Source organism: Notamacropus eugenii, chromosome 2 (assembly GCF_028372415.1).
Source record: "Notamacropus eugenii isolate mMacEug1 chromosome 2, mMacEug1.pri_v2, whole genome shotgun sequence".
NCBI lineage: Eukaryota > Metazoa > Chordata > Mammalia > Diprotodontia > Macropodidae > Notamacropus > Notamacropus eugenii.
The window spans coordinates 14,650,338-14,791,885 of NC_092873.1; the positions used below are offsets into that span (position 1 = coordinate 14,650,338).

Here is a 141,548-nt window from a genome sequence, read left to right on the forward strand (position 1 = left end):
GGGGAGGGAGGGGGGTGGTGAGGAATAGGTGGGGATTTAAAAATCTAATTTTTTTGTAGTGAATATAGAACATGAAAAAATTAATTAATTAATTGAATTTTTTAAAAAAGGAGAAAATGCTCTAAATCACTTTCGACTAGAGAGAAGCAAACGAAAATAACTCTGAGGTACCACATCACATCTCTCAGATTGGCAAACATGACAGAACAAGGAGACGATAAATGTTGGAGAGGATGTGGGAGAGTTGGAACACCAGTGTAATGAAATATTATTGTGCTATAAGAAATGATGAACAGGAAGACTTCAGAGAGACCTTGAAAGACTTATGTGATCTGATGCTGAGTGAAAGGAGCAGAACCAGGAGAACTTTATGCACACCAAAGACCACAGTGGGAGAGAGATTTTTCTGGTACACTTGCAACTTCGTAGCAATGCGAGGACTTAAAAAAAAATCCCCGATGATCTTCTAAGGCAAAATGCCTTCCATATCAGAGAAAGAACTGGGGAATTCAATAGTAGAATATAGCAGATCATTTTTTTTCTGTGTATTACGTTTTGGTTTGTTCTATGGTTTCTCCCATTCGTTATAATTCTTCTACACAGCACGACTATAATGAAAATGTGTTTAAGAGGATTGTATGTATACATCCTATATAAAATTGTTTGCCATCTGAGGGAGGGAGGATGGAGGTAGAGGAGAGGTAGGAGAAAGAAATCTAAGTTATATAGTAGTGAATAAAAAATAAATAAAATTAGTATAAAAAGAAAAATAAAGATGTGTCATTTGTTCTTGGATTTTGCCAAATTCTCCTTCCTTCCTCCTCTCCCTGAACGTGCTCATACCAGCACTGAATATTGAATCAACATTGGATCCCTAATCTCTGGCTGCTGGGATCCCTGTTTTTTGTGGAATGACTGGAGTAACAAGGATGTAAGAATTTGTGCTAACTCAATTCTCAAAGAAAGGGCTGAACCACAGTCACATATTTCTGTCTCTTTTTAGGAAAAATAGAAGACTACTAAAAAAGGTGTTGCCTCCTAGAAGCTTGCTGGAACCAAATGCACATCTTGTCAACCAAGGGCCCACTGTGCTGTATCTGAGATGAGGGGGTGGGACGTAATGGAATCAAAAAAGCCCAAGTCGGTGAAAGGCTACAATTGTTGGAATAACGTTTATAGCATGCCACTTGATTGTTCTCTAAGGCCTGGAGGCTCGAAACAATGAGTTTTCATGATGGAGTGTGTGGTGGGTAGAAGTCACTTTAGCTGTCTGTGCCTCAGGTTTCTAATTGTAAAACCAGGGGAATATTCTGGCACTCACATCTATATTTCCTGGACTTCTTCCTCCAAGGGTCCAACTGAATCACCAGACAAATTCCTAGGTTTGGGGATGAGACGGAAATCCATAAAAGATCCATTTTCTTTCAATGACGATTGGTCCAACTACATGTATGGGCAGGCCACAGTCTTGTGCTTTGAGGAAGATAGAAAATCTAGTAAAGAACTGGCTCCAGCATTCATAGAAATATCAATTTATTAAATGCAAAAGACAATAGCATAGCTGACTATCATTCAAATGCTCACACGACAAGTATTTTAGAGCTACTAAGTCTAATAGAAGCGTAGACCATCTTTTTAAAAATGCCAAATTGAGTACAGGGGGCCATGAAGGATTTGTGGCATGTGAAGCTATGTGTAAGCGTGGGATAATCAAAAAATTATCATTTATTAAGCACCTTCTGTTTATCAGGCACTGTACTAAGTTGTGAGGTCACAAAAAGTGCAAAAGACTTAAGGAGGGAAGAGGAAGGAAAAGACTGAAGAATCATAAGGAAAAAAGACACGACTATTGGACCATGGATACAGGGGAGAATGGAAACAACTCACAAGAGTAGTTTTAGGAACAACTCAAGATATATTTTGTTCCAAGATTATGGCAAGGCAAAGATAATAAGGCAACAAGTATTTATTAAGTGCTGACTGTATATCAGGCACTCTAAGTACTGAGGTACAAAGGAAAGAAAAGAGTCCTTGTAAGGAGAATGAATGAATGAATGAATGAATAACATTTATTAAGCTCTTACTAGGTACAAAGTACTGTGCCAAGTAGTCCCTGATCTCAAGGAACTCCTATTCTGAATGGAGAGAGTAATGTATAGGTTTCAACTGTCAGTCAGATGAAACATTGCCAGCATTGTTAGGGTGCAGAAGGAAAACATAAGGTAACCAGCATCCCTTAATGTAATTCCTTCGGGCAATTCTTATGTTTCCAATTTGGAAGCATTTGGCATATTGAAGCAAGAACTTTGGTGGCAAGAAAGTTGTTTTCGGGGTATTTTATAAATTGAATGCCTGAGGAGGTTGGGGCTCTAGCACCTTCAGGAGGAGTTATCCTTTCCCTTTGCTTTACAGATGAGGAAAATGAGGCACAGGGATGGGGAAACGATTTCCCTGAGGCACATTTGTCGTAAAATGGCCAAAGGAGCCAGATTGAATGCCTCAGTTGACATCCCTCTAGACGTCAGTGCCCCACCCATCCCCTCCCCCACTGGTCCTTCTCTCCCTAACTGCCATGGAATTCTGCAACCCCAACAGTCTGCGTTACTCCACAAGGGACAGTTGCTGTGGAAGTTTGCTTGGTGACTCCGGTCGTGAAGAAATGGGCCAAACCTGGGGCGCAGGTGTCCAAAGGGTGACTCGCTGGTGTGGCGGCAGACCCCTAGGTAAGCAGGAGTGGGGGTGAGGGGAAACATCAGTCTGACTTGGGGTTCATCTCGTAGGGGAGGCAAGGCTGGGACTGTGGATTCTTGGCTGCTTTTCTTTTCTTCTGATCAAAAGCCTCCCATAGAAGGCACTTGGACAACCCCTTTGTCCCAGGGACCTCTCAGTTGGATAAGACATCCCAAAGTCTGAGACGACTCTCTGTCCCCCAAATCTCCCTGACTGGCCTGGCTCCTTGCACTGTCGTGCGGGTTACACTGCTGTGTGTGTCTGTCTCAGAGCTCCCCTGGTGGACCATGAGCTGTGTTCTGGTGAAGGCAATGGTCAGGTTGGCTCTTTCATCTTTGTACCTTGAGGGCTTTGAATACCTGACGCTGCCTCAGCTTCGAACGCACTGGGGCAGCCAGCACCGCAAAGGCTTGACCTCTTTCCTCATCACCCGTCACGGTGTTTGTGGCCCTCCGTAGGGGAAGACTCTAGGTCCCATGTTGGTGCTTTCTCCTCTGGGGAGCCTGGTAGCATATTTCCTCAGCTGGTGGCTTAGTGGCTGGAACTCTGGACTTGGGCACTTACTGGCTGTGTGAGCCCGGGCTAATCACTGAACTTCTGTGTGCCTCAGTTTCCGCAACTGTCAAATGGGAACAGTCATAGCACCTGATTCCCAAGGTGGTGAGGATTAAGGGAAATAGTATAGGTAAGGCACTTTGCAGAAGTGAAGCACTTTTGAAAATGATTATTCCCATCCATAGCAATGGACCTGAGATCCCAAAGCCTCTTTGCCAGGCAGGGATTTTGTTCCCAGTGGAGCTTGGAGTGGGTGTATGGGCCTGGCTCTTCCTATCTGTACTCCCCAATTTCTGTCTGGCTGCCCTGTTCCTTTCTGGAATTCAGGGCTCACTTTGCTGAGGAGACCTGAAGACCTGCAGTTGGGGCTTGTGTTGATGTGAGTCATGAGGGACAGGTCTTGGTTGCCTTGCCTGCCTTCATCCTACTTTATCCCTTTCCTCTGGTTTCCTCCTTGGGATATGGATTCTTCCTGTGGGGAATGGATCTGCTGGGGATTTGCATCCCCTCTAGCTCCCAGGGTGTTGAATTGAAGGGAACTGATCAACATGAAGAGGGGTCATGTTGACATTGGTGAGCAGTGGGGTGCTGGCCCGAGGTTGCTTTGCGGAATGGTAAGCCATCAGAGGGAGGATGTTGGGTTCCTGGGGCTCCTGCGTCCTCAGGACAGCAGTATGAAATGAGCATGCGAGCTCCTTCTGATGCCCCATGGCCTCCCTGGGCTGGGTTGCCTAAGTACCCAACCAATTCCTTACTGCATTTGGGGTGTAAAGCATCTGAGGGAGAAGAATGCCAGGTAGTTGCTGGGCCAGCACTCCACCTTCGTTCCCTGTTTGCCCCTGCCTCCCGATCCTGGCTCAGTTTAAGGGGCACCAGCCTGTGATGTCTGACCCATGTCTGAGAGAGGTTTGACTTCTGGGCCTCTCTCTCCAAGTCAGTTCTCTCTTCCTTGCCTCACCCTGGGACCACAGATGTACACTCACTGGTCCCTGTGGCCCGCCAGCCAGTCGCCAAGGCTCCTATTAATCACTTTCTTCCTGCCCAGCGTGCTGCTAGGTGCTGACCTCCCAGCTTGCTGCCAAGACACAAAGATCAAATGGCACTTGTTGGATCTTCTAACAGCTTGAGAATATTCAGATGGCAATTAGGAAGGAAGGGAATGCTTTCTCTGTGCCTGGCCCTGGGCTTAGCGTGGCAGATACAAGCAAGCCAAGCTGGTGCCAGCCTTCATGGGGCATTTAGGTTCTTACATGGTAGATAACACAAGGAAGTGGTAACCAGTGTGGGGCATGGACTGAAACATAGTACCCAGAATGAGTACACTTGACTTTGAACTGTTGATTTGATTCCTTGCAACCATTTAGCCTTTCTGAGATCACTGCTGCCTTTCCAATGTCGTCGAAACACCTACGACCTCCAGAGAGATGGAGTGCAGAGACTGGAAAGGGAGCCAGTGAGATGCATCAGCATCAGAAAATACGAAGGTATCCAGATTGCTGCTGCAGTGAAGACATTCTTGGCATCTGAAGATGCTCCCAATGGCTAGTGCATTCAGGGTGGAGGGATGGGAGTGATCTTAGAGCCTGGACCTGGTCCCCTTCCCCTGAGCAACCCTGGAGCCTGCTTCAGATGATTTTTCTCAGCAGGTGACCTGGGAATTCTCATTTTGACCTTCCCTTCTGCTCTGAAATTGCAGATGGCACCATGGGGACCACCATAGGCTCTGGGAGAGTCCTGGAGGCCCACAGAAATGAGACGGTGTGGCTGCAGCAGATGCAGGAGGAAGAGGGTTTGAGCACTTTTTCCAGGTTAGCCTGGGGCCAAGGGACCCGCATGGGTGCAGCAGCCCAGGGCAAGGGGTATTGGGCAAAATTGAGTGACCTGAGGGATTGGGGACAGAAACCATTATTTAAAATAATTTAGGAACCGTATGGGGAATCTGGCCCCTGTTGCAAGGCAGAGTCACAGGAACTGAGAAAGCACAAACAAACAAGGACAAGCATGTGTCCCATTACACTCCTGCTCCAAGCTCTGCCATTTTGGCCTGCTTTCCTTCCTTCCTTCCCCTCCTCTTTCTTTTCTTCTTTTCCTTTCTTTCTCCTTCCATCCTTCTCTCCCTTCTTGCCTCCCTCTATGCCAGGCATTGTATGGAGCCCAGAGAATGAGACGTTCTCTTCTCTGTGGACTGGATCTTATGTTCTAAAGGGATGTGACCAGTCTTCTGGACTTGCCCTTCCTATGCTCCATCAGTATCTGGCTTCCCCAAGGCTAAGTGGGCAAGGCAGAACAATGGAGACAGGCCTGAGTTTGGTGTCAGCATCTATCTCCAGCCCTCCTAGTCTGTGCTAGCTCCCTAGGCCTCTGTAAATAGTGGGAGCTGGGCCAGAAGGCTTCCAAGGTCCCATCCATTCAAATGGTGGTCCAGTGATGATGGTAGTACTCTCAACACTGTGCTTGGTGCTGTGGGAAACATGGAGGGAAGTAGGAGATGTTGAGGGGAGAGGAGACCCAGGCAAGCAGCAAGGGCAGGGCAGGGGAGAGTTTGGTGCCGACGTGCAGGCCCTGCAGAGAGTCTAGGACCCAGATTGGAAACCAGAAGGGACCTTGGAGGTCCTGGAGTCCAAGACTCTCATTTTCACAGACGAAGAAACTGAGGTACGCAGGCAAAATGACTTGCCCATGGTCCCCTAGCTAGTCAGTGTCTGAGGCTGAATTTGAACTCAGGCCTTCCTGATTCCAGGCCAGTGCTCTATTCACTGTGAGTTCCTTAAGGGCAGGGAACATATTCGGGATTTTCTTTGTTTGCCAGGCATAGGTTTGTAGACTGAGAGGCAGAGCCTCCCAGATTGGCGATGCCTAGGGCCGTGGTGTCAAGACCCTATTTTCTGCTTCCTGCAGGGGGTCTGGCCCCAGGAGGCCCAAGAGCAGTCAGCACCGCCAGCAGCTACTTGCGGTCAAAGAGAGCTTGGAGAAGCTGGTCCCGGGGGTGGCTGAGAACGGCTCCGTCTCTTGTGGGACCCAAAGCCAATCAGCAGCGGTCCCCTCGCTGCCTGCCTCCCCTACGGAGTTCCCCAGAACGTCAGGGAACCTGCCATGCTCAGGTAAGCTCGTACCCGTCGTGGAGATTGGCGTCAGCGATCAGCAGAGTGCCGAGAAGTGCCTGGTGGTGAGCAAGGCTAGCACAGGTCCTCTCTTTGGGCCAGTTCTACTACTGTGGCTTGGTTCCCTCTGTGCCCTAAATCTGCAACAAGGATCTAACAAGATATCGGGGGTGAAAGGTTCAGAGGAAGGGTGGGTCTCCATTGTCTTCTTCTCTCCGTAGAGAGCACGATGGACCAAGGTGAGGCGCCCAGGAAGCTTCCTCAGAGCATCAGGTAGGAGGAGCCGCAGGTATCTGTGAGCACAAGTGGCAGGGAGAGACCACACAGGATGGTCCCAGAGCTGGCCAAGGGATCCACGAATTCAGTGCTGCTAAAGTGCCACTGTGTGCCTCAGTGAGCAAAACATCCCGGCACTGCGGGGAGGTCTGCCCTCTGGACACTTTGACTCAGCCTCTTTCAGAACCTCCAAGGCAAGCTAGGCTTTTGGGGAAAAGCCGCCATCCAGATGAGCTTGGGGTCCCCAAGGCATTCCAGAGATCCTTAATATGGTCCTTGCACAACTCATGCTGACACCCAGCTAAGGCGTCCAAAATAACTTCCTTCTCAGAATCAGCCTTTAAGAAGAGTCTGGTTAGTGGGGCAGGTGAAAGGAAAGGAGGAGGCCATTCCCTAAGTTCTCTGGATGATAAGACCTCAAACTTATTGGTGTGACTTTGGGCAGATGACGTTTCTGGGCCTCAGTTTCCTTCTCTGTCAAATGGGTGAATTGGAAGGCCTCTCAAGCTTTCTTGATGCTCAGTTGGTGACAAAGTGGTGGTGGATCCTGAGTAAACGCTCCTTGTGGCCTTGGTGGGTGGCTCCAGGAAGAATTTTGGCCTCCAGTGGAGAGGGAGGTGTCCTCTCTCCCTCCCTTCCCATATAATCTCGTCTACCATGTATAGGTGACCTACACACACACACATACACACACACCTCCCTGTGGACATTCCCAGTAGGATGTGAGCCTCTGAGAGCAGAACTTGTTCAATCTTTACTGCTGGAGCCTCAGAACCTAGAACAAGGCTTTTTGATGGAGGAGGTGCTTAGAAAAGTTGTGTTTGATTTAATCAGACACATATGATTCCGTAGCAGTGTGTGTGTGTGATTCTCATCCTGGCTGTTGGCATCTGGTGTTCCTGTAAGATTGTGCGTTCTCTGAGGGCAGGTGGGGACTTGACCTTTGTCCCTCCCCAGGCCAAGATAGAGCCCTCCAGGAGTGAGTGCCTAGGCCTGTGATTATTAAAGTGTGCCAGGTCTAGGATGTGGAGGGAGGAGGAAGGCTGAGACTCCACCTGTCAGGGCCTGGCTGCTTGGGCTGTGGCAGGGGGCTGCTGTCATCTGTCCCAGGGCACCCATGGGTGCTGATTCTGCCCCCACAGGCGGAGGTGGAGCTACAAGCAAGCTGTCAGTAAGGCGGCTGAGAAATGGCACCACATGGACGATGAGGCTCTCACTCCTCCTTGCACCAAGACAGCCTTACCCGTCTTCCCCGGCCGCAAGGTAAGGCAGGTGAGGCACACTCCCCATCCTGGCTGCTGCTAGGCTGGCGCCATGCCCACGCCTTCCTCCTTATCTCCCTGGGCAGGTGGTGCAGCCCGTACGAATGTTCCTACAGACAGTGAGAAAGAAGCAGATGCTCGTGACGCTGACCTCCGCCAGCCGCCCCAGTGTCATGAAGTCGTTCATCAAGCGCAACACTGTCCACCATCTGGATGCCGAGGTCAGCACCGGGGCCAGGGGTAGCCACCAGAGGAACTTCTCTGCTTGGCCTGTGCCTGGGACTTCCACGGGACAGCTGGGAGTGCAGTTTTGCGTTGGTGACCTTCTCAGAGAACTGGGGTCCAAATAGTCCAAGCAGTGCCTGTACGTGAGCCAGAGGTTTGGTTTGAGTGTAGAGAGGATGCAGGTTTAACCCTGGCACTCTAGGTCCTGACTAAGAGCTGAGGCTCAATTGAACGTTCCATGTGGGTTGTATACAGAATCGTCTTAGGAGATGAGTTTTCTTCAGTGGTGTGTCAGCCCCATAGTGTGCATGAGCATCAAGGGAAACTCAGATTACTCTGCTTAGCTTGCCCGAGGTTTTAGAGGAAATGGCTGGGTCAGAGGTTGGGGATGCAGGCAGCCCCCCTGCCCTGGAGCAGCCTGGAGGACTGGCTTCAAGGGCAGGGCTGCCCAAGGCCTCTGGCTGTGTGCCTGGCAGGGGTGTGTGAGGCAGCGAGAAGACTTAATGCCAGGTTTTCCTCCTTTTCTTCTTTCACAGGGCACTTTTGTCCTGAGTAATCCACCCACCTATCATATTAGTAGTATAGCCACCCATCCCCACCCTCCCTTCTGGACCACTACTTCCTGAAGTGCTAGAATGCCTTGTTTTACACGTGAACTTTGTGAGTGTGTCAGCAGAGTAACTCCCTGGGGAAGGGAGCCCCAGGAGGTCGAGTCGCTGGTTCAGGGTCGCCCAGCAAGTCCTTGCAGGGCTTGTCCCGGGTTGCTGGCCCAGCACAGATGGCCCAACACGGGCATTCCCTTTGCACTGTGGGCAGCCACGACCCAGCGCCTGACCCTCCTGGATCCTGAGGCCTCAGTCCTGGGCTCTTGCCAGCAAAGAAACAAATGGCCCCCTGGTCTACCTTGCCCCTGATTTTCCCCCATACCCTGGCTCGATGGTAGGCGATGATGCTCCCCTCTTTAGAATGCTAGTATTGACCTTTTCAGCTCCTGTTAGTGAGAAAAACTATGTTTTCAAAGTCTCATTCCTAATTCCCAGAGTCTCTGAGAGATCCTTCTTAAGGAGCTTGTACCTGTCCTTTGAGTTTGGTCTAAGGAGCACACCACTGTTGGGGCTGGTTCCTGCTCCCAGGGGCATTCCACAAACTTTCTGGTCAGTTGATTTTAAAGTTGTGGAAATGACTTGCCTTTTGGAATTGAAGTGGGGGTAGAGCCATGAGACAGACCTTGAGTGATGAAGGAGAGGGAACCTGAGTCTTGGACAGAGAAAGGCCCATCACCATCATCAGCCTGTGGGAATCAGGAAAGGAGCCTGGAGGAGCAGGGCAGCTGCGTCTGTAACTTTGTGCTGAGGACTGCACAGTCTCGCCTACTTCACTGTGCCCAGCTAGGGGTACTGCCCCCAGGATCCCCACATCCTAAGGGCAGGAGTTTTCTGTAAGGGGTCTGGGGGTTATTTGGGAGAGTTCTCCCACTTACCTAAATCTGGGTTCCTGGGATGAGATTCTTCCTGGCCTTCTTGGCTACTTCTTAAGAGTTCAGGGCCATGCCCAAGGTCCAGGCCAAGCAGCTGATTCTGTCTTGGAATATTCGCATGCTTCCTCCAAGGGGAGCAGCCTTTTCCATTTATGTTCTAGAGACCAGAAAGAGCCCAGCAGGTGATTAGTACTCAAGGAGACCATATTTTCCTCCTTCTGGGAATGAGGAGTTCCTTACCTTGAAGCCTTGGGGAACGGGGTAGCATTTCTGGCCAGAGTTGTGGTGTCCTGGCTCTCCTCTGAGGAGAGCTTTGTCCCACAATGACCTACTGAACTTGGGAGTCATGGCATTCCAGGGAAGGCAGTTCATCCCAAAGTCTCTGTTTAGGGAGGGATCAGAGTGTTGTTACCTTCAAGAGATTGTGGACTCCCAGGCAGGTCACGGGATCTGCAGTGCTCTGGGCCCTTGCTTTAGCTGGTGAAGAAATGTCGATAGAGAGTGGTGGAGGGAGGTACCAAGCTGGGAATTCTCACGAGACTTGGCTGCTCCCCAAAGCCCCCAAGTTTGTCAGTTAAACGTTCTTCAGGAGCTGCTGCTTAAAGGATTTCTGGGCCGAATCTTTTCAGAAAGGACTTTGGTTTCATCCATTTGAAGGACTTTTGTCTATTCGATTTGATGAACATTGGCTGACACCTGAATTTTTGAACCAAGCAAACGCAGTTGTATCAGTCATCCTGAAAATGCTGTCTCCCACTATTCTCTCCATTGTCATGCTTCCCACTCTCCCACTTCTTAGTCCACGCTGAGCCAGCTGCACGAATCGGGAGATTTTGCCTCTGGTTGACGGCAGAAAGGGCAGTGCGAGGAGGGAGCTGGAACTCAGTGGGGATTGATCCCTTGGGTAGCGTCTGTGTGGTGAGCTTCGGAAGTTATGTCAACCCTCGTTCTGTGAGAGGGAGGTGTACCGTCCACAGCATCCTGATGGGGTCATCTGTCTAGCCTTTACTGGAACACCTCAGAGCAGCAGGGAGCTCACTAGTTCACAAGGCATGGCCTGTGTCTATGGCTGCCAGCATGATGCTTGAGTGCAGTGGACCTCAAATCCCTGTACATTGGGTCGAGTTAGAAGGCTCCATTCTGCTGTCCCGTTGGTTTCCTGCAGATTTTGACCCCTTCTGGGTGTGCATTCTGAGGCTGGGCAGAGTAGAGCTAGTCACTGTCCTCCTCCGTTCTCCTTTTTCTTCAGTCCCCATGTGATGGATTTCTGAAGCCTGACTCAGTCTTTCCCCTGGAGGGGTATCTAGATCTGGCAGGCCAAGAAGGCCCTCGAGGTTCTCTCCCAGCACACAGGGTCCAAGGCTTCTTTCCGGACAGGTGGCCAAGGGGTGTGCGAGGTGTTCTTGTGGGGGCTGCACTCTCCTCGAGCTGGTGGGCTCAGGTATCCTGGGGTCCAATAGTGTCGATCATTTGGCTGCACCTCACAGTTTTTGATGGGTGTGAAGCCCAGCTCACAGTGTCTTGTACGTGAGGTCTTGGATCAGCCCCTTGCCTCTTTCGATCAGTGAGGCCCTGATGTTGACTATCAAGAGGAGCCAGGACAGCCTCCGAGCCTTGGTTTCTATACTGCCTCCATGGAAGGCAAGGACAATGAGCCCATTTGACAGATGATGAATTTTGGATCTCAGAGAGGGGAAGCAGTGGTGTACAGCCACCTGGCCAGTTAGTGGCTGACCAAGCCCTGGGAGGACACACTGGCAGGACACCAGCCACCCCCTATGCCCTCAGCTTCCCTTCCTTTGACTCATTGATGTCAAGAACAGTTGTTCGAGCATGTGGAGAGAAGAGCCAGCTGCCTTCAGAGCCTGGTTCAGGTCCTGTCTGTGACACAGCCCTTCTCATGCTCTCTGCATATCGAATGGGGGGAAGGTGGGCCTTCCAGGGAAAGGGGGTGGGGAGAAGAGAGTCTGGGCATTCTGACCTCTTCTGGCCCCTGGCGGTCTCCCCATCTGCCTCACAGCTGCGATGCCCTTCCTGTCCTCAGGAGAAGGAACTGCAGCAGCTGGAAAACCTGAAAAAGAAGGAGGAGGCTGAGCTCCTAAGAAAGCAGAAGGTGGAGGAGGACCAACACCAGCGCTTGGAGGAGATGAAGATGTGAGTGAGCACCTTCTGGAGACATGGGCGGGCGGTATGGTGGGGAGGACTGAGGGGGCTCGCCAAGCCCAAGAATGGGTCCATTGCTCCTTGTTCCCCCAGGAAACGGGAAGAGCACCTGTGGAAGGCCCTGAAGGCCCGCAAGCAGGCAGAACAGCTGGAGGTAGAGAAGAAGAAACGCACTGAGCAGAAGTTGGAGGTCAGAGGCAGCCCCAGAGCCTGGGCCCCTGGCAAGATGCTGGGTGGGACAGGGCAGGGTCTTGACCCCTGACCTCCTGGCTCGGGGTCTCTCAGGCAAAGCAGAAGCCGCTGGCTAAGAAGGCCAGCAAGAAAACTGGCAGGAAGCTGGAGGAGGCTGAGATGATGCTGAAGCAGGAGGAAGAAGCCTGGAGGCAGAAGAGACTCCAGCAGGTGAGTGCAGATGGGCCCCCATGGAGGAAGGAGTGGAGCTGGCCAGCCTCTGGTCCTTCGGCCCCACTTACTTGTGGGCAGCCAACTGTGTGCCCCTGTGTGCTGAGCCTCGAGGCAAGAGGACCTTAGTTCAGATCCAGCTGTGCCACCTTGGTTAGCTCCTTTAACTGTTGCCTGCCTCAGTTTCCTCTTCTGCAAAGTTATATTTGCCTAGTAGAAGTGTTGGTAAGGACCTGAGGAGATAAGCCAAGCCAAACACAACTGAAATGTGATCTTCATCATTCTTGTTGTCAGGGCCCAGCCCCACAACAGAGAGGAACCTAAGAGAGAAAGACTGGGGACAGTTGTTCACCGTCCATTCTGGGATACCTGATGCCCCTCACTGCCTGGTGTGTTATTGGGGCGAGGAGGAGGACTGTGCCAGGTGCAGAATATTCATTCTGCAGTCAGTCAGAAGCGTGGGCCCAATCTGGAGCCAGCATGGATGGTTCTTGTACAACCATTGATTTTAGAGCTGAGGGGGTCTTAAAGACTGTTGAGAGCAGCGGGGATACTGAGGGCGAGCTAGAGCAGCCTGATTCGTGTCCGCACCAGTCCTCCTCCTGCTCAGTGAGTTGTCTGTGCTCGGAAGCCCATGTGGCCCGTCCCTCCCCACCTCCCTGACGGGATCCCTCTCCTTTCCACCTGCAGCAGGAGGAGGAGCGGGAGCAGAAGCGGCAGAGGAAGGTGGCAGAAGCCCTAAGAAACGCGGTGCAGCAGAGGCAGCGGGAGAGGCAGCTGGCGCTGGAGAGGGAGATGCAGAGGAAGAGGGAGGAGGAGAGGCTGCAGGCTGAGTGGTGAGGGCCTGTCTGCCCCCTGAGCAGCTGTGCCTCCCCTGCCTCTCTGTTCATGTCTGTGTGTGTGTGCGCGTCTGTGGATGTTTCTGTGTGTGCGTGTGGGTGCAGAAGTGTGGCCGTGTGTGCGTGTGTGTGACTGTGTGCATGAGTGTGAGTTCCTGTGTGTGATTATATGGGTGCATGTGTGTGTACATGTGTTTGACTGTGTGTGCTTCTGTGCGACTCTATGTGTGACTGTATGTGTGCATGAATCTGTGCCTGTCTGTGCATGAATGTTTGCGTGTTTATGACTGGTCGTCTGAGATTTTGTGTGTGTGCATGTCACTGTGTGCCTGTGTGAATGTGTTTGGTTGTGTCTTCATATTTGTGTAACTGTGTGTTCTTGTGTGTGTGGCTGTTTCTGGGTGTGAGATTGTGTGTGCGTGTGAAAGAGGAGACTGTGTGTGATTGAAATGTGTGTGAAATTGTGTGAGTCTGTGAGAGATTGTGTGTGTGCGACTATGTGCGGCTGAGTGTGAGAGATTGTATTCGTGTGTGTGTGTGTGTGTGTGTGAGAGAGAGAGAGAGAGAGAGAGAGAGAGAGAGAGACAGAGACAGAGAGACAGAGAGAGACAGAGAGAGACAGAGAGAGAGAGAGAGGATGTGAATGTGAGTGAGCTCCCTGCAGATACCCGACATCTGTGAGAAGTCCTCTTGGGCAGGGAGGTGCGTGGGGTTACTCCAGGCCACATGCTGGCTCCATTATTTGCTTTCAACGGGGCATTGAGAATGTCCCTTGCCCTCTCCAAGACTCAGTTTCTTTTCCTAAAACGTGTGGGTGCTACATGGGCCCTGTCGGGAGACTCACAGGGTCGTGCTGAACTCTCCTCGTACTTCCTGACCACCTTGGGAGCCTGAGATCATGTTGGCCATGGAGAGGATGGATTTTCACATTGGAGAGCTTGGGATCATGGAGCATGATTCCCCAGACACATCCTGCTTTTCTTCTTTGTCCTTTGCCCTTCTGGGACTAGCTGTTCTCCTTCCTTTGGATGGGCCATGTCTCTTTAGTTCTTAGAACATGAGCAAGCTCTTTATCCCTCGCACTCAACCCAGAGCAGATGCTAAGTCAAGGTCTTTTTCCTTCCTTGGGGTGACTGTCCCGCTGTGTGGGACAATCCTCTTCACTTCTGTCCAATATCACAACAATTTTGAGAGGTGTGTATTTGCAGGGATCATCCCCATTTTGCAGATGAGGAAACTGAGACTTTGACGATTTGAGACACAAGTTGAATTTGTTGGAAGCAGATTTGAGCACGAGCAACGGTTTGTTTTTAATTCTGTATTTTAAAAATAGCTATTATTAATGTCTTTGACAGGCGTTGTCTGCTCTCCCCCAGTTTCCGTCCTGTGACACGGGAGGTGGGCTGCCCTGACCGCAGGTGGGCAGCACTGTGCCCTCCACCTCCCTACCGCAAATGGGCTGAGGTGCAGGAACAAGAGGGGCTGGGGCGGCTGTTCAGTCCATCTCCCCTTCCATATGATTCTTGGCTCACACTCTTCTGTCCTCATGCCTGCTCTTCTCCTTGGACTTTTCTCGGTACCAGAGCTTGATTTCTTGCTGCATACTAGTATTCTGTTACACCCATAGGCCAGTTTGATCAGCCCCTCCCCAGTTGGTGTGTTCCTTCTTTGGTAGAGATGCTTCCTCCACGCTGGTGGGGTTCCAGCTCTGCCCAGGTAGCTGTGGCTTCTCAGTGTGGCTGAGAGACCTTCTATATCCTCAGGTAGCATACCAGGGCCTGGGAATTTAAAGAATGACAAGCAACCCAGCTTACCAGAGAAATCGGCAGACCTTTTCTATGTTTTCATCTCTTTGCTGTCCTAGTTGCAGCCTTTGACGCTTTCAGGACAGTGCACTTACTTGGACACTCCAGCCCCATGCAATATCAGCTTGTTTTCCGGGGTGGTCTGAGGCAGCCCTGCTCGTATTTCACCTCTGTCCTGGTCCTTCGTGGAATTTTACGGATCACTCTGTATTTTTGTCTGCTGCCTTTCCACTTCCTGCGGGCATCAAGTGTTGACCTTTACAGTGAGACTTCTGTAGGACAATGATGGTCTGGCACTGAATCTTCTGTGTCCTTTGCACTTTTTCTGAGTTACTAGTCTACTTAAGTGAGAATTGCCCCAACTGTGTGCCATCTCTTCTCGTTCCAACTTTTGTGACTGGGCGCTAGTCTTGGCCTTCCCTGTAACAGTGGCGCTGCTGGCAGAGGCATCCCCAGGCCCGTCACACACCTCAGTAGACAACCACTTGTTTCTTGCCTTTCCCGCTTTCTCTTGACTCCCGTGTTGGAATTTCAAAGTTTTTCCTCAGCTCTGAGCTTTTCATCAGGGTGTTGGAAAGTGCTCTATTCTGCTCAAGACCCCTTTTGTTCCTCTGCAGCATAATTATACTCAGTTTTTGAGCGAATCTCTTGACCGATCCCTTGACTCACTAAGGAGGCCCTGTAGCATTCTGGGATCTGATGGCAGCTACAAATCCTTTTAACGTTTTGGACCATGACAGGTGGACATTTCATTTGAAACGTATGGCTCTGTCTCCACGGATGCAGCAGTTTCTGCATCAGGTTCCCTGCTGTGATGACATTACTGGTCCAGATATGAAATCACATCCTGATACTTACATGTATGGTTTTGCGTCTCCTATATTCATCATTCCATTTGTTTTCCAAGCACTTGACTCAGAGGCCTATGGTGGGTGTCTGTTTTAGTGGGAGGCAGTACTGATTCCCAGCTCCTGCATCAGTGTTTGGGAATGTTCTTGGATTAAAGTGGAACAGAAAAGAGAGTTCAATTGCTTGAGCATTTCTTGAGTGCCTACTATGTACAAGACACTGTGTCTCAGTTCTCTGGGGGTACAAAGACAGAAACAAAGCAGGCCCTGCCATCTGGGACCTTAGGCTTTCCTGACTTTCCTCCTGATACTCTTTCCCCTGTCCCATTGTCATGAGTAGGTGAAGAGTAGTTAAGACCTGGGCAAAGTGGCAGGAGGGGCCGCAGGGAGGGATTTGAGTCAGGACCAACCCTCTGGCCCCCTTCCTGCTGGTGACTGCTGAGGAAGGACTCTTGGTTTTCAGGGAGCGAGCTCTGCAGCTCCACAAGGAGAGATTACTGAAGGAACTGGAAGAGGAGCAGAAGAGGGTGAGGCACTGGGCAGGACCTGGGGTGGGCCTTGGTCTTAGCTACAGCCCCAGCCCTTACCTCCTCCTCCAATGGTGCCTTCAGAGGCTGCTGCCCCTGGGCTCTTTGGGTTTTCCTGGAACAGGGCAGGGATGAGGGGCAGCACCTTGGGCAGTTGTCTGGGCTGACGCAATGCTGTTGTGGCCCCAGGAGCAAGATCAGCGCCAAGAGCAGGAGCCAAAGAAGCTGCAGAAGGAGCAGGAGAAGAAGGCCAAGGAGGCCAAGGTGGTGGCAGCCGCTGCTGGAGCCCCTGACAGATGGTTGGATGTGACCACACACGTGCAGGTGAGGCCCCTTCTGCATCTCACTGCCCAGAAACGTAGAAAGGCAGGCTCCTAGGGGGCTGTTAGGCCACTAGCCAGGTCCACGCTCGGTCTTCTTCCAGTGCTCAGGATAAGAGGTCCCTTGGCCTCCGCTTCAAGATCTCTCAAGACCAGGGAGCCCATCAATTGATCAGCCAGCCCATTGCATTTTGGGAGAGTTCTGAATGTCAGGATGTGCCCAGGGGACCTCCCCACTTTGGCCCTGGTTCTATCCTCTGTTGTCTCAGCCAGGTGCCCACCACACGTGGACGTGAGGAGACAAATTAAGTCTCCTCTTGTCCTGGCTCAGCAGTCCCACGTCCTTTGGCATTGGATTGCCCTTTTCTGCAGACTGTCTGGTTTTCATTATTGTACGATGGGGTGTAGCCTGGGCCTCAGAGGGAGCAGAGGCTAGAGGCACCAGGGCCACCTCCTTGTTTTTGGAAGCCCTGCCCACCTGCCTCTCCCTGTCTTTCTGGGATGCTGTGTCACTGCTGACCTACCCTGAACTTCCTGTCCCCTGAACGTCCTGGGGTCTTTTCACATGACCTTATGACTCTCCACACTTCGCCCTTGCAAATTTGGATTGTCTGAAACCACATTTTGACATTGACACGAATGCCTATTTAATTCCATCTTCTCAACGCTGAACTACGGCTCAGTGGGCTGGCACCGCCAGCATTGTACAGCGTAGCCCAAGGCTGTATCTGAGAGCAGTGGGGGCTAAGGACCAAACAGGACACCACGTTGGGGTTCAGCCTGCAGCATGCACCATTTCCTGTGTGAACTCTTCACTTTCTAGCACCCAGAGTTCTCTTTTGCCACGTGGGGCAGTGAGATGACCTCAATGACCCCACAAGGTCCCACTTAGTTCAAACTCTGAACCTCCTCCACATTCTGTGACCTCTACAGAGGAGAAGGGAAAGAAAGCCTTGGGAGAACTCTCCAAGGGGAGCCCAGTGTGGGGACCCCTTGGCCGCCTGTCAGCCCAAAGCTTAACCAAACTCTGCAGGCTTGCCTCAGCTCTGTCTGCCAGCAGTTTCCTGATGTTTGGCATTTTTTCGGTCAGCAGAGGGTCAAGTCCAAGAGGGCCTGGCCCTCAGGAGTGTTATCTAGGGTTTAGCTACACACATCGAGATGAGGCCATCTCCATCGGCCTTCCCCATTGCTCTCAGTGATCAGGTCCTTGGTCTATAAGGAGTTGAAGATGCCCCACAAACCCTGTGGGGTCAGTGCACACCTTCCCAGAAAAGAAGTCTTTGGACCCTGCCAGACACAAGATTTCCTCCACAGAAACAGGGATTTCTTTCTGTGTTCACATCCTTTCCTCTGAGACTCCCAGCTGGAAGCTGAGTGTGACTTATCCACATTGGACACATCAAGAAACGGATCCACATAGAGGTGGAGACATAATGAGAGTGTTCTTCCTGGCCTGTGGCCACTCAGGACCGCAGTCTCTTCATCAGTCAGATGGGGTGGGGGTGGGTTTGCACTGAATCATCTCTCAGCTTCTTTCAGCTCTGGCAGCCCAAGGGGCCAGGAAGAGATAAAGAGGTCTCCTTTCATCTTCAGACTCCGGTTGGCAACTCTTCTGAAATGACCCCCCAGGACCCGAAGGGGAGCCTCAAGATCATCCCAGACAGTGATGGAATGGATCTGTGTAGTGATGACTCCACAGATGATGAGTTCCAGCCCGGCAGGCCCATTCCTGCTTGGGCCACTGGTAAGTGAAGACCGTCTCCCTGAATGACAAATGACACCCCTCATGAGATTGGAGTGAGGTGTACTAAGGGGAGCAATGTTTAAAAGGCTAGAAATGTAGGCTGATAGCAAGTTGTAAAGCTTGGCCTTTCAATGTCAGTGGAAACTTCCATTTGATCTGGACGCTAAGCAGGGGAGGGATGTGGTCCGTCCTGCTGGGCTTTGGAAAAATTCCCTTGTAGCCGTGTAGAGGATGGGTGGGGGAGATCCACAGGGAGGGCAGTGTGCAGGTGAAGTCACCCGGGGCTGGGTGAACTGCTGTGGTGGGCGAGGCAGCATCTATAACTGGGTCAGATTCAGTTCAGATAGTGTAAGGTTTGGTTGGCCCTCGATGGGCCATGTGCGAGGAAAAAGAGTGAGGAGTCTGGGGTAATGCTGAGATTGTGAGCCAGGTGGGCAGTGCTCTCCACGAAAAGGTGGAGGTGTCCGTTAGGGGAGAGAATTCTGCATGTCAGATATAGAGAACTGGAGGTGCCTGTGAGACATCCTTTTTGAAAGAGCCAGCTGGCAGTGGATGATTTGGGGCTGACACTCAGGAGAGAGCAGAAGGCTATATGGATGCATAGCTCTGGGAGTGATCCACTTCACCAGAGGAAACAGTAGAGAGAGAAAGCAGAATGGGGCCCAAGAAGGATCCTTGATCCAGAGGGCTGATGAGAAGTCAATTAGGAAAGAGGAGAAGCAGGCGAGGGGCAGGTGGCCCGGGATCCATCAGCTGCAGAGATAAGATTGCTCCCTTTGGCACTGAAGAGGTTATTGGGGACAGTTGTATGTGAAGGGGGTGCTGAACATCTGACATGTGAAAGGAGTTCAGTGGAGGGAGGGAAGGCCAGGAGGAGACATGCTGCAAGGTGGGCTCTTAGGAGGTTCCTTCAGGAAGAAGAGAGGAAGGGATGGGATTCAGGTGTCTGGAGAGAAAGGGAATTTACTGAGAGCCTGGGGCCTGAGGTCAGGGGAGGGAGGTTCTCAGATGCAAGGGCTGGCGTTACAAGGGGTGAGGAGAAGGGAATATATGGAACAACCTTGATGAGGAGAGTCATTAGGACTTGGGTGGCATCTGTTTGTGAGACCCCTGCTCTGATGTGACCCCTGACTCTCCTGCCCCAGGGTTCCAGCTCAGGCAGGCCACCATCTATCAGTACTACGTCCCTCCTGACATTGACCAGATCTTTGGCACCATCCTCAGTCCGGACCTCGAGGACATATTCCAAAAGAGTAAACCACGTTATCACACTCGCACCAGCTCTGCCCTCTGGGATTCCCCACCACTTGCCAGAGTCCCGGAGTTTGAGGGAACTGTCGTATGACCTGCAGACGCCTTGAGATGGGAGCAGGGAGGCCCCTCTTGGCCATCCTGTGCAGTCACAGCCGGACCTCACTGAGACTCCCAAAAGCTGTGGGTGAGCTCGAGGGACAATGGTGCTCACAGCGCCCACATGGTCAAGACAGCAGTCCCTCACCTGTACATAAGTGCTAGCTTGCTAGGTAGCTAGTTCGAAGCTGATGTCAGACTCCAGTGTTACAAGGTTAGGTTAAGAAAAGGTTAGATGATAAGGTTAGGTTAATAAATAAAAATTTTCTGGCATATGATGTGGCATTGTTCCTTTTAGGAAGGTCTTGGTACTTGATCAAGAAACTCTGCAGCATGACCTGGGCTGGGAGGAGTGGCAATGGTCGGTTTCAGGTGGCCGAGTTCAGCAGGGACCTGGGCTTGGCACTGGGGTGAAACAGCTGACCCTCAGCAGCAGTCAAGGAGCAAGAGAAGGTTCTGAGATGCCTTTGTGCCCTGACAGCCTGGCTTCCAAGGATCTGTCCAGCTCTGCCTTTTCCTGGCCCTCCTGTCCCAGTCATTGTCTCCTTCCTGGCTGGAACCTTCTACATCCTGGGTTCTCTGGTTCCTCCAGTGCTGATATTTGACCTCCTCTGCTGCCCTGCTCCTCAGCCTGGACATTTCATGTCCCATGCTGTCTGGTCTCCCCAGCCCGGACATTCCTGTACTGTGTTCTCTGGTGCCACCCTGCTGGTTGGGGCTGGATGTGTTGAAGAGACCTAGAATCGGGGCAGGTGTGCAGTCAGGGTGCAGTGGGAAATGTTCAGAAATTCTTTTCTCTTTAAGAGTGTGGCCCAAATGGGAGCCCATCTGGGGGTTGCAGCATCTTAACTCTGAAATGCACGCCTGCTCAGGGAGGATGATTAAGGCTCATACCACTAATAGTTATAACAATGACATGTCTCTCTAAGGCTGATAGAGCACCTTGCAAAGGTCATTTCATTCTATCCCTCACAACCCTGGTAACTCGGTGCTGTGATCCTCACTTTTCAGCTGGGGAAATCAAGGCAGGCAGCAGCTCCTTGACTCGCCCTGCACTCCATGCACCTGGTACATGTCTAAGGCAGGATTGGAAACTGGGGTCTTCCTGACTTCGAGCCCAGGCTCTCTTCATCTTGCTGCAGACATTCACTAGTAGAGTGACCCTGCGCAAGTCGCTTCGCCCAGCTTGCCTCTGTTTCCTCACCTGGAAAATAAGCTGGAGGAGGCTGTGGCAAATCTGCTCCCATATACGTGCAAGGAGAACCGCCAATGGGATTACAGAATTGGACAAGACTGAACGTACTTTAGGCTGATGATGAAGTGCTTTGTGGCTTACAGCAGGCTTCACCTGCATCCTTGACAAGAACCACAACTACTTAAGAATGAGAAAAATGAGGCCCAGACTCCCCTCCCTGCTTCAAGGAGCAGACTCGGTGCTGGTGCTTGGACCCAGCCTCTGACCTCACTGCTGGGTTTTCAGCACAATACCATGCTTACATCGCCTCTCATGTGGGCCCCAAACTCCCGTGGATGTGGCAGGGAAGGGAAGAGGCCAGACATACACCTGCAATTTTTGTCTCCCCTTTGATTTCTCCTGAGGGGGTTATTTTTTTTTTTCAAAATCAGAATCAATCTGAATGAAACTATTTATTTCCAAGTAGTGTTTAAAAGGTCTTGGGTGTTTCCCCAGTTAATCACCCTCCATTCCTCCCCAGAGCATACCTGCTCCCACCACATCAGTGTTTCAGAGGTAACCTGGACCAGAGCTGGTGGGGAACCCGAAGCTGAATTTCAATGTCTCCATGGGGATGAAACTGGCTGTGTGACCCTGTCAAGTCACTTAAGCTGAGCCTCAACTCTTGCATCTCTAAAATGGGCATCAGAATGTGTCATAAAGTGGTTGTGAGAATCCAATGAGCTCATGGTGGTAAAGTGTCAGACATATTGCTGCTTGGTCGTTGAACAATTCATTTCACTTCTTGGCCTCTGTTTCCCCATATGTAAAAGGAGGGGGCTCCATCAGACGACCTTTGAAGCCTCTTCTAGCTCTGCAACTGTGATCCCATATAAATTCTTTTAAAAGTAGTTATTAATGACTTACAATTTTCTTTTTCTGGAAATAGTAGTTTACCTTTTTCAACTGCATGTAAATATTCCTTTGTTGATAATAAGGTTTTGAATTCCACATTTGTTTATCAGTCACTTTATTCTCCCCTCCCCCCTCCACAAGAGGCCAAGCACTTTCCTATAAGTTATGCAGACTCCACGATGAAAACATGTCTGCATTAGTCATGTTATGAAAGAAGAAACATAAGAAAAGGGCAAAGTCATACTCCCAAAAAATAGCATGCTTTGATCTCCATTCTGACCCGCTAGTTCTTGCTCTGCACATGGGCACTATTTTCCATCTTGAGTCTCTTGCAACTGTCTTAGATCCTTGCCTTGCTGAGAAGAGCTATGTCTATCATAGTTGTTCATTGTACGCTGCAGCTGCTCTGTGTACAGAGTTCTGGTTCTGCGGACTTCACTCAGCCTCAGTTTCTGTAAGTTCAGCTTTTTCTGAAGTCTGCCTGCTCATCATTTCTTAGAAGATATATTTTTATAGCACAACTTATTCAGCCATTGCCCAAGAGATGGGCATCCCCTCAGTCTCCAGTTCTTGGCCACCACAAAAAGTGCTGCTCTACATATTCTTGTCCATGTGGGTCCTTTACTATTTTTTATGATTTCTATGATACAAACCTAGTAGTGGTATTGCTGGATCAAGAGGTATACACAGTTTCGTAGCCTTTGAACACAGTTCTAAATTGTTCTCCACCATGGTGGGATTGGTTCAAAATTCCACCAATAACGCATTACTCTTCTAATTTTCCCACACCTCTAACATCATTTTCCTTTTCTGTCATGTTACACATGACAATCTGATGGGTGTGAGATGGTACTTCAGACTTGTTTGCATTTGTATTTGTCTAATCAATAGTGATTTAGAGCACTTTGACATATGACTATAGATAGCTTTTAATGATTTAACCTGAAAATTACCTGTTGAATTGCTTTGACCATTTATTAATTGGGGAATAACTTCTATTCTTAGAAATTGGACTCACTTCTCTGCATATTTGAGAAATGAGGCCTTTAACAGAAACACTGGCTTTGAAAATTGTGTCCAGTCTTTCTGCTTTCCTTCTTCTACCCTTGGTTGCATTGGTTTTGTCTGAGCAAAAACCTTTTAATTTCATATACCCACAATGATTCATTTTGCATTTTATCATTCTCTCTTTCTCTTGATTGGTCACAAAGTCTTCCCTTCTTTGTAGATCTGACAGGTGAACTATTCCACGCTCTCTTCATTTGCTTATGGCATCAACCTTTATGTCTAAATCATGTACCCATTTTGAACTTCTCTTTGTAACTGGCCATTTAGTCATTTCTCAGGACACAATATTCCATCACACTAATACAGCACAATTTGTCCAGTCGCTCCCCAGTAGAAGAGTAGCCCCTTAGATTCCATCTTCAAGCTACCATGAAAAGAGATGCTTTAAGTATCTTGGGATATAGCAATCTTTATCCTCTTCCTTTAATCTCCTGACCTTGGGGTACGTCTTGAATACTGGTCCAGCTAATGGGAAGAATTTTAGAAACCAAAAGGTCAAACCTGGGATGGAGTAACCTTGTAATAGGGAAGATAGGATGTCAGAGCAGGACCTTAGCGGAAATGGTTTAAAGACTGTCAAGTTAGTGGACTAGTCAACAAGCTTGATTAAGCAGCTACTTAGTGCCAGACACTGTGCTGGGGATAGGAGGAGAGGCAAAAGACATTCCCTGCCCTCAAGGAGCTCCCCGTCTGGTGGGGACCATGACCAATGTCAACCCTCCACAACCATGCCAAGGTAATCAGTAATATCCACACACCTTGTTGGGCTCACCACTTACTGTAAGCTGGGTGACCTTGGGCAGGATACGACACACCAAAGTGGTTCAGAACATCGAATGTCAGAGCTGAGAAGGACTGTGAAGAAACTGAGACCTACAGAGATTTGGGCCAAAATTCCCCAGCTAAGACCTTGATTTCTGGCCTCGCTAATTCTGAGGCCAGAGTTTTTTCCACTTGGCCTGAGAAGCAGAGACGTCCTTCCTCCAAGAACCAGAAACCAAGACTCATGTTCTCTTTGATTATAGATGGAAGGGAATTCAAGAGAATTCAAATACAAATACAGCTAAGCCAAAGTGAGGAAAGCAATTCAATATGCTAAGATTCATAGGGTTCTGACACACACACACACACACACACACACATGCACACATGCACACACATGCTCACATGTGCATGCACACACATGAGTGTATACCTTGATTTAAGCCTCTCCCTATTAGTGAAAAACTGTGTTTTGGAACTTATTCCCAGCCTAGTGCTCATCTAGATGCCAACATTCGTTTTCAGAGTCACTCATTATTTCTCTTTTCCTTTGACAATCTATGTTTCTTTGGTCTTGAGGGGACCCTGATTCGATAGTGTTTCTATTAAATTTTCAATATTCATCTCAACAAAATCTTGACTACCATATTTTCTCCCCCTCTCTCCCCACCCCCCCACAACTCCAAGCATTCTGATTACCCCTACCACCAATCTACCCTCCCTTCTAACATCTCTCCACTTCCCTTAAATGTATCTTCTCTTTTGTCCTGTAGAGCAAGATAAATTTCTATACCCCATTACTGGTATTTCTTATTTCCCAGTTGTGTCCAAGAACAATATTCAACATTTTCTCCTTAAACTTTCGGTTCCAACTTCTCTTCCTTCCTCCCTCCCTACCCATCACCACTCAGAAGGCAAGGAATTGAATATACGCTATACATGTGTAGTTTGGGAAACGACCTCCATAATGTGATTGTGTGTGTGTGTGTCTGTGCGTGTGTGTGTGTATTCATCCTTCATTGCCAAAGAACCGCATGCCATCAGAGAAATGATGACATGACTTGCACTTGACTTTGTTTTGAGTGAGGGAGGGCTGCGCAGGTCACCAGCCTCACTTCTCCTCCAGAGCTATCTGAATGCAGGGACCAGATATTCATCAGGATACGTGGAGATGACCCAGCACGAGGCAATTGGGGTTACGTGACTTACCCAAGGTCACACAGCTAGTGAGTGTGATGCGTCTGAGGTGAAATTTGAACTCACTTCCTCCTGACTCCTTCACTGGTGCTCTATTCTCTAGCTGCCCCTCTTCCATAATAGTCATGTTATGGAACACTAACTCGATTTCCCTCCATCCTATCCTGCCTCCCATGTCTTCTATTCTCTCTTTTGACCTTGTTCCTCCCCAAGTGTTTACTTCTCATTACTCCCTCCACCCATTTCCCTTCCCTTCCATCATCCTCCCATCCTGCTTATCCCCTTCTCCCCTAATTTTCTATGTGGTAAAATAGGATTTTATACCAAATTGAGCATGCATTTATTCCTTCCTTGAGCCAAATGTGATGAGAGCAAGCTTCACTTTTCCCCTCTCACCTCCTCACTTTTCCCCTCCATTGAAAAGGCTTTTCTTGCCTCTTTTATGAGAGATAATTTGCCCCATTCCATTTCTCCCTTTCTCCTTCCTGTATATTTCTCTCCCACTCCTTAATTTTACTTTTTTTAGATATGACCTCTTCCTCTTGAACTCACCCTGAGTTCTGTGTGTGTGTGTGTGTGTGTGTGTGTGTCTGTGTAATCCATCCAAGTACCCAGATGCTGAGAAAAGTTTCAAGATTTACAAATATTGTCTTTCCATGTAGGAATGTGAAACGTTCAACTTTAGTAAGGCCCCTATGATTTCTCTTTCCTGTTTATCTTTTCATGCTTCCCCTGGTTCTTGTATTTGAAAGTCAAATTTTCTTTTCAGCAAGAGAAATTGAAAGTCCTCTACTTCACTGAAAGACCATTTCCCCCCTAAGGTATTATACTCAGCTTTGCTGGGTAGATGATTCTTGGGTTTAATCCTAGTTCCTTTGACTTCTGGAATATCCTTTCCACGCCCTTCACTCCCTTAACATAGAAAATGGTAGCTCGTGTTATGCTGATGATATTTCCACAGTACTTGAATTGTTTCTTTCTACTTGCCTGCAATATTTTCTCCTTGACCTGCAAACTCTGAATTTAGGCTACAGTGTTCCTAGGAGCTTCTCTTTATCGATCTCTTTCATGACGTGATCCTTAGATTCTTTCCATATGTATTTTGCCCTCTGCTTCTAGAGTGTCGGTTCAGTTTTCCTGGATAATGTCATGAAAAAAGATGTCTAGACTCTTTCTTTGACCATGGCTTTCAGGTAGTCCAATAATTTTTAAATTGCCTCTCCCCGATTTATGTTCCAGGTCACTTGTTTTTCCAATGAAATATTTCACATGGTCTTCTACATTTTCATTGTTTTGGTTTTGTTTTGCGATTTCTTGGCCTCACATAATGTCAAGAGCTTCCAACTCTTCCACTCTAATTTTCAAGAATTATTTTTTCAGTGAGCTTTTGAACGTTCTTTTCAATCTTTCTAATTCTGTGTTGTTGAAGCATTCTTCTCCTCATTGTGTTTCTGAAACTCCTTTGCCAATTGAGTTACCCCGTTTTAAAAGATGCTATTTTCTTTCAGTATTTTGTGTCTCTTTTAGCAAGCTGTTGACTCACTTCTCATGATTTTCTTGCATCTCTATCATTTCTCTTCCCATTTTTTTCTCCACCTCTCTTACTTGATTTTCAAAATCCTTTCTGAGCTCTTCTATGGCCTGAGACCATTGAATATTTATTCTGGATGTTTGGGATGCAGAAGCCTTGACTTTTATGTCTTTCCCTGCTGGTAGGCATTGTTATTCCTCATGCAAACAGATAGGAGAAGATATCTGTTCTCCAGGGATGTCACCTTATAAAAACCCATTTTTCTTCCCTTTGTGAGCCATTTTCCCAATCAGATACTTGACTTTTGGGTTCTTTGTCAAGAGTAGGGTGCACTCTGGGTCCCTGTAAGATCTCAGTTCCTCCAAGGTGGCACAAGCAAGCCTGAGCACTGGTCTGGGATCAAGCAGAAAACTTTTGTGTCCAGAATGTGTGAGTGGTAGAATTTCCTCTCCACAAACACCTCACCTGCAGTTCCACTATGCCAGCAGTGGGGGCTGAGTTTCAGATCAGATCCTCAATTCCCCCAAGGAGCTTGAGGTGGGGGCAGGATCCCACTCAGGCCTGAGGTTCAGATCAACTGCTCAGTACCCCCAGAGACTTTCCAATGCGTTGAGGGCCAGGGTGGAGTGTTGTTGACAAGATCAGGAAAGACCTTTGGGGAAACTGTTCTTTGAGACAGTGCTCATTATCATCTGGAATGGCTTTCCATGCCCCCCAGAAGTAGCTGTCTCCTTGAGACAAACATGGGAATCACAGAAAACAAGGGATATGTAAAATAGATGTCCTCTAGGCTAACAATCTTTAAAGACTGTTAGACTGGCCTAATCCCTGGCACTGGAGATGAGCAGAATGTCACGTAGGCTTGCCGTTTCTGTCTATAAATACCTTAACCCTCAGATCAATGAACGGAATTTGTCTATCTTTTCCCACCTCCTGTGTCTCTTTTCTTCACCACATCACCAAGCCGTGTAGGTATGTGGGTGGTCTGCTACAACGAGTTCTCCTGCAACGGATGCCAGCTGCTGCCTGCCGTGAGCGCCGCAGGCTGTGGGCCCTGCTGCCACAGCCTGGAGTCAGAGCTGTGAAGGGACCCTGCTCCATTCTCAGCCAGCTGAAAAAGCCCTCTCACTGACCTTTGGCACCTGGGGGTTGAGGGATTTGGGCTGTCCCTGGGGATTGTGCCTTCAAGGCCTGCTCCAGCCCTGGTCCAGTGGCCAAGACTGGGCTGTGCTCTGCTCTGATTCTGGTGAGACAGAACTTTCCCATAGGCCTTGCAGGTCACCCTGGGCTGGAAGTCTCCTCGACTCCATCGTTCTGTGGTTTCTGCTGCTCTAGAATTCGTTGAGTCATTCTTGACAGGTATTTTATGGGCTGTACAGGAAGAGCTAGAGTATGTGTGTTTTTCTATTCTGCCACCTTGCCTCCATCCCCCAACAGTGTTTTTTATCTTTTTTTTCCTTCTAACATGTTTGCCTGTCTAGACATATCATGAATGCCAGGGGTGTCAGTCAGTCAGTTGACCAACTTTTAATAAGCACATACTACATACCAAGTATTGTGATGAACCCTGATGTCAATAGGGTGGTAAAGAAAGATACAGGGTGGAGTGAAAGGAGAAATAGGTTTGGGGTAAGATGACCTGGATTTCACCAGCTGCATGACCTTCAGCAAGTCACTCATTTGCCTGGGGTCTCAGTTTTCTTGCCTATAAAATTCTGGGATTAGAGTGTTCCTCTTGTGTGACCTGGTGACTGCTTTTGACCAATCCTTGAGAGCGCAGCACCAGAAGTCATGAAGACCTGACTTCAAATGCTGTCTCAAGCAATCATTGATAGGTCAGAACCTCACCTTCCTCTTCTGTAAAACAGGGTTAATGAAAGCTCCTACCCCAAAGCCTGCATCTCAGGAGGATCACCGAGGGAAGATGTCATGCAAACCGTTCAGTGTCATGTCAATCTTGGCTGTAATTATAATGATAATTAATCCATCATCATTTCACAATCAATGGAAAACCACCAAGGATCTCGGATCCTTTTCAGAAAACCTGCTGTTTAATGAAAAGCTAACCTTTACATTCTACTTTAATATTTGTGCAAAACACTTTACAAATACTATCTCATACTTTCCTCATAGCCATTCACAAGTTGTGGGTTATTATTATTCCTGTTTTGAAGATGAGAAAAGTGACTTTTGATCCACAAAAATTTAATCAGATGTATCCTGTGCAGGAGGTTCCAGAGAGCACCATGCTGGTTCTTGAACAATCTTGATTCAATGTCCCCAAAGTACCTCTAGGATTATCTATTCAAGAATTGTCCCAGGAAACCAAAGTCACCTTCACTGACCTAGAGTTTCAAGATATACATTTGCTTCCCTTGATTTAAAAAATTTTTCGACATTGACTTTCCTCCATTCATAGAGGACATCTCTCCCATTCCTCATGGTCAATAAATGGATACATTGCTGAGTTTGTGACTCTCGGGGTCTGTTGGTACTAAGTCAGTCATACTCAAGAATGGCACTAATCCTTCCTGGATCCTAGTCCCTCTAAGGATAGAAGTCATGCATCTGGACCTAGAACACAGTGTCACTAGATTTAGAGCAAGGACAGCCAGGGTTGAAGTGTAGACTATATCATTTCCTGGCTCTATTTCCCTATGACTCAGTTTCCTCATCTGTGAAAGAGTCCATATGACCCTTCTAGTTGCAGGATTCTCTGTCCTGGGGTGCCTAACTGCTCTGACATGATGGAATAATGCTCCTTCCAGCTTTCAGTATCATGAGTACCCACTGGAGGGAACTGAGCACACATACTTACACCATTCCTCCCTCTCACTTCCTGGAGTTTCCTGAACTCCTGATGCTTGGCAGCTGCTGTTGGCTTCAACATCTCTCTGGCACGTACTCTGCTCTCCAGTCTCCACCCCATCCCAGGGTCATCTGCTCACTTGATCAACATTATTCTTAAAATGTGTAAGTTTGAATTGTAGAAATAAATAAAGGAAGGAACTGCAGATTTGTACATCCCTGAGATTGGGTCAGCAAGCAATTGGAGGAAGAGGGAAGAGCCATGCCTCAGAACTCCAGCCCACCAGCTCTCCTTGTGTCTGAGTAGTTTTGCTGGACCTGCTCCATCTGTCTACTTTTTCTCAGAGTTAACCTCAATGAGCAGTGCATTCCCACTGACTCCATGTTGTGCCAGGTCCCTGCCTTCAGATCCCCATTCTGACCAACTTTGGCACCGATGAAGTGATAGGAGAAGGCACCTGCTCCAGTCCTTTACAAAGGAGGGAGACGTTGGGGGTGATTATTGCCTATGTCAGTCTTGTTGTATGAACTCTTGTTTTTATTCTTCTTTTTCATAAGGGATAGCTCTCTGAAAAAGGAAAAGAAAGGGAAAGGGATACCTTGGGAAATGTCAGGGATGTCAAAACAATATATATCAATAAATGTTTAAAATGCAATATGGAAAAAAGTCTCATATAAAAAAAGAAAAACATGGAGGAGGAGAATCCTGACTTGTGTGAGATGATGATAGATAGACACAGATGGATGGATGGATGGATAGATAAGATAGTTGGCTAGATAGGCAAGAGATGATAGAGATGGAGGAATAGTTCAATGGATGTATAGATGATAGAGATATATAGATGCAAGGGGGTTGATAGAGATGGATGGATGGATAGATGAATAGACAGACAGAAAACTGATTAAGCTCTCGTCTCTTCTAGGAATTAGGCCTAAGGAAATGCCCCAACACTCCTGAGGAAAGAAAATGGAGTCATCTTGTTTGTTTTGGAGGCTTGGAAATTTGCAGCAAATGGATTAGAATCATTTTTAATTAGGACACTTCCAGATTTGTACAGAAAGAATTTCTTGAAGTGCACAACATGAGAACTGTTAAGTCTCTGTGTATGCTCAACGAGCCTTGCTTACGTAGGGACAACACTCCTGAAGTTGAACTGCACAAATCTGGGCCATATCCAAGTTCATGGAGAGAAATCACAAGGTCACAGCCTGTTTAACTCGTTGCTGGTGAGTCCTTCCCTACAAACAGCTTCCTCCAGATTTACCTCTAAAGCTGCCAAGTCAGTCCCATCAGTTGCTATTTTCTTCCCCTTTCCTACACCCCCAGCACCTCGACTGCATCAGTGGGAGGCACCCACACACGACCCACAAACCTCTGGTGCAAGCCATGTGCCAAGAAGCTGATCGCCCCTCAGCAAAGAAGCCTGGGAATCTCGTAAATGTGAAGGCTTGGCTCAGAGGCAAACAAACCTCTCTGTCTCTTTGAATAAATAAAAAATCTTGCCAAGGCACAAGTCTGACCAAAACACTCTTCAGGCCAAAAAATCTTCATTGGCTGCTTTTTGTCTCCAGGGAATGTAAGACCCTCCATTACTCCACGCTGGTCTACTTTTCTAGCCATATTTCACATCATTCCCCTTTACATGCTCTACATTTCTACCAAACTAGACTATTGCCTGCAACCTGGTCACATTCAACCTTAGCCTGACAACCTGTGTGGAGTGATGCTAGCTCTCCCTACCACCAACTCTCTTTCTCCTCCATTTTTTCTGGAAATCTTTATCTCAATTTCTCCTCTGGGCTTCCATGGATCTGCAACAATCTTGAGGACTAGTTCTCTAAAACAGCATCTCTTTGACTCATTTCCCTCACTCAGGAGTTTCCCTTGTAAAATTTCACAACAGAGATCAAATAGAGGCAGTATCTAGGTCTTCATAAATGGCAATAAAGGGGTCCCCATGGCTCTTGAAACAATGTTCAGAGTAATGATACAACCTACAGAAAATGCAGAAAACACGTCAAAGATTCACCATGGCCCACGAATAGGAATAGGAATCTGGGATTGTATTAGTACTGCCAACCCCCAGATGAGGAAGTCCCTCTACCACTGCAAGTTATGACCTTGTCTCAACTTATTGAGCTACTTTTTGCTCTAAGACGTTAAATTGCTTGTCTAGGGTGATGCAATCAGTTTGGGGAAGCAGGGGAACTTGAATCCAGGTCTTTTCGGATATGGCTGACCCTCTGTCTACTCTGCTCTGTACCTCTCATTGAGGATAAATAGTTCACAGATGATCAGGATGACTCTCCTCCCTCCTCTGTGAGTCCTACCTTGTCCCTGGGTGAGAATGGAATTTGGTTATAAAAAAAAATCCCAGACTCACAGTACCATTCTATGAGAGGGAGACCTGAGGTCCCAGCTGACTTGAACCAGGTATTCATGCCCTGAGGACATACGCCCCATTGAGTAGGGCCCATGGACATAGAGAACTTGCAATCCAGCCTAAGGCCCCGAGGAGGAGAGGGTCACGGCGGAGCTTCTAAAATGTCAAATGTTCTGGCTCCATTCAAGGTTCAGGTAGTGGAATGGAGGCAATGTCAGAACTACACTATCACCTGGGATCTCATTCTAGGGAAAGACCCCAAAAGGACAAAGTATGGAGATTCCCTGCCTTTGGGCTCCAACTAGAGAATCAAGGCGAGAGGGCTGGGTCCTGAGGATTTATCCAGTGTCCCGTTACTTTCGTGGAAGAGAGAGCAATGGCCTGAGGTCTGGATACTTAGAACCTTGTCCTCACCACCTGGAGATTACTGAGATTCTGGGTAAAGAATTGTGAGCACTAAGGGAAGGATGGAAGGCAGAACACAGACCTAAACTGCAGAGGTACAGGTAGGGGCAGAGAGGCCGGATATCATAGTGGAAAAAACTACTTGCTTGGGAGTGAGTAGAGCTGAGTTCAAATATTGGCCTTGCTAATATCTGGACGTGGGCAAGGGACAGAACCTTTTTAGGCTGCCTCATTTGTCAAATGATTGAAGGTGGGTGAATGAGGTGGATGCCACATGAGTGAGTGTCTCAGGTACTTCTGAGATGGGTCTCATTCACTCCTCTTTAGGACTTTGAAGCTAGACTTGTCTCCTCAAAGATTTCCAGAGGCTCATTTCTTTGGCCTTCCAAAACCCACAAGATTGGTGCCTCAAAGTAATCTCTTGCTACTCAAAGACAAAACAAACAAACACCAAGACAGACAGAGAATGAAGGCCGTATTCATAGACTCACATGTCAACCTTACAGGGAGAGAAGGTCCAAGGCCTCCCCCTGATGACATTATCTCTTACTAGCTACTAACAAAGGAGAGAAAAGAGAAATATTGAGACAGGGACAGGGGGAGAAAGAGACAGAGATGGACCAAGGAAGAACTGCCAAGAAGAACGGTCAAGGCTCTGGTTTGGTAGCACCTTCTGAAGGAACCCCAAGTTGCTCAGGATGCCATCATCTACCATGTAGTTTGCAGGAAGAAACCAGGAATAGAATGACTACACATGATCCCAAGTCTCTCCAAGCCACATTGATGACACATCATTATGACTCTCCCCAGCCTCCTCTACCACGTGAGTTGTATCAGTGGAAGTCTCGGAATGTGCCATTCCGAATTATGCCTGTTTTATGGAACCGAGGCTCAGAGAGTTTCAGTAAATGTATTATTATCCAGCTGCCTCCTAATGCATCTCCTGGCATCCAGTCTTTCCTTTTCTTTATCCAGGTTCCAACTAGGTTTTTCTAAAGGTGTCATTCAACAAGCATTAGGAAGTACTTGTTACTTACCAGTTGTTGAGATGAGCACAGAGGTTGGAAGGGGAAACAAAACTAAACCAAGAAGCAATCTCTGCTCTCAAGAAGCTCATGGTGTAAGGAGGATTGCTGTCTGATTGATTTTGGTAAATCACACATCTGACCATGTCAGTGTCCAGCTCCAAAACCTTGTGACTTTATTTCATCGAGGACACCGCACACATTTCTCTTTCTGCCATACAGCGTCCTTCACCATCAGGATCTTTCCAACCTTTCTGACCTTTCCTGACTGATCTCACTTTGCTGCCCCTCACAGAAGCTCCCTTCCAGCTGGTCCATCTACAAGACATTCCATATCCTGCCTCCAGGCCTTTATAGACAGGTAATGTTGTGTGCTGGGAATGCTCTCTTGACCTGTGGCTCAGAGAATCCTCATATTCCGTCAAAGCAGAGCTTAGATACCACCCCAGAGAGGATGTTACTCCCACACTGGTAGTGTGCTCTGCCTCCCTGTCTCTCTGTCTCTGTCTCTCTCCCCTCGCTCTATGTTTCTCTGTCTTTCTCTTTCTCTCTCTTTTCATTGAAGTAAAACTTTTGCATTAAAATGAAGACTATATTTAGCATTTATATCCTGATTGCCTCAGTTTCCTCCTCTGTAAAATGAGCTGGAAAAGAAAACGGCAAACCACGCTACTCTCTTTGCCAGGAAAACCCCAAACAGGGTCATGAAGAGTGTGATATGACTGAACAATTTCTTTGTATCTGTTGTTACTGCCAAGTAGAATGTAAGTTCCTTGAGGGCAGGGGCTGATTTGTTTTTGTCTTCATATTCCCAGCACCTTGTGTAGGATCTGGCAAGTAACAGACAATAAGTTAATGCTTGTTGAGTTCATTGGCTTGGGTCACAAGGCTGTGAGATCAGCTTCTCAGACCCTGAATCTAATGCTTCATCTGTGCCAGTCTCCAAGGACTCCTTTCTCCCTTTCCCTCCCAGTCACCAAAGGCAGAATATAGATCAGAAACTAGAGACTGTATTCTCAGACTTCCTTGTTTCCCTAGGACTCAGCTTTCCCACCTGCCCCCACCTCCCCACCTCCACACCACCGCCAGGGAGCTGCTAGCTTCATGGATCGATTTTGAATATGCCTATGTATGAATGTGTTTGTGTTGTCTGACAATGGAAGTTCCTTGAAGATGGATAGTGATGCCTTTGTGTCTTTGTACAGCCAGCACAGTGCCTGGTACATAATACATAATTAATAAGGGCTTGTTAATTGTTTTCTCCCACAAATGTTGATCTTTCTTGTTGACGATCCTCAAACCACTGGGAAGCATGCGAGTTCACTCTGTAAATTTAGGAGTTGGGGCCTCTTTACCTGAAAGGTTGTACAATGGGATTGAGTCCCTTAGCTGTGTTCCTGCAGGCTCCCTTTTCACAAAAATGGGGGTGAAGATGCTACCCATGGCACAGGAAGTTAATAATAACAATAACAATACTAGCTAGTGTTCATACATTACCTTAAGATTTAGAAAGCCCTTATCTCCTTGGAATGACACACAAATCCCATGAAGTGACCGTGAAAAGTATCATTATCTGGAACGTTAGGCTCAGTGAGGTCAAATGACACTCCCAGGACACATAGCTGCTGTTAGAGTTGACATCCAAACCCAGATCTCCCCTGAATCCAAAGCTTGCCTTCTATCCATCATGCCACCTGGTCTCTCAGTGGAATCTCCTAGTTACTGGCAATATGGATTTTGGTCTCCACCTTCCTGTGCCCCTTAAAGAAAGCCACCCAGGTTAGGATATTTCCATGATCCCTGTGGATGGAAGGATCAGTGAGAAATATACCCAAAATAGTCAGGGAACTATCACGTGCTGTCAGAGTGAGAGGAACTGGAGCAGGTGTTGATGTCTCCCAGAGTGGCTTTGTGAATGTCCCTTGTAAAGTGCTTAGAAGCTGCAGTCAGCTCTTCTTCTAACCCTAGGACTTCCCATCAGGTTTAGTTCTGTCTCCAAGCACCCAAACTCTGAAAAGGCGTCCAAGGCACCCAGTTTCCCACCACAACCACCAACTGGCAAGAAAGAGGAAGGACTGGATCTCACAGAGCTGGGGCTCTAGCTGCCAGGGCTCCATGCCCTGAGGATATGCCCTTCCCTGCCAGTGAAGAGATGCTACGGAACATGGGAGAGGTTTCATTCCAGGTTGGAGGCCCTGGGGAGGGGTTTCATTGAGAGACACCAGGAGAGGATATGGGACACGGGTAGAAATGGAAGGTGTGCCAAGATTTGCCATGATATCACTTGATTGACTTTTAGGGAGGGAGTGGGCAGCCTTGAAGGACACAAAGATCCCTGTGAACTCTGCTAATCCCCAAGCACTCTGAGCCTCTTTAAACTCACGGGCCAACATCTCCACCAGGAGACCTTCCCTTGATGCTCTGCTGAGGATCACCCCAGCCATCTCCTGCTGTGAAAGTGAGTAATCTTGCACCAGCTTAGCTCTCCTTAGGAAGAGGGTCATGATTTCCATCTACTTCTCCCAAGATATAGATGAACTAAAATAGGAAACATGAGGCTATCAGTTTATCATCCAACAAACAGCTCAAAGCTTAGGGCATGGGTGCATAAGTCATATAGAGAGCCACCAGGACGACTGAGTTCATATGTCATTTTCATTAAAAAAAACGGATTGGTCATCTTCTCTTGGCCATTAAAATTCCTACATGTGGCAGACAATTATTCTCTAAATGAATAATGCTTTGGGACATCCCCATTCATATTAGGAAAGGAACGGATGAAAACCTCAGCCCAAACCAACTTACATATCTAGGTGGGATTTATTAAAAAACATTATTGACATTCACCTGATTGTTCAGGTTGGGTGGAGTCAGAGAACGAGGCAATTATCTGTTTTCACTGGGCTGATTTATGAGGAGTGGGGCTTCAAATATTATTTTGCATTTTCCCCTTTCATTATTTGACTTGTCTACCAGTCTTCCTCACTTTGGGGAGGCTCCAGGGCAGTAATTTGTGGGGAAGTGGGGTGTTATCTTATCTCAGCATTCCCAGATCTGTCAAGTGAGATGTTTAAACATTGTAATCAATTGGGGGTGGGTGGGGCAGTTCTCGACTTTTCTGAGCCAGTGTCCAGATTCGAAATCTTGCTATGAAATGATATTATTCATTCAGGACTTTTTGTCCAGTATTTCAGATATTCAGAGGTCTTGTAGCTGTAAGACAGACCAGCAGGCCTTTACTAATGTGTGTCAATATAAATTGCCCAGCAGCAATGTCAATTCATTTGCATTCACTCTCTCAGGCACAAAAATCCTAAATAGTAAATATATCCTTATGGACAGGGTCAAAGGTGCCACAATTAGACCTGAAAGAGAAGAACTAACATTCATATAGCCCCTACTACGTGCAGTACAATGAGCTAAGCACGTTATAAATTTCTCATTTAATCCTCTTAACAAACCTAGGAGGTAGATTCTATTTTCTGTACACTACATTTAAGGAAACTGAGGGAGGGACACCCAGATAGTAAGTGTCTGAGGCTAGAGTCAAGAAGGTCTGAATTCATGTCTAGCCTCAGATTCTGACTAGCAATGTGACCTTGGACCAGTCACTTCACCTCTATTTGCCTCAGTTCCTCACGTGCAAAATGCCAAATTCTCAGGGTAATTGTGAGTATCAAACAAGATGAGATGATATTTGTGAAGTGCTTAGCACAGAATCTGGCACATAGTAGGAGGTTAGTAAGTGCATGTACTCTCACACACACACACACACACACACACACACACACAGAACCGTGCATCATTGCTCCACTAGCCTCTCCCTTCTCTACTTATATGTTTTTATGTGAGAATTATGCGAAAGATAAGGACAGCATCATTACTAAGTAGAGAACCATTTGGGACCTATCCAAAAACAAATGCTCCCTATATGGTATTTCTTTTTCTGTATTTCAGATAATGCCTCATAGGGCTTATCATCCACATCCATTCATGTTCTGCAGAAGTAAACTGTGCATTCGAGGACTAAAAATAGCATGTATGAAAAAGTGTGTGGTATTTCTGCATGACTTTTAAAGGCTTTTCCCCATTATTTTTAAGGAAGTCTTTTGTGTTCAACTCCAGATGCAAAAATACAATGCTCAAAACAGTCTATCCTTCTCCTATACGTAGAATCAACCTTTCGGTATTCGATGGGAATATTCTATTTCAAAATGAAATTTATATTCATGGGATTGCTTGGAGATCTCAGTGAGGTATTTTGGGAGACTGTGGTCAGGAATGAGAGTATTGACTCAAGGTTCAGAGGTGGAACAAAGAGTCTGAGTAGGGAAATTATTTACTCATTGGTCACAGAGTTAATAATGACCGTGTAAAGGTTAAAACCTGCTCTCTGGATGTATTTACTCACTGATTCAACAAACATTTATAAAATACCTCTGATGTGCTAAGCACTGGGACCAGAGAGCCAGAATGCAAACAGTCCTTGTCCTCAGATACCTTACAGTTAGCCCCCTTGATCTGTCCATGGTACTGATTATTGATACTTCTCTACTGGAGCAAAGAGTTTGCCCACCTCTTCAAGTCAGTTTCGTAAGTCCCCATAGACTGTATTCCTTGTGCTAGTCATTGGGGATACAAAAACAAGATACAGCATTCCCCACCCTTGAGAAACTGTTGTTCTCTTGGTGTGAAACCAATGAAATTTAAAAATGATGTAGAAATGAAATATAGAGTAAGTACCAGGGACAGTGCACTTGGACCAGAGTAGGCAGGATAGAATTCTCATAGGAGGTGACACTGCCCACTTTCCTCCTTGACTTGACACAATGTTGTGTTCTGTGTTCTGGAGGCAAGTTTTAAATGAAAGAAAAAGGAAGGAAGAAAGGAAAGCAGGAAGGCAGAAATGCATGCTCAAGTCAAGAGCATGGGTTCAAATCTTAGCCCTGGCTTACATATCTATTTGACCTTACCAGTCATTGAGGCTCCCTGTGCTTCCAATTGCTTATGTCAGATGTTGAAGATTGGATTAGATACTTTCTAAGGTATCTTCCAATTCTTCAATCTACTATCCTAAGAGAATTGTGGAACCTTGAATACTTTGTTATTCCTATGTACTCAACAAAGAATGCTACCTGAGTCAGGATCTTTTGAAATCCTTCCTGGAATCCCATTAGAGAAAAGAAACATCCAGGAAGTCAGTGATGTATGCAGTTGGGGACAAATTAGTGGTTTTCTGATACAAAAAAAGTGAAGAACATTTTTCTGTAAGTGGGATTAAGTTTCAATACGCGTTGGATGGTGATTCAGATGACTCTAAGGAAATTTTGTAATTGTACATCGTTAAATGGCAGAACTCTCCAGTTAGTAGAGGAGAAACTGGGACTTCTTTTGGTGTTGTGCAGCCTCTTCTACCTTGAAGTAGCATACAGGCAAATGCCTCAAACCCCCATTGCCAGGACCTATCTGGCCTCAAACGTCCAAGGCAGAGACGTTTGCGGAACTGATAACATAAGAAGTCACTTGGATGACTTCAGCCTGGGTTTCATGTGTGGAGGAGACACACTCAAATGAGCAAGTTCCATCAAATAAAAATGGAGAGGTTCCAATCTAGCCTGAAAGCTTTGAGGAAACTGAGAGTCTCAAGGATTACTTCTCTGACAGATGTCAGGAGTTGACTTGGAGACAGGTGGAAGGGGCCTGTGTGTGCAAGGCTTTATCGTAACATCACATGACTCACTCCTAGGGGAGGCCTGGGAAGCCTTGCACGGCACAAATGTCCTTGTGGTCTCTGGAAGTTCCAAAGCACTCCCAGCCTCCTGAAGCCCAGTACCTCAGAACCTCATTTTCTTATGGTGAGATGTTTCTTTCTTGTTTTGCTGGTAGCTAACTTGGTGATTTACTATTGTGAAGGTGAGTCACCTTGCCCTTCCTGATCCCTCCTGGGGAGGGTTGCATTCCCCACTCATCTGCCCCTGACAGCAGGGAACCTATCAGGTCATTCATTTTAGGTCTCAGAGTATTCATGCCCTAGATCACTCTATTTCAAGGAACTCCAAGTATAAGGTATAGAGAATCCATGAGGGGTCATATAGTCCATTCCCCTGCCTCTCCAGGCTGACTTAAAAAAAAATGAGCTTCCATATTCTCTCCAGTTTCTTCAGCTTTTACTCTCTGTGCTGGAGTGTCTTCAGTCAGGAATTATATCAAGGATGGGGAATGGATCAAAAGTCAACAAGGAGAGATTAAATAAAAAGCCAAAGCAGTATCTCTGTCATATTTTCCCTTTGTGTATTTCAGCCATTTCCATGGATATGATGAGAAAGGTCACCTTGGACCGCGTTAGTTTTCTGAGAGATCTCATGCTGACTGTAAGAGACAAAAATGAATGTGTCAAACAACTAAGTGAGAAACAATTAAATTCGTCAATGAGTTTGTAGTAATATCTTCTGCTGATCCTGTTATAACTTGGTCCTCTTTAAGTGCTATTTTTGAGCCCAGCACCAGATGTAAGGAATAACAGAGTAGATGTCCTAGATTCTTAGACCAGTCCTTTCATTCCTTAGCTAGACTAGAGAACCAAACCAAGTTCACTTTCTTGGATTCACAATCTGAGCCAGATTTCTTCTGTGGGTTAGAAAGCTAAGCCTGGCCACTTTGTCTCAGCCAAAGTTGAGAGTAGTTTTCTTTCCTGAGGTAAGATCCCTGAGCATGGTTCCTTTCTTTAGATGAGATCTTGAGCTGTATTTCCTTCCCTGGACCAGGAGTGAGCCTGGATCCCCTTCTCTCCCACTCTGATAATCAGCCTAATATGAATGATTCCAGACTTGGAAAAAATTTTCCTGGGTTTTAAAGATTTGTGTCCTTTAGTCCCTGAGTATGTTTTGGCAGGTAAACTGCCAGGTAGTTTATAGTGTCTACCCTAGCTTGAAAGGGGATTTCTCTTTCTGTGTCTTCCTGTTGGGCTTTGTTACTACTTTATAGAAATGCAGAAGATTTGTGTGGGTTTATTTTGTAACCTGCTAGTTTGCCAAAGTTGCTTATTGTTTCAAGTAGTTTTTGACTTGAATCTCTGGGATGTTCTAAGTATATTTTGATATCCTCTGCAAAGAATGATAACTTAGTTTCTTCTTTCCCTATTCCAATTCTTTCAAATGCTTTTTCTTCTCTTATTGCTATAGCTAATATTTCTAGTACCTTATTGAATAATAATGGTGATAATTGACAACCTTGTTTCACCCCTGATCTTATTGGAAATGCATCTAGCTTATCTCCATTGCACAAAATGCCTGTTGAAGGCTTTAAATAGAAACTGCTTATTGTTTTGTGGAACATTCCCTTTATTCCTATGCTCTCCCATGTGTTTAGTAGGAATGGGTGTTGTATTTTGTCAGAAGCTTTTTCTGCATCTATTGAGATAATCCTGTGGTTTCTATTAGTTTTCTTGTTGATATGATTGATAAGGCTAATAGTTTTCCTAATACTGAAACAGCCCTGCATTCCTGGTGTGAATCCTGCTTGATCACAATGTGCCATTGTCGTGATAAGTTGCTGTATTCTTTTTGCTAAAATCTTATTTAAAATTTTTGCATCTATATTCATTAGAGAAATTGGTCTGTAATTTTTTCTCTGCTTTGTCTCTTCCTGCTTTTGGTATCAGAAACATATTTGTATTGAAAAAAGAATTTGGGAGGACTCCTTCTTCCTCCATTTTCCCAAATAATCCATATAGTGTTGGAATTAACTGTTCTTTAAATGTTTGATAGACTTCACTGGTTAATCAATCCAGCCCTGGAGATTTTTTCCTAGGGAGATGATTGATGGCTAGTTCAATTTCCTTCTCTGAAATGAGGTTAAGTACATGAACACAACTGCAAGACACTTTTCCCACAAATAAAGTCAGATCTAAGTAAGAGGCAAAGGATCACTTTCTCGTGGGTAGGACAAACCAATATAATAAAAATGACATTTTTCCCTCGATAGGTTTACTTATTTAGTGCCACATCAATTAAAGTGTGGGATAATTATTTTCCAGAGCTGGAAAAATACTATCAAAATTCATCTGGAAGAAAAAACGGTCCAGGATATCCATGACAAGAAATGCTAGGGAATGTGGCCCAGCACTACCAGATCTCCAGTTGTATTTGAAAGCAGTAATTATGAAAACCACTTGGTACTTAGTAAGAAAGAGAAGGGTAGAGAAGTGGAATGAGCTAAGTACTCAAAACAGAGTAGACAATGAATATAGCAATTTGCTGTTTGATGAACCCAAGGACCCAGCTTCTGGGATAAGAAGTCACTGTTTGACAAAAATTGCTAGGAAAACTGGGTAACGGTATGGCACAAACCAGACATAGACCCATGCCTGACATCGTAGAGAAGAATAAAACCCAAATGGGTACACAATCTAGATATTAAGGTTGATTCTGTGGACAGATGGGGTGAGCAAGAAATAGGGTATTTATCAGATTTAAGGAGAAGGGATGAATTTTTAACTAAAGAAGGGATAGAAAGTTTATGAAGTGCAAAATGGGTAATTTTGATTACCTTAAACTGAAAAATTTTTGCACAATCAAACCCAAAGCAACCAAAATTCGGAGAGATGTAGAAAATTGGCAAAGAATTTTTACAGCTGATGTCAGGGATAAATGCCTCATTTCAAGAATATATGGAAAACTGAGTCAAATTTACAAAAATACAAGTCATTCCCCAATTGACAAATGGTCAAAGGATATGAACAAGCAATTTTCAGAGGAAGAAATTAAGGATATCTATAATCATATGAAAAAATGCTGTAAATCCCTTTCGAATAGAGAGAGATGCAAATGAAAACAACTCGGAGGTGCTGCACCACACCTATAAGATTGGGAAACATGACAGAACAGGAAGATGATAAATGTTGGAGAGGATGTGGGAGAGTTGGAACACCAATACATTGGTGGTGGAGCTGTGAGTTGATCCAACCATTCTGGAGAGCAATTTGGAACTATGTCCAAATGGCTACAAAATATGCGTACCTTTTAACCCAGCAAGAACACTTCTAGGACTATATCCCCAAAAGATCATAAAAATGGGAAAGGGTCCCACATGTACAAAAATATTTACAGCAGCACTCTTTGTGATGGCCAGAAACTGGAAATCCAAGAGGTACCCATCAATTGGGGAATGGCTGAAAAAATTGTGATACATGAAGATAATGGAATACTAATGTGCTATAAGAAATGATGAACAGGAAGACTTCAGAGAGACCTGCAAAGACTTATGTGATCTGATGCTGAGTGAAAGGAGCAGAGCCATGAGAATTTTGTGCAAAGCAATGACCACAGTTTGCTACAGTTTTTCCGGTAGATTTGGAATTTCATAACAATACAAGGACTTTAAAAAAATTACCAATTATCTTCTAAGGCAAAATGCCTTCCACATCTAGAGAAAGAACTATGAAATTCAATTGCAGAATACTGCAATCATTATTTTGTGTGTGTATTACATTTTGGTTTGTTATTTGGTTTCTCCCATTCATTATAACTCTTCTACACAGCATGACTAAAGTAAAAATGTATTTAATAGGAATGTATGTATAGATCCTGTATACAATTATATGCTGTCTCACGGAGAGAGGTAAGGGGGAGGTAGGTGAAAATGATCTAAATTTATGGTAGTGATTGCAGAACACCACAAATATAAAAGAAAAAAAGAAGAAAAAAAGTGTCATTTGTTCTTGGATTTTGCCAAATTCTCCTTCCTTCCTCCTCTTTCTGAACATGCTCATACCAAAAGTGAATACCGAATCAACATTGAATCCCCAATGTCTGGCCTCTGGGATCCCTGTTTTCTGTGGAATGACTGCAGTAACAGGGACATAAGAATTCGTGCTAACTAAATTCCCAAAGAATGGGCTGAGCCACAGTCACATATTTCTGTCTTTTTTCAGGAAAAAGGGCAGACTATTAAAAAAGGTGTTGCCTCCTAGAAGCTTTTGTGGAACCAAATGGACGTCTTGTCAACGAAGGGCCCACTCACTGTAGAATGTAAACCTCAACATTGCCTGTCATCCTGAGCATCCACTGCAAAGCCTCCCCTCAATAAAGCAAATGCATTTCATTCCTGAATCTGTCCTCATACTTATTTAGCTATGTCTGAGATTAGGTGGTGGGAATAATGGAATCAAAAAGGACCAAGTGGGTGAAAGGGTATAATTGTTTAAATGACATTTACAGCATGTTCTCTAAGGCCTGGAGGCTCCAAACAATGAGCTTTCCTGATGGGCTATGTGGTGGGTAGAAGTCACTTAAGCTGTCCGTAGCTCAGGTTTCTCATTGTCAAATCAGGGGAATATTCTGGCAGTCATATCTATGTTTCCTGGGCTTCTTCCTCACAAGGTCCAATTCAATGAACAGCCAAACTCCTAGGTTTAAGAATAAGACTGAAATCCATAGAAGATCCCTTTTTCCATTGAGCATTGGTCGAACTACAGGTATGAACATGGCACGTTCCTGGGCGTTGAGGGAGATAGAAAATCTAGAAAAGAACTGGCTCCAGGATTCATATAAATGACAATTAAATGCATAAGATAATAGCATAGGTGACTATCACACAGATGCACACACGGCAGGTGTGTTAGTGGTGCTAAGCCTAATAGAAGTGTAGACCATCTTGTTCAAAATGTCAAATTAAGTACAGGGGGTCATGAAGGATCTGTGGCATGTGAGGCTATGTGTAAGCATGGGATAATCAATCAATAAACATTTATTAAGCACCTTCTGCTTATCAGGCACTGTGCTAAGCTGTGAGGATATAAAAAGGGCAAAAGACTTAAGAAGTCAATAGAAAGGAAAAGACTGAAGAATCATAAGGAAAAAAGACATGACTATTGGATCGTGGACACAGGGGAGAATGGGAGCAAATCAGAAGAATAGTCTTAGAAACAACTCAAAATACATTTTGTTCCAAGATGATGGCAAGGCAAACACAGTAAGGCAACATTTATTAAGTGCTGACTGTATACCAGGCACTGTAAGTCCTGGGGTACAAAGGAAAGAGAGTGTCCTTCTATGCAGAATGAATAACAACATTTATTCATCTCTTACAAGGTGCAAACTACTGTGCCAAGTAGTCCCTGCTCTCAAGGAACTCCTATTCTAAATGGAGAGAGCAATGTATAGGTTTCAACTGTCAGTCGGATGAAACATTTCCAGCATTCTTAGGATGGAGGAGGAAAACATAAGGTAACGAGCATCCTTTAATATATTTTCTACTGACAATTCTTATGTTTCCAATTTGGAATCATTTGGGATATAGAAGCAAGAACTTTGGTGGCAAGCATGTTATTTTCTGGGTATTTCATAAATTGAATGTCTGACGACGTTGGGGCTCTAGCACCTGCAGGAATAGTTATCTTTTCCTTTTCTTTTACAGATGAGGAAACTCAGGCATGGTGATGGGGAAACGATTTGGCTGAGCCACATTTGTAGTAAAGTGGCCAAAGGAGCCGGATTCGACGCCTCGGTTGTCTAGCTCCAAACGCATCCCTCTAGCCAGACCTTAGAGCCCCACCCGTTCCTTCCCCTTAACTGCCATGGAATTCTGCAACCCCAATAAGTCTGCGTAACTCCAAAAGGGACAATTGGTTTGGAAGGTTGCTTGTTGGCTCTAGTGGTCAAGAAATGGCCCAGAACTGGGGCGTAGGAGTCCAAACAGTGACCAGGTCTCGCTGGTGTGGCTGCAGACGCCTAGGTAAGCAGGAGTGGAGGGGAGGGGAAGTATCAGTCTGGGTTGGCATTCATCTCTCGGGGGAGGCAAAGCTGGGGCTATGGATTCTTAGCTGTTTTTTCTTCTGTTCAAAAGCCTCCCATAGAAGGCACTTGGACAACCCCTTTGTCCCAGGGACCTCTAAGTTTGATAAGAGATCCCACAGGCTAAGAGGACTCTCTGTCCCCCAAATCTCCCTGACTGACCTGGCTTCTTGCACTGTCGTGCGGGTTACACTACTGCGTGTGTCTGTTTCAGAGCTCACCTGGTGGACCATGAGCTAAGGTCTGGTCAAGGCAATGGTTAGGTTGGCTCTTTCATTTTTGTCCCTTGAGGGCCTTGAATATCTAACATTCTCTCAGCTTCAGATGCCCTTGGGCAGCCAGCCTGCATAAGCCTGACCTCTTTCCTTGGCACCTGTCACAGTGTTTCTGGCCCTCCATAGGGAGACTCCAGGTCCGATATTGGTACTTTCTCCCCTGGGGAAACTGGTACCATATTCCCTTAGCTGGTGCCTCGGGGGGTAGAACTTTGCACCTGGTCACTTACTGGCTCTGTGACCCTGGGCTAGTCACTGAACTTCTGTGTGCCTCAGTTTCCTCAACTGTCAAATGGGAACAGTCATAGCACCTGATTCCCAGGGTGATGAGGAACAAGTGACATAGTATAGGTAAGGCACTTTGAGAATTGAAAGCACTTCTAAAAATGATTATTCCCATCAATAATAATGGATCTGAGATCCCAAAACCCCTTTCCCAGTCAGGGCTTTTGTTCCCAGTAGAACTTGGGGTAGGTGTACGGGCCTGGCTCTTCCTGTCTATACTTCCCAATTTCTGCCTGGCTGCCCTGTTCCCTTCTGGAATTAAGAGCTCGCTTTTCTGAGGAGACCTGAAGACCTGCAGTAGGGCTTGTGTTGACGTGAGTAATAAGGGACGAGTCTTGGCTGCCTTGCCTGCCTTCATCCTACTGTGTCCCTTTCCTCTGGTTTTCTCCTTGGGCTAAGGGTTCTGTCTGTGAGGAATGATCTGCTGGGGATTTGCATCCCCTCTAGCTCCCAGGGCGCTGAATTGAATGGAACTCAGCAACAGAAAAAGGGGGCGTGTTGACATTGGTGAGCAGTGGTGTGCTGGGCACGAATTTGCTTTGCAGAATAGTAAGCCATCAGAGGGAGGATGTTGGGTTCCAGGGGATTCTATTTCCTCAGGGCAGCAGTATGAAACGAGCATGCGAGCTCCTTCTGATGCCCCATGGCCTCCCTGGGCAGGGTTGCCTGAGTCCCCAACCAATTCCTTACTGCATTTGGGGTGTAAATCATCTGAGGAAGAATAATGCGAACTTGTTGCTGGGCCAGCACTCCACCTTAGTTACAGGGTTGCCCCTGCCTCTGGATCTTGGCTCATTTTAAGGGTCAGCAGCCAGTGATGTCTGACCCATGTCACTTCTCTCTTCCTTTCCTCACCCTGGGATCCCAGATATAGACTCAGTGGTCCCCGTGGTCCGCCAGCCAGTCGCCAAGACTCCTGTTAATCACCTTCTTCCTGCCCAGTATGCTGCTACCTCCCAGTTTGCTGCCAAGACACAAAAATCTAATGGCACTTGTTGGGGCTTCTAACAGCTTGACAATATTCAGAGGACAAATAGGAAGGAAGGGAATTATTTCTCTGTGCCTGGTCCTGGGCTTAGCGTGGCAGATACAAGCAAGCCAAGCTGGTGCCAGCCTTCATTGAGCATTTAGGTTCTTATGTTGTAGATAACACAGGGAAGTGGTAACCAGTCTGGGGCATTGACTGAAACACAGTACCCAGAATGAGTACACTTGACTTTGAACTGTTGATTTGATTCCTTGCAACCATTTAGCCTTTCTGAGATCACTGCTGCCTTTCCAATGTCGTCGAAACACCTACGACCTCGAGAAAGATGGAGTACGGAGACTGGAATGGGAACCAGTGTGATGCATCAGCATCTGAAAATATGAAGGTATCCAGATTACTGCTGCAGTGAAGACATTCTTGGCATCTGAAGATGCTCCCAATGGCTAGTGCATTCAGGGTGGAAGGATGGGAGTGATCTTAAAGCCTGGGCCTGGTCCCCTTCCCCTGAGCAACCCTGGAGCCTGCTTCAGATGATTTTTCTCAGCAGGTGACCTGGGAATTCTCATTTTGACCTTCCCTTCTGCTCTGAAATTGCAGATGGCACCATGGGGACCACCATAGGCTCTAGGAGAGTCCTGGAGGCCCACAGAAATGAGACGGTGTGGCTGCAGCAGATGCAGGAGGAGGAGGGTTTGAGCACTTTTTCCAGGTTAGCCTGGGGCCAAGGGACCCGCATGGGTGCAGCAGCCCAGGGCAAGGGGTATTGGGCAAAACTGAGTGACCTGAGGGATTGGGGACAGAAACCATTATTTAAAATAATTTAGGAACCGTATGGGGAATCTGGCCCCTGTTGCAAGGCAGAGTCACACGAACTGAGAAAGCACAAACAAACAAGGACAAGCATGTGTCCCATTACACTCCTGCTCCAAGCTCTGCCATTTTGGCCTGTTTTCCTTCCTTCCCTCACCTCCTCTTTCTTTTCTTCTTTTCCTTTCTTACTCCTTCCATCCTTCTCTCTCTTCTTGCCTCCCTCTATGCCAGGCATTGTATGGAGCCCAGAGAATGAGACGTTCTCTTCTCTGTGGACTGGATCTTATGTTCTAAAGGGATGTGACCAGTCTTCTGGACTTGCCCTTCCTATGCTCCATCAGTATCTGGCTTCCCCAAGGCTAAGTGGGCAAGGCAGGACAATGGAGACAGGCCTGAGTTTGGTGTCAGCATCTATCTCCAGCCCTCCTAGTCTGTGCTAGCTCCCTAGGCCTCTGTAAATAGTGGGAGCTGGGCCAGAAGGCTTCCAAGGTCCCATCCATTCAAATGGTGGTCCAGTGATGATGGTAGTACTCTCAACACTGTGTTTGGTGCTGTGGGAAACATGGAGGGAAGTAGGAGATGTTGAGGGGAGAGGAGACCCAGGCAAGCAGCAAGGGCAGGGCAGGGGAGAGTTTGGTGCCGACGTGCAGGCCCTGCAGAGAGTCTAGGACCCAGATTGGAAACCAGAAGGGACCTTGGAGGTCCTGGAGTCCAAGACTCTCATTTTTACAGATGAAGAAACTGAGGTACGCAGGCAAAATGACTTGCCCATAGTCCCCTAGCTAGTCGGTGTCTGAGGCTGGATTTGAACTCAGGCCTTCCTGACTCCAAGCCAGTGCTCTATCCACTGTGAGTTCCTTAAGGGCAGGGAACATATTTTGGACTTTCTTTGACTTCCAGGCATATGCTTTAGACTGAGACACAGAGCCTCTTACATAGGTGATGCCTAGGGCCGTGGTCTCAAGACCCTACTTTCTACTTCCTGCAGGGGTTCTGGCCGTGGTTGCCCTAAGAGCAGTCAGTACAGCTGCCAGCTACTTCAGAACAAAGACAACTTGGAGAAGCTGGTCCAGGTGGTGGCTGAGAATGGCTCCGTCCCTTGTGAGACCCAAAGCAAAGCAGCAGTGGTTCCCTCGGTGCCTGCATCACCCACGTTGTTCCCCAAAATGTCCGGGAACCTGCCATCCTCAGGTAAGCTCGTACCCATCATGAAGATCTTAGCGAGCAGCAGAGTGCCGAGAAGTGCCTAGTGGCGAGCAAGGCTAGGACAGCCAGCCAGAAGCTCTCCTTTGTCCACGCTTTGGAGTGTGAAGAGACATCTGTGCCAAAGGAGCAGGTGGAAAGCCTAGCCGATCCAGCATCTGGGACCTCCTCAATGGGACTCCCTGAGGCACCCAAGGTGAAAGATATGAGACCTGCTCAGTCTGTGGCCAAACTCTGGATAGCCCAGCCAGCTTCTCCAGAAGATGTAGCACCTGTGCTGACCAAGTCAGATTATGCCTCCTCTTCTTTAGGAACACAGCCTCAGCCAGAGACTGAGCTCCTCTTGGACTTGCCAGAAAGCTCCCGGACCTGAAGGGGCTCCCGCTGTGACCCCTGTTCTGTCTGTAGGAGCCTGGTGCACAAGTCCTCACAGGCCCAACCAGAGTCTAGAAGCCAAGCAGATAGTGACAGTGGTAAGGTCTTGTCGGGGTGATGGGCTATAGGAAGGAAGGGGAAGCTCTGGGGCTGGTGGTTTTCTGCCTGCTGCTTCCTTGTCCAACCTGCTCTGACTTTGTGTTTACTGGAGGAGCACCTCCCTCTATTCCTCCATTTCCTCGTTTCTTGAGTAAGGGCTGTCAGAACAGATGATCTCCTGGGGGCCATCCCTTTAGAGGCTGTCCCAGGCAGGGGCAGACCTATTAGGTCAGCAGACAATCACCAGTAACGTCTCAGACTCCACAGAAAACGCTTGACTTTTCTCTAAGGCAATTGAGATGTCAGGAGGGCACGGAATTGTGCTTCAGAGAGAAAGTTGTGGAGGAGGAGGCTGGTGATGCCAGATTAAACCTGGATAAGTCAGGCAAACTCCACAGGGGTTGGCATCCTGGTCCAGACTGGCTGCCAGGCTCTGGTGGATGGGAGCAGCACCAGCAAAGCATGCAATACGTGGGTATGGGCTCTAGCGTCTTGCTGTAGCATTGGGGGCAGATGAAGGAAAGGTTCATGTGATAGGACTGAGAATAAAGAGGTCACATGGAACGTTCCTGGGGGGTGTTGGGCCATTGTTTTTTCAGAGAATTCAGCAGCCCAGTGGTCAGTCCAGGTTGGCCACTTAATTGAATCTGAGGTTTGGCTTGAACTTCAGATGGTGATTGGCTCCTCAGTGGACTACCCCCTCCTGTTCACCTGGGCAGGGGGGAGAATTGGGGGGTCACTTGGCAGCCTGGTGCCCTGGGAGTCAGTGTGACCTTGTTCAGGTCTCTTCTTTTGTCCATTTCCACTACTGTAACTTGGTTCCCTCTGTGCCCTAAATCTCTGACGAGGATCTAACAAGATAGCAGAGGTGAAAGGATCTGAGTAAGGGTGGTTCTCCATTGTGTTCTTCTCTCCACAGAGAGCAAGATGGACCAAGATGAGGAGCCCAGCAAGTTTCCTCAAAGCTTCCTCAAAATTTTTCTTTGTTAACCTAACCTCATAACCTAACCTTTTCTTTACCTAACCTTATAACGCTGGAGCTTGACATCAGCCTCAAACTAGCTATGTAGCAAACTAGCACTTATGTACAGGTGAGGGACTGCTGGCTTAGCCATGTGGGCCGTGTGTGCGCCATTTTCCCTGGAGTTCGCCCACAGCTTCTGGGGGTCTCCATCTCTGCTGCCCCCAGGCCTGGCTTTGACTGCATAGGATGGACAAGAGGCACTTCCCTTCTCCCTTCTCAAGGCGTCTTCAGGCCATTCGACAGACCCCTCAAGCGCAGGGACACTGGCAGGGGTGGAGAATGCCAGAAGGCAGAGCTGGTGCGAGTGTGGCAACACGGTTTAGTCTTTTGGAATATGTCCTGGAGGTCCAGGTTGAGGATGGTGCCAAAGAGGTGGTCAATGTCAGGAGGAAGGTAGTACTGATGAATGACGGCCTGCCTGAGCTGGAACCCTGGGGCAGGAGAGTCAGGGGTCACAGCAGAGCAGGGCACTCACAAGGAGATGCCATCCAAGTCCTAATGGCTCCCCCCATCAAGGCTGCTCCAATACTTCCCTTCTCATCATCCCATGTAACGCCAGTCCTCGCAGCTGAGAACCTTCCTCCCCTGACCTCAGGCCCCAGGCTCTCAGTAAGCCAAAGTCCTCTCCCAGCACCTCAATCCAATCCCTTCCTCTCTTGTCCCTGAAGGAGCCTCCTGAGAGCCCGTCCTGCAGCACGTCTCTTCCCTTGCCCTCCCTCCCTCCACTGAACTCCTTTCAAAAGTCAGATGCTCATCACTCCCTTCAAGTGCAACTGTCCCCAGCAATCTCCTCAGTACCAAATGGAACAGTCTTGTCTCTGCAGCCGATGGACTCCAGGCCACCTGCCCCTTGCCTGTTTCTCCTCTTTCCTAACTGACTGCTCCTCAGCCGTCTGTATCTAGGCTCCCTCCTGGGCCCCCTTCTTTCTCTCTATACTGTCTCCTCTGGTGAAGTGGATCACTCCCAGAGCTATGCATGCATGTAGCCCTCTCCTCTCTGCTGAGTGCCAGCCCGGAATCATCAAGGTGCTGCCCCTCACCCCTGCCCTGTCCCAGGAAAACCCAAAGAGACCAGGGGCAGTAGCATTTGAAGGAACCAATGGAGGAGAGGGTAAGGGGTAGGGCTGTAGCCAAGACCAAGGACCATCCCAGGTCCCACCCAGTGCCTCACCCTCTACTGCTTCTCCTCCACTTCCCTCTGAAATCTCTCCTTGTGTAGCTGCAGGGCTCGCTCCTTGCAAACCAAGTGTCCGTCCTTATCAGTCACCAGCACGGCGGGGCGCCACCTCCTGTCACTTTGCCCAGGGCTTAACTACTCTTCACCTACTGATGACAATGAGACAGGAGAAACTGAATCAGGATGAAAGTCAGGGAAGCGTAAGGTCCCAGATGCCAGGGCCTGGTTTGTTTCTGTCTTTGTACCCCCAGACCTGAGATACAGTGTCTTGTACATATAGTATCTACTTAATAAATGCTCAATGAATTGAATTCTATTTTCTGTTCCACTTTATCCAAGGACATTCCCAAACACTGATGCAGGAGCCGGCAATCAGTACTGCCTCCCACCAGAACACCCCCACCATAGCACTCTGAGTCAAGTGCTTTGAAAGAAATGGAATGATGAATGTGAGAGATGCGTAACTATACATGTAAGTATCCGGATGTGATTTCATATCTGGACCAGTAATTTCACCAAAGCAGGGAACCTGATGCAGAAACTGCCCCATCCTGGAGACAGAGCCATACGTCACAAACGAAGTGTGTTAAATGAGTGTATGTAAAGCCCATCTACATAACCTGTCTTTGCCGCATCCACCCTCTTTCCCTTACAACTCTCCACCTTGAATTCTCGACCTGTTATGGTCCAAAATGTAAAAGGGATTAGCAGCTGCCATCAAATCCCAGAATGCAGTGAGCCAAAGGATCAGTCAAGAGATTGGCTCCAAGAATGAATACAGTAATCCTGCAGCAGGAACAAATGCGCTTTTAACAGAATAGAGCACTTTCAAATGCCCTGATGAAAAGCTCAGAGTTGAGGAGAAACTTTGAAATTCAAACACGGGAGTCAAGGGAAACCAAGAAAGGTAAGGAACAAGTGGTTGTCTACTGATGTGTTTGACAGGCCTGGGGATGCCTCTACCATGAGAGCCACTATTACAGGGAAGGCCAAGACTAGCGCCCAGGCAGAAAACTTGAAAGGAGTGGAGATGGCAGACAATTGGGGAAATTCTCACTGAAGCACGCTAGTAAGTCAGAAAAAGTGAAAAGTACACAGAAGAATCAGTACCAGACCATAATTACCCTACGGAAGTTTCACTGTAAAGGGAACCCAAGAGCCCAGTCAACACTTGATGTGCTCAGGAAATGGAAAGGCACCAGCTCAAAATACAGAGTGATCCGTAAAGTGCCACGAAGGACCAGGACAGAGATTAATTAGGAGCAGGGCTGCCTCAGACAACTGCGGGAAAACAAGCTGATATCGGATGTGGCTGGAGTGTCGAAGTAAGCCCACTGTCCTGAAAGCATCAAAGGATGCAAGTAGGATGTCAAAGAGATGAAAACATGGAAAAGGTCTGCCGATTTCTCTGGGGAGCTGGGTTGCTCTTCATTCTTTAAGTTCCCAGTCCCTGCTATGCTACCTGAGGATATAGAAGGGCTCTCAGCAACACTGAGAGGCCGCAGCTCCCTGGGCAGAGCTGGAACCCCACCAGCGTGGAGGAAGTATCTCTACCAAAGAAGGAACACACCAACTGGGGAGGGGCCGATCAAACTGATCTATGGGTATAACAAGAATATTATTATGCAGCAAGAAATGAAGCTCTGGTACTGAGAAAAGACCAAGGAGAAGAGCAGGCACAAGGACAGAAGAGTGTGAGCCAAGAATCGTACGGAAGGGGAGATGAACTGAACAGCCGCCCCAGCCCCTCTTCTTCCTGGACCTCAGCCCATTTGCTGTAGGGAGGTGGAGGGCGCAATGCTGCCCACATGAGGTCAGGGCAGCCCAGCTCTCCTTTACACAAGAAGGAATACTATGGGAGAGCAAACAATGTCTGTCAAAGACATTAATAAATCCTATTTTTAAAATACAGAAATAAAAATAAACCGTTGCTCACGCTCAAATCTGCTTCCAACAAATTCAACTTGTGTCTCAAGTTGTCTAAGCCTCAGGTTTCTCTTCTGCAAAATGGGGATGATCCCTGCAAATACACAACTCTCAGAATTGTTGTCAGATTTGGCAGAAGCGAGGGAGTTTGTCCCGCACAGCTGGACAGTCAACCCAAGGGAGGAAAAAGACCTTGCCTTCTGCTCTGGGCTGAGTGCGAGGGATCAAAGTGCTTGCTCATGTTCTAAGAACTCATGAGAAATGGCCCATCCAAGGGAAGGAGAACAGCGAGTCCCAGAACGGCAAAAGACAAAGAGAGAAAAGCAGGATGTGCATGGGGAATCATGCTCCATGACCCCAAGCTCCCCAATCTGAAAACTCATCCTCTCCATAGCCCTGTCTGCCAGAGATGACACCACGATCTCAGACTCCCCCTAAGGAGGCGGGAAACTACAAGGAGGGCCCAGCATGACCCTGTGAGCCTAACGACAGAGCCCATTTACCACCCACACGTTTTGGGAAAAGAAACTGAGTTTTGGAGAGGGCAAGGGACATTCTCAATGCCACGTGGAAAGCAAATAATGGAGTCAGCATGTGGCCTGGGGTAACCCCACGCACCTCCCTGCCCAAGAGGCCTTCTCACAGATGTGGGGTATCTGCAGGGAGCTCACTCACTCACAGCCTCTCTCTCACACACACATATACAATCTCTCACACACTCATTCTCACACTCAGCCTCACACAGTCACACACACACAATCTCTCACAGACACGCACGTCACACACACACACTCAGACAGTCTCACTACCACTCACACACACAGTCACACAATCTCTCACAGACACACACAATCTCACACACATTTCAATCTCACACACTCAGTCTCAAACAGCGTCTCAGACACATAGTCACACACAGACAATCTTAGACACAGAAACAGTCTCACACATGAACACACACAAAGGCACACAGTCACACACAGGCACACAGTCACAAACATGCACACTGGCACACATGCATGCATCTATACACGCACAGACACACACTCATGCACATACACAGTAACACACTGTCACACAAACGCACAGTCACACACATGCAAACACACACACCTGCATGCACCCACACATGCACACACACTGTCACATGCCCTGTCACACGCACACACTCATGCACACAAACACACACACACACACAGACATGAACACAGAGGCAGGGAAGGAACAGCTGTTCAAGAGGCAGACAGGCCCTCACCACTTAGCTTGGAGCCTCTCCTCCTCCCTCTTCCTCTGCACCTTCCTCTCCAGCGCCAGCTGCCTCTCCCACTGCCCCTGCTGCACCGTGTTCCTTAGGGCTTCTGCCACCTTCCTCTGCCACTTCTGCTCCCACTCCTCCTCCTGCTGCAGGTGGAAAGGAGAGGGATCCCATCAGGGAGGTGGGGAGGGATAAGCCAGATGGGCCCTTGAGCTCAGACAACTCACTGAGCAGGAGGAGGACTGGTATGGGCACGGACCAGGCTGCTCTAGCTCGCCCTCAGTATCCCCCCTGCTCTCAACAGTCTAAGATCTCCTCAGCTCTAAAATCAGTGGTTGTACAAGAATCATCCATAGTGTCTCCAGAATGGGCCCATGCTTCTGACTGACTGCAGAGTGAATATTCTGCACTTGGCATCATCCTCCTCCTTGCCCCAGTAAGACACAAGGCAGTGAGGGGCATCACGTATCCCAGAATGGACGGTGAACAACTGTCCCCAGTCTGTCTCTCTCAGATTCCTCTCTGACACCAGGAAGAATGATGCAGATCACAACATGTCAAAAGTGCTTGGCTTGGGTTGTCTCATCTGGTCCTTACCAACACTTCTAGGAGGCAAATATAACTTTGCAGAAGAGGAAACTGAGGCAGGCAGCAGTTAAAGCAGCTGCCCAAGGTGGCACAGCTGGATCTGAACTAAGGTCCTCTTGCCTCAAGGCTCAGCACACAGGGGCACACAGTTGGCTGCCCACAAGTAAGTGGGACCTAAGGACCAGAGGCTGGCCAGCTCCACTCCTCCCTCCATGGTGGCCCATCTGCACTCACCTGCTGGAGTCTCTTCTGCCTCCAGGCTTCTTCCTCCTGCTTCAGCCTCATCTCAGCCTCCTCTAGCTTCTTGGCAGCTTTCTTCTTGGCTTTCTCAGCCAGCAGCTTCTGCTTCTCCTGTGAGACCCTGACCAAGCAGGTCAGGGGTCAAGACCCTGCCCTGTCCCACACAGCATCTCGCCAGGGGCCCAGGGTTTGGGGCTGTCTCTGACCTCCAGCTTCTGTTCAGTGCATTTCTTCTTCTCTACCTGCAGCTGTTCTGCCTGCTTGTGGGCCTGCAGGGCCTTCCACAGGCACTGTTCCCATTTCAGTGGGGCACAAGGAGGAATGGACACATTCTTGGGCTTGGCAAGCCCCCTCAGTCCTCCCCAGCACCCCACCCGTCCAAGCCTCCGGAAGGTGGTCACTCACATCTTTATTTCCTCCAGGTGCTGGCGCTGGTCCTCCTCCACCTTCTGCTTTCTTAGGAGCTCAGCCTCCTCCTTCTTTTTCAGGTTTTCCAGCCGCTGCAGTTCCTTCTTCTGAGGACAGGAAGGGGACTGCAGCTGTGAGGCAGATGGGGAGACCACCAGGCACCAAGACAGGTCAGAATCCCCAGACTCCCTTCTCCCCACCCCCTTTCCCTGGGAGGCCCACCTTCCCCCCATTCCACCTGCAGAGAGTATGTCACGGGCAGGACCTGAACCAGGTTCTGAAGGCACCTGTCTCTTCTTTCCACATGCTCTAGCAACCATTCTTGACATCAATGGGTCAAAGGAAGGGAAGCTGAGGGCATGGGGGGTGGCTGGTGTCCTGCCAGTGCAGCCTCCCATGGCTTGCTCAGCCACTAACTGGCCAGGTGGCTGTACACCATTGCTTCCCCTCTCTTAGATCCAAAAGTCATCATCTGTTAAATTGGCTCATTGCCCTTCCCTTCCATGGAGGCAGTATAGAAACCAAGGCTCGGAGGCTGTCCTGACTCCTCTTGATAGTCAATGTCAGGGGGCCACTGATCCAGATGGGCAAGGGGCTCATCCAAGGCTGCACATACAAGACACGGCGAGCTGGGCTTCACACCCATCAAAAGCTGTGAGATGCAGCCACATGATCAATGCCATTGGACCCTAGGATAACCGAGCCCACTAGCTCGAGGAGAGTGCAGCCCCCACAAGAACGCCTCACACACCCCTTGGCCACCTGTCTGGAAAGAAGTCGTGGACCTAGTGTGCTGGGAGAGACCCCCGAGGGCCTTCTTGGCCTGTCAGCTCTGGGTACCCCTCCAGGGGAAAGACTGAGTAAGGCTTGAGAAACCTATCACATGGGGGCTGAAGAAAAAGGAGAACAGAGGAGGACAGAGACTACCTCTGCTCTGCCTGGCCTCAGACTGCACACCCAGAAGGAGTCAAAATCTGGAAGAAACCAACGGGAGAACAGAATGGAGCCTTCTAACTCGACCCAATGCACAGGACTTTGAGGTCCACTGCACTCAAGCATCATGCTGACAACCATAGACACAGGCCATGCCTTGTGAACTAGGGAGCTCCCTGCTGCTCTGAGGTATTCCAGTAAAGGCTAGACAGATGACCCCGTCAGGATGCTGTGGAGGGTACACCTCCCTCTCACAGAGCTAGAGTTGACATAACCTCCCAAGCTCACCACACAGACGCTACTCAAGGGATCTATCCCCACTCAGCTCCAGCTCCCTCCTCGCACTGCCCTTTCTGCCATCATCCAGAGGTAAAATCTCCCGATTCAGGCAAGTGCTTCAGCTTGGACTAAGAAGTGGGAGAGTGGGAAGCATAACAATGGGGAAGATAGTGGGAGACAACATTTTAGGGATGACTGGTACAACTGGGTTTGCCTGTTCAATAATTCAGGTGTCAACCAATGTTCATCAAATCGAATATACCAAAACCCTTCCAACTGATGAAACAAAAGTCCTTTCTGAAAGAAATTAAACCAGAAATGCTTTAAGCAGCACCTTCTTGCAGCACATTTAACTGACAAACTAGGGGGCTTTGGGGGGGAGCCACGTCTCAGGAGAATTCCCAGTTTGTAAATTCCCTCCACCACTCACTATCTACATCTCTGGACAAGCTAAAGAAAGGGCCCAGAGCACTGAAGTTCCCGTGACCTGCCCTTTAGTCCACAATCTCTTGAAGGTCAAAGCACTCGGATCCCTCCCTAAACAGAGACTTTGGGGTGAACAGCCTTCCCTGGGACACCAAGGCCTTCTGACTCTCAAGTTCAGTGGGTCATCATGGGACAAAGCTCTCCTCAGAGGAGAGCCAAGACACCACAACCCTGGCTAGAAATGCTACCCCGTGCCCCAAGGCTCCAACGCAAGGAACTCCCCATTCCCAGAGGGAGAAAAATATGGTTTCATTGACTCCTAATCATCTGCTGGGCTCTTTCTGGTCTCTAGAACATAAAAGGAAAAGGCTGCTCCCCCTGGAGGAAGCATGCAAATATTTCAAGATAGAATCAGCTGCTTGGCCTGGACCTTGGGCATGGCCCTGAAGTTTCTTACGAAGTATCCAAGAAGGTCAGCAGGAATCTCACCCCAGGAACCCAGATTTAGGTAAGTGAGAGACCTCCCCCAAACCTCGCACAGACACCCTACAGACAACAACCCCCTGCCTTAGCATGTGGGGATCCCGGAGGCAGTACCCCTGGCTGGGCACAGGAAAGTAGGCGAGACTGTGCCGACAGCAGCCAAAAGTTATGGAGACAGCTGTCCTGCTCCCCCAGGGTCCTTTTCTGATTCCCAGAGGCTGGTGATGGTGATAGACCTGTCTCTGCCCAAGACTCAGGTTCCCTTCACTTTCATCACTCCAGGTCTGTCTCATGGCTCTTCCCCCTCTTCAATTCCAAAAGGCAAATCACTTCCACAACTTTAAAATCAACTGGCTAGAAGGTTTTGTGGAATATTCCTCAGGGCAGGAACCAGCCTCAACAGTAGTGTGCTCCTTACATCAAACTCAAAGGAAAGTTCCAACCTTCTTAAGCAAGGATCTCAGAGACTTTGGGAATTAGGAATGAGACTTTGAAAACGTAGTTCTTCTCACTAACAGTAGCTGAAAAGGTCAACCCTACCATTCTAATGTGGGGAGCAGTACCATGGAGCCAGGATACGGGGAAAATCGGGGGCAAGACAGGCCAAGCGGCCACTTGTTTCTTTGTGGGCAAGACCTCAGGTTTGAGGCCTCAGGATCAAGGAGGGTCAGGCACTGGGTCGTGGCTGCTAACACAGCAAAAGGCATGCCCGTGTTGGGTCATCTGTGCCAGGCCAGCAACCCGGGACAAGCCCTGCAGGGACTCGCTGGGTGACCCTGAACCAGCAACTCGACCTCCTGGGATTCCCTTCCCCAGGGAGTTACTCTGCTGACACACTCACAAATTTGGTGTTCAAAACAAGTGATTCTAGTACTTCAGGAAGTAGTGTTGCAGTAGGGAGGGTGGGGATGGGTGGCTATGCTACTAAGGTGATCGGTGGGTGGATTACTCAGGAGAAAACTGCCCTGTGAAAAGAGGAAAGGAGAAAAACCTGGCATTAACTCCTCTGGCTGCCTCAGACACCCCAGCCAGGCACACAGCCAGAGGACTTGACCAACCTACCCTTGAAGGCCAGTCCTCCAGGCTGCTCCAGGGCAGGGGGCTGCCTGCCCTCCCAACCTCTGACCCAGCCATTTCCTCTAAAGTCTCGGACAAGCTAACCATAGTAGGCTGAGTTTCCCCTGATGGTCTTGCACAATATTTGGGCCAACACAATATTTAAGCAAGCTAAACTCCTACAGCTATACTGTACACAACCCATATGGAACATTAAATTGAGCCTCAGCTCTTAGTCAGAACCTAGAGTGCCAGGGTCAAAGGTGCCTCTTGGGTACACTCAGACCAAACCTTTGACTCACCTACAGGCACTGCTTGGACTATTTGGACCCCAGTTCTCTGAGAAGGTCACCAACCCAAAACTGCACTCCCAGCGGTCCCGTGAAAGGCCCAGGAACAGGACAAGCAAAGAAGGCTGTCTCGTGCCTATCCTGGGCCCTGGTGCTGCTCTTGGCATCGAGATAGTGCGAAGTGTTGCACTTGAAGAATGATTTAATGACACTGGGGCGGCTGGCTGAGGTCAGCGTCATGAGCGTCTGGGTCTTCTGCAGTGTGTGTAGGAATGTTCATAGGGGCTGCACCGCCTGCCCAGGGAGACAAGCATGAAGGCGTGGGCATGGTGCCAGCATAGCAGCAGCCAGGATGAGAGCTATGCACACCTGCCTTACCTTTCTGCCAGGGCAGACGTTGATGGATGCAAGGAGGAGTGAGAGCCTCGTCATCCATGTGGTCACAGTTCTCACCCAGCTCACTGACAGCCTGCTTGTAGTTCCTCTTCTTTCCGTGGGGTCAGAAGCAGCGCCCATGGGGGCCCTGACAGGGATGACAGCAGCCCCCTGCCACAGCCCAGGCAGCCAGGCCCTGACAGGTGGGGTCTCAGCCTTCCCCCTCCCTCCATGTCCTGACCCTGGCACACTTCAAAAATCACAGACGTAGTGGCTCACTCCTAGAGGGCTCTAGGTAGACCTGGGGAGGGACAAAGGTCAAGTCCCCCCACCTGCCCTCAGGCAACTCACAATCTAACAGGAAGACCAGATGACAACAGCCAGGGTGAGAATAACACACCCACTACTGTGTAATCATAAGTGTTTGATTAAACCAAATAGAACTTCTCTAAGCACCTCCTGTATTAAAAAGCCTTGTTCTAGGTTCTGAGGCTCCAGCAGTAAAGAGGGAACAAGTTCTGCCTTCAAAGTCTCACATCCTGTTAGGAATGTCTACAGTTAGGTGTGTGTGTGTGTGTGTGTGTGTGTGTGTGTGTGTGTGTGTGTGTATGTAGGTCACCTATACATGGTGCATGAGTTTATTAGGGGAGGGAGGGAGAGAGGACACTTCCGTCTCCATTGGAGGCCACAACTCCTCCTGGAGCCACACACCAAGGCCACAGGGAGGGTTTACTCAAGGTCCACCAGCACTTTGCCAGCAACAGAACATCAAGAAAGCTTGAGAGGCCTTCCAATTCACCCATTTGACAGAGAAGGAAACTGAGGCACAGAAGAGTCATCTGCCCAAAGTCACACCAATAAGTCTGAGGTCTTATCATCCAGAGAACTTAGAGAATGACTTCTTCCTTTCCTTTCACCTGCCCCACTAACCAGACTCTTCTTAAACGGTGATTCTGAGAATGAAGTTATTTCGGACATGACAGCTGTGTGTCAGGATGGGTTAGGCAGAGACCAGATCAAAGCTCTCTGGAGTGCCTCTGGGACCCCAAGCTCATCTGGAAAGTGGTTTTCCCCAACAGCCTAGCTTGCCTTTGTATATGTAGTTGGGGGTTTTGAGAAGGGCTGAGTCTAACCACCTGGAGGGCAGACCTTCAGCCCAGTGCCAGGATGTTTTCCTGACTGAGGCACACAGTGGCGCTTTAGCATCACTGAATCCTTGTGTCCCTTGGCCAGCTCTGGGGGCCATCATGAGTGGTCTCTCCCTGCCGCTTGTGCTCAGGGATACTCTCGGGTCACCCTACCTGATGCTCTGAGGAAGCTTCCTGGCCTCCTTGCTCTCTACAGAGAGAAGAAGACAATGGAGACCCACCCTTACTCAGAGCTTTTCACCCCCACTATCTTGTGAGATCCTCATCAGAGACTTAGGGCACACAGGGAACCAAGTCACAGTAGTAGAACTGACCCAAAAAGGGGACCTGCCCAAGGTTGCACTGACTCCGAGGGCACCAGGCTGCCAAGTGGTTCCCCCTCAATTCTCCACCCTGCCTAGGTGAGCAGGTGGGGGTAGTCCACTGAGGAGCCAAGTCACCATCTGAAGTACAAGCCAAACCACAGATTCAATTAAGTGGCCAGCCTGGGTTGACCACTGGGCTGCTGAATTCCCTAAAACAAAAATACCCCAACAACCGCCAGCAACCGTCCCACGTGACCTCCTCCTCCTCAGTCCTGTCCCATGAACCTTTCCTTCATCTGCCCCCAATGCTACAGCAAGACGCTAGAGCCCACACCCACACTTGGCATGCGACTCTAGGACTGAACTGTCAGCCAGGATCTGGCAGCCAGTCTGGACCAGTCTGCCAACCCTTATGGAGTAGGACTGCCCTATCCAGGTTCAGGCTGGCATTGCCATCCCACTCTTCCACAATTTCTTCTCTGAAGCACAGTTTCCCCACCTCCTGACATCCCAATTGCCTTAGAGAAAAGTCAAGCTTTTTCTGTGGAGTCTGAGACGTTACTGGTGATTGTCTGCTGACCTAATAGGTCTGCCCCTGCCTGGGACAGCCTCTAAAGGGATGGCCCCCAGGAGATCATCTGTTCTGACAGCCCTTACTCTAGAAATGAGGAAATGGAGGAATAGAGGGAGGTGCTCCTCCAGTAAACACAAAGTCAGAGCAGGTTGGACAAGGAGGCAGCAGGCAGACAACCACCAGCCCCAGAGCTTCCCCTTCCTTCCTACAGCAGATCACCCCGACAAGGCCTTACCACTGTCACTATCTGCTTGGCTTCTAGACTCTGGTTGGGCCTGTGAGGACTTGTGCACGTGGATCCTACACACAGAGCACAGGTCACAGCGGGAGCCCCTTCGAGTCCAGGGGCTTTCTGGCAAGTCCAAGAGGAGCTCAGTCTCTGGCTGAGGCAGTGTTCTTAGAGAAGAGGAGGCATCACCTGACTCGGTCAGCACAGGCGCTACATCTTCTGGAGAAGCTGGCTGGGCCATCCAGAGTTTGGCCACAGACTGAGCAGGTCTCATATCTTTCACCTTGGGTGCCTCAGGGAGTCCCATTGAGGAGGTCCCAGATGCTGGATCGGCTAGGCTTTCCACCTGCTCCTTTGGCACAGATGTCTCCTCATACTCCAAAGCGTGGACAAAGGAGAGCTTCTGGCTGGCTGTCCTAGCCTTGCTCGCCACCAGGCACTTCTCAGCACTCTGCTGCTCTCTGAACGAAGCTCTCCATGATGGGTACGAGCTTACCTGAGGATGGCAGATTCCCGGACATTTTGGGGAACAACGTGGGTGATGCAGGCACCGAGGGAACCACTGCTGCTTGGCTTTGGGTCCCACAAGGGACGGAGCGGTTCTCAGCCACCACCGGGACCAGCTTCTCCAAGTTGTCTTTGTTCTGAAGTAGCTGGCAGCTGTACTGACTGCTCTTGGGGCTACCATGGCCAGAACCCCTGCAGGAAACAGAAAGTAGGGTCTTGAGACCACGGCCCTAGGCATCACCTATCTAAGAGGCTCTGTCTCTCAGTCTACAAGCATGTGCCTGGCAATCGAACAAAGTCCAAAATATGTTCCCTGCCCTTAAGGAACTCACAGTGGATAGAGTACTGGCTTGGAGTCAGGAAGGCCCGAATTCAACTCCAGCCCCAGACACTGACTAGCTAGGTGACCATGTGCAAGGCATTTTACCTTTTACCTCAGTTCCTTCATGTGTAAAAATGAGAGTCTTGAACTCCAGGACCTCCAAGGTCCCTTCTGGCTCCAAATCTGGGTCCTGGATGCTCTGGAGGGCCTGCACGTCAGCACCAAACTCTCCCCTGCCCTGCTCTTGCTGCTTGCCTGGGTCTCCTCTCCCCTCAACATCTCCTTCTTCCCTCCATGTTTCCCACAGCACCAAGCACAGTGTTGAGAGTTCTACCATCATCACTGGACCACCATTTGAATGGATGGGACCTTGGAAGCCTTCTGGCCCAGCTCCCACTATTTACAGAGGCCTAGGGAGGTAGCACAGACTAAGGGGGCTGGAGATGAATGCTGACTCCCAACCCAGGCCTTTCTCCATTGTCCTGCCTTGCCCACCTAGCCCTGGGGAAGCCAGATACTGATGGAGCATAGGAAGGGCAGGTCCAGAAGACTGGTCAGATCCCTTTAGAACACAAGATCCAGTCCACAGAGAAGAGAGTGTCTCATTCTCTGGGCTCCATACAATGCCTGGCATAGAGGGAGGCAAGAAGGGAGAGAAGGATGGAAGGAGAAAGAAAGCAAAAGAAGAAAAGAAAGAGGAGGGGAAGGAAGGAATGAAAACAGCCCAAAATGGCAGAGCTTTGAGCAGGAGGGTAATGGGACACGCGCTCGTCCTTGTTTGTGCTTTCTCAGTTCCTTTGGCTCTGCCTTGCATCAGGGGCCAGATTTCCCACACATTTCCCCCATTTTCCATAATGGTTTCTGTCACCAATCCCTCAGGTCACTCAGTTTTTGCCCAATACCCCATGCCCTGGGCTGCTGCACCTACGTGTGTCCCTTGGCCCCAGGCTTACCTGGAAAACGTTGTCACAGCCTCCTTCTTAATCTTCTGCAGCCACACCATGTCCTCCTTCTCCACATTTTGCCTGAACTCCCTCACTGTGGTGTTGTCTGCCTCCCTGATGCTCACAGAGCCTTTGCTGGTCCCCATGGTGCCATCTGCAATTTCAGAGCAGAAGGGAAGGTCGAAATGAGAATTCCCAGGTCACCTGCTGAGGAAAACCGTCTGAAGCAGGCTCCAGCGTTGCTCAGGTGAAAGGGACCAGGCCCAGTCTTTAAGGTCAGTCCCATCCCTCCACCCTGAGCCCACTACCCAGTAGTAGCGTCCTCAGATGCGAAGAATGTCTTCACTACAGCAGCACTCTGGTTACCTTCTTATCTGCGCATGTGGATGCATTTCACTTTTTCCATTTCAAGTCACAATTCTGCACGTTGGCCTAGGTCATATGGTTTCCTTCAACTCTTCCAACAGACCAGAGATCTCAGAACGGCTAAATGGTTCCAAGGAATCAAATGAACAGTTAAAAGTCAAGTGTACTCGTTCTGGGTGGTATGTTTCAATCAGTGCCCCAGACTGGTTACCACTTCCCTGTGTTATCTACCACATAAGAACATTAGTGACTCATGAAGGCTGACACCAGCTTGGATTACTTGTATCTGCCATGCTAAGCCCAGGGCCAGGCACAAAGGAAGCATTCCTCTCCCTTCGAGAGAAGTGACATGGGTCAGACATCACTGGCTGCTGCCCCTTAAAATAAGCCAGGACCCAGAGGCAGGGGCAACCCTGTAATTAAGGTGGAGTGCCGGCCCAGCAACAAGCTGGCATTCTTCTCCCTCAGATGCTTTACACCCCAAATGCAGTAAGCAGTTGGTTGGGGACTCAGGCAACCCTGCCCACGGAGGCCATGGGGCATCAGAAGGAGCTCACATGCTCATTTCATACTGCTGCCCTGAGGAAAGAGAATCCCCAGGAACCCAAAATCCTCCCTCTGATGGCTTACTATTCTGCAAAGCAACCTCGGGCCCAGTACCCCACTGCTCACCAGTGTCAACATGACCCCTCTTCACGTTGATTAGTTCCCTTCAATTCAACACCCTGGGAACTAGAGGGGATGCAAATCCCCAGCAGATCCATTCCCCACAGGAAGAACCTATAGCCCAAGGATGAATCCAGAAAAAAGGGCCAAAGTAGGATGAAGGCAGAAAAGGCAACCAAGACCTGTCCCTGATGACTCATATCAATCCAAGCCCCAACTGCAGGTCTTCAGGTCTCCTCAGCTAAGTGAGCCCTGAATTCCAGAAGGGAACAGGGCAGCCAGGTAGAAATTGGGAAGTACAGACAGGGAGAGCCAGGCCCGTACACCCACTCCAAGCTCCACTGGGAACAAAATCCCTGGCTGGGAAAGGAGTTTTGAGATCTTAAGTCCATTATAATTGATGGGAATAATCGTTTTTTAAAAGTGCTTTCAATTCTGCCAAGTGCCTTACCTATACTATCTCCCTTGATCCTCACCACCCTGGGAAACAGGTGCTATGACTCTTCCCATTTGACAGTTGCGGAAACTGAGGTGGACAGAAGTTCAGTGACTAGCCCAAGGTGACACAGCCAGTAAGTGACCAGGTCCAGAGGAGAATCACCAATATTGGACCCGCAGTCTCCCACTATGGAGGGCCACAAACACTGTGACAGGTGACGAGGAAAGAGGTCAGGCCTTTGCAGTGCTGGCTGCCCCAGTGTATCTGAAGCTGAGCCAATGTCAGGTGTTCAAGGCCCTCAAGGCACAAAGATGAAAGAGACAACCTAACCATTGTCTTGACTAGACCTTAGCTTATGGTCCACCAGGGGAGCTCTGAGACAGACACACACAGCAGTGTAACCCACATGACAGTGCATGGAGCCGGGCCAGTCAGGAAGATGTGGGGGACAGAGAGTCGTCTCAGACTTTGGGATCTCTTATCAAACTGAGAGGCCCCTGGGACAAAGAGGTTGTCCAAGTGCCTTCTATGGGAAGCTTTTGAACAGAAGAAGAAAAATGGAGCCAAGAATCCACAGCCCCAGCCTTGCCTCCCCCCACGAAATGAACCTCAAGCCAGACTGATGCTCCCCCTCTCCCCCACTCCTGCTTACCTAGGGGTCTGCAGCCACACCAGCGAGACCTGGTCACACCTTGGTCTCCTACTCCCCAGTTTGGGGCCATTTCTTGATCTCCAGAGTCAACAAGCAACCCTCCAAACCAACTGTCCCTTTTGCAGTTATGCAGACTGTTGGGGTTACAGAATTCCATGGCAGTTAGGGACAGAAGGACCAGTGGGGGAGGGACGGGGTGGGGCACTAAGGTCTGGCTAGAGGGATGTCTTTGGAGCTAGAAACCTGAGGGGCTGAATCCAGATGCTTTGGCCACTTTACTACAAATGTGGCTCAGGCAAATCGTGTCCCCATCCCTGTACCTCAGTTTTCTCATCTGTAAAACAAAGGGCAAGGGTAACTACTCCTGCTAGTGCCCCAACCTCCTAAGACACTGAATTTATGAAATACCCCGAAAATAATGTTCTTGCCACCAAAGTTCTTGGTTCAAAATCACAAAAACTTCCAAATTGGAAACATAAGAATGGTCTGAAGGAATTACATTAAAGGATGCTGGTTACCTTATGTTTTCCTCCTGCACCATAAGAATGATGGGAACATGTCATCTGACTGACATTTGAAACCTACACATTGCCCTCTCCATTTAGAATAGGAGTTCCTTGAGAGCAGGGACTACTTGGCACCGTACTTTGTACCTAGTAAGAGCTTAATAAATGTTGTTATCCATTCAGTCATTCATTCATTCTCCTTACAAGGACACTCTCTTTTCTTTCCTTTGTACCCCAGTCGTAGAGTGCCTGATATAGAGCCAGATCTTAAAAAATACTTATTGCCTTATTATCTTTGCCTTGCCATGATCTTGGAACAAAACGTATCTTGAGTTGTTCCTAAGACTGTTCTTCTGATTTGTTCCCAAGACTGTTCTTCCGATTTGTTCCCATTCTCCCCTGTGTTCACGATCCAATCGTCATGTCTTTTTTCCTTATGATTCTTCAGTCTTTTCCTTTCTATTGACTTCTTAAGTCTTTTGCCTTTTTTGTATCCTCAGAGCTTAGCACAGTGCCTGATAAGGAGAAGGTGCTTAATAAATGTTTTTTGATTGATTATCCCATGCTTAGAAATAGCCTCACTTGCCACAGATGCTTCATGACCCCCTGTTCTCAATTTGACATTTTGAAGAAGGTGGTCTACACTTCTATTAGATGTAGTACCTCTAGCACACTTGACATGTGAGCATTTGTGTGATAACCACCCATGCTATTCTCGTATGCATTTAAAAAATTGTAATTTATATTAATACTGGAGCCAGTTCTTTTCTAGATTTTCTATCTCCCTCAAAGCACAAGACTGTGCCCTGCACATACCTGTAGTTCATTCAATGCTCATTGAGAAAAATTGGATCTTTCATGGATTTCAGTGTTACCCTCAAACCTAGGAGTATGGCTGGTCATTCAATTGGACCCTTCAAAGAAGCAACCCAGGAAATATAGATATGCCTGCCAGAATATTCTCCTGGCTTGACAATGAGAAACCTGAGGTACAGACAGCTTAAGTGACTTCTACCCACCACATAGCCCATCATGAAAGCTCATTGTTTGGAGCCTCCAGGCCTCAGAGAACAATCAATTGGTGTGCTATAAACATCATTCAAACAATTGTACCCTTTCACCAACTTGGTGTTTTGTTTTTTGATTCGATTAAGTTCTACCACCTAATCTCAGACACAGCTAACTAAGTATGAGGATAGATTCAGGAAGGAACTGCCTTCGCTTTATTGAGGGGAGGCTTTGCGGTGGATCCTCAGGATCACAGGCAACGTTGAGGTTTACATTCTACAATGAGTGGGCCCTTCGTTGACAAGATGTCCATTTGGTTCCACAAAAGCTTCTAGGAGGCAACACCTTTTTTAATAGTCTGCCATTTTTCCTAAAAAAGACAGAAATATGTGACTGTAGTTCAGCTACATATGCTATAATGCTATAAATGCTATGAATGTCATTCCAACAATTGTACTCTTTCACCCGCTTGGTCCTTTTTGATTCCATGAAGTCCCACCACCCAATCTCAGACACAGCTAAGTAAGTATGAGGACAGATTCAGGAACAAACACCTTTTCTAAAAATAATCTTCCATTTTTCCTCAAAAAAAGACAGAAATATGTGACTGTGGCTCAGCCCTTTCTTTGAGAATTGAGTAAGCACAAATTCTTACATCCCTGTTACTCCAGTCATTCCACAGAAAACAGGGATCCCAGCAGCCAGAGGTTAGGGATTCAACGTTGATTCGGTGTTCAGTGTTGGCATGAGCACGTTCAGGGAGAGGAGGAAGAAAGGAGAATTTGGAAAATCCAGGAATAAGTGACACATTTTTTTAATATTAATTTTCTTCATTTTGGGTGTTCTACAATCCCGACCGTATAATTTACATTTCTTTCGCCTCCCTCCCTCCTCCGTCCCTCCTCCTGCCCTCAGACGGCAAACAGTTTTATATAGGATGCATGCATACAATCCTATTAAACGTATTTTCATTATAGTCACGCTGCGTAGAAGAATTATAATGAATGGGAGAAACCATAGGACAAACCAAAACATAATACACAGGAAAAAAATTATCTGCTATATTTTGCTTTTGAATTCCCTAGTTCTTTCTGTGATATGAAAGGCATTTTGCCTTAGAAGATCATTGGGAATATTTTTTAAGTCTTTGCATTACTACAAAATTCCAAGTCTACCAGAAAAATCTCTCTCCCACTGTGGTCATTGCTGTGCACAAAATTCTCCTGGTTCTGCTCCTTTCGCTCAGCCTCAGATCATAAAAGTCCTTCCAGGCCTCTCTGAAGTCTTCCTGTTCATCATTTCTTCTGGTGCAATAGTACTCCATGACATTTCTATACCACAACTTATTCAGCCATTCGCAAATTGAGGGGCATCACCTTGATTTCCACTTTTTGGCAACTTCAAGGAGCGCTGCTAGAAATATTTTGGTACATGTCGGACCCTTTCCTTTTTTATGATGTTTTTGGATACAGTCCTAGTAGCGATATTGCTGGGTCAAAGGGTATGCACATTCTTGTAGCCCTTTGGGCATACTTCCAAACCTCTCTCCAGAATGGTTGGATGCGCTCGCAGCTCCACCAACAATGAATTAGTGTTCCAACTCTCCCACATACTCTGCAACATTTATCATTTCCCTGTTCTGTCATGTTTGCCAATCCTACAGGTGTGATGCTGTACCTCAGAGTTGCTTTGATTTGCATCTCTCTAATCAAAAGTGATTTAGAGCATTTTTTTCATATGGCTATAGAAAGCTTTAATTTCTTCCTCTGAAAACTATCTGTTCACATCCTTTGACCATTTATCAATTGGGGAATGACTTGTAATTTTGTCAATTTGACTCACTTCTGTATATATTCTTGAAATGACGCATTTATCCCCGACATTCTGTCAAAATCCTTTCCCAGTTTTCTACATCTCTCCGATTTTTGGTGCATTGGGTTTGGTTGTGCCAAACCTTGTCAGTGGAAGGTAATCAAAATTACCCATCTTGCACTTCATACTACTATCTATCTCTTCTTTAGTCAGAGAAATACACTATTCCTTCCTCCATGAATTTCTCCATAGGATCAATCTTTACGCCTAGATTGTGCACAAATTTGGATTTTACTCTTCTATATGATGTCAGGCATGGGTCTATGCCTAGTTTCTGCCATAGTCTTTTCCAGTTGTCCCAACCATTTTTGCCAAACAGTGACTTCTTATCCCAGAAGCTGGGTCCTTGGGTTTATCAAACAGTACATTGCTATATTCGTTGTCCACTCTGTCTTGAGTACCTAGCTCATTCCACTACTCTACCCTTCTCTTTCTTACTACGTATCGAGTGATTTTCATATTTGCTGCTTTGAAAGACAACTGGAGATCTGGTAGCGCTAGGCCACATTCCCTGGGATTTCTTGTCATGGATGTTCTGGACCTTTTGTTCTTCCAGATGAATTTTGATACTATTTTTCCAGCTCTAGAAAATAATTATCACACACTTTGATTGATATGGCACTAAATAAGTAAACTAATTGAGGGAAAATTGTCATTTTTATTATATTGCTTTGGCCTACCCACAAGCAACTGATGTTTTGCCTCTTCCTTAGATCTGACTTCATTTGTGTGAAAAGTGTCTTGCAGAGGTGTGCATATACTCAACTCCATCTCAGAAAAAGACATTGAATAAGTCTCAATGATTTCCCTAGAAAAAGATATTGCCAGGGCTGGACGGATGTACCAGTGAATTCCATCAAACATTTAAAGAACAGTTAATTCCAACACTATGTAGACTCTTTGTGAAAACAGAGGAAGGAGTCTTCCCAAACCCTCTTAATGATACTAATATGGCTTTCATACCTAACCCAGGAAGAGGCAAAACAGACAAGGAAAAATATAGACCAATTTCTCTCATGAATATAGATGCGAAAATTTTAAATAAGATTTTAGCAAAAAGAATAGAGCAGGTTATCATGAGAATAATACATTATGATCAGGTGGGATTCATACCAGGAGTGAAGGACTGGTTGAGTATTAGAAAAACTATTAGCATTATCCATCATATCAACAAGAAAACCAACAGATACCACAGGATTATCTCAGTAGATGCTGAAAAAAGTTTTTGACAAAATACAACACCCATTCCTATTAAAAATATTGGAGAGCATAAGAATAAAGGGAACTTTCCATAAAACAATAAGTAGTATCTCCCCAAAGTCTTCAGTAAGCATTGTGTGCAATGGAGATAAGCTAGATGTATTTCCCATAAGATCAGAGGTGAAACAAGGTTGTCAGTTATCACCATTATTATTCAGTATGACACTACAAATATTACCTGTAGCAATAACAGAAGAAAAAGAGAAGCCAAATGGGCAAACGAGACACTAAGTTATCCCTCTTTGCAGATGATACCAAGATATAGGCCGAAAATCCCAGAGATTCAAGCAAAAAACTTCTGGACATAATAAACAAGTTTGGCAAAGTTGCAGGTTACAAAATAAACCCACACAAATCTTCTGCATTTCTATAGAGTAATAAGAAAGCCCAACAACAGGACATAGAAAGAGAAATCCCCTCTCAAGCTGGAGTAGATACGACCAACTCTCTGGCAGTTTACCAACGAAAACAAACTCAGGGACTAAAGGACACAAATCTTGAGAAGTCAGGATAATTTTTTTCAGCTATAGAATCACATTAGGCTGATTATCAGGCTGGGAAAGAAGGGGATCCAGGCTCAGTCCTGGTGCAGGGAAGGAAATACAGCTCAAGATCTCATCTAAGGAAAGGAGCCATGCTCAGGGATCTTACCTCAGGAAAGGGAGCTACTCTAAACATTGGCTGAGACAAAGTGGCCAGGCTCAGCTCTCTAACCCACAGTAGAGAGTCTGGCTCAGCTTATGAATCCAAGAAAATCAACTGGGTTTGGTTCTCTAGGCTAGCTAAGAAATAAAAGGACTGGTCTAAGAATCTAGGACATCTACTCTGTTATTCCTTACATCTGGTACTGGGCTCAAAAATAGCAGCTAAACATGAACAAGTTCTAAGAGGATTGGCAAAAGATATGACTACAAACTCACTGAAGAATTTCCATTTTTCCTCACTTAGTTGTTTGACACATTCATTCTTATCTATTATGGTCAGCATGAGATCTCTCAGAAAACTAACGCGGTCCAAGGTGAACTTTCTCGTCATATTCATGGAAGTGGATGAAATACACAAAGAGAAATTATGACAGTTAGAGACACTGCTTTGGGCTGTTATATAATCTTTCTTTGCTGCCTTTTGATCCTTTCCCCATCCTTGATATAATTCCTGACTGAAGACACTCCAGCACAGACAGCAAAGGCTGAAGAAACTGGAGAGAATATGGCAACTCATTTTTTTGTTAATTCAGCCTGGAGAGGCAGGGAAATGGACTACAGGACCTCTCATGGATTCTCCATACCTTATACTTTGAGTTCCTTGAAGTAGAGTGATCCAGAGCATGAATACCCTGAGACCTAAAATGAATGACCCAATAGGTTCCCTGCTGTCAGGGCCAGATGAGTGGGGAATGCAACCCTCGCAGGGAGGGATCAGGCAGGGCAAGGTGACTCACCTTCACAGTAGTAAATCACCAAGCTAGCAAGCAGCAAAACGACAAGGAAAGGTCTCATCATAAGAAAATAAGGTTCTAAGGTACTGGGCTTCAGGAGGCTGGGAGTGCTTTGGAACTTCCAGAGAGCACAGGGATATGTGTGCCTTGCAAGGCTGCCCAGACCTCCCCTAGGAGTGAGTCATGTGATGTTATGATAAAGCCTGGAGCACACACACACCCCTTCCACCTCTCTCCAACAAGACTCCTGACTTCTCTTAGTGAAGTAATTCCTGAGACTCTCAGTTTCCTCAAAGTGTTCAGGCTAGATGGCAACCTCCCCATCTTTACTTCACGGGACTTGCTCATGAGACTGTGTCTCCTCCAGACATGAAACCCAGGTTGAAGTCAGCTTACATCCAAATGACTTCTTATGGTATCAGTTCTGCAAACGTCTCTTTCTTGGACGTTGGAGGCCAGGTAGTTCCTGGCAATGGGGGTTTGAGGCAATTACCCGTATGCTACTTCAAGGTAGAAGAGGCTGCACAACACCAAACGAAGTCCCAGCTTCTCCTCTGCTAACTGGAGAGTTCTGCCATTTAACCATGTATATTTACAAAATGTCCTTAGAGTCATCTGAATCACCATCCAACGGGTAGTGAAGCTTAATCCCAGTTCCGGAAAAATGCTCGTCACTTTTCTATCAGAGCACCACTAATTTGTCCCCAACTGCATACATCACTGACTTTCTGGATGTTTCTTTTCTCTAATGGGATTCCCAGAAGGATTTCACAAGATCCTGACTCAGGTAGCATCCTCTGTTGCGTATATAGGAACAACAAATGGTTCTAGCTTCCATAATTCTCTGAGGAAAGTAGATTCAAGAACTGGAAGAGAACCTAGAGAATGTCCAATCCAATCCTCAACATCTAACATAAGTAATTGGAAGTACACAGAGCCTCAAAGATTGGTAAGGTCAAATCGATCTGCAAGTCAGGGGGGAAAATTGAACCCATGCTCTGGACCTGAGAGCCAGTAAACTTTCCATTACATCTTACTGCCTCGATTATCTTACCTGCTTTATAGATTTGGAACCCAAAAGGATAAGGGAGCCAAGGAATGAAAGAGTGAAGTGCAAGGACAGACTGGATTCCCCTGTCCCTGATTTCATAGTGTTAACTTTCATGGTTCTCTGTGGTTTATCAAATTTCACTACAAAGAATTCAAGGTTGGAGATAACACGAGAAAAGGATCTATAAGCCAGGTCATGATTCACATTCTGCCATTTGTACCTGGAAGTGAAACAAAGAAACACATTCTTTGTTCCCTGATGTTGAGGGACACGTTCTGCACTCAGAGGCAGGAAAAGTGGTTTTGAATCTACTCTAAAACACTCTTCACTGCAGACTTATCACACTGGCAAGAAGCCTCTCTGAACCTCAGTCAGTCAATCTGTAAGAAAGAAACACGAATATTGGTACTTCCTCCTTTAGAGGGCTCCTGTGAGTGTGAAAAGTGTGTTGGAAATCTGCAAGCACTATCAAATAGGATGGATTTGATGTTGAATTACAGTGATTCTGCTGTACCTTCTCTAGCCTGAAACCAATTTATTCAGTAGCTTGCACGACTTGGGAAAAGTCAATGGCTCCTTGAGCCATAGAGACTTAGCATCATTCTGACACTTTCATGCCACTCTTCTGGATTCCAAGGCCTGCGCATGGGTTTTCAGACTCCCTGATGCTGCTCCCCTGCCCCAGCCTCTGTCCTTGGAGCTTGTTAGCATCTGAGTCTTGCCTGCCCTCCCTTGCACGTGGTGACTGGTACAATATCTGTGACCAATTTTCCTCTTAAAATCCTAAGGTTCACAGTTCTACTCCATTCAAACCAAAGGAGGTGAAATCTTGGACCCTCAGAGTCATGCCTTTCCATTTAGAAGGGAACTTAGGGATTATGAAGTCCCATTACCTGGTTTCAGCAAAGAAGATCTGGGTTGCAGTGCTGGGTGGTGGCCCTGGAGTAAGGAGGAGCACTGCTCTGGTGGTGTTTGTGGCAATAATGGAGAGGAAGTCCTCGTCACAGTTCCAGGGCAGAAAAGAATGTTTGGGATGGTTCACAGATCAAAGCACAGACCAGGAGAGGAATGAACATCTTTTCTTGGATCATCAAAGCTTGGAAGAACTGAAAATTTACAGGTGCCCAGAAATATCTCTGAAAACAGCTGCACAACACCCCTGAAGTGTGGGCCAGGACACCCTTCACACTGGAAGCAGAGACCTAATTTAACAAAGAGCCTCAAAGTCAAGGAAGTGGCTGGGAAAATAAGCAAATAATGGGGAAAAATCGGAATATGAAATCTCACTTAGGTAACAAGAAACATCAAAATATACAACCTGAAGAAGGAAACAAAATCAAACCTCCTAGACCTAAAGTCTCCAAGGAAAGTATGAATTGGCCACAGCACGTGGAACAACTCACAAAGAATATTTCAAGTCAAATAAGAGAAGTAGATGGAAAAGGGAAAAGAAATGAGAGTGATGCAAGAAAATAATGAAAAACAAATCAACAGCTTGCTAAAGGAGACCCCAAAAATAATGAAGAATATAACACTTTAACAAATAGACTAAACAAAATATCAAAAGAAGTCGAAAATACCAACGAGGAAAAGGCATTAAGAAACAGAAATTGCCAAATAGAAAAGGAAGTCCAAAAGCTCATTGAGGAAAATAATTCCTTCAAAATTAAAACGGAGTAGATCGAAGCTAATGACTTTGTGGGAGATCAAGAAATTATGAACAAATAGAAAAGAATGTGAAAATAGAAGAGAATGTGAAACACGTCACTGGAAAAATAACTAGCCTGGAAATTAGATTTAGGACAGATCATTTTAAAATTGTTGCAGTACCTGAAAGACGTGATCAAAAAGGAACCTAGACATCATGTTGTAAGAAATTATTAAGGATAATTACCCTGACACTCTAGAATCAGAGGAGAGCATAGATATTGAAAGAGTCTTCTAATCACATCCTGAGATCCCCAAAGGAAAAGTCCTAGGAATATTGCAACCAAATTCCAGAGTTCCCATATCGAGGAGAAAATATTGCAAGCAGCCAGAAAGAAACACTTCAAAAATTGTGGAAACACATGTAGGATAAGACAAGATTTAGTAGCTTCTACTAAAAGAGATTGGAGGACTTGGAATACGATATTGCAGAGGTCAAAGGAACCAGGATAAAAATCAAGAATTACCTACCTCGCAAAACTGAATATAACACTTCAGCGGGGAAATGAGCTTTCAATGAAATAGAGGACTTTATTTATTTATTTTTAGTTCTCAACATTCACTTCCATCAATTTTAAATTTTCTCCCCCTCTCTGCTCTCTTCCCTCCCAAAGATGGCATGCAATCCAATTTAAGCGAAATAGAGCACTTTCAAACATTCTTGATAAAAAGACCAGAGGTGAGGAGAAACTTTCACTTTCAAATACAAGAATCAAGAGAAGCATGAAAAGGTAAGCAGGAAAGAGAAATCATAAGGGGCTTATTAAAAGTTCAACTGTTTACAGTCCCACATGGAAAGACGCTATTGGTAACTCAGGAGACCTTTCTTAATATTAGGGTAGCTGGATGAAATATACATCCATCCGTAAATCCATCCATCCATACACATACACACACTCACACACTCGCACACACACTCACACACAAACCCGACAATGAATGAGTTGCATATGAAGGTATCGTATCTGCAAAATAAAACTAAGGGGTAAGAGAAGAATGTACTGGGAGAGGGAGAAAGGTAGAGGTAAAATGGGGTAAACTATCTCACAAAAAGAGGAAAGAAACAACTCTTACAATGGAGGGCAAGAAGGGGGAGGTGAAAAGGAATGAGTGTCCCTTACTCTCATCAGATTTAGCTTAGGGAGGTAATATTTGGGTATTGGCACACTCAGTTGGGTATGAAAATCTATCTTACTTTACAGGACAGTAGGGTGGACGTGGATAACAGGAGAGGATGATAGAAGTGAGGAAATGGGAGGAAATGTTAATCAGAAGGGAACACTGTAGAGGAAGGACAGGGTCAAAGGAAGGAAGAGAATAAATGTGAGTGGAATAGGATGGAGGGAAATACAGTTAGCCTTTCCCAACATGATGGTTATGGAAATATTTTGCATGAGTACACATGGATCACCTATATCAAACTGCTTGCCTCCTCAGTGAGGGTGAGTATGGAGGAAGGGAGAGAGAGAGAATGTGGAAGCCAAAATTTGAAAAATAAATGTTAATAATAATTAATAAGGAACATGGAGGAAAGAAATTAAAGTGCCCTGGTGTTATTATGAAAGTAATCTTGAAGAGAACAACCTACTGAAAGAGCCTTGGGCACACTTGGGGGTCTCCAGACTACACTTTGAGAATTGCAGCATGATATCAATCTGACCATATCATTTTCTAACCTGAAGGCAGAAGTGTCAGACATGTAGTACATCAACGCAGAAAAAATTGCACAAATTCTTATTCTCAACCTTATAGGGCATGTACATCCCTGTTCCATATTTTCTCCTTCACCCTGCTTTCAATGGTCTATAACCAGCTTATCTGAGTAGTTTACCTCTTCTCCCAGCTTCTCCTGCTCTGCATAGTCTATATTCTCCTGTTCTGAATGCTGAGGTATGAAGCTTTCCTGGCCACCTTTTCTGTGGCCAGTCTAAAGTATATTGAAGCCTGATTTCATTGCTTTCCTTCGAGTTGCTGTCTGAAAAGTTTTTCATTCATTTTCCCTAAACTCCAATCCCCTTCCTGCTGAGCACTTAGTGTTTCATATCCCAGTGAGATAGATCATCTTTATTGTCCAGCTGTTTTGCCTTTGTATTCCTAGTGACTGTAATTTAGCAAAACTTCTTTGTCTATTTCTTTGTTTAATTCTCGCTTCCTTCCCTCCCTCCCTCCTTCCCCCTTGCCCCCCTGCCCCCCTGCCTTTCTGCCTTCCTGCTTTTATCTTCCTGCCTTTCTTCCTTTTCCTTTCTTTTTAAACTTGCCACCAGAACACAACATTGTGTTAAGTCAAGGAGGAAAGTGGGCAGTGTCACCTCCTACGAGAATTCTATCTTGCCTACTCTCGTACAAGTGCACTGTCCCTGATGCTTACTCTTTATTTAATTTCCAAATCATTTTTTAATTTAATTGTTTTCACACCAAGAGAGCAACAGTTTCTTAAGGGTGGAGACGGCTTTATCTTCAGTGAGTAAATAAATGAAGAAATCAGTGAGTAAATAAATCAAGAGCACAGGCTTTAGCCTTTACACAGTCATTATTAAGTCTGTGACAAATGGGTAAATGATTTCCCTTCTCAGACTCTTTTTTCCACCTCTGAACCTTGAGTCAATACTCTCATTCCTGACCACAGTCTCCCAAAATACCTCACTGCGATCTCCAAGCAATCCCATAAATATAAACTTCATTTTAAAATAGAAGAGTCCCATTGAATACCCAAAGGTTGGTTCTATGTATAGGAGAAGATTAGACTGTTTTGAGGACTGTATTTTTGCATCTGGAGTTGAACTCAAAAGACTTCCTTAACGATAATGGGAAAAAAACCTTTAAAACTCATGCAGAAATATCACACACTTTTGCACACACACTATTTTTAGTCCTCAAATGAACATCTTACTTCTGCACAACATGAATGGATTTGGATGATAAGCCCTTAGGAGGCATTATCTGAAATACAGAAAAAGAACGACCATATAGGGAGGGTCTGCTTTTGGATAAGTCCCAAATTGACCTCTACTTAGCCATGATGCTGTGCTCCTCTTTGGCATGATTCCCCAATAAAAACACGTAGGTAGGGAAGGGAGAGGCTACTGGAGCAACGATGCATTCTTCTCTCTCTCTCTCTCTCTCTCTCTCTCTCTCTCTCTCTCTCTCTCTCTCTCTCTCTCTCTCTCTCTGTATGTGTGGGTGTGAGAGTACGTGCACTTACCAACGGCCTACTACGTGCCAGATTCTCTGGTAAGCACTTCACAAATACCATCTCATCTTGTTTGATATTCACAATAACCCTAAGAATTAGGCATTATTATGATGCCCATTTTACAGCTGAGGAACTGCAGCAAATAGAGGTGAAGTGACTGGTCCAAGGTCACGTTGCTAGTCAGGATCTGAGGCCAGCTTGGAATTCAGGCCTTCTGGACTCTAGCCTCAGACACTTGCTATCAGTGCGACTGAGCCTCAGTTTCCTTAAATGTAGAGCAGAGATAATAGCATCTACCTCCTACGGTTGTTCTGAGGATTAAATGAGATATTTATCACGTGCTTAGATCATTGTAAGGCACATAGTAGGGGTTATACAAATGTTAGTTCTTCCCTTTCACGTCTAATTTTGGTACCTCTGACCCTGTCCATAAGGATATATTTACTATTTAAGACTTTTGTGCGTGAGAGAGTGAACGGGAATGAATTCACATTGCTGCTGGGCAATTGATATTGACACATATTAGTAATTGCCTGCTGCTCCATCTTAGAGCTACAAGAACTTGAATGTAGGAAACAGTGGACAAAAAGTCCTGAATGAATATTAATCATTTTATAGCAAGCTTTCGAATCTGGATCCTGGCTCGGGAAAGTTGAGAACTGCTCCCCTCTCCCCCCCGCAATTGATTACAGTTTTTAAACATATCGCATAACAGATCTGGGAACGCTGAGATCAGATGACACCTCACTTCCCCACCAATCACTGCCGTGGAGCCTCTGCAAAGTGAGGAGGACTGGTATACAAGTCAAATAATGAAAGGGGAAAATGCCAAATAACGTTTGAAGACTTCACCTCCCCACTCCTCATGAATCAGCCCAGTGAAGACAGACAATTGCCTCATTCTCTGGCTCCAGCCAACCTGAACCCTCAGGTGAATGTCAATAATGTTCTTTAACAAATCCCACGTAGATGTGTAAGTTGGTTTGGGCTGAAGTTTTCATCTGTTCCTTTCCTAATATGAATGGGGATGTCCCAAAGCATTATTCATTTAGAGAATAATTGTGTACTACACGTAGGAATTAAAATGTGCAAGAGAAGATGAACAATCATTCTTTTAAAGAAAATGACACATGAACTCAGCCATCCTGATGGCTTTCTCTCTCACTTATGCACCAATGCCCTAAGCTTTGAGCTGTTTGTTGGATGATAAACGGATAGCCTCATGTTTCCTATTTTAGTTCTCCTATTTCTTGGGGGAAGTAGATGTAAATCATGACCCTCTTCCTAAGGAGAGCTCAGCTGGTGCAAGATTACTCACTTTCACAGCAGGAGATGGCTGGGGTGATCCTCAGCAGAGCATCAAGGAAAGGTCTCCTGGTGGAGATGTTGGCCCGTGAGTTTAAAGAGGCTCAGAGTGCTTTGGGATTAGCAGAGTTCACAGGGATCTTTGTGTCCTTCAAGGCTGCCCACTCCCTCCCCAAAAGTCAGTCAAGTGATATCATGGCAAATCTTGGCACACCTTCCATTTCTACCCCTGTCCCCATACCCTCTCCTGGCGTCTCTCAATGAAACCCCTCCCCAGGGCCTCCAACCTGGCATGAAACCTCTCCCATGTTCCCTAGCATCTCCTCACTGGCAGGGAAGGGCGTATCCTCAGGGCATGGAGCCCTGGCAGCTGGAGCCCCAGCTCTGTGAGATCCAGTCCTTCCTCTTTCTTGCCAGTTGGTGGTTGTGGTGGGAAACTGGGTGCCTTGGACGCCTTTTCAGAGTTTGGGTGCTTGGAGACAGAACTAAACCTGATGGGAAGTCCTAGGGTTAGAAGAAGAGCTGACTGCAGCTTCTAAGCACTTTACAAGGGACATTCACAAAGCCACTCTGGGAGACATCAACACCTGCTCCAGTTCCTCTGACTTTGACAGCATGTGATATTTCGCTGACCATTTTGGGTACATTTCTCACTGATTCTTCCATCCACAGGGATCATGGAAATATCCTAACATGGGTGGCTTTCTTTAAGGGGCACAGGAAGGTGGAGACCAAAATCCATATTGCCAGTGACTAGGAGATTCCATTGAGAGACCAGATGGCATGATGGATAGAAGGCAAGCCTTGGATTCAGGGGAGATCTGGGTTTGAATGTCAATTCTAAGAGCAGCTATCTGTCCATGGAGTGTCATTTGATCTCACTGAGCCTCACTTTCAAAATAATGATACTTTTCGCGGTCACCTCATGGGATTTGTGTGTGATTCCAAGGAGATAAGGGCTCTCTAAATCATAAGGTAATGTCTGAACACGAGCTAGTATTGTTATTATTATTATTGACTTCTTGTGCCATGGGTAGCATCTTCACCCCTGTTTTGTCAAAATGGAGCCTGTAGGAACACAACTAAGGGACTCAATCCCATTGCACCACCCTTCAGGTAAAGAATCCCCAACTCCTAAATTTACAGTGTGACCTCACATGCTTTCCAATGGTTTGAGAATTGTCAACACGAGAAAGCAATTAACAAGCCCTTATTAAACCTATATTACATGCCAGGCACTGTGCTGGCTGTTCAAAGACACAAAGGCAATAGTATCCATCTTCGAGGAACTTCCATTCTGTCTGACAACAAAAACGCATTCACACACAGGCATATTCAAAATCGATCCAAGAATCTAGCACCTCCCAGGCGGTGGTGTGGAGGTGGGGAGGCGAGGGCAGGTGGGAAAACTGAGTCCTAGGGAAACAAGGAAGTCTGAGAATACAGTTTCTGATCTATATTTTACCCTTGGTGACTGGGAGGGAAAGGGGAAAAGGAGCCCTTGGAGACTGGCACAGATGAAGCATTAGATTCAGGGTCCAAGAAGTTGCTCTCACAGCCAATGAACTCAACAAGCATTGACTTATTGTCTGTTACTTGCCAGATCCTACACAAGGTGCTGGGAATATGAAGACAAAAACAAATAAGCCCCTGCCCTCAAGGAACTTACATTCTACTGGGCAGAAACAACATATACAAAGAAATTGTTCAGTCATATCGCACTCTTCATGACCCTGTTTGGGGTTTTCCTGGCAAAGATATTAGTGTGGTTTGCCGTTTTCTTTTCCAGCTCATTTTACAGAGGAGGAAACTGAGGCAATCAGGGTATAAATGCTAAATATAATCTTCATTTTAATGCAAAATTTTTACTTTCATGAAAAGAGAGAAAGAGAGAAACACACAGAGAAACATAGAGCGAGGGGAGAGAGACAGAGACAGAGAGACGGAGACAGAGCACACTAACAGTGTGGGAATAACATCCTCTCTGGGGTGGTATCTAAGTTCTGCTTTGAAGGAATATGAGGATTCTCTGAACCACAGGTGAAGAGAGCATTCTCAGCACACAACACTACCTGTCTACAAAGGCCTGGAGGCAGGATATGGAATGTCTTGTAGAAGGAACAGCTGGAAGGGAGCATCTGTGAGGGGCAGCAAAGTGAGATGAGTCAGGAAAGGTCAGAAAGGTTGGAAAGATCATGATGGTGAAGGACGCTGTATGCCAGAAAGAGAAATGTGTATTCTGTCTTCGATAAAATAAAGTCACAAAGTTTTGGAGTTGAACACTGACACAGTCAGATGTGTGATTTACCAATATCAATCAGACAGCAATCCTCCTTACACCATGAGCTCCTTGAGAGCAGGGGTTGCTTCTTGGTTTGGTTTTGTTTCCCCTTCCAGCCTCTGTGTTCATCTCAACAACTGGTATGTAAGAGGTACTTCCTAATGCTTGTGGAAGAACGGCTTTAGGAAATCTTAGTTGGTAACTTGATAAAGAAAAGGAAAGACTGGAGGTAAGGAGATGGATTAGGAGGCAGCTGGATGATAATACATTTACTGAAACTCTCTGAGCCTCGGTTTGGTAAAATAGGCAGAATTGGGAATGGCACATTCCGAGATTTCCACTCATGTAACTCACCTGGTAGAGGAGGCTGGGGAGAGTCACAATGAAGGGTCATCAATGTGGCTTGGAGAGACTTGGGATCATGTGTAGTCATTCTATTCCTGGTTTCATTCTGCAAAGGACATGGTAGATGATGGCATCTTAAGGAACTTGGGGTTCCTTCAGAAGGTGCTACCAAACCAGAGCCTTGACCATTCTCCTTGGCAGTTCTTCCTTGGTCCATCTCTGTCTCTTTCTCCCCCTGTCTCTCTCTGTCTCAGTGTTTCTCTTCTCTCTCTTTTGTTAGTAGCTACTAAGAGATAATGTCATCAGGGGGAGGCCTTGGACCTTCTCTCTCTTTAACGTTGACATGTGGGTCCATGAATACGGCCTTCATTCTCTGTCTGTCTTGGTGTTTGTTTATTTTGTCATTGAGGTGAAAGAGATGACTTTGAGACTGCAATCTTGTGGATTTTCAAAGGCCAAAGAAGTGAGCCTCTGGAAATCTGTGAGTAGGCAAGTCCAGCTTCAAAGTCCTAAAGAGGAATGAATGGGACCCATCTCAGAAGTACCTGACACACTCACTCATGTGACATCCACCTCATTCACCCACCTTCAATCATTTGACAAATGAGGCAGCCTACAAAGGTTCTGTCCCTTGCCCATGCCCAGAAATTTGCAAGGCCAATATTTGAACTCAGCTCTACTCACTCCCAAGGAAGTATTCTTTTTCACTATGATATCCGGCCTCTCTGCACCTACCTGTACTTCTGCAGTTCAGGTCTGTGTTCTGCCTTCCATCCTTCCTTTAGTGCTCAGAATTCTTTACCCAGAATCTCAGCAGTCTCCAGATGGTGAGGACAAGGTTCTGAGTGTCCAGACCTCAGGCCATTGCTCTCTCTTCCACCAAAGACACGGGACACTGGATAAATCCTCAGGACCTAGCCCTCTCCCCTTGATTCCGTAGTTGGAGCCCAAAGGCAGGGAATCTCCATATTTTTTCCTATTGGGGTCTTTCCCTAGAATGAGATACCACGTGATAGTGTCTAGATACTGGCTCTATTTGATCTCTATTCTGAAATTTCCCAAGAGAAACTCCTGAGTGAGGGAAATGAGCCAAAGAGACGCTGTTTTAGAGAACTCGTCCTCAAGATAGTTGCGGATCCATGGAAGCGCAGAGGAGAAATTTAGATAAAGATTTTAAGAAAAAATGGAGGAGAAAGAGAGTTGGTGGTAGGGAGAGGTAATATCACCCCACACAGGTTGTCAGGCTAAGGCTGAATATGACCAGGTTGCAGGCAACAGTCTAGCATGGTAGAAATTCAGAGCAGGTAAAGGGGAATGGTGTGAAACATGGCTAGAAAACTAGACCAGCATGGATATGGAGGGTCTCACATTCAATGGAGACAAGAAGCAGCCACCGAAGATTTTTTGGCGCGAAGAGTGTTTTGGTCAGACCTGTGCCTTGGCAAGATCTTTTTATTTATTCAAAGATACAGAGAGGTTTGTTTGCCTCTGAGCCAAGCCTTCACATTTATGAGATTCCCAGGCTTCTTTGCTGAGGGGCGATCAGCTTCTTGGCACATCTTATGCACCCAGAGTGTGTGGGTGCCTCCCACTGATGCAGACGAGGTGCTGGGGGTGTAGGAAAGGGGAAGAAAACAGCAAGTGAAGGGACTGACTTAGCAGCTAAAGGGGGAAATCTGCAGGAAGCTGTTTGTAGGGAAGGACTCACCAGCAACGAGTTAAACAGGCTGTGACCTTGTGATATCTCTCCATGAACTTGGATATGACCCAGATTTGTGCAGTTCTACTTTAGGACTGCTGTCCCTAGGTAAACAAGCTTTGCTGAGCACACACAGACTTAACAGCTCACATGTTATGCATTTCAAGAAATTCTTTGTGGACAAATCCGGAAGTGTCCTAATTAAAAAAGACTGTAATCCATTTGCTGCAAATTTCCAAGCTTCCAAAACAATACCAGGTGACTCCATCCTCTTTCCCCAGGGGTGTTGGGATATTTCCTTTGGCCTAATGCCTAGCAGAGATGGAGAGCTTAATCAATTTTCTGTCTCTCTATCCATCTATCCATCCATCCATCTTTATCAACTATCCATGCATCTATATATCTCTATCATCTACTCATCCACTGACCTATTCCTCCATCTATATCATCTCTTGCCTATCTAGCCAACTATCTACTATTCAAATATCCATCCATCCATCCATCCATCCATCCATCCATCCATCCATCAATCTCTATCTATCTATAATCATCTGGATTCTCCTCCTCCACGTTTTTCTTTTTTTAAATGAGAGAACTTTTTCCATATTGCATTTTAAACATGTATTGATATAGATTGTTTTGACATCCTTGACATTTCCCAAGGTATCCCTTCCCCTTTCTTTTCCTTTTTCAGAGAGCCATCCCTTATGAAAAGAAAGAATAAAAACAAGAGTTCATACAACAAGTCTGATATAAGCAATGTTCACCCCCATAGTCTCCCTCCTTTGTAAAGGACTGAAGCAGGTGCCTTCCCCTATCACTTCATTGGGGCCAAAGTTGCTCAGAATGGGAATCTGAAGGCAGGGACCTGGCACAACATGGAGTCAGTGGGACTGCACTGCTCACTGAGGTTTAAATCCGAGCAAGAGTAGACTGATGGAGCAGGTCCAGCAAAACCACTCAGACACAAGGAGAGCCGGTGGGCTGGAGTTCTGAGCCATGGCTCTTCCCTCTTCCTCCAATCGCTTGCTGACCCAATCTCAGGGTTGTACAAATCTGCAGTTCCTTCCCTTATTTGTTTCTGAAAACTCAAACTCATACTGTGTTTTATGAATAATGTTGATCAAGAGAGCAAATGTCCCAGGTATGGGGTGGAGACTGGAGAGCAGAGTACATGCCAGAAAGATATTGAGGCCAACAGCAGCTGCCAAGCATCAGGAGTTCAGGAAACTCCAGGTAGTGGGAGGAAGGAATGGTGTAAATATATGTGCTCAGTTCCCTCCAGTGGGCACTTATGATACTGAAAGCTGGAAGGAACATTATTCCATCATGTCAGAGCAGTTAGGCACCCCAGGACAGAGAATCCTGCAACTAGAAGGGTCATGTGGACTCTTTTACAGATGAGGAAACTGAGTCATACGGAAATAGAGCCAGGAAATGATATAGCCTACACTTCGACCCTGGCTGTCCTTGCTCTAAATCTAGTGACACTGTGTTCTAGGACGAGAGCCATGACTTCTATCCTTACAGGTACTAGGAACTAGGAAGGATTAGTGCCTTATTTGGGTATGACAGACTTAGTGCCATCAGACCCCTAGAGGTAATCTCAGCAATGCACCCATTTATTGATCATGAGGAATGGGAGAGATGTCCTCTATGAATGGAGAAAAGCCAATGTTGAGAAATTTTTTAAAATAAGGGAAGCAGATGTATATCTTGAAACTCTAGGTGAGTGAAGGTAATTTTGGTTTCCTGGGACAATTCTAGAATAGATAATCATAGAGAGACTTTGGGGACATTGAATCAAGAATGTTCAAGAACCAGCCTGGTGCTCTCTGGAACCTCCTGCACAGGATACATCTGATTAAATTTTTGTGGATCAAAAGTCACTTTTCTCATCTTCAGAACAGGAATAAAAATAACCCACAGGTTTTGAATTGGTATGAGGAAAATGTGAGATAGTATTTGTAAAGTGTTTTGCACAAATATTAAAGTAGAATATAAAGGTTAGCTTTTCATTAAACAGCAGGTTTTCTGAAAAGCATCCGGGATTCTTAGTGGTTTTCCAGTGACTGTTCAATGATGATCCATTAATCATCATTACAATTACAGCCAAGATTGAGATGACACTGAAAGGTTTGTGTGACATTTTCCCTAGGTGATCCTCCTGAGATGCAGTCTTTGGGGTAGGAGCTTTTATTATCCCTGTTTCACCAATGAGGAAGGTGAGGTTCTGACATATCAATGATTGTTTGAGACAGCGTTTGAAGTCAGGTCTTCATGACCCCTGATTCTGGGCTCTCGAGGATTGCTCAAAAGCAGTCACCAGGTCACACACCAGAAACTCTCTAACCCCAGAATTGTATGGGTAAGAAAGCTGATGCGCCAGGAAAATGAGTGACTTGCTGAAGGTCATGCAGCTGGTGAAATCCAGGTCACTTTACCCCAAACTTATTTCTCCTTTCACTCCATCCTGTACCTTTCTCTACCACACTGTTGACATCAGGGTTCAGCACAAGGCTTGGTGTGTAGTAGGTGCTTATTCAAAGCCAGTCAACTGACTGACTGACACCCCTGGCGTTCATGATATATCTAGACAGGCAAAAATGTTAGAAGGAAAAAAAAAGATTAAAAACACTGTCGGGACATGGAAGCACGATGGCAGAGTAGAAAGACAAACATACTCTAGCTCTTCCCCCACAGCCCATAAAAGCACTTGTCAGGAATGACTCGACAAATTCTAGAGCACCAGAAGCCACAGAACGATAGAGTAGAGGAGACTTTCAGCCCAGGGTGACCTGCAAGGCCTATGGGAAAAGGTCTGTCTCGCCAGACTCAGGGGACAGTGCAGCCCAGTCCTGGTCACTAGTTGCCAGGAGGAGCAGAGCTGGCGGAGGCCTCGGGGGAGAATCCCCAGGGACAGCCCAAATCCCTCAACCCACAGGCGCCAAAGGCCAGTGAGAGGGCTTTTTCAGCTGTCTGAGAAGGGAGCACAGTCCCCTCACAGCTCTTGTGCCAGGCTGAGGCAAGAGAGCCCGCAGCCTGCAGCTCTCACGGCAGGCAGCAGCTGGCATCTGTTGCAGGAGGACCCATTGTAAAGCCTCTGGGGGCACTGACCAGTTGATTTGAACTTCAGGCCTTAGTGGGACCCTACCCTCACCTCAAGCTCCTCGGGGAATTGAGCATCTCATCTGAAACTCGGCCCCCAGGGCTGGCATGGTGTAACTGGAAGCGAGGTATATGTGGAGAGGAAATTCTACCACTCACAGATTCTGGGCACAAAACTTTTCTGGTTGCTCCCAGACCAGTGTGCAGGCTTGCTTGGGCCACCTTGGAGGAACTAAGATCTTACAGGGTCCCACAGTACACCCTACTCTTGAGAAAAAACCCAAAAGTCAAGTATCTGGCTCTGAACTTGTCTCTGAAAGGGAAGAAAAATGAATCTATAGAAGGTGACATCCTTGGTGAACAGATATCTTCTCTCATCTGTTTGGATGAGGAATAACAATGCCTACCATCAGGGAAAGACATAAAAGTCAAGGCTTCTGCATCCCAAACATCCAGAATAAATTTTTAATGGTCTCAGGCCATAGAAGAGCTCAGAAAGGATTTTCAAAATCAAGTAAGAGAGGTGGAGAAAAAATTGGAAAGAGAAATGATAGAGATGCAAGAAAATCATGAGAAGCCAGTCAACAGCTTGCCAAAAGAGACACAAAAGTGCTGAGAAAAATATCATCTTTTAAAACAGGGTGCTAACTCAATTGGCAAAGGAGGTTCAGAAACCCAATGAGGAGAAGAATGCTTGAACAACACAGAATTAGAAAAATGGAAAAGAAGGTTCAAAAGCTCACTGAAAAAATAATTCTTGAAAATTAGAATGGAACAGATGGAAGCTATTGACTTTATGAGAGACCAAGAAATCGCAAATCAAAACCAAAAGAATGAAAACGTGGAAGACAATGTGAAATATTTCACTGGAAAAACAAGTGACCTGGAACATAAATCCAGGAGAGTCAATTTAAAAATCGTTGGACGACCTGAAAGCCATGGTCAAAGAATGAGCCTAGACATCCTTTTTCATGACATTATCCAAGATAACTGACCTGATACTCTAGAAGCAGAGGGCAAAATACATACGGAAAGAATCTACTGATCACCTCCTGAAAGAGATCGATAAAGAGCAACTCCTAGGAACATTGTAACCTAAATTCAGAGTTTGCAGGTGAAGGAGAAAATATTGCAGGCAAGGAGAAAGAAACAATTCAAGTACTGTGGAAATATGATCAGCATAACAGAAGAGTTAGCATTTTCTACATTAAGGGAGTGAAGAGCGTGGAAAGGATATTCCAGACGTCAAAGGAACTAGGATTACATCCAAGAATCATCTACCCAGAAAAACTGAGTATAATACCGTAAGAGGAAAATGGCCTTCCAGTGAAGTAGAGGACTTTCAGATATTCTTGCTGTAAAGAAAATTTGACTTTCAAATACAAGAATCAGGAGAAGTATGAAAAGATAAACAGGAAAGAGAAATCATAAGGGGCTTCCTAAAGCTGATCTTTTTACATTCCTACATGGAAAGACAATATTTGTGACCCTTGAAGCTTTTCTCAGCATCTGGGTACTTGGATGGATTACACACACACAATCACACACAGACACACACACACACAGACAGAGAACACAGCTTGAGTTAAAGAGGAAGAGGTCATATCTGAAAAAAGTAAAATTAAGGGGTGAGAGAGAAATATACTGGAAGAAGAAAGGGAGAAATGGAATGGGGAAAATTATCTCTCATAAAAGAGGCAAGAAAAGCCTTTTCAAAGGAGGGGAAAAGTGAGCATATGAGAGGGAAAAAGTGAAGCTTGCTCTCATCACATTTGGCTCAAGGAAGGAATAAAATGCATGTTCAATTTGGTATGAAAAGATATTTTACATCATAGCAAAGTAGGGGAGAAGGGGATAAGCAGGGTGGGGGAATGATGGAAGGGAGGGCAAATGGAAGGAGGGAGTAATTAGAAGTAAACACTTGGGGAGGAACAAGGTCAAAAGAGAGAATAGAAGAAATGGGAGGCAGGATAGGATGGAAGGAAATAGAGTTAGTGTTCCACAACATAACTATTATGGAAGAGGGGCAGCTAGTGAATAGAGAACCAGTGCAGGAGTCAGGAGGAAGTGAGTTCAAATTTCACCTCAGACACGTGACACTCACTAGCTGTGTTACCTTGGGTAAATCACTTAATCCCAAAGACCTCATGCTGGGTCATCTCCAGGCATCCCGATGAATATCTGGTCCCTGGATTCAGGGGACTCTGGAGGAAAAGTGAGGCTGGTGACCTGCACAGCCCTCCCTCACTCAAAACAAAGTCAAGTGCAAGTCATGTCATCATTTCTCTGATGGCATGCTGTTCTTTGGCAATGAAGGATGAACACACACACACACACACACACACACACACACACACACACACACACTGGAATTATGTAGGTCATTTGCCAAACTGCACATATATAGCATATTTTCAATTGCTTGCCTTCTCAGTGCTGATGGGTAGGGAGGGAGGAAGGAAGAAAAGTTGGAACTGAAAGTTGGAGGACAAAATGTTGAGTATTATTCTTGCACACAACTGGAAAATAAGAACTACAGGTGGGGTATAGAAATTTATCTTGCGCTACAGGACAAAAGAGAAGATAGGTTCAAGGGAAGTGGAGGAATGTTAGAAGGGAGGGCAGATTGGTGGTAGGGGTAATCAGAATGCTTGGTGTTTTGGGGGGGAGGGGAGAGAGGGGGAGAAAATATGGTAGTCAAGATTTTGTGGAGATGAATGCTGAAAATTTAGTAGAAACTCTGTCAAATCAGGGTGTCCTCTAGACCAAAGAAACACAGATTGTCAAAGGAAAAGAGAAATAATAACTGACTCTGAAAATTAATGTTGGCATCTAGATGAGCACTAGACTAGGAATAACTTACAAAACACAGCTTTTCACTAATAGGAAGAGGCTTAAATCAAGGTATACATTCATGTGTGTGCATGCACATGTGAGCATGTGTGTGAATATGTGTGCATGTGTGTGTATGTGTGTGTGTGTGTGTGTGTGAGAACCCCATGAATCTTAGGAGATTGAGTTGCTTCCCTCACTTTGGCTTAGCTGGATTTCTATTTCAATTCTCTTGAATTCCCTTCCATCTATAATCAAAGAGAACATGAGTCTTGGTTTCTGGTTCTTGAAGGAAGGACGTCTCTGCTTCTCAGGCCAGGTGGAAAAAACTCTGGCCTCAGAATCAGCGAGGCCAGAAATCAAGGTCTTAGCTGGGGAATTTTGGCCCAAATCTCTGTGGGTCTCAGTTTCTTCACAGTCCTTCCCAGCTCTGACATTCGATGTTCTGAACCACTTTGGTGTGTCGTATCCTGCCCAAGGTCACCCAGGTTACAGTAAGTGGTGAGCCCAACAAGGTGTGTGGATATTAGTGATTACCTTGACATGGTTGTGGAGGGTTGACATTGGTCATGGTCCCCACCAGACGGGGAGCTCCTTGAGGGCAGGGAATGTCTTTTGCCTCTCCTCCTATCCCCAGCACAGTGTCTGGCACTAAGTAGCTGCTTAATCAAGCTTGTTGACTAGTCCACTAACTTGACATTCTTTAAACCATTTCTGCTAAGGTCCTGCTCTAACATCCTATCTTCCCTATTACAAGGTTACTCCATCCCAGGTTTGACCTTTTGGTTTTTAAAATTCTTCCCAATAGCTGGACCAGTATTCAAGACGTACCCCAAGGTCAGGAGACTAAAGAAAGAGGAAAAAGATTGCTATATCCCAAGATACTTAGAGCATCTCTTTTCATGGTAGCTTGAAGATGGAATCTAAGGGGCTACTCTCCTACTGGGGAGCGGCTGGACAAATTGTGCTGTATGAGTGTGATGGAATATTGTGTCCCAAGAAATGACTAAATGGCCAGTTTCAGAGCATCCTGGAAAGACCTCAATAAACACACAGAGAGCAAAGTGAGCAGAACCAGAACAGTTTGTATAGGGAACACATTGTAGGGAAAACCAACGTCCAGATGTCCAAGCAAGCAGGGGAAAATTGTGAGTCCAGAAAACTCAAAAGGAAACCGCCATCTCACTTTGATGGGAGGCTGATGACCTCCCAGTGCCAAGAAGGATGTATATTTTTGGGCAGGATCAAGACTGAGGATTTGTTTTGCTGCACTGTGCATGTTTATGAGGAGAGAATTTTTCTTTTCCTTTGTTTGGGACTGGGGGGATGAATGGAAGGGAAGATTATAAATATAGAAGAAAAATCAATTTTAAGAATTATTTCTTTAAAAAGATCCTTCCCAGCCCTTATATTCCACATTCCACATTCTATCACCACTCTGGCTTTTACATTACATAATCTGTATAGCTTGACAAAACAAATATTTGCATCATGTACTTCTGGACTACACTTTCACCCCTGTAAGACCCAACTGTTAGATGTAGACTGAGTCCAGGCTTCATTTCTGCACTTGTCTAGTCCTCACTTAGTTGACCACTTCAGGGGTCCAGCGTCTCGAACAATGAAGCAGGTCTTCTCACCAGCCAACACCCAGTGTTACGCCTTTGGGTGAGCAATAGCTCTCGATTTCCCTTCTCCAGTACCTGCCTAGGAAAGCCCAAATGGATTCCCAGAGAGTTGGGCATGACTGAACAAGAGGAGTGGGGAACCGTGCGCAAGGATGGGATGGGAACAGAGGAGGTCTCCATAATCCAAAAAAGTGTTCCACTTTTTTAGCTGGGGAGTCAGGGAAGCGTTACCAGATATAGTGAGGCATGACTTGGGCCTTGAAGAAAGAATTCACTGGTCCAAAGAGTCCAGCTTCTGGGATAAGAACTCATGATTTCCTAAAACCTGCTGGGAAAAAGGGAGAAAAATATGGCAGAAACTAGGCATACACCAATACCTTACACTGCATACAAAGAGAAGTTCAAAATGGGTACATGATTTAGACATAAAGGTTGATGCCATAAGCAAATGAAGAGAGCGTGGAATAGTTCACCTGTCAGATCTACAAAGAAGGGAAGACTTTGTGACCAATCAAGAGAAAGAGAGAATGATAAAATGCAAAATGAATCATTGTGGGTATATGAAATTAAAAGGTTTTTGCTCAGACAAAACCAATGCAACCAAGGGTAGAAGAAGGAAAGCAGAAAGACTGGACACAATTTTCAAAGCCAGTGTTTCTGTTAAAGGCCTCATTTCTCAAATATGCAGAGAAGTGAGTCCAATTTCTAAGAATAGAAGTTATTCCCCAATTAATAAATGGTCAAAGCAATTCAACAGGTAATTTTCAGATTGAATCATTAAAAGCTAACTATAGTCATATGTCAAAGTGCTCTAAATCACTATTGATTAGACAAATACAAATGCAAACAAGTCTGAAGTACCATCTCACACCCATCAGATTGTCATGTGTAACATGACAGAAAAGGAAAATGATGTTAGAGGTGTGGGAAAATTAGAAGAGTAATGCGTTATTGGTGGAATTTTGAACCAATCCCACCATGGTGGAGAACAATTTAGAACTGTGTTCAAAGGCTACGAAACTGTGTATACCTCTTGATCCAGCAATACCACTACTAGGTTTGTATCATAGAAATCATAAAAAATAGTAAAGGACCCACATGGACAAGAATATGTAGAGCAGCACTTTTTGTGGTGGCCAAGAACTGGAGACTGAGGGGATGCCCATCTCTTGGGCAATGGCTGAATAAGTTGTGCTATAAAAATATATCTTCTAAGAAATGATGAGCAGGCAGACTTCAGAAAAAGCTGAACTTACAGAAACTGAGGCTGAGTGAAGTCCGCAGAACCAGAACTCTGTACACAGAGCAGCTGCAGCGTACAATGAACAACTATGATAGACATAGCTCTTCTCAGCAAGGCAAGGATCTAAGACAGTTGCAAGAGACTCAAGATGGAAAATGGTGCCCATGTGCAGAGCAAGAACTAGCGGGTCAGAATGGAGATCAAAGCATGCTATTTTTTGGGAGTATGACTTTGCCCTTTTCTTATGTTTCTTCTTTCATAACATGACTAATGCAGACATGTTTTCATCGTGGAGTCTGCATAACTTATAGGAAAGTGCTTGGCCTCTTGTGGAGGGGGGAGGGGAGAATAAAGTGACTGATAAACAAATGTGGAATTCAAAACCTTATTATCAACAAAGGAATATTTACATGCAGTTGAAAAAGGTAAACTACTATTTCCAGAAAAAGAAAATTGTAAGTCATTAATAACTACTTTTAAAAGAATTTATATGGGATCACAGTTGCAGAGCTAGAAGAGGCTTCAAAGGTCGTCTGATGGAGCCCCCTCCTTTTACATATGGGGAAACAGAGGCCAAGAAGTGAAATGAATTGTTCAACGACCAAGCAGCAATATGTCTGACACTTTACCACCATGAGCTCATTGGATTCTCACAACCACTTTATGACACATTCTGATGCCCATTTTAGAGATGCAAGAGTTGAGGCTCAGCTTAAGTGACTTGACAGGGTCACACAGCCAGTTTCATCCCCATGGAGACATTGAAATTCAGCTTCGGGTTCCCCACCAGCTCTGGTCCAGGTTACCTCTGAAACACTGATGTGGTGGGAGCAGGTATGCTCTGGGGAGGAATGGAGGGTGATTAACTGGGGAAACACCCAAGACCTTTTAAACACTACTTGGAAATAAATAGTTTCATTCAGATTGATTCTGATTTTGAAAAAAAAAAAATAACCCCCTCAGGAGAAATCAAAGGGGAGACAAAAATTGCAGGTGTATGTCTGGCCTCTTCCCTTCCCTGCCACATCCACGGGAGTTTGGGGCCCACATGAGAGGCGATGTAAGCATGGTATTGTGCTGAAAACCCAGCAGTGAGGTCAGAGGCTGGGTCCAAGCACCAGCACCGAGTCTGCTCCTTGAAGCAGGGAGGGGAGTCTGGGCCTCATTTTTCTCATTCTTAAGTAGTTGTGGTTCTTGTCAAGGATGCAGGTGAAGCCTGCTGTAAGCCACAAAGCACTTCATCATCAGCCTAAAGTACGTTCAGTCTTGTCCAATTCTGTAATCCCATTGGCGGTTCTCCTTGCACGTATATGGGAGCAGATTTGCCACAGCCTCCTCTAGCTTATTTTCCAGGTGAGGAAACAGAGGCAAGCTGGGCGAAGCGACTTGCGCAGGGTCACTCTACTAGTGAATGTCTGCAGCAAGATGAAGAGAGCCTGGGCTCGAAGTCAGGAAGACCCCAGTTTCCAATCATGTACCAGGTGCATGGAGTGCAGGGCGAGTCAAGGAGCTGCTGCCTGCCTTGATTTCCCCAGCTGAAAAGTGAGGATCACAGCACCGAGTTACCAGGGTTGTGAGGGATAGAATGAAATGACCTTTGCAAGGTGCTCTATCAGCCTTAGAGAGACATGTCATTGTTATAACTATTAGTGGTATGGGCCTTAATCATCCTCCCTGAGCAGGCGTGCATTTCAGAGTTAAGATGCTGCAACCCCCAGATGGGCTCCCATTTGGGCCACACTCTTAAAGAGAAAAGAATTTCTGAACATTTCCCACTGCACCCTGACTGCACACCTGCCCCGATTCTAGGTCTCTTCAACACATCCAGCCCCAACCGGCAGGGTGGCACCAGAGAACACAGTACAGGAATGTCCGGGCTGGGGAGACCAGACAGCATGGGACATGAAATGTCCAGGCTGAGGAGCAGGGCAGCAGAGGAGGTCAAATATCAGCACTGGAGGAACCAGAGAACCCAGGATGTAAAAGGTTCCAGCCAGGAAGGAGACAATGACTGGGACAGGAGGGCCAGGAAAAGGCAGAGCTGGACAGATCCTTGGAAGCCAGGCTGTCAGGGCACAAAGGCATCTCAGAACCTTCTCTTGCTCCTTGACTGCTGCTGAGGGTCAGCTGTTTCACCCCAGTGCCAAGCCCAGGTCCCTGCTGAACTCGGCCACCTGAAACCGACCATTGCCACTCCTCACAGCCCAGGTCATGCTGCAGAGTTTCTTGATCAAGTACCAAGACCTTCCTAAAAGGAACAACGCCACATCATATGCCAGAAAATTTTTATTTATTAACCTAACCTTATCATCTAACCTTTTCTTAACCTAACCTTGTAACACTGGAGTCTGACATCAGCTTCGAACTACCTACCTAGCAAGCTAGCACTTATGTACAGGTGAGGGACTGCTGTCTTGACCATGTGGGCGCTGTGAGCACCATTGTCCCTCGAGCTCACCCACAGCTTTTGAGAGTCTCAGTGAGGTCCGGCTGTGACTGCACAGGATGGCCAAGAGGGGCCTCCCTGCTCCCATCTCAAGGCGTCTGCAGGTCATACGACAGTTCCCTCAAACTCCGGGACTCTGGCAAGTGGTGGGGAATCCCAGAGGGCAGAGCTGGTGCGAGTGTGATAACGTGGTTTACTCTTTTGGAATATGTCCTCGAGGTCCGGACTGAGGATGGTGCCAAAGATCTGGTCAATGTCAGGAGGGACGTAGTACTGATAGATGGTGGCCTGCCTGAGCTGGAACCCTGGGGCAGGAGAGTCAGGGGTCACATCAGAGCAGGGGTCTCACAAACAGATGCCACCCAAGTCCTAATGACTCTCCTCATCAAGGTTGTTCCAGATATTCCCTTCTCCTCACCCCTTGTAACGCCAGCCCTTGCAGCTGAGAACCTGCCTCCCCTGACCTCAGGCCCCAGGCTCTCAGGAAATTCCCTTTCTCTCCAGACACCTCAATCCCATCCCTTCCTCTCTTCTTCCTGAAGGAACCTCCTAAGAGCCCACCCTGCAGCATGTCTCCTCCTGGCCTTCCCTCCCTCCACTGAATTCCTTTCACATGTCAGATGTTCAGCACCCCCTTCACATACAACTGTCCCCAATAACCTCTTCAGTGCCAAAGGGAGCAATCTTATCTCTGCAGCTGATGGATCCCGGGCCACCTGCCCCTTGCCTGCTTCTCCTCTTTCCTAATTGACTTCTCATCAGCCCTCTGGATCAAGGATCCTTCTTGGGCCCCATTCTGCTTTCTCTCTCTACTGTTTCCTCTCGTGAAGTGGATCACTTCCAGAGCTATGCATCCATATAGCTTTCTGCTCTCTCCTGAGTGTCAGCCCCAGATCATCCACTGCCAGCTGGCTCTTTCAAAAAGGATGTCTCAAAGGCACCTCCAGTTCTCTATATCTGACATGCAGAATTCTCTCCCCTAACGGACACCTCCACCTTGTTGTGGAGAGCACTGCCCACCTGGCTCACAATCTCAGCATTACCCCAGACTCCTCACTCTTTTTCCACGCACATGGCCCATCGAGGGCCAACCAGACCTTACACTATCTGAACTGGATCTGACCCAGTTATTGATGCTGCCTCGCCCACCACAGCAGTTCACACAGCCCTCCGCGACTTCACCTGCACACTGCCCTCCCTGTGGATCTCCCCCACCCATCCTCCACAAGGCTACACGGGAATTTTTCCAAAGCCCAGCAGGACGGACCACATCCCTTCCCTGCTTAGCCTCTAGATCAAATGGAAGTTTCCACTGACATTGAAAGGCCAAGCTTTACAACTTGCTATCAGCCTACATTTCTAGCCTTTTAAACATTGCTCCCCTTAGTACACCTCACTCCAATCTCATGAGGGGTGTCATTTGTCATTCAGGGAGACGGTCTTCACTTACCAGTGGCCCAAGCAGGAATGGGCCTGCCGGGCTGGAACTCATCATCTGTGGAGTCATCACTACACAGGTCCATTCCATCACTGTCTGGGATGATCTTGAGGCTCCCCTTGGGGCTCTGGGGGGTCATTTCAGAAGAGTTGCCAACTGGAGACTGAAGAAGAAAGGAGACCTCTTTATCTCTTCCTGGCCCCTTGGGGTGCCAGAGCTGAAAGAAGCTGGGAGATGATTCAGTGCAAACCCACCCACACCCCATCTGACTGATGAAGAGACTGAGGTCCTGAGTGGCCACAGGCCAGGAAGAACACTCTCATTATGTCTCCACCTCTATGTGGATCCGTTTCTCGATGTGTCAAATGTGGATAAGTCACACGCAGCTTCCAGCTGGGAGTCTCAGAGGAAAGGATGTGAACACAGAAAGAAATCCCTGTTTATGTGGAGGAAATCTTGTGTCTGGCAGGGTCCAAAGACTTCTTTTCTGGGAAGGTGTGCACTGACCCCACAGGGTTTGTGGGGCATCTTCAACTCCTTATAGACCAAGGACCTGATCACTGAGAGCAATGGGGAAGGGCGGTGGAGATGGCCACATCTTGATGTGTGTAGCTAAACCCTAGATAACACTCCTGAGGGCCAGGACCTCTTGGACTTGACCCTCTGCTGACCGAAAAAAGCCAAACATCAGGAAACTGCTGGCAGACAGAGCTGAGGCAAGCCTGCAGAGCTTGGTTAAGCTTTGGGATGACAGGCGGCCAAGGGGTCCCCACACTGGGCTCCCCTTGGAGAGTTCTCCCTAGGCTTTCTTTCCCTTCTCCTCTGTAGAGGTCACAGAATGTGGAGGAGGTTCAGAGTTTGAACCAAGTGGCACCTTGTGGGGTCATTGAGGTCATCCCACTGCCCCACGTTGCAAAAGAGAACTCTGGGTGCTAGTAATTGAAGAGTTCACACAGGAAATGGTGCATGCTATAGGCTGAACCCCAACGTGGTGTCCTGTTTGGTCCTTAGCCCCCACTGCTCTCAGATACAGCCTTGGGCTACGTTGCACAATGCTGGCGGTGCCAGCCCACTGAGCCCTAGTTCAGTGTTGAGAAGATGGAATTAAATAGGCATTCATGTCAATGTCAAAATATGGTTTCAGACAATCCAAATTTGCAAGGGCGAAGTGTGGAGAGTCATAAGGTCATGTGAAAAGGCCCCAGGACGTTCAAGGGACAGGAAGTTCAGGGTAGGTCAGCAGTGACACAGCATCCCAGAAAGACAGGGAGAGGCAGGTGGGCAGGGCTTCCAAAAACAAAGAGGTGGCCCTGGTGCCTCTAGCCTCTGCTCCCTCTGAGGCCCAGGCTACACCCCATCGTACAATATTGAAAACCAGACAGTCTGCAGAAAAGGGCAATCCAATGCCAAAGGACGTGGGACTGCTGAGCCAGGACAAGAGGAGACTTAATTTGTGTCCTCACGTCCACGTGTGGTGGGCACCTGGCTGAGACAACAGAGGATAGAACCAGGGCCAAAGTGGGGAGGTCCCCTGGGCACATCCTGACATTCAGAACTCTCCCAAAATGCAATGGGCTGGCTGATCAATTGATGGGCTCCCTGGTCTTGAGAGATCTTGAAGCGGAGGCCAAGGGACCTCTTATCCTGAGCACTGGAAGAAGACCGAGCGTGGACCTGGCTAGTGGCCTAACAGCCCCCTAGGAGCCTGCCTTTCTACGTTTCTGGGCAGTGAGATGCAGAAGGGGCCTCACCTGCACGTGCGTGGTCTCCTCCAACCATCTGTCAGGGGCTCCAGCAGCGGCTGCCACCACCTTGGCCTCCTTGGCCTTCTTCTCCTGCTCCTTCTGCAGCTTCTTTGGCTCCTGCTCTTGGCGCTGATCTTGCTCCTGGGGCCACAACAACATTGCGTCAGCCCAGACAACTGCCCAAGGTGCTGCCCCTCATCCCTGCCCTGTTCCAGGAAAACCCAAAGAGCCCAGGGGCAGCAGCCTCTGAAGGGACCATTGGAGGAGGAGGTAAGGGCTGGGGCTGTAGCTAAGACCAAGGCCCACCCCAGGTCCTGCCCAGTGCCTCACCCTCTTCTGCTCCTCTTCCAGTTCCTTCAGTAATCTCTCCTTGTGGAGCTGCAGAGCTCGCTCCCTGAAAACCAAGAGTCCTTCCTCAGCAGTCACCAGCAGGAAGGGGGCCAGAGGGTTGGTCCTGACTCAAATCCCTCCCTGCGGCCCCTCCTGCCACTTTGCCCAGGTCTTAACTACTCTTCACCTACTCATGACAATGGGACAGGGGAAAGAGTATCAGGAGGAAAGTCAGGAAAGCCTAAGGTCCCAGATGGCAGGGCCTGCTTTGTTTCTGTCTTTGTACCCCCAGAGAACTGAGACAGTCTCTTGTACATAGTAGGCACTCAAGAAATGCTCAAGGAATTGAACTCTCTTTTCTGTTCCACTTTAATCCAAGAACATTCCCAAACACTGATGCAGGAGCTGGGAATCAGTACTGCCTCCCACTAAAACAGACACCCACCATAGGCCTCTGAGTCAAGAGCTTAGAAAACTAATGGAATGATGAATATAGGAGATGCAAAACTATACATGTAAATATCAGGATGTGATTTCATATCTGGACCAGTAATGTCATCAGAGCAGGGAACCTGATGCAGAAACTGCTGCATCCGTGGAGACAGAGCCATACGTTTCAAATGAAAAGTCCACCTGTCATGGTCCAAAACGTTAAAAGGATTTGTAGCTGCCATCAGATCCCAGAATGCTACAGGGCCTCCTTAGTGAGTCAAAGGATCGGTCAAGAGATTCGCTCAAAAACTGATTATAATTATGCTGCAGAGGAACAAAAGGGGTCTTGAGCAGAATAGAGCACTTTCCAACACCCTGATGAAAAGCTCAGAGCTGAGGAAAAACTTTGAAATTCCAACACGGGAGTCAAGAGAAAGCGGGAAAGGCAAGAAACAAGTGGTTGCCTACTGAGGTGTGTGACGGGCCTGGGGATGCCTCTGCCAGCAGCGCCACTGTTACAGGGAAGGCCAAGACTAGCGCCCAGTCACAAAAGTTGGAACGAGAAGAGATGGCACACAGTTGGGGCAATTCTCACTTAAGTAGACTAGTAACTCAGAAAAAGTGCAAAGGACACAGAAGATTCAGTGCCAGACCATCATTGTCCTACAGAAGTCTCACTGTAAAGGTCAACACTTGATGCCCGCAGGAAGTGGAAAGGCAGCAGACAAAAATACAGAGTGATCCGTAAAATTCCACGAAGGACCAGGACAGAGGTGAAATACGAGCAGGGCTGCCTCAGACCACCCCGGAAAACAAGCTGATATTGCATGGGGCTGGAGTGTCCAAGTAAGTGCACTGTCCTGAAAGCGTCAAAGGCTGCAACTAGGACAGCAAAGAGATGAAAACATAGAAAAGGTCTGCCGATTTCTCTGGTAAGCTGGGTTGCTTGTCATTCTTTAAATTCCCAGGCCCTGGTATGCTACCTGAGCATATAGAAGGGCTCTCAGCCACACTGAGAAGCCACAGCTACCTGGGCAGAGCTGGAACCCCACCAGCGTGGAGGAAGCATCTCCACCAAAGAAGGAACACACCAACTGGGGAGGGGCTGATCAAACTGGTCTATGGGTGTAACAGAATATTAGTATGCAGCAAGAAATGAAGCTCTGGTACCGAGAAAAGTCCAAGGAGAAGAGCAGGCATGAGGACAGAAGAGTGTGAGCCAAGGGGAAGATGTGTGGAAGGGGAGATGGACTGAACAGCCGCCCCAGCCCCTCTTGTTCCTGCACCTCAGCCCATTTGCGGTAGGGAGGTGGAGGGCACAGTGCTGCCCACCTGAGGTCAGGGCAGCCCACCTCCCTTGTCACAGGACGGAATACTATGGGAGAGCAGACAACGCCTGTCAAAGACATTAATAAAACCTATTTTCAAAATACAGAATTAAAAACAAACCGTTGCTCGTGCTCAAATCTGCTTCCAACAAATTCAACTTGTGTCTCAAATCGTCAAAGTCTCAGTTTCCTCATCTGCAAAATGGGGATGATCCCTGCAAATACACACCTCTCAAAATTGTTGTGATATTGGACAGAAGTGAAGGAGATTGTCCCACACAGCGGGACAGTCACCCCAAGGAAGGAAAAAGACCTTGACTTAGCATCTGCTCTGGGTTGAGTGCGAGGGATAAAGCGCTTGCTCATGTTCTAAGAAGTAAGGAGACATGGCCCATCGAAAGGAAGGAAAACAGCTAGTCCCAGAAGGGCAAAGGACAAAGAAGAAAAGCAGGATGTGTCTGGGGAATCGTGCTCCATGATCCCAAGCTCCCCAATGTGAAAATCCATCCTCTCCATGGCCCTGCCTGCCAGTGATGCCAACATGATCTCAGGCTCCCAAGGTGGTCAGGAACTACGAGGAGAGTTCAGCACGACCCTGTGAGTCTCCCGACAGGGCCCATCTAGCACCCACACCTTTTAGGAAAAGAAACTGAGTCTTGGAGAGGGCAAGGGACATTCTCAATGACCCGTTGAAAGTAAATAATGGAGCCAGCATGTGGCCTGGAGTAACCCCACGCACCTCCCTGCCCAAAAGGCCTTCTCACAGATGTCGGGTATCTGCAGGGAGCTCACTCACATTCACATCCTCTCTCTCTCTCTGTCTCTCTCTCTCTCTTTCTCTCTCTCTCTCTCTCTCACACACACACACACACACGCACACGAATACAATCTCTCACACTCAGCCGCACATAGTCGCACACACACAATCTCTCACAGACTCACACAATTTCACACACATTCCAATCACACACAGTCTCCTCATTCACACGCACACACAATCTCACACCCAGAAACAGCCACACACACAAGAACACACAGTTACACAAATATGAAGACACAACCAAACACATTCACACAGGCACACAGTGACATGCACACACACAAAATCTCAGATGACCAGTCATAAACACGCAAACATTCATGCACAGACAGGCACAGATTCATGCACACATACAGTCACACATAGAGTCGCACAGAAGCACACACAGTCAAACACATGTACACACACATGCACCCACATAATCACACACAGGAACCCACACTCATGCACACAGTCACACACACGCACACACGGCCACACTTCTGCACCCACACGCACACACAGAAACATCCACAGACGCGCACACACACACAGACATGAGCAGAGAGGCAGGGGAGGCACAGCTGCTCAGGGGGCAGACAGGCCCTCACCACTCAGCCTGCAGCCTCTCCTCCTCCCTCTTCCTCTGCATCTCCCTCTCCAGCGCCAGCTGCCTCTCCCGCTGCCTCTGCTGCACCGCGTTTCTTAGGGCTTCTGCCACCTTCCTCTGCCGCTTCTGCTCCCGCTCCTCCTCCTGCTGCAGGTGGAAAGGAGAGGGATCCCGTCAGGGAGGTGGGGAGGGACGGGCCACATGGGCCTCCGAGCACAGACAACTCACTGAGCAGGAGGAGGACTGGTGTGCGCACGGATCAGGCTGCTCTAGCTCGCCCTCAGTATCCCCGCTGCTCTCAACAGTCTTTAAGACCCCCTCAGCTCTAAAATCAATGGTTGTACAAGAACCATCCATGCTGGCTCCAGATTGGGCCCATGCTTCTGACTGACTACAGAATGAATATTCTGCACCTGGCACAGTCCTCCTCCTCGCCCCAATAACACACCAGGCAGTGAGGGGCATCAGGTATCCCAGAATGGACGGTGAACAACTGTCCCCAGTCTTTCTCTCTTAGGTTCCTCTCTCTTGTGGGGCTGGGCCCTGACAACAAGAATGATGAAGATCACATTTCAGTTGTGTTTGGCTTGGCTTATCTCCTCAGGTCCTTACCAACACTTCTACTAGGCAAATATAACTTTGCAGAAGAGGAAACTGAGGCAGGCAACAGTTAAAGGAGCTAACCAAGGTGGCACAGCTGGATCTGAACTAAGGTCCTCTTGCCTCGAGGCTCAGCACACAGGGGCACACAGTTGGCTGCCCACAAGTAAGTGGGGCCGAAGGACCAGAGGCTGGCCAGCTCCACTCCTTCCTCCATGGTGGCCCATCTGCACTCACCTGCTGGAGTCTCGTCTGCCTCCAGGCTTCTTCCTCCTGCTTCAGCATCATCTCAGCCTCCTCCAGCTTCCTGGCAGTTTTCTTGCTGGCCTTCTTAGCCAGCGGCTTCTGCTTTGCCTGAGAGACCCCGAGCCAGGAGGTCAGGGGTCAAGACCCTGCCCTGTCCCACCCAGCATCTTGCCAGGGGCCCAGACTCTGGGGCTGCCTCTGACCTCCAACTTCTGCTCAGTGCGTTTCTTCTTCTCTACCTCCAGCTGTTCTGCCTGCTTGCGGGCCTTCAGGGCCTTCCACAGGTGCTCTTCCCGTTTCCTGGGGGAACAAGGAGCAATGGACCCATTCTTGGGCTTGGCGAGCCCCCTCAGTCCTCCCCATCATACCGCCCGCCCATGCCTCCAGAAGGTGCTCACTCACATCTTCATCTCCTCCAGGCGCTGGTGCTGGTCCTCCTCCACCTTCTGCTTTCTTAGGAGCTCAGCCTCCTCCTTCTTTTTCAGGTTTTCCAGCTGCTGCAGTTCCTTCTCCTGAGGACAAGAAGGGCATCGCAGCTGTGAGGCAGATGGGGAGACCGCCAGGGGCCAGAAGAGGTCAGAATGCCCAGACTCTCTTCTCCCCACCCCCTTTCCCTGGAAGGCCCACCTTCCCCCCATTCGATATGCAGAGAGCATGAGAAGGGCTGTGTCACAGACAGGACCTGAACCAGGCTCTGAAGGCAGCTGGCTCTTCTCTGCCCATGCTCTAACAACCGTTCTTGACATCAGTGAGTCAAAGGAAGGGAAGCTGAGGGCATGGGGGGTGGCTGGTGTCCTGCCAGGGTAGACTCCCAGGGCTTGGTCAGCCACTAACTGGCCAGGTGGCTGTACACCACTGCTTCCCCTCTCTGAGATCCAAAATTCATCATCTGTCAAATGGGCTCATTGTCCTTCCCTTCCATGGAGGCAGTATAGAAACCAAGGCTCGGAGGCTGTCCTGGCTCCTCTTGATAGTCAACATCAGGGCCTCACTGATCCAAAGAGGCAAGGGGCTGATCCAAGGCCTCACGTACAAGACACGGTGAGCTGGGCTTCACACCCATCAAAAGCTGTGAGGTGCAGCCAAATGATCGATACCATCGGACCCCAGGATACCTGAGCCCACCAGCTCGAGGAGAGTGCAGCCCCCACAAGAACACCTCGCACACCCCTTGGCCACCTGTCCGGAAAGAAGCCTTGGACCCAGTGTGCTGGGAGAGAACCTCGAGGGTCTTCTTGGCCTGCCAGATCTAGATACCCGTCCAGGGGAAAGACTGAGTCAGGCTTCAGAAATCCATCACATGGGGACTGAAGAAAAAGGAGAACGGAGGAGGACAGTGACTAGCTCTACTCTGCCCAGCCTCAGAATGCACACCCAGAAGGGGTCAAAATCTGCAGGAAACCAACGGGACAGCAGAATGGAGCCTTCTAACTCGACCCAATGTACAGGGATTTGAGGTCCACTGCACTCAAGCATCATGCTGGCAACCATAGACACAGGCCATGCCTTGTGAACTAGTGAGCTCCCTGCTGCTCTGAGGTGTTCCAGTAAAGGCTAGACAGATGACCCCATCAGGATGCTGTGGACGGTACACCTCCCTCTCACAGAACGAGGGTTGACATAACTTCCGAAGCTCACCACACAGACGCTACCCAAGGGATCAATCCCCACTGAGTTCCAGCTCCCTCCTCGCACTGCCCTTTCTGCTGTCAACCAGAGGCAAAATCTCCCGATTCGTGCAGCTGGCTCAGCGTGGACTAAGAAGTGGGAGAGTGGGAAGCATGACAATGGAGAGAATAGTGGGAGACAGCATTTTCAGGATGACTGATACAACTGCGTTTGCTTGGTTCAAAAATTCAGGTGTCAGCCAATGTTCATCAAATCGAATAGACAAAAGTCCTTCAAATGGATGAAACCAAAGTCCTTTCTGAAAAGATTCGGCCCAGAAATCCTTTAAGCAGCAGCTCCTGAAGAACGTTTAACTGACAAACTTGGGGGCTTTGGGGAGCAGCCAAGTCTCGTGAGAATTCCCAGCTTGGTACCTCCCTCCACCACTCTCTATCGACATTTCTTCACCAGCTAAAGCAAGGGCCCAGAGCACTGCAGATCCCGTGACCTGCCTGGGAGTCCACAATCTCTTGAAGGTAACAACACTCTGATCCCTCCCTAAACAGAGACTTTGGGATGAACTGCCTTCCCTGGAATGCCATGACTCCCAAGTTCAGTAGGTCATTGTGGGACAAAGCTCTCCTCAGAGGAGAGCCAGGACACCACAACTCTGGCCAGAAATGCTACCCCGTTCCCCAAGGCTTCAAGGTAAGGAACTCCTCATTCCCAGAAGGAGGAAAATATAGTCTCCTTGAGTACTAATCACCTGCTGGGCTCTTTCTGGTCTCTAGAACATAAATGGAAAAGGCTGCTCCCCTTGGAGGAAGCATGCGAATATTCCAAGACAGAATCAGCTGCTTGGCCTGGACCTTGGGCATGGCCCTGAACTCTTAAGAAGTAGCCAAGAAGGCCAGGAAGAATCTCACCCCAGGAACCCAGATTTAGGTAAGTGGGAGAACTCTCCCAAATAACCCCCAGACCCCTTACAGAAAACTCCTGCCCTTAGGATGTGGGGATCCTGGGGGCAGTACCCCTAGCTGGGCACAGTGAAGTAGGCGAGACTGTGCAGTCCTCAGCACAAAGTTACAGACGCAGCTGCCCTGCTCCCCCAGGCTCCTTTCCTGATTCCCACAGGCTGATGATGGTGATGGGCCTTTCTCTGCCAAAGACTCAGGTTCCCTTCTCCTTCATCACTCAAGGTCTGTCTCATGGCTCTACCCCCACTTCAATTCCAAAAGGCAAGTCATTTCCACAACTTTAAAATCAACTGACCAGAAAGTTTGTGGAATGCCCCTGGGAGCAGGAACCAGCCCCAACAGTGGTGTGCTCCTTAGACCAAACTCAAAGGACAGGTACAAGCTCCTTAAGAAGGATCTCTCAGAGACTCTGGGAATTAGGAATGAGACTTTGAAAACATAGTTTTAATCACTAACAGGAGCTGAAAAGGTCAATACTAGCATTCTAAAGTGGGGAGCACCATCGCCTACCATCGAGCCAGGGTACGCGGGAAAATCAGGGGCAAGGTAGACCAGGGGGCCATTTGTTTCTTTGCTGGCAAGAGCCCAGGACTGAGGCCTCAGGATCCAGGAGGGTCAGGCGTTGGGTCGTGGCTGCCGACAGTGCAAAGGGAATGCCCGTGTTGGGCCATCTGTGCTGGGCCAGCAACCCGGGACAAGCCCTGCAAGGACTTGCTGGGTGACCCTGAACCAGCGACTCGACCTCCTGGGGCTCCCTTCCCCAGGGAGTTACTCTGCTCACACACTCACAAAGTTCAAGTGTAAAACAAGGGATTCTAGCACTTCAGGAAGTAGTGGTCCAGTAGGGAGGGTGGGGATGGGTGGCTGTACTACTAAGATGATAGGTGGGTGGATTACTCAGGACAAAAGTGCCCTGTGAAAGGAGAAAAGGAGGAAAACCTGGCATTAAGTCTTCTCGCTGCCTCACACACCCCTGCCAGGCACACAGCCAGAGGCCTTGGGCAGCCCTGCCCTTGAAGCCAGTCCTCCAGGCTGCTCCAGGGCAGGGGGGCTGCCTGCCTGCCCAACCTCTGACCCAGCCATTTCCTCTAAAACCTCGGGCAAGCTAAGCAGAGTAATCTGAGTTTCCCTTGATGCTCATGCACACTATGGGGCTGACACACCACTGAAGAAAACTCATCTCCTAAGACGATTCTGTATACAACCCACATGGAACGTTCAATTGAGCCTCAGCTCTTAGTCAGGACCTAGAGTGCCAGGATTAAACCTGCATCCTCTCTACACTCAAACCAAACCTCTGGCTCACGTACAGGCACTGCTTGGACTATTTGGACCCCAGTTCTCTGAGAAGGTCACCAACCCAAAACTGCACTCCCAGCTGTCCCGTGGAAGTCCCAGGCACAGGCCAAGCAGAGAAGTTCCTCTGGTGGCTACCCCTGGCCCCGGTGCTGACCTCGGCATCCAGATGGTGGACAGTGTTGCTTTTCATGAACGACTTCATGACACTGGGGCGGCTGGCGGAGGTCAGCGTCACGAGCATCTGCTTCTTTCTCACTGTCTGTAGGAACATTCGTACGGGCTGCACCACCTGCCCAGGGAGATAAGGAGGAAGGCGTGGGCATGGCGCCAGCCTAGCAGCAGCCAGGATGGGGAGTGTGCCTCACCTGCCTTACCTTGCGGCCGGGGCAGACAGGTAAGGCTGTCTTGGTGCAAGGAGGAGTGAGAGCCTCATCGTCCATGTGGTGCCATTTCTCAGCCGCCTTATTGACAGCTTGCTTGTAGCTCCACCTCCGCCTGTGGGGGCAGAATCAGCACCCATGGGTGCCCTGGGACAGATGACAGCAGCCCCCTGCCACAGCAGAAGCAGCCAGACTCTGACAGGTGGAGTCTCAGCCTTCCTCCTCCCTCCACATCCTAGACCTGGCACACTTTAATAATCACAGGCCTAGGCACTCACTCCTGGAGGGCTCTATCTTGGCCTGGGGAGGGACAAAGGTCAAGTCCCCACTGCCCTCAGAGAACGCACAATCTTACAGGAACACCAGATGCCAACAGCCAGGATGAGAATCACACACACACACTGCTACGGAATCATATGTGTCTGATTAAATCAAATACAACTTTCCTAAGCACCTCCTCCATCAAAAAGCCTTGTTCTAGGTTCTGAGGCTCCAGCAGTAAAGATTGAACAAGTTCTGCTATCAGAGGCTCACATCCTACTGGGAATGTCCACAGGGAGGGGTGTTTGTGTGTGTGTGTGTGTGTGTGTGTGTGTGTGTGTGTAGGTCACCTATACATGGTAGACGAGATTATATGGGGAGGGAGGGAGAGAGGACACCTCCCTCTCCACTGGAGGCCAAAATTCTTCCTGGAGCCACCCACCAAGGCCACAAGGAGCGTTTACTCAGGATCCACCACCACTTTGTCACCAACTGAGCATCAAGAAAGCTTGAGAGGCCTTCCAATTCACCCATTTGACAGAGAAGGAAACTGAGGCCCAGAAACGTCATCTGCCCAAAGTCACACCAATATGTTTGAGGTCTTATCATCCAGAGAACTTAGGGAATGGCCTCCTCCTTTCCTTTCACCTGCCCCACTAAGCAGACTCTTCTTAAAGGCTGATTCTGAGAAGGAAGTTATTTTGGACGCCTTAGCTGGGTGTCAGCATGAGTTGTGCAAGGACCATATTAAGGATCTCTGGAATGCCTTGGGGACCCCAAGCTCATCTGGATGGCGGCTTTTCCCCAAAAGCCTAGCTTGCCTTGGAGGTTCTGAAAGAGGCTGAGTCAAAGCGTCCAGAGGGCAGACCCCCCAGCAGTGCCGGGATGTTTTGCTCACTGAGGCACACAGTGGCACTTTAGCAGCACTGAATTCGTGGATCCCTTGGCCAGCTCTGGGACCATCCTGTGTGGTCTCTCCCTGCCACTTGTGCTCACAGATACCTGCGGCTCCTCCTACCTGATGCTCTGAGGAAGCTTCCTGGGCGCCTCACCTTGGTCCATCGTGCTCTCTACGGAGAGAAGAAGACAATGGAGACCCAACCTTCCTCTGAACCTTTCACCCCCGATATCTTGTTAGATCCTTGTTGCAGATTTAGGGCACAGAGGGAACCAAGCCACAGTAGTAGAACTGGCCCAAAGAGAGGACCTGTGCTAGCCTTGCTCACCACCAGGCACTTCTCGGCACTCTGCTGATCGCTGACGCCAATCTCCACGACGGGTACGAGCTTACCTGAGCATGGCAGGTTCCCTGACATTCTGGGGAATTCCGTAGGGGAGGCAGGCAGCGAGGGGACCGCTGCTGCTTGGCTTTGGGTCCCACAAGAGACGGAGCCGTTCTCAGCCACCCCCGGGACCAGCTTCTCCAAGCTCTCTTTGACCGCAAGTAGCTGCTGGTGGTGCTGACTGCTCTTGGGCCTCCTGGGGCCAGACCCCCTGCAGGAAGCAGAAAATAGGGTCTTGACACCACGGTCCTAGGCATCGCCAATCTGGGAGGCTCTGTCTCTCAGTCTACAAACCTATGCCTGGCAAACAAAGAAAATCCCGAATATGTTCCCTGCCCTTAAGGAACTCACAGTGGATAGAGCACTGGCCTGGAATCAGGAAGGCCTGAGTTCAAATTCAGCCTCAGACACTGACTAGCTAGGGGACCATGGGCAAGTCATTTTGCCTGTGTACCTCAGTTTCTTCGTCTGTGAAAATGAGAGTCTTGGACTCCAGGACCTCCAAGGTCCCTTCTGGTTTCCAATCTGGGTCCTAGACTCTCTGCAGGGCCTGCACGTCGTCACCAAACTCTCCCCTGCCCTGCCCTTGCTGCTTGCCTGGGTCTCCTCTCCCCTCAACATCTCCTACTTCCCTCCATGTTTCCCACAGCACCAAACACAGTGTTGAGAGTACTACCATCATCACTGGACCATCATTTGAATGGATGGGACCTTGGAAGCCTTCTGGCCCAGCTCCCACTATTTACAGAGGCCTAGGGAGCTAGCACAGACTAGGAGGGCTGGAGATAGATGCTGACACCAAACTCAGGCCTGTCTCCATTGTTCTGCCTTGCCCACTTAGCCTGGGGGAAGCCAGATACTGATGGAGCATAGGAAGGGGAAGTCCAGAAGACTGGTCACATCCCTTTAGAACATAAGATCCAGTCCACAGAGAAGAGAGTTTCTCATTCTCTGGGCTCCATACAATGCCTGGCATAGAGGGAGGCAAGAAGGGAGAGAAGGATGGAAGGAGTAAGAAAGGAAAAGAAGAAAAGAAAGAGGAGGTGAGGGAAGGAAGGAAAACAGGCCAAAATGGCAGAGGTTGGAGCAAGAGTGTAATGGGACACATGCTTGTCCTTGTTTGTTTGTGCTTTCTCAGTTCGTGTGACTCTGCCTTGCAACAGGGTCCAGATTCCCCATACGGTTCCTAAATTATTTTAAATAATGGTTTCTGTCCCCAATCCCTCAGGTCACTCAATTTTGCCCAATGCCCCTTGCCCTGGGCTGCTGCACCCATGCGGGTCTCTTGGCCCCAGGCTAACCTGGAAAAAGTGCTCAAACCCTCCTCCTCCTGCATCTGCTGCAGCCACACCGTCTCATTTCTGTGGGCCTCCAGGACTCTCCCAGAGCCTATGGTGGTCCCCATGGTGCCATCTGCAATTTCAGAGCAGAAGGGAAGGTCAAAATGAGAATTCCCAGGTCACCTGCTGAGAAAAATCATCTGAAGCAGGCTCCAGGGTTGCTCAGGGGAAGGGGACCAGGTCCAGGCTTTAAGATCACTCCCATCCCTCCACCCTGAATGCACTAGCCATTGGCAGCATCTTCAGATGCCAAGAATGTCTTCACTGCGGCAGCAATCTGGATACCTTCGTATTTTCTGATGCTGATGCATCTCACTGGCTCCCTTTCCAGTCTCTGCACTCCATCTCTCTGGAGGTCGTAGGTGTTTCGACGACATTGGAAAGGCAGCAGTGATCTCAGAAAGGCTAAATGGTTGCAAGGAATCAAATCAACAGTTCAAAGTCAAGTGTACTCATTCTGGGTACTATGTTTCAGTCCATGCCCCACACTGGTTACCACTTCCTTGTGTTATCTACCATGTAAGAACCTAAATGCCCCATGAAGGCTGGCACCAGCTTGGCTTGCTTGTATCTGCCACGCTAAGCCCAGGGCCAGGCACAGAGAAAGCATTCCCTTCCTTCCTAATTGTCATCTGAATATTCTCAAGCTGTTAGAAGTTCCAACAAGTGCCATTTGATCTTTGTGTCTTGGCAGCAAGCTGGGAGGTCAGCACCTAGCAGCACGCTGGGCAGGAAGAAAGTGATTAATAGGAGCCTTGGCGCCTGGCTGGCGGGCCACAGGGACCAGTGAGTGTACATCTGTGGTCCCAGGGTGAGGCAAGGAAGAGAGAACTGACTTGAAGAGAGAGGCCCAGAAGTCAAACCTCTCTCAGACATGGGTCAGACATCACAGGCTGGTGCCCCTTAAACTGAGCCAGGATCGGGAGGCAGGGGCAAACAGGGAACGAAGGTGGAGTGCCGGCCCAGCAACTACCTGGCATTCTTCTCCCTCAGATGCTTTACACCCCAAATGCAGTAAGGAATTGGTTGGGTACTTAGGCAACCCAGCCCAGGGAGGCCATGGGGCATCAGAAGGAGTTCGCATGCTCATTTCATACTGCTGTCCTGAGGACGCAGAAGCCCCAGGAACCCAACATCCTCCCTCTGATGGCTTACCATTCCGCAAAGCAACCTCGGGCCAGCACCCCACTGCTCACCAATGTCAACATGACCCCTCTTCATGTTGATCAGTTCCCTTCAATTCAACACCCTGGGAGCTAGAGGGGATGCAAATCCCCAGCAGATCCATTCCCCACAGGAAGAATCCATATCCCAAGGAGGAAACCAGAGGAAAGGGATAAAGTAGGATGAAGGCAGGCAAGGCAACCAAAACCTGTCCCTCATGACTCACATCAACACAAGCCCCAACTGCAGGTCTTCAGGTCTCCTCAGCAAAGTGAGCCCTGAATTCCAGAAGGGAACAGGGCAGCCAGGCAGAAATTGGGGAGTACAGATAGGAAGAGCCAGGCCCATACACCCACTCCAAGCTCCACTGGGAACAAAATCCCTGCCTGGCAAAGAGGCTTTGGGATCTCAGGTCCATTACTATTGATGGGAATAATCATTTTCAAAAGTGCTTTCAATTCTGCAAAGTGCCTTACCTATACTATTTCCCTTAATCCTCACCACCTTGGGAATCAGGTGCTATGACTGTTCCCATTTGACAGCTGCGGAAAATGAGGCACACAGAAGTTCAGTGATTAGCCCGGGCTCACACAGCCAGTAAGTGCCCAGATCCAGAGTTCCAGCCACTAAGCCACCAGCTGAGGAAATATGCTACCAGGCTCCCCAGAGGAGAAAGCACCAACATGGGACCTAGAGTCTTCCCCTACGGAAGGCCACAAACACCGTGACGGGTGATGAGGAAAGAGGTCAAGCCTTTGCGGTGCTGGCTGCCCCAGTGCGTTCGAAGCTGAGGCAGCGTCAGGTATTCAAAGCCCTCAAGGTACAAAGATGAAAGAGCCAACCTGACCATTGCCTTCACCAGAACATAGCTCATGGTCCACCAGGGGAGCTCTGAGACAGACACACACAGCAGTGTAACCCGCACGACAGTGCAAGGAGCCAGGCCAGTCAGGGAGATTTGGGGGACAGAGAGTCGTCTTAGACTTTGGGATCTCTTATCCAACTGAGAGGTCCCTGGGACAAAGGGGTTGTCCAAGTGCCTTCTATGGGAGGCTTTTGATCAGAAGAAAAGAAAAGCAGCCAAGAATCCACAGTCCCAGCCTTGCCTCCCCTACGAGATGAACCCCAAGTCAGACTGATGTTTCCCCTCACCCCCACTCCTGCTTACCTAGGGGTCTGCCGCCACACCAGCAAGTCACCCTTTGGACACCTGCGCCCCAGGTTTGGCCCATTTCTTCACGACCGGAGTCACCAAGCAAACTTCCACAGCAACTGTCCCTTGTGAAGTAACGCAGCCTGTTGGAGTTGCAGAATTCCATGGCAGTTAGGGAGAGAAGGACCAGTGGGGGAGGGGATGGGTGGGGCACTGAGGTCTAGAGGGATGTCTTTCGAGCTAGACAACTGAGGCATTCAATCCGGCTCCTTTGGCCATTTTACGAGAAATGTGCCTCAGGGAAATCGTTTCCCCATCCCTGTGCCTCATTTTCCTCATCTGTAAAGCAAAGGGAAAGGATAACTCCTCCTGCAGGTGCTAGAGCCCCAACCTCCTCAGGCATTCAATTTATAAAATACCCCGAAAACAACTTTCTTGCCACCAAAGTTCTTGCTTCAATACGCCAAATGCTTCCAAATTGGAAACATAAGAATTGCCCGAAGGAATTACATTAAGGGATGCTGGTTACCTTGTGTTTTCCTTCTGCACCCTAAGAATGCTGGCAATGTTTCATCTGACTGACAGTTGAAACCTATACATTACTCTCTCCATTCAGAATAGGAGTTCCTTGAGATCAGGGACTACTTGGCACAGAACTTTGTACCTAGTAAGAGCTTAATACATGTTATTCATTCATTCATTCATTCATTCATTCATTCATTCTCCTTACAAGGACTCTTTTCTTTCCTTTGTACCTCAGTACTTAGAGTGCCTGATATACAGTCAGCACTTAATAAATACTTGTTGCCTTATTATCTTTGCCTTGCCATAATCTTGGAACAAAATATATCTTGAGTTGTTCGTAAAACTACTCTTGTGAGTTGTTTCCATTCTACCCCTGTATCCACCGTCTAATACTCGTGTCTTTTTTCCTTATGATTCTTCAGTCTTTTCCTTCCTCTTGCCTCCTTAAGTCTTTTGCACTTTTTGTGACCTCACAGCTTAGCACAGTGCCTGATAAACAGAAGGTGCTTAATAAATGATAATTTTTTGATTATCCCACGCTTACACATAGCTTCACATGCCACAAATCCTTCATGGCCCCCTGTACTCAATTTGGCATTTTTAATGCTTCTATTAGACTTATTAGCTGTAAAATACCTGTCGTGTGAGCATTTGTATGATAGTCACCTATTCTATTGTCTTAAGCATTTAATAAATTGATATTTCTATGAATGCTGGAGCCAGTTCTTTGCTAGATTTTCTATTTTCCTCAAAGCACAAGACCGTGCCCTGCACAGCCCTGTAGTTGGACCAATACTCATTGAAAAAAATGGATCTTTTATGGATTTCCTTCTCATCCCCAAGCCTAGGAATTTGTCTGGTCATTCAGTTGGACCCTTGGAGGAAGAAGCCCAGGAAATATAGATATGACTGCCAGAATATTCCCGTGGTTTGCCAATGAGAAACCTGAGGTACAGACAGCTAAAGTGACTTCTACCCACCACGTAGCCCATTATGAATGCTCATTGTTTGCAGCCTCCAGCCCTTAGAGAACAATCAAGTGGCATGCTATAAACGTCATTCCAACAATTGTACCCTTTCACTCACTTGGTCCTTTTTGATTCTATTAAGTACCACCACCTAATCTCAGACAGAGCTAAGTAAGTATGAGGACACATTCAGGAAAGAACTGCATTTGCTTTATCGAGGGGAAGCTTTGCAGTGGATGCTCAGGATCACAGGCAACGTTGAGGCTTAGGTTCCACAGTGAGTGGGCCCTTGGTTGACAAGATGTGCATTTGGTTCCAACAAGCTTCTAGGAGGCAACATTTTTTTTAGTGGTCTTCCATTTTTCCTAAAAAGAGACAGAAACATGTGACTGTGGTTCAGCCCTTTCTTTGAGAATTGAGTTAGCACAAATGCTTACATCCTTGTTACTCCAGCCTTTCCACAGAAAACAGGGATCTGAGCAGCCAGAGATTACGGATCCAAAGTTAATTCAATATTCAGTGTTCAGGGAGTGCGTTCAGGGAGAGGAGGAAGGACGGAGAATTTGGCAAAATCCAAGAACAAATGACACATCTTTTTTTTTTTTCTTTTTATACTAATTTTATTAACTTTCTATTCACTAAGATAGAACTTAGATTTCTTTCTCCTACCTCACCTCTACGTCCCTCTTCCCTCCCTTAGACGGCAAACAATTTTATATAGGATGTATACATAAAATCCTATTAAACACATTTTCATTAAAGTCGTGCTGTGTAGAAGAATTATAACGAATGGGAGAAACCACAGAACAAACCAAAACGTAATACACAGAAAAAAATGATCTGCTATATTCTGCTATTGAATTCCCTAGTTCTTTCTCTGATATGGAAGGCATTTTTCCTTAGAAGATGATTGGGAATTTTTTTTAAGTCCTCGCATTGCTACGAAGTTGCAAGCGTACCAGAAAAATCTCTCTCCCACTGTGGTCATTGGTGTGCATAATGTTCTCCTGGTTCTGCTCCTTTCACTCAGCATCAGATCACATAAGTCTTTCCAGGTCTCTCTGAAGTCTTCCTGTTCATCATTTCTTATAGCACAATAGTGTTTCATTACATTGGTGTTCCAACTCTCCCACATCCTCACCAACATTTATCGTCCCCTTGTTCTATCATGTTTGCCAATCTGAGAGATGTGATGTGATATCTCAGAGTTATTTTCGTTTGCATCTCTCTAGTCGAAAGTGATTTAGAGCATTTTTTTTAAAATTTAATTATTTAATTTTTTCATGTTCTATAATCACTACAAAAAACTTAGATGTTTAAACCGCCACCAATCCCTCACCACCCCCCTCCCTCCCCAAGACGTCATACAATTCTATATAGGATCTACATATACTTTCCTATTGAATCCGTTTTCACTATAGTCATGCTGTGTAGACGAACTACAATAAATGGAAGAAATCATATAGCAAATCAAAATATAATGCACACACAGACACATATACAAACATGATCTGCTACATTCTGTAAATGCATTTCATAGTTCTTTCTCTGAGTGTGGAATGCATTTTGTCTTAGAAAACCACGGGGAATTATTTTTTTTTTAAGTTCTTGCGTTATTATGAAGTTCCAAGTCTACCAGAAAAGCTCTCACACACTGTGGATGTTGCTGTGCACAAAGTTCTCCTGGTTCTCCTCCTTTCTCCCATCATCAGATCCTATAAGTCCTACCAGCCCTCTCTGAAGTCTTCTTGTTCATCATTTCTTATGGCACAATCGTACTACATGACATTTATATACCACAACTTATTCAGCCATTCCCAAATTGAGGAGCATCACCTTGATTTCCAGTTCTTGGCAACTTCAAGGAGCATTGCTAGAAATATTTTGGTACATGTGGGACCCTTTCCCATTTTTATGATGTTTTGGGGATACAGTCCTAGTAGCGATATTGCTGAGTCAAAGGGTGTGCACATTTTTGTAGCCCTTTGGGCATAGTTCCAAATTGCTCTGCAGAATGGTTGGATGAGCTCACAGCTCCACCACCAAAGTATTGGTGTTCCAACTCTCCTACATCCTCTCCAACATTTACTGCCTCCTTGTTCTGTCATTTTTGCCAATCTGATAGATGTGATGTTGTACCTCAGAGCTGTTTTGATTTGCATCTCTCTAATGAAAAGTGATTTAGAACATTTTTTCATATGGCTATAGACACCTTTAATTGCTTCCTCTGAAAACTATCTGTTCATATCCTTTCACCATTTATCAACTGGGGAATGACTTGTATTTTTGTAACAATTTGACTCAGATCTCTATATATTCTCGAAATGAGACATTTATCCTGGACATTCTGTCAAAATTCTGTAAAAATTCTTTCCCGATTTTCGACATCTGTCCGATTTTTGGTTGCATTGGGATTGGTTGTGCAAAACCTTGTCAGTTGAAGGTAATCAAAATTACCCATCTTGCACTTCATACTACTATCTATCTCTTCTTTAGTCAGGGAAATACTCTATTCCTTGCTCCATCAATTTGTCCATAAGATCAATCTTTATACCTGGATTGTGTACCCATTTGGATTTTACTCTTCTATATGATGTCACGCATGGGTCTATGCCTAGTTTCGGCCATACTGTTATCCAGTTGTCCCAGCAGTTTTTGACAAACAGTGGCTTCTTATCCCAGAAGCTGGGTCCTTGGGTTTATCAAACAGTACATTGCTATATTCACTGTCTACTCTGCCTTGAGTACCTAGCTCATTCCGCTTCTCTACCCTTCTCTTTCTTACTAAGTACCGAGTGGTTTTCATAATTGCTACTTTCAAATACACTTGGAGATCTGGAAGCGCTAGGCCACATACCCTAGGATTTCTTGTCATGGATATTCTGGAACTTTTGTTTTCCAGATGAATTTTGATACTATTTTTCCAGCTTTAGAAAATAATTATCTCATACTTTAATTGGTATGGCACTAAATAAGTAAACCAATCTAGGCAAAATTGTCCCTTTTATTACATTGCTTTGGCCTACCCACAAGCAAGTGATGTTTTGCCTCTTACTCAGATCTGACTTTATTTGTGTGAAAAGTGTCTTGCAGATGTGTTCGTATACTTAACTCCAACTCAGAAAAAGAAATTGAAAAGCCATCAATGATCTCCCTAGGAAAAAGTCTCCAGGGCTGAACGGATTTACCAGTGAATTCTATCAAACATCTAAAGAACAGTTAATTCCAATACAACATAGACTATTTGTGAAAATAGAGGAAGGAGTCCTCCAATATCCTTTTAATGATACAAATATGGTTTTGATACCTAAACCAGGAAGAGACAAATCAGAGAAAGAAAAATACACACCAATTTCTCTCATGAATATAGATGCGAAAATGTTAAATAAGATTTAACAAAAGCAATACAGCAACTTATCTCGAGAATAATACATTATGATCAGGTAGGATTCATACCAGCAGTGCAGGGCTGGTTCAATATTAGAAAAACTATCAGCATTATCCATCATATCAACAAGAAAAATAACAGAAACCACAGGATTATCTCAATAGATGCAGAACAAAGTTTTTGACAAAATACAACACCTACTCCTATTAAAAATATTGGAGAGCATATGAAAAAAGGGAACTTTCCATAAAACAATAAGTAGTATCTGCCTAAAATCTTCGGTAAGCATTGAGTGCAATGGAGATAAGCTAGATGCATTTCCAAAAAGATAATGGGTGAAACAAGGTTGTCAGTTATCACCATTATTATTCAGTATGACACTAGAAATATGATCTATCGCAATAAGAGAAGGAAAAGAGAAGAAAGGAGAAACTACGTTATCACTCTTTGCAGATCATATGATGATAAACGTAGAAAATCCCAGAGATTCGAGCAAAAAACTTCTTGACAGAACAAGCAAGTTTGGCAAAGTTGCTAGTTACAAAATAAACCCACATAAATCTTCTGCATTTCTATAGAGTAGTACCAAACCCCAATAGCACGAGATAGAAAGAGAAATTCTCTTTAAAGATAGGGTAGACACTCCCAACTATCTGGCAGTTTACCTGCCAAGACAACGTCAAGGACTAAAGGACAGAAATCTTGAGAAGTCAGGATAATTTTTTCCAACTCTGGAATCATATTAGGCTGATTGTCAGACTGGGAATGAAGGCGATCCAGGCTCAGTCCTGGTCCAAGGAAGGAAATACAGCTCACGATCTCATCTAAGGAAAGGAGCCATGCTCAGGGAATCTTGCCTCAGGAAAGGGAACTACTCTAAACATTGGCTGAGACAAAGTGGCCAGGCTCAACTTTCTAACCCACAGAAAAAAATCTGGCTCAGATAATGAATCCAAGAAAATAAACTGCTTTTGGTTCTGTAGTCTAGCTAAGGAATAAAAGGACTGGTCTAAGAATCTAGGATGTCTACTCCCTTATTCCTTACATCTGGTACTGCGCTCAAAAATAGCAGCTAAATATGAACAAGTTATAACAGGATTATCAAGAGATACTACTATAAAGTCATTGAAGAATTTCAGTTGTTCCTCAATTAGTACTTTCACACATTCATTTTTCTCTATTATGGTCAGCATGAGATCTCTCAGAAAACGAATTAAGTCCAAGGTGAACTTTCTCACCATATCCATGGAAAAGGCTGAAATACACAAAGAGAAAATATGACAGTTAGAGATACCGCTTTAGGCTGTTATATAATCTTCACGTCTTGGTTTTAATCCATTCTCCATCCTTGATATAATTCCTGACTGAAGACACTACAGCACAGACAGCAAAGGCTGAAGAAACTGGAGAGAATACGACAGCTCATTTTTTTTGTTAGTTCGGCCTGGAGAGGCAGGGGAATGGGCTATAGGACCTCTCATGGATTCTCTATACCTTATAGTTGGAGTTCCTTGAAGTAGGGTGATCCAGAGCATGAATACCCTGAGACCTAAAATGAATGGCCCGATAGGTTCCCTGGTGCCAGGGGCAAATGAGTGGGGAATGCAACCCTCTCAGGGAGGGATCAGGCAGGGCAAGGTGACTCACCTTCGCAGTAGTAAATTACCAAGCTAGCTAGCAGCAAAACAAAAAGGAAAGGTCTCACCATAAGAAAATGAGGTTCTAAGGTACTGGGCTTCAGGAAGCTAGGAGTGCTTTGGAACTTCCGGAGAGCACAGGGATATGTGTGCCCTGCAAGGCTGCCCAGGCCTCCCCTAGGAGTGAGTCATGTGATGTTACGATAAAGCCTTGCACACACACACCCCTTCCACCTCTCTCCAACCTGATCCCTGACATCTCTTAGTGAACTAATCTCTGACACTCTCAGTTTCCTCAAAGCTTTCAGGCTAGATTGGAACCTCTCCATCTTTACTTCATGGGACATGCTCATTGAAGTGTGTCTCCTCCAGACATGAAACCCAGGCTGAAGTCAGCTTCCATCCAAGTGACTTCTTATGGTGTTAGTTCTGCAAACGTCTCTGCCTTGGACGTTTAAGGCCAGGTAGTTCATGGCAATGGGGGTTTGAGGCAATTACCCGTATGCTACTTCGAGGTAGAAGAGGCTGCACAACACCAAACGAAGTCCCATTTTCTCCTCTACTAACTGGAGAGTTCTGCCATTTAACCATGTATATTTACAAAATGTCCTTAGAGTCACCTGAATCACCATCCAACGGGTAGTGAAACTTAATCTCAGTTACGGAAAAATGCTCTTCACTTTTGTGTCAGAACAACAGTGATTTGTCCCCAACTGCATACATCATTTTCTTTCTGGATGTTTCTATTCTCTAATGGGATTCCCAGAAGGATTTCACAAGATCCTGACTCAGGTAGGATTCTCTGTTGGGTATATAGGAACAACAAACGGTTCTAGGTTCCACAATTCTCTAAGGATCTTAGATTTAAAAATTGGAAGAGACCCTAGAGAGTATCTAATGCAATCCTCAACATCTAACATAACTAATTGGAAGTATGGGGAACCTCAGTGTCTGGTAAGGTCAAACTGTTCTCTAAGCCAGGGGTGAAATTTAAACCCATGCTCTGGACCTGAGAGCCAGGAATCTTTCCATCACTTCTTACTGCCTCTGTTATCTTACCTGTTTTATAGATTTCGAACCCAAAAGGAAAAAGGAGCCAAGGAGCAAAAGAGTGAATTGCAAGGACAGAGACTGGATTCCCCTGTCCCTGAGTTCATAGCGTGAACTTTCATGGTTCTTTGTGGTTTGTCAAATTTCACTGCAAAGGATTAGATTGGAGAAAACATGATGAAAGAATCTACAAGCCAAGTCATGATTCACATTCTGCCATTTGTACACATTCTTTGTTCCCTGATGTTGAGGGACACGTTCTGCACTCAGAGGCAGGAAAAGTGGTTTTCAATCTACTGTAAAACACTCTTCACTGCAGACTTATCACATTGGCAAGAAGCCTCTCTGAATCTCAGTCAGCCAATCGGTAAGAAAGAAACACTAACATTGGTACTTCCTCCTTTAGAGGGCTCTTGTGAGCGTGGAAAGTGTTCTGGAAATCTGCAAGCACTGTAAAATAGGATGGATTTGATGTTGAGTTACAGTGATTCTGCTGTACCTTCTCTAGCCTGAAACCGATTTATTCAGTAGCTTGCACGACTTGGGAAAAGTCAGTGGCTCCTTGAACCATAGAGACTTAGGATTATTCTGACAACTTCATGCCACTCTTTTGGATTCCAAGGTCTGAGCATGGGTTTTCAGACTCCCTGATGCTGCTCCCCTGCCCCAGCCTGTGTCCTTGGAGCTTGTTAGCATCTGAGTCTTGCCTGCCCTCCCTTGCACACGGTGACTAGTACGATATCTGTGACCAATTTTCCTCTCAAAATCCTAAGGTTCACAGTTCTACTCCACTCAAACCAAAGGAGGTGAAATCATAGACTCTCAGAGTGATACCTTTCCATTTAGAAGGGAACTTAGGGGTTATGAAGTCCAATTCCCTTGTTTCAGCAAAGAAGATCTGGGTTGCAGTCCTGGGTAGTGGCCCTGGAGTAAGGAGGAACGCTGCTCTGGTGGTGCTTGTGGCAAGAATGGAGAGGAAATCCTCCTCACAGTTCCAGGACAGAAAACAAAGTTTGGGATTGCTCACAGATCAAAGCACACACCAGGAGAGGAATGAATATCTTTTCTTGGATCGTCAAACCTTGGAAGAACTGAAGATTTACAGGTCCCTAGAAATATCTCTGAAAACAGGTGCACAATAGCCCTGAAGTGTGGGGCCGGACACCTTCACACTGGAAGCAGAGACCTAATTTAACAAAGAGCCTCAAGATCAAGGAAGTGGCTGGGAAAATAAGCAAATAAAGGCGAAACGTGGGAATATGTAATCTGACTTGGGTGACAAGAAACATCAAAATACGGAACGTGAAGAAGGAAACAAAGTCAAACCTCCTAGACCCAAAGTCTCCAAGAAAAGTGTGAATTGGACACAGGACATGGAACAGCTCACAAAGAATATTTCAAGTCAAGTAAGAGAAGGAGATGGAAAAGGGAAACGAAATGAGAGTGATGCAAGAAAATCTTGAAAAACAAACCAACAGCTTGCTAAAGGAGACCTAACAAATAATGAAGAATATCACACCTTCAGAAATAGACTAAAAGAAATATCAAAAGAAGTTGAAGATACCAATGAGGAAAATGCATTAAGAAGCAGAAATTGCCAAATAGGAAAGGAAGTCCAAAAGCTCACTGAAGAAAATAATTGATTCAAAACTACATTGGAATAGATCGAAGCTAATGACTTTATGGGAGATCAAGAAATTATGAACAAATACAAAAGCATGGGAAAATAGAAGACAATGTGAAATACTTCACTGGAAAAATAACTAACCTCGAAATTATATTCAGGTGAGATCATTTTAAAATTATTGGACTACCTGAAAGACATGATCAAAAAAGAACAGAGATAGCATATGTTAAGAAATTATAAAGGAAAGCTACCCTGATATTCTAGAATCAGAGAAGAACGTAGATATTGAAAGAATCTTCTAACCCCATCCTGAGATCCCCAAAGGAAAAGTCCTACTAATATTGCAACCAAATTCCAGAGTTCCCATATCGAGGAGAAAATATTGCAAGCAGCCAGAAAGAAACACTTCAAAAATTGCGGAAACACAATTAGGACAACAGAAGATTCAGCAGCTTCTATGTAAACAGATTGGAGGACTTGGAATATGATATTCCAGAGGTCAAAGGAACCAGGATTAAAATCAAGAATTACCTACCTAACAAAACTGAATATAACACTTCAGGGGGAAAAATGGGCATTCAATGAAATAGAGGACTTTTTCATTTTTTTTAATTTTAGTTTTCAACATTCACTTCCATAAATTTTAAATTTTCTCCTCTCTGCCCTCGTCCCTCCCAAACATGGCATGCAATCCGATTTAGGCGAAATAGAGCACTTTCAAACATTCTTGATAAAAAAGACCGGAGGTGAGGAGAAACTTTCACTTTCAAATACAAGAATCAAGAGAAGCATGAGAAGGTAAGCAGGAAAGAGAAATTATAAGATGCTTATTTAAAGTTGAACTGTTTACATTCTCACATGGAAAGACGATATCCGTAACGCATGAGACTTTTCTTAGTATTAGGGTAGTTGGATGAAATATACACCCATCCGTCCATCCATCCATCCATCCACACACAGACACGCACACACACACACACACACACACACACACACACAGACACACCCGACAAAGAGTGAGTTGAATATGAAGGTATGATTTCTACAAAAAAAATTAAGGGGTGAGAGAGGAATGCACTGAGAGAAGGAGAAAGGGAGAGGTGGAATGGCGTAAACTATCTCACGAACAGAGGCAAGAAACAACTCTTACAATGGAGGGCAAGAGGGGGGAGGTGAGAAGGAATGAGTGTCCCTTACTCTCATCAGATTTAGCTTAGAGAGGTAATACTTGGGTATGGGCACACTCAGTTGGGTATGAAAATCTGTCTTACTTTACAGGCCAGTGGGGTGGATGTGGATAACAGGAGAGGATGATAGAAGTGAGGAAATGGGAGGAAGGATTAATCAGAAGGGAACACTGTAGAGGAGGGACAGGGTCAAAGGAAAGAATAGAATAAATGTGAGCGGGGTAGGATGGCGGGAAATAGAGTTACCAACATGATGGTTATGGAAATATTTTGCATGACTACACATGGATCACCTATATCAAACTGCTTGCCCCTCAATGAGGTCAGTGAGTATGGAGGAAGGGAGTGAGAGAGAATGCGGAAGTCAAAAATTGAAAAATAAATGTTAATAATAATGAATGAGGAAAATGGAGGAAAGAAATTAAAGTGCTCTGGTGTTATTATGAAAGTAATCTTGAAGAAAACAACCCACTGAAAGGGCTTTGGGCACACTTGGGGGTCTCCAGACTACACTTTGAGAATTGCAGCATGATACAAACCGGACCATATCATTATCTAACCTGAAGGCAGAAGTGTCAGACATGTAGTACATCAATGCAGCAAAAATTGCATAAATTCTTATTCTCAATCTTATGGGGAATGTACATCCCTGTTCTGTATTTTCTCCTTCACCCTGCTTTGAATGGTCTATAGCCCGCTTGTCTGACTAGTTTACCTCTTCTCCCAACTTCTCCTGCTGTGCGTAATCTACATTCTCCTGTTCTGAATGCTGAGTTATGAAGCTTTTCTTGAATAAACACCTTTTTGTGGCCACTCTGAAGCATATTGAAGCCTGATTTCATTGCCTTCCTTCTAGTTGCTGTCTCAGAGGCTTTTCATTCATTTTCCCTAAACTCCAATCCTCTTCCTGCTGAGGACTTAGTGTTTCATTTCCCAGTGAGATTGATCATCTTTATTTTCTACCTCATTTGGCTTTTTGTTCCTACTAACTGTAATTTAGCAAAACTACTTTGTGTATTTCTTTGTTTGCTCCTTGCTTCCTTCCATCCTACCGTCCTCCCCTCCCTTCCTCCTTCCTTCCTGCCTTTCTGCCCTCCTGCCTTCCTGCCTTCCTGCTTTCCTGTCTTCCTGCCTTGCTTCCTTTTCCTTTTTTAAACTTACCTCCAGAACACAACATTGTGTTAAGTCAAGGAGGAAAGTGGGCAGTGACACCTCCTATGAGAATTCTATCCTGCCTACTCTGGTCCAAGTGCACTGTCCCTAATACTTACTCTTTATTTAATTTCTACATCATTTTTTAATTTCATTGTTTTCACACCAAGAGAACAACAGTTTCTTAAGGGTGGGGACTGCTTATTCTTCTTTTTGTATCCCCAATAACTTGTACATGGAATACACTCTATAGGGACTTATGGAACTGACTTGAAGAGGGTAGGCAAGCTCTTGGCTCCAGAGGAGAAGTAGCAGTGATCAGGACCATGGACAGATCAAGGGGCTAACAGTAAGGTACTTGAGGACAAGGACTGTTTGCATTTTGGCTCTGTGGTCCCAGTGCCTAGCACATCAGAAGTATTTTAGAAATGTTTGTTGAATCAGTGAGTAAATACATCCAGAGAGCAGGCTTTAGTCTTTACATGGTCAATATTAACTCTGTGACCAATGGGTGAATGATTTCCCTTCTCAGACTCTTTTTTTCCACCTCTGAACCTTGAGTAGGTATTCTCATCCCTGACCACTGTCTCCCGAAATACCTCACTGAGATTTCCAGGCAATCCCATGAATACAAACTTCATTTTAAAATAGCATAGTCCCATCAAATATCAAAAGGTTGATTCTACCTATAGGAGATGGTCAGACTGTTTGGAGGATTGTATTTTTGCATCTGGAGTTGAACTCAAAAGACTTCCTTTAAAATAATGGGAAAAAACCTTTAAAACTCATGCAGAAATATCACACACTTTTTCATACACACTATTTTTAGTTCTCGAATGAACAGTTTACTTCTACACAACATGAATGGATTTGGAGTATAAGCCCTTATGAGGCATTATCTGAACTACAGAAAAAAAGTACCATATAGGGAGGGTCTGCTTTTGGACAAGTCCCAAATGGTTCTCTAGTTAGCAATGACGCTGTCTTCGTATTTGGCACAATTCCCACATAAAAACACATAAGGAGAGAAGGGAGAGGCTACTGGAGCAATGATGCATGCTTCTGTGTGTGTGTGTGTGTGTGTGTGTGTGTGAGTGTGTGTGTGTGTGTGTATGCGTGTGTGTGAGAGTACGTGCACTTCCTAACCTCCTACTACGTGCCAGATTCTGTGCTAAGCACTTCACAAATATCATCTCATCTTGTCTGATACTCACAATAACCCTGAGAATTCGGCATTTTGCAGTTGAGGAAATGAGGCAAATAGAAGTGAAGTGACTGGTCCAAGGTCACATTGCTAGTCAGGATCTGAGGCCAGCTTTGAATTCAGGCCTTCTTGACTCTAGCCTCAGACACTTACTTTCTGTGCGACCCTGCCTCAGTTTGCTTAAATGTAGAGTAGAGATAATGGCATCTACCCCCTAGGGTTGTTATGAGGATTAAATGAGATATTTATAATGTGCTTAGCTCATTGTATGGCACATAGTAGGGGCTACACGAATGTTAGTTCTTCCCTTTCAGGTCTAATTTTGGCACCTCCATAAGGATATATTTACTATTTAGGATTTTGGTGCCTGAGAGAGTGAATGCAAATGATTTGACATTGCTGCTGGTCAATTTATTTTGACACACATTCGCGATCGCCTGCTGGTCCATCTTACAGCTACAAGACACCTGAATATAGGAAATACTGGACAAAAAGTCCTGAATGAATATTAATCATTTTATAGCAAGCTTTCGAATCTCGATACTGGCTCAGGAAAGTCGAGAATTCCCTCCCCCCCCCACCCCCAATTCATTACAATATTTAAACATCTCACATGACAGATCTGGGAATACTGAGATCAGACAACACCTCACTTCCCCACCAATTACTGCCCTGGAGCCTCTGCAAAGTGAGGAGGACTGGTAGACAAGTCAAATAAGGAAAGAGGAAAATCCCAAACAACGTTTGAAGACTTCACCTCCCCACTCCTCATGAATCAGCCCAGTGAAAATAGACAATTGCCTCATTCTCTGGCTCCAGCCAACCTGAACCCTCAGATGAATGTCAATAATGTTCTTTAAGAAATCCCACCTAGATGTGTAAGTTGGTTTGGGCTGAGGTTTTCATCTGTTCCTTTCCTAATATGAATGGGGATGTCCCAAAGTGTAAGGGGCCCAGGGGGGGTGCAAGTCCCATGACCAAGGCTATAGCAGAGGCAGAGCCTGTTCCCGTGGTACTTGTGCTTACTCAAATACTGGCAGAAGCTCGGCATGACCCTGGAACCTGATGTTCCTGCAGATACTGGTGTTCTGTACAGTAAAGTTACAATTGGGCCTGGGAACCCAGGAACTAGCTTCAGGAAGAAGATAAGCTTCGATACTTACTTCAGGTGTAAGGACGTGGGATAGACATGAGATGGTGAAGTAATGGGATGAGCTCAGTCTGCATATAATTATGGTTACAGCCTTTATAAACCCTGACTCTCAGTTGAATGAATGGAGTTGGTTCTCATCTTGTCTCCCACCTCCTTCAATGCTCACGGTTTGCTCCACCCAGACTGACAGGTACTGCTGGTTAGAGACCTGTTGGCCAGGGGAACCCCAGGGAGCTCAGGCCCTGACCCCGAACACCAAAGCATTATGCATTTAGGGAATTCTAACAGCAGCCATCTCTCCATGGAGTGTCATTTGACTTCACTGAGCCTCACTTTCCAGATAATGATACATTTCACCGTCACCTCATGGAATTTGTGTGTGATTCCAAGGAGATAAGGGCTCTCTAAATCTTAAGGTAATGTATGAACACGAGCTAGTATTGTTATCGTTATTATTAACATCTTGTGCCATGGGTAGCATCTTCACCCGATTTTTTCAAAATGGAGCCTGTAGGAACACAGCTAAGGGACTCAATCCCATTATACCACCCTTCAGGTAAAGAATCCCCAACTCCTAAATTCACAGTGTGAACTCGCATGCTTCCCAGTGGTTTGAGAATCGACAACAAGAAAGATCAACATTTGTGGGAGAAAACAATTAACAAGCCCTTATTAAACCTATATTACGTGCCAGGCACTGTGCTGGCTGTACAAAGACACGAAGGCAACAGTATCCATCTTCAAGGAACTTCCATTCTGTCAGACAACACAAACAGATTCACACATAGGCATATTCAAAATCGATCCAAGAATCAAGCACCTCCCGGCTAGTGGTGTGGAGGTGGGGAGGTGGGGGCAGGTGGGAAAGCTGAGTCCTAGGGAAACAAGGAATTCTGAGAATACAGTCTCTAGTTTCTGATCTATATTCTGCCTTTGGTGACTGGGAGGGAAAGGGGGGAAGGAGTCCTTGGAGACTGGCACAGATGAAGCATTAGATTCAGGGTCCGAGAAGTTGCTCTCACAGCCTTGTGACCCAAGCCAATGAACTCAACAAGCACTGACTTATTGTCTGTTACTTGCCAGATCCTACACAAGGTGCTGGGAATATGAAGACAAAAACAAATCAGCCCCTGCCCTCAAGGAACTTACATTCTACTTGGCAGTAACAACAGATACAAAGAAATTGTTCAGTAATATCTCACTCTTCATGACACTCTTTGGGGTTTCCTTGCATCCTTTCGTGATGGTGAAGGACTTTGGATGCCAGAAAGAGAAATGTGTATTGAGTCCTCGATGAAATAAAGTCACAAGGTTTTGAAGTTGAACACTGACACGGTCAGATGTGTGATTTACCAATATCAATCAGACAACAATCCTCCTTACACCATGAGCTCCTTGAGAGCAGGGGTTGCTTCTTGGTTTGGTTTTGTTTCCCCTTCCAACCTCTGTGCTCATCTCAACAACTGGTATGTAACAGGTACTTGCTAATGCTTGTGGAATGACGGCTTTAGGAAATCCTAGTTGGTAACTTGATAAAGAAAAGGAAAGACAGGAGGTAAGGAGATGCATTCGGAGGCAGCTGGATGATAATACGTTTACTGCAACTCTCTGAGCCCCAGTTTGGTAAAATAGGCAGAATTGGGAATGGCACATTCCGAGACTTCCACTCATGTAACTCACCTGGTAGAGGAGGCTGGGGAGAGTCATAATGAAGTGTCATCAATGTGGCTTGGAGAGACTTAGGATCATGTGGAGTCATTCTATTCCTGGTTTCATTCTACAAAGTACATGGTAGATGAGGGCGTCCTAAAGAACTTGGGGTTCCTTCAGAAGGTGCTGCCAAACCAGAGCTTTTGCCATTCTCCTTGGCAGTTCTTCCTTGGTCCATCTCTGTCTCTTTCTCCTCCTTTCTCTCTCTGTCTCAGTATTTCTCTTCTCTCTCTTTTGTTAGTAGCTAGTAAGAGATAATGTCATCAGCGGCAGGCCTTGGACCTTCTCCCTCTTTAAGGTTGACATGTGGGTCTATGAATACGTCCTTCATTCTCCGTCTGTCTTGGTGTTTTTTTGTTTTGCCTTTGAGTAGAAAGAGATTACTTTGAGGCACCAATCTTGTGGGTTTTGGAAGGCCAAAGAAATGAGCCTCTGGAAATCTGTGAGGAGGGAAGTCCAGCTTCAAGGTCCTAAAGAGGAGAGAATGGTACCCATCTCAGAAGTAGCTGAGACACTCACTCATGTGCCATCCACCTCATTCACCCACCTTCAATCATTTGACAAATGAGGTAGCCTACAAAGGTTCTATCCCTTGCCCACATCCAGAGATTAGCATGGCCAATATTTGAACTCAGCTCTACTCACTCCCAAGCAAGTATTCTTTTCCACTATGACATCCAGCCTCTCTGACCCTACTTGTACCTCTGCAGTTCAGGTCTGTGTGTTGCCTTCCATCCTTCCCTTAGTGCTCAGAATTCTTTACCAGAATCTCAGAAATCTCCAGAGTATGAGGACAAGGTTCTGAGTATCCACACTTCAAGCCATTGCTCCTTCTTCCACCAAAGACATGGGACATTGGAAAAATCCTCAGGGCCCAGCCCTCTCCCCTTGATTCCCTAGCTGGAGCCCAAAGGCAGGGAATCTGCATATTTTGTCCTATTTGAGTTCCATAGAATGAGATGCCACGTGATGGTGTAGTTCTTGCATGGCCTTTATACCCTTGCCTGACCTTTGAACAGAGCCAGAACTTTGGACATTTTAGAGGCTCCGGACTGACCCTCTTCTCCTCAGGGTCTTTAGGCTGGGTTTTAAGTTCTCTGTGTCCATGGCACCTACTCACTGGGGTGTACGTCCTCAGGGCATGAATACCTGGTTCAAGTCAGCTGGGTCCTCAGTTCTTCCTCCCGTAAGATGGTGCTGTGAGTCTGGGATACTTTAGAACCTCATCCCCTCTCCCAAGCAGGTGTAAGGAGGGACTCACAGAAGAGGGAGGAGAGTTTTCTTGATCATTTGTGGACTATTTATTATAAATGAGAGATACAGTGCAGAGTAGATAGAGGGTCAGCCATACCGAAAAAGACCTGGATTGAAGCTCCCCTTCTGCCCCAAATTGACTGTATGATCCTAGAGAAGCAGTTTACACTCTTAGGGCAAAAGGTAGCTCAATAAGTTGAGACAAGGTCACAACCTGCATTGGTAAAGGGACTTCCTCACTTGGGGTTTGTTGTACTAATAAAATCCCAGATCTAGTCCCTTTTCCTATTCACGGGCCATGATGAATCTTTTATGTATTTTCTGCATTTTCTAAAGGGTGTATCATTACTCTGAAAATTGCTTCAAGAGCCATGGGGACCCAATTTTGACATTTGTGAAGACCTAGACACTGGCTATAATTGATCTCTACTCTGACACAAGAAGAATTCCTGAGTGAGGTAAATGAGCCAAAGAGATGCTGCTTTAGAGAACTGATCCTCAAGGTTGCTCTCGATCCATGGAAGCCCAGAGGAGAAATTTAGATAAAGATTTCCAGAAAAAATGGAGGAGAAAGAGAGTTGGTGGTAGGGAAAGCTAGTGTCACTACATACGGGTTGTCAGGCTGAATGTGATCAGGTTGCAGGCAATAGTCTAGTCTGGTAGAAATGTAGAGCATGTAAAGGGGAATGATGTGAAATACGGCTAGAAAAGTATACTAGTGTGGAGGGTCTTACGTTCAGGTGTAAGAGAGACAAAAAGCAGCCACTGAAAATTTTTTGGCCAGGAGAATGTTGTGGTGAGACCTGTGCCTTGGAAAGATCTTTTTATTAAGTCAAAGAGACAAAGAGGTTTGTTTGCCTCTGAGCCAAACCTTAACATTTAAGAGATTCCCAGGTTTCTTTGCTGAGGTGGGATAAGCTACTTGGTACATGGTTTGCACCCAGGCGTCATTGGTTCGTGTGTGGGTGCCTCCCACTGATGCAGACGAGGTGCTGGGGGTGTAGGAAAAAGGAAGAAAATAGCAAGTGATGGGATTGACTTTGTTGCATTAGGGGGAAATCTGCAGGAAGCTGTTTGTAGGGAAGGACTCACCAACAAGGAGGTGACCTTGTGATTTCTCTCCAGGAACTTGGATACGGCCCAGACTTGTGCAGTTAAATTTATGACTGCTGTCACTAGATAAGCAGGCTCCATTGAGCACACACAGAGACTTAACAGTTGAAATGTTATGCACTTATAGAAATTCTTTGTGTGCAAATCCAGGAGTGTCCTAATTACAAATGATTCTAATCCATTTACTGAAGATTTCCAAGCGTCCAACACAAACGAGCTGACTCCATCTTCTTTCCCCAGAGGTGTTGGGGCATTTCCTTACAAACAGACTGTAACTCCGCATTAGGTCAAGCTGTCCCTACATTCCAAGAGGGTGCCCAGGGAAAGGTCCAACTAGGCAGTGGTTATTCTGAGATGATCATTTCTTTTTTAATGCCTCCATTCGCGTGATAACGGACATCCCTTCATCTGGCTGGTGCACATGGCTGGCCCCTGGCAAGGGGGAGGAGTAAGTGATGTAAGTCTTATCGTCACTGCTCCCCATAATTCAGCCTTTATCAAACACTGAATTAAATTAAATATTTAATTGATTTTTAAATTTTGAAAATTTTATTTTCATTTTATTTTCAATGGAGTTGTTATTTAATTTAATTTTAATTTTTAAAGCAAACCTTTATTAAGGGAGAGGTTCTGTACTAGATACAGGAGATTCAAAGGGGAAAAAAAAGAACTCGTCATTTAGAACCAGCCTTTGGAGTCTATTGGTGGTTTCACTTCCCTCTTAGGGACTCTCACATTGGAAATGGCACACACAGATATGACTCACGGCCAAGGGTAGTTGGAGGGCTTCTCCCTAGTGTCTCCTGCATTATAGAATCAAGTGGAGTCCAGATTCATCTCAGAAGCATCTAGATCCCAAAGAGATTTTTTGTTTATGAATCTCTCTTTTTATTAACTTTTATGGCCTAAGAAGAATGTACAAGATTGCAATATGTAAAAGAATTATCTCTCTGTCACTCTGGTACAATTTCATCTATAAGAGGCCCTGTTTGAAACATAATATTCGCTTATATTTATTTATTTTTATCTAAGATATGAACGTATGTTTAAATATAATAATGAAACGTTTGTAATATCCCCATTGGGGTTGAGAAATTTTGGCAGTTTCTCTCTACCATATGAACTCAGAAAGGAGCTACCTCTCCCTAACCAAACCCACCAGAAATCTCCACTCATTTCCACTTGCGTTCCCTGACTTGAATGAATTTCTTTTTTTGTCATTTAACTTTTAGTTTATTTGAAGTTATCCTAATATTTCCTTGTTTTTTAAAATATATTTATTTATTTTAAATTTTCAACATTTATTTCCACAGAATTTTGAGATGCAAATTTTCTCCCCATCTCTCCCATCCTCCCAACCCAAAACACCAAGAATTCTAATTACCCCTAACATGAATCTGCTCTCCCTTCTAACATCCCTCCCTTCCCTTAGCCCCATCTTCTCTTTTGTCCTGTAGGGCAAGATAAATTTCTATGCCCCATTAACTGTATTTCTTATTTCCCAGTTGTATGCAAGAATAAAACTCAACAGTTTTTCCTATAACTTTGAGTTCCAAGTTCACTTCCTTCCTCCCTCCCCACCCATCCCCATTGGAAAAGCAGGCAATTCAATATAGGCTATATATGTGTAGTTTTGCAAATGACTTCCATAATAGGCATGTTGTGTAGGACTAACTTTGTTTCCCTCCATCCTAACCTGCGCCCCATTTCTTCTATTCTCTCTTTTGACCTTGTCCCTCTCCAAGAGTGTTGACTTCTAATTTCTCCCTCCTTCTAGTGCACTGCCTTCCATCATCCACCCTACCCTGCTTATCCCTTTCTCCCCCACTTTCCTGTAACATAGATTTTCACACCAAAATGAGTGTGCAATTTATTCCTTCCTTGAGTCCAATGTGATGAGAGTAAGCTTCACGTTTTCCCTCTCACCTCCCCACTTTTTCCCTCCATTAAAAAGTCTTTTTCTTGCCTCTTTTATGAGAGATAATTTGCTGCATTCCATTTCTCCCTTTCTCCTCCCAATATATTCCTCTCTCACCCCTTAATTTCATTTTTTAAGAAATGATCCCATCCTATTCAACTCACCCTCTGCGCTCTCTCTGTCTCTGTCTCTCTGTCTCTGTCTCTCTCTCTCTGTCTCTCTCTGTGTGTGTCTCTCTCCATGTGTATTTGTGTTTCTCTCTCTCTGTGTGTGTGTGTGTGTGTGTGTGTGTGTGTGTGTGTGTGTGTGTGTAATCCCTCCAACTCCCTAGATACTGAGAAAAGTTTCAGGAGTTACAAATATTATCTTTCCATGTAGGAATGTAAACTTTAGTAAGTCCCTTGTGAATTCTCTTTGCTGTTTACCTTTTTATGCTTCTCTTCATTCTTGTGTTTGAAAGTCAAATTTTCTTTTCAGCTCTGGTCTGTTCATCAAGAATGCTTCAAAGTCCTCTATTTCATTGAAAGACCATTTTTTCCCCTGAAGTATTATACTCAGTTTTGCTGGGTAGGTGGTTCTTGGTTTTAATCCTAGTTCCTTTGACTTCTGGAATATCTTATTCCATGCCCTTCAATCCCTTAATGTAGAAGATGCTAGAGCTTGTGTTATCTTGATTGTATTTCCACAGCATTAGAATTCTTTCTTTCTGGCTGCTTGCAATATTTTCTCCTTGACCTTGGAAGGCTGGAATGTGGCTACAATGTTCCTAGGAGTTTCCCTTTTCGGATCTCTTTCAGGAGGTGACAGGTGGATTCTTTCAATATTTATTTTGCCCTCTAGTTCTAGAATATCTGGACAGTTTTCCTTGATAATTTCACAAAAATGATGTCTAGGCTTTTTTTTTTGATCATGGCTTTCAGGTAGTCCTGTATTTTTTAAATTGTCTCTCCTGGATCTGTGTTCCAGGTCAGTTGTTCTTCCACTGAGATATTTCACATTATCTTCCATTTTTTCATTCTTGTGGTTTTGTTTTCTGATTTCTTGGTTTCTCATAAAGTCATTAGCTTTCATCTGTTCCTTTCTAATTTTTTAAAGAACTGTTTTCTTCAGTGAGCTTTTGGGCCTCCTTTTCCATTTCGCTAATTCTCCTTTTTAAACCATTCTTCTCCTCATTGGCTTTTTAAACCTCTTTTGCCAATTGAGTTAACCTATTTTTTTTAATTTATTTTTTTATTTTTTAATGTTTAACAATCACTGCCATACAATTGTGATTTTATCCCTCCCACCTACCCCCCACTCCCCCCTTCCCTCCCCACAACTGCATACAATTCTGTATAGATTCTACATATATTTTCCTTTTGAGTATATTTTCACTATAGTCATGCTATGTAGTGAGACTAAGATAAATGAAAGAAATCGTATAACAAATCAGAACATGATACACAAACACATACACATACACAAACATGATATGTTACATTATGTGAGTGACTTCCATATTTCTCTCTCTGAGTGTGGAAGGCATTTTGCCTTGAGAACCACCATTGGGATTTTTTTTTTTTTGGAAGAAGTTCTTGTGTTATTACAAAAATCTAAGTCTACCGGAAAAACTCTCACACACTGTGGTCGTTGCTGTGCATAAAGTTGTCCTGGTTCTGCTCCTTTCACTCAGCATCAGGTCATATAAGTCCTTCCAGGCCTCTCTGACGTCTTCTTGTTCATCATTTCTTATGGCACAATAGTACTCCATTACATTCATATACCATAATTTATTCAGCCATTCCCCAGTTGATGGACATCTAACCAATAGTGATTTAGAGCATTTTTTCATATGATTATAGATAGCTTTAATTTCTTCCTCTGAAAATTGCCTGTTCATATTCTTTGACCATTTATCAATTGGGCAATGACTCGTATGATTATACATTTGGGTCAGTTCTCTATATATTCTAGAAATGAGGCCTTTATCCCCAAGCTTAGCTGTAAAAATTCTTTCCCAATTTACTACATCCCTCCGGATTTTGGTTGCATTGGGTTTGGGATTCCTTGAATACTTGTTTTGCCCTCTGGTTCTAAAATATCAGGGCAGTTTTCCTTGATAATTTCATGAAAGATGATATCTAGGCTCTTTTTCTGATCATGGCTTTCAGGGAGTCCCATAATTTTTAAATTGTCTCTCCTGGATCTATTTTCCAGGTCAGTTGTTTTTCCAATGAAATATTTCACATTTTCTTCCTTTTTTTCATTCTTGTGGTTTTGCTTTGTGAGTTCTTGGTTTCCCATAAAGTCATTAGCCTCCATCTGTTCCATTCTAATTTTGAAAGAACTATTTTCTTCAGTGAGCTTTTGAACCTTCTTTTCCATTTGGCTAATTCTCCTTTTTAAAGCATTCTTCTCCTCATTGGCTTTTTGAACCTCTTTTGCCAATTGAGTTAGCCTATTTTTCAAGGTGTTATTTTCTTCCTTTAGCAAGCTGTTGACATAATTTTTATTCTTTTCTTGCATCTCTCTCATTTCTCTTCCGAGTTTTTCCTCCACCTCTCTAACTTGATTTTCAAAATCCTTTTTGAGCTCTTCCATGGCCTGCACCCATGGAATACTTATTCTGGATGTTTGGGATACAGAAGCCTTGACTTCTCTGTCTTTCCCTGATGGTAAGCATTGTTCTTCCTCATCTGAAAGGAAGGGAGGAGATATCTGTTCACCAAGAAAGTAACCTTCTATGTGCTTATTTTCCCCCCCTTTTCTGGGCATTTTCCCAGCCAGTGACTTGACTTCTGAGTGTCCTCTCCACACCCACCTTGTCTCCAGATCTGCCGAGCTAGAGCTTGGGAGCTGAGATTCAAATGCTGCTTCCCAGCCTCAGGGCTTTGGGTGTGGGCAGAACTGCTATTCAGTGTGAGATCAAGTTTAGGTGCTGGGGTGGGGGCAGGGACGCCACTCTGGGCTTAGTTCCCTCAGGGGGTTTATGTGGAAACCTTCAACAATCGAACCGCCCCCCTGCCTGTCTTGGGAGCCCTTGTACGCTACTGCCTCCACTGCTGCCTCCGGAGAGTGCCCAAGCCATGCAGACACCCCACTCCCCTCTTGGTGAGCCAAAAAGACCCTCTCACTGACCTCTGGCACCTGTGGGTGGAGGAACCTGCGCGGCCGCTGGAGATTCTGTCCCTGAAGCCAGCTTGGATCTACTCCTCGTGGTGCAGCTGTGGCCAAGGCAGGGGTGGGCTCTGCTCCAGGTCGGGGTGTGGTGGACCTTTGGTGTCAGTTTTTCGAGTCTCTCTGGAACAGAAATCTCCTCTGCTCTGTTGTTCTGTGGCTTCTGCTGCTCCCGAATTTGTTGGGAGTTCTTTTTTACAGGTATTTTAGGGGCTGTGGGTTAGAAGCTAGCATATGTATATGTTTCTACTCAGCTATCTTAACTCCTCCCCCCTGATCCTGTGAATCTTGCTGCCAGGTATCAGCCCACAAAATTTAGAGCTGAAGGGAAACTCAAAATAAAGCACTGCAAAGCCAAAAGCCTGTGTAATCCCAGCCGAAGTCTCTGATTGTGAAGGGTAGCTAAGGCAGTGCTGTGCATATAGCTCCAGGTGTGGAATCAGAAGGATCTGAGTTCAAACCCAACCTCAGATATTTGCTAGTTGTGACCCTGAGCAAGTCACTTCTTGCTGGCTCAGTTTCTTACTCTGTAAAATGAGCTGGAGAAGTGTGAGAGACAGGAAAAGGTCAGTTTCCACAGAAGTTATTATTAGTTGATGAGGTCAGTGAGAATAAGTCAGATATTAAGAAGGCCAGTAGACTGCAAATGGACTCAACCAATCAGGACACAGACAGTGGCTTTCAGAAAATTACAAAGTTTTTAACAAAGGAACCAAATCTTACGGTTAGCTGAAACCAGCCAGGGAAAACACCCTAGAGGTCCCTGGAGAAAGCTTTTCTTCACTGCACTTGCTTAATAAACCCCATGTATATAAGCAGACACATCCCACGTAAAGTTATCCCTCCATTTTCTGATCATGAGTCCTATGTTAAAATATGTTTGACAGGGGGAAGTCACACTAAGAGGGGTTACATAATGGATATATAGAGAAGATGATGACTTAATGGAGAACAGGCCAATCTGTCTCCTGATAGGAGTTTCTGTCCTGAATTAACAGTATAAAGCCAACGTTGCTTCTCTATCTGTGGCTTCCTAATCTTGAAAAGAGGGTGAGGATCCACTTTGGCCAAAGTGTTCAGTTCCTCTGAATACTCTTGCAATAAATTTTCATTGCTACCTTATTAGGGTCAAACGTGACTCCAACAAGAAGTAAATTGCAAAATGCACCAGTATCTGCCAAGGAAACCCCAAATGAATTCCCGGAGAGTTGGACATGACTGAACAAGAGAAGTGGGAGACGTTGTGCATGGACAGGATGGGAACAAAGGAGGGTCTCTTACTCCACAAAAGTGTTCCACTTTTTCAGGTAAGGAATCAGGGAAGCCTTCACGATGTAGTGAGATATGACCTGGGCCTTGAAGAAAAAATTCAATGGCCCAAAGACTCCAGCTTCTGGAAAAAGAACTCACTATTTCCTCAAAACTGCTGGGAAAATGGTAAAAATTATGGCAAAAACTAGAAATAGACCAATATCTTACACTGCATACAAAGAGAAGTTCAAAATGGGTACATGATTTAGACATAAAGGCTGACACCAGAAGCAAATTAAAAGAGCATGGAATACTTCACCTGTCAGATCTGTGGAGAAGGGAAGCCTTTGGGCCCAAAAAAGAGACAGAGAGAATTATGAAATGCAAAATGGATAATTTTGATTACATGAAATTAATAGGTTTTAGCAGAAACAAAACCAATGCAACCAAGAGGAGAAGGAAAGCAGAAAGACTGGGCACCATTTTGACAGCCAGTGTTTCTGTTAAAGGCTCCATTTCTCAAATATACAGAGAAGTGAGTCCAGTTTCCAAGAATGCAAGTCATTCCCCAATTAATAAATGGTCAAAGCCTATCAACAGGCAATTGTCAGATTAAATAATTAAAAGCTATCTATAGTCATATGTCAAAATGCTCTAAATCACTATTGATTAGAGAAATGGAAATTAAAACAAATCTGAGGCACCATCACATTGTCATGGCTAACATAACAGAAAAGGAAAATGATAAATGTTAGAGATGTGGGAAAATTAGAATACTAATGCATTATTGGTGGAGTTGTGAAGTAATTCCTCCATTGTGGAGAACAATTTGGAGCTATGCTCAAAGGCTACCAAACTGTGCGTACCTTTTGATCCAACAATACCATTACTACGTCTGTATCACAGAGATCGTAAAAAAAGCGTACAGGATCCACATGTATAAAAATATTTCCAGCAGCTTTTTTTGTGGTGTCCAAGAATTGGAGACTGAGGGGATGCCCATCTCTTGAGGAATGGCTGATCAAGGTCTGGTATATGAATGTAATGGAATACTATTATGCTCTAAGAAATGATGAGCAGGCAGACTTCAGAAAAACCTGGACTTACAGGAACTGAGGCTGAGTGAAATCAGGAGAACCAGAACTCTGTACAGAGAGCAGCCACAGTGTACAACGAACAGCTATGATAGACATAGCTCTTCTCAGCAACGCAAGGATCTGAGACAATTGCAAGAGACTCAAGATGGAAAATGGTGTCCACGCGCAGAGCAAGAACTAGCGGGTCAGAATGGAGATCAAAGCATGCTATTTGTGGGTGTGTGACTTTGCCCTTTGCTTATGTTTCTTCTTCCACAACATGACTAATGCAGACATGTTTACATCGTTGTACCTGTATAACTTATGCGAGACTGCTTGGCCTCTTGTCTAGCGGGGAGGGGAGGGCAAGGGGATGGATAAAAAAATTTGGAATTCAAAACCTTATTACCAAAAACGGAATATTTACATGCAGTTGAAAAAGGTAAACTACTATTTCCAGAAAAAGAAAATTGCAAGTCATTAATAACTACTTTTAAAAAATTTAATGGGATCACATTTGCAGAGCTAGAAGAGGCTTCAAAGGTCATCTGATGGAGCCCCCTCCTTTTACATATGGGGAAACAGAGGCCAAGAAGTGAAATGAATTGTTCAAGGACACAAGCAGCAATATGTCTGGCACTTCATCAACATGAGCTCATTGGATTCTCACAACCACTTTATGACACATTCTGATGCCCATTTTAGAGATGGAAGAGTTGAGGCTCAGCTTAAGTGACTTACCAGAGTCACACACCCAGCGTCGTCCCCATGGGGGCATTGAAATTCAGCCTTGCATTCCCCATCGGCTGTGGCCCAGGCTACCTCACAAACACCAATGTGGAGGGAGCAGGTATGCTCTGGGGAGGGATGGAGGGTGATGAACAGGCCTTTTGAACACTTCTTGGAAAGAGCTAGTTTCGTTGAAATTGATTCTGCATTTAAAAACAAATAACCCCCAAAGGAGAAAGGAGAGGAGAGACAAAAGTTGCAGGGGTACGTCTGGCCTCTTCCTTTCCCTGCCACATCCACGGGCATTTTGTGCCCACATGAGAAGCAATGTAAGAATGGTATTGTGCTGAAAACCCAGCAGTGAGGTCAGAGGATGAGTCCAAGCTCCAGCACCATGTCTGGACCTTGAAGCGGTGAGGGGAGTCTGGGCTTCATTTTTCTCACCCTAAAGTGGTTATGATTGTTGTCAAGGATACAGGTGAAGCCTGCTGTAAGCCACAAAGCACTCCATCATCACCCTAAAGTATGTTCAGTCTTGTCCAATTCTGTAACCCTATTTGCGGTTTTCTTGGCAGATATATTGAAGCAGCTTTGCCACGGCCTCCTCGAGCTCATGTCACATATGAGGAAACAGAGACAAACGGGGCGAAGCGACTTGCCCAGGGTCACTCAACTAGTGAATGTCTGCAGCAAGGTGACGAGAACCTGGGCTCGAAATCAAGAAGACCCCAGTTCCAGTCCTGCCTTAGACATGTACCAGGTGCATAGAGTGCAGGGCGAGTCAATGAGCTGCTGCCTATCTTGGTTTCCCCAGTTGAAAAATGAGGATAACAGCATTTAGTTACCAGGCTTTCATGATGGGCTGTGTGGTGGGTAGAAGTCACTTTTGCCGTCTGTACCTCAGGTTTCTCATTGTCAAACCAGGGGAATATTCTGGCAGTCATATCTGTATTTCCTGGGATTCTTCCTCAAAGCGTCCAATTGAATGACCAGAGAAACTCCTAGGTTTGGGGATGAGACTGAAATCCATAAAAGATCCATTTTTTTTCAATGAGTATTGGTCCAACTACAGGTATGGGCAGGGCACGGTCTTGTGCTTTGAGGAAGATAGAAAATCTAGCAAAGAACTGGCTCCAGTAGTCATAGAAATATCCATTTATTAAATGCATAAGACAATAGCATAGGTGACTATCATACAAATGCTCACATGACAGGTGTGTTAGAGCTGGTAAGTCTAATAAAAGTGTAGACCGCCTTCTTCAAAATGCCAAATTGAGTACAGAGGATCATGAAGGATTTGTGGCATGTGAGGCTATGTGTAAGCATGGGATAATCAATCAGTAAACAATTATTAAGCACCTTCTGCTTACCAGGCACTGGGCTAAGCTCTGAGGATACAAAAAGGGCAAAGGATTTAAGACGTCAATAGAAAGGAAAACACTGAAGAATCATAAGGAAAAAAGACATGACTATTGGATCGTGGACACAGGGGAGAATGGGAACAGATCAGAAGAATAGTCTTAGGAACAACTCAAGATACATTTTGTTCCAAGATCGTAGCAAGGCAAACACAGTAAGGCAACATTTATTAAGTGCTGACTGTATACCAGGCACTGTAAGTCCTGGGGTACAAAGGAAAGAGAGTGTCCTTCTCTGCGGAATGAATGAATAACATTTATTAAGCTCTTACTAGGTGCAAACTACTGTGCCAAGTAGTCCCTGCTCTCAAGGAACTTCTATTCTAAATGGAGAGAGCAATGTATAGGTTTCAACTGTCAGTCAGATGAAACATTCCCAGCATTCTTAGGGTGCAGGAGGAAAACATAAGGTAACCAGCATCCCTTAATGTAATTCCTTCAGATAATTCTTATGTTTCCAATTTGGAAGCATTTGGCATATTGAAGCAAGAACTTTGGTGACAAGAAAGTTATTTTCTGGGTATTTCATAGATTGAATGTCTGAAGAGGTTGGGGCTCTAGCACCTGCAGGAGCAGTTACTCTTGCCCTTTGTTTTGCAGATGAGAAAATTGAGGCACAGGGATGGGTACACGATTTGCTTGAGCCACATTTGTAGTAAAGTGACAAAACTAGCCGGATGCAACACCTCAATTGTCTAGCTTCAAAGCCATTCCTGTAGCCTAACCTTAGTGACCTAGGCGTTCCCTCCCCCACTGGTCCTTCTCTCCCCAACAGCCATGGAATTCTGCAACCCCAACAGTTTGCCTTACTCCAAAAGGGACAGTCGGTTTGGAAGGTTGCTTGTTGGCTGTAGTGGTCAAGAAAAGGCACAAAACTGGAGCGCAGGAGTCCAAAGGGTGACCAGGTCTCGCTGGTGTGGCTGCAAGACCCCTAGGTAAGCAGGAGTGGGGGTCTCCCTGACCCAGTATCTGGGACCTCCTCCCTGGTACTCCCTGAGGAGCCCAAGGTGAAAGATACGAGGCCTGCTCAGTCTGTGGCCAAACTCTGGATAGCCCAGTCAACGTCTCCAGAAGTTGCAGCACCTGTCCTGACCGAGTCAGATGGTGCCTCCTCTTCTCTAGGAACACAGCCACAGCCAGAGACTGAGCTTCTCTTGGACTTACCAGAAAGCCCCCGGACCCAAAGGGGCTCCCGCTGTGACCTGGTGTGCAAGTCCTCACAGGCCCAACTAGAGTCTAGAAGCCAAGCAGATAGCGACAGTGGTAAAGCCTTGTCGGGGTGATGGGCTGTGAGAAGGAAGGGGAAACTCTGGGGCTGGTGGTTGTCTGCCTGCTGCCTCCTTGTCCAACCTGCTCTGACTTTGTGTTTGCTGGAGGAGCACCTGCCTCTATTCCTCCATTTCCTCATTCTAGAGTAAGGGCAGTCAGAACAGATGATCTCATAAGGGCCATCCCTTTCAGGGATATCCCATGCAGGCGCAGACCTATTAGGTTAGCAGACAATCACCAGTAATGTCTCAGACCCCGCAGAAAAAGCTTGGCTTTTCTCTAAGACAAATGGGATGTCAGGACGGCATGGAATTGTGCTTCAGAGAGGAAATTGTGGAGGAGAGGATGGCAATGCCAGCCTGAACCTGAATAGGGCAGTCACATTCCACAGGGGCTGGCAGACTGGTCCACACTAGCTGCCAGGCTCTGGGAACAGGAGCAGCTCTAGCATGGCATGCAAAGTATGAGTGTAGGCTCTAGCTTCTTGATGTAGCATTGGGTCAGATGAAGGAAAAGTTCATGGAACAGGACTGAGGAGAAGGAAGTCACGTAGGGGATTCCTGGGGGGTGCTGGGGAATTGTCGTTTCAGGGAATTCAAAAGCCCGGTGGTCATGCCAGGTTGGCCACTTAATTGATTCTGAGGTTTGGATTGAACTTCAGATGATGACTTGGCTTCTCAATGGACTACCCTGTCCTGCTCACCTGGGCAGGAGGGAGAAGTGAGGGGGGTCACTTGGCAGCCTAGTGCCCTGGAGTCAGCATGATCTCGGACAGGTCCCCTCCTTTGGCCAATTCTAATACTATGACTTGGATCCCTCTGTGCCCTAAATCTGTGACGAGGATCTAACAAGATAGTGGGGGTGAAAGGCTCTGAGTAAGGATGGGTCTCCATTATCTTCTTCTCTCCACAGAGAGCAAGATGGACCAAGGTGAGGAGCCCAGGAAGCCTCCTCAAAGCATGAGGTAGGATGACTCGTGGGTATCTGTGAGGGCAAGTGACAGGAAGAGGCCACTCAGGATGGCCCCCAGAGCTGGCCAAGGGTCCCAAGAATTCAGTGATGCTAAAGCCCTCCAGAGACTTAAACTCAGCCCCTCTCAGAACCTCCAGACTACACATACCAAGGCAGGCTAGGCTGTTGGGGACAAGTCACCTTCCAGATGAGCTTGGGGTCCCAGAGTCATGCCAGAGAGCCTTTATCTTGTCCCTTCCCAACCCATCCTGACACACAGCTGTCACGTCCAAAATAACTTCATTCTCAGAATTGGCCTTTAAGAAGAGTTTGGTTAGTGGGGCAAGTGAAAGGACAGGAGGAGGACGTTTCCTAAGTTCTCTGGATGATAAGAACTCAGATTACTGGTGGGACTTTGGGTAGATGACTATTCTGGGCCTCAGTTTCCTTCTTTGTGAAATGGGTGAATTGGAAGGCCTCTCAAGCTTTCTTGATGCTCAGTTGGTGACAAAGTGATGGTGGACCCTGAGTAAACGCTGCCTGTGGCCTTGGTGGGTGGCTCCAG

General features: G+C 46.4%; 5 protein-coding genes and 1 long non-coding RNA gene across 16 annotated transcripts in view; 2 read left to right on the top strand and 4 right to left on the bottom strand.

Moving 5' to 3' along the window:
- The first annotated feature begins 2,557 nt into the window (after positions 1–2,557).
- Positions 2,558–19,902, top strand: LOC140522105 (inner centromere protein-like). Of its 4 annotated transcripts, none has more exons than XM_072637157.1 (15): positions 2,558–2,723; positions 4,650–4,769; positions 4,982–5,093; positions 6,184–6,386; positions 6,608–6,659; positions 7,805–7,925; positions 8,011–8,145; positions 11,647–11,780; positions 11,883–11,979; positions 12,075–12,191; positions 12,882–13,027; positions 16,147–16,210; positions 16,400–16,534; positions 18,070–18,274; positions 19,420–19,902. In XM_072637157.1, the coding sequence occupies exons 1-15, from the start codon at positions 2,573–2,575 to the stop codon at positions 19,617–19,619; spliced, it is 1,992 nt and encodes a 663-aa protein (XP_072493258.1). In that variant the 5' UTR covers positions 2,558–2,572; the 3' UTR covers positions 19,620–19,902. The 4 variants fall into 4 exon arrangements, with proteins under 4 accessions (XP_072493258.1, XP_072493260.1, XP_072493259.1 ...); XM_072637159.1 differs by having other exon boundaries at positions 18,124–18,274; XM_072637158.1 differs by having other exon boundaries at positions 11,671–11,780.
- Positions 19,903–48,698: 28,796 nt separating this feature from the next.
- On the bottom strand, positions 48,699–59,045 carry LOC140522519 (uncharacterized). The gene is made up of 7 exons (XM_072637934.1): positions 58,872–59,045; positions 55,336–55,469; positions 54,925–55,051; positions 54,103–54,248; positions 52,858–52,941; positions 50,916–51,070; positions 48,699–50,175 (listed from the first exon to the last, which is right to left on the bottom strand). Exons 1-5 carry the CDS (start codon positions 59,043–59,045, stop codon positions 52,902–52,904), a joined length of 621 nt encoding a protein of 206 aa, XP_072494035.1. The 3' UTR covers positions 48,699–50,175; positions 50,916–51,070; positions 52,858–52,901.
- Positions 55,476–66,208, bottom strand: LOC140522150 (uncharacterized). 3 transcript variants are annotated; one of them, XM_072637257.1, is made up of 4 exons: positions 65,333–66,208; positions 63,576–63,695; positions 63,219–63,363; positions 55,476–62,135 (listed from the first exon to the last, which is right to left on the bottom strand). In XM_072637257.1, the coding sequence occupies exons 3-4, from the start codon at positions 63,353–63,355 to the stop codon at positions 61,880–61,882; spliced, it is 393 nt and encodes a 130-aa protein (XP_072493358.1). In that variant the 5' UTR covers positions 63,356–63,363; positions 63,576–63,695; positions 65,333–66,208; the 3' UTR covers positions 55,476–61,879. The 3 variants fall into 3 exon arrangements, with proteins under 3 accessions (XP_072493358.1, XP_072493357.1, XP_072493356.1); XM_072637256.1 differs by lacking the exon at positions 63,576–63,695; XM_072637255.1 differs by lacking the exon at positions 65,333–66,208 and having other exon boundaries at positions 63,576–65,326.
- An 830-nt stretch (positions 66,209–67,038) lies between these two features.
- On the bottom strand, positions 67,039–82,909 carry LOC140522168 (uncharacterized). The gene is made up of 2 exons (XR_011973240.1): positions 78,686–82,909; positions 67,039–67,216 (listed from the first exon to the last, which is right to left on the bottom strand). It is a non-coding gene; the product is annotated as an uncharacterized lncRNA (long non-coding RNA).
- Positions 82,910–94,076: 11,167 nt separating this feature from the next.
- LOC140522112 (inner centromere protein-like) lies at positions 94,077–111,449 on the bottom strand. 3 transcript variants are annotated; one of them, XM_072637177.1, is made up of 15 exons: positions 111,263–111,449; positions 109,216–109,335; positions 108,892–109,003; positions 107,599–107,801; positions 107,326–107,377; positions 106,041–106,161; positions 105,821–105,955; positions 102,185–102,294; positions 101,986–102,082; positions 101,774–101,890; positions 100,938–101,083; positions 97,768–97,831; positions 97,444–97,578; positions 95,705–95,855; positions 94,077–94,559 (listed from the first exon to the last, which is right to left on the bottom strand). In XM_072637177.1, exons 1-15 carry the CDS (start codon positions 111,411–111,413, stop codon positions 94,360–94,362), a joined length of 1,914 nt encoding a protein of 637 aa, XP_072493278.1. In that variant the 5' UTR covers positions 111,414–111,449; the 3' UTR covers positions 94,077–94,359. The 3 variants fall into 3 exon arrangements, with proteins under 3 accessions (XP_072493278.1, XP_072493279.1, XP_072493280.1); XM_072637178.1 differs by lacking the exon at positions 109,216–109,335; XM_072637179.1 differs by lacking the exons at positions 107,599–107,801; positions 108,892–109,003; positions 109,216–109,335.
- A 27,988-nt stretch (positions 111,450–139,437) lies between these two features.
- The window catches only part of LOC140522159 (inner centromere protein-like), a 12,724-nt gene continuing 10,613 nt past the window's right edge, over positions 139,438–141,548 (top strand). The window contains exons 1-2 of one of the 4 annotated variants that reach the window (XM_072637279.1): positions 139,438–139,698; positions 140,945–140,996. In XM_072637279.1, coding sequence (XP_072493380.1) covers positions 140,953–140,996 — 44 coding nt within the window. In that variant the 5' untranslated portion in view covers positions 139,438–139,698; positions 140,945–140,952. The remainder of the gene's footprint in view (positions 139,699–140,944; positions 140,997–141,548) is intronic. The other 3 variants (XM_072637280.1, XM_072637277.1, XM_072637278.1) reach the window with 3 other exon arrangements.

Coding starts and splice junctions, on each gene's coding strand:
- LOC140522105 (XM_072637157.1), top strand. CDS start 2,573: ATGGAATTCTGCAACCCCAACAGTCTGCGTTACTCCACAAGGGACAGT. Junction 6,387..6,607: donor AGGGAACCTGCCATGCTCAG/GTAAGCTCGTAC, acceptor TTCTCTCCGTAG/AGAGCACGATGGACCAAGGT. Junction 16,211..16,399: donor TGGAAGAGGAGCAGAAGAGG/GTGAGGCACTGG, acceptor TTGTGGCCCCAG/GAGCAAGATCAGCGCCAAGA.
- LOC140522519 (XM_072637934.1), bottom strand. CDS start 59,045: ATGACGCTGACCTCAGCCAGCCGCCCCAGTGTCATTAAATCATTCTTC. Junction 55,052..55,335: donor CACCTGGAGGAAATAAAGAT/GTGAGTGACCAC, acceptor CTGCTTGGTCAG/GGTCTCACAGGAGAAGCAGA. Junction 54,249..54,924: donor GGCAGAAGAGACTCCAGCAG/GTGAGTGCAGAT, acceptor TTCCACCTGCAG/CAGGAGGAGGAGTGGGAGCA.
- LOC140522150 (XM_072637255.1), bottom strand. CDS start 62,124: ATGGTAGCCCCAAGAGCAGTCAGTACAGCTGCCAGCTACTTCAGAACA.
- LOC140522112 (XM_072637177.1), bottom strand. CDS start 111,413: ATGGAATTCTGCAACTCCAACAGGCTGCGTTACTTCACAAGGGACAGT. Junction 107,378..107,598: donor AGGGAACCTGCCATGCTCAG/GTAAGCTCGTAC, acceptor TTCTCTCCGTAG/AGAGCACGATGGACCAAGGT. Junction 101,891..101,985: donor GCACTGAGCAGAAGTTGGAG/GTCAGAGGCAGC, acceptor GGGGTCTCTCAG/GCAAAGCAGAAGCCGCTGGC.